At 41.1% G+C, this 144,179-nt stretch overlaps 3 protein-coding genes across 5 annotated transcripts; 2 read left to right on the top strand and 1 right to left on the bottom strand.

Moving 5' to 3' along the window:
• Positions 1 to 62,010: 62,010 nt before the first annotated feature.
• On the top strand, positions 62,011 to 92,795 carry AP1S2 (adaptor related protein complex 1 subunit sigma 2). Of its 3 annotated transcripts, XM_058019166.1 has the most exons (6): positions 62,011 to 62,151; positions 63,137 to 63,315; positions 70,443 to 70,551; positions 71,427 to 71,564; positions 79,323 to 79,416; positions 90,883 to 92,795. In XM_058019166.1, exons 2-5 carry the CDS (start codon positions 63,137 to 63,139, stop codon positions 79,365 to 79,367), a joined length of 471 nt encoding a protein of 156 aa, XP_057875149.1. In that variant the 5' UTR covers positions 62,011 to 62,151; the 3' UTR covers positions 79,368 to 79,416; positions 90,883 to 92,795. The 3 variants fall into 3 exon arrangements, with proteins under 3 accessions (XP_057875149.1, XP_057875148.1, XP_057875151.1); XM_058019165.1 differs by lacking the exon at positions 79,323 to 79,416; XM_058019168.1 differs by lacking the exons at positions 79,323 to 79,416; positions 90,883 to 92,795 and adding an exon at positions 87,162 to 88,598 and having other exon boundaries at positions 62,015 to 62,151.
• Positions 92,796 to 92,857: 62 nt separating this feature from the next.
• On the bottom strand, positions 92,858 to 112,416 carry ZRSR2 (zinc finger CCCH-type, RNA binding motif and serine/arginine rich 2). Its single transcript, XM_058019164.1, has 11 exons — positions 112,349 to 112,416; positions 110,491 to 110,570; positions 110,248 to 110,344; positions 109,837 to 109,945; positions 109,463 to 109,549; positions 107,294 to 107,332; positions 105,032 to 105,147; positions 101,887 to 102,100; positions 98,788 to 98,843; positions 98,498 to 98,607; positions 92,858 to 97,878 (listed from the first exon to the last, which is right to left on the bottom strand). Exons 1-11 carry the CDS (start codon positions 112,393 to 112,395, stop codon positions 97,385 to 97,387), a joined length of 1,449 nt encoding a protein of 482 aa, XP_057875147.1. The 5' UTR covers positions 112,396 to 112,416; the 3' UTR covers positions 92,858 to 97,384.
• A 7,286-nt stretch (positions 112,417 to 119,702) lies between these two features.
• CLTRN (collectrin, amino acid transport regulator) lies at positions 119,703 to 142,439 on the top strand. Its single transcript, XM_058018349.1, has 6 exons — positions 119,703 to 119,779; positions 120,150 to 120,208; positions 125,974 to 126,059; positions 133,062 to 133,178; positions 136,290 to 136,484; positions 140,562 to 142,439. Exons 1-6 carry the CDS (start codon positions 119,713 to 119,715, stop codon positions 140,710 to 140,712), a joined length of 675 nt encoding a protein of 224 aa, XP_057874332.1. The 5' UTR covers positions 119,703 to 119,712; the 3' UTR covers positions 140,713 to 142,439.
• The last annotated feature ends 1,740 nt before the right edge of the window (positions 142,440 to 144,179 follow it).

Here is a 144,179-nt window from a genome sequence, read left to right as displayed (position 1 = left end):
TGCAGGTTTCAATTCAATGAATACAACTGCAAGATCTTACACTTCCTAGGGAATAAATCTAGTAAACAGATATGTAAATACCATGGCCACTCACTACTTATCTAATCACAGGTTTTCTGTACAATTGCAGAGAAATTAAAATGATTTGTTCTGATTTGAACTATACAGATGGATCTTGGCAGTTACCTACCTGAATAGCAGTTATCACTTATCTTTGAATCCTTGAAGAGGAAATTGAGTGACTTTCATGCTTTTTGTTTGCAAACTCTAACCTAGAGGCAGCAACTGCACAAAATGGGTCAGACCCTCCTGGGCAGGCTCCTCACTTCAGGGAGGTGTCCATGAGCAAGCCCTGGAGCATTTGACACTGCTTGGGTAGGGCAGCTCTAGGAGGGAAGGGACTGAGGCTCACACCAGGCTTAGCACATTCTATGGCAGCTCTTTGTCGTGAACATGAGATCCTTACAGGATCCTAGTGCTCCCCAGGGACTGCTGACAAGTACTAGACATTTAAAGTCAGTTGTAGGATCCTGCTGGACTCAAGAATTTAGCTGCTGGGTTCAGAGGTGTACAGAATATGCACATGTCACCTGTGCAGATAAGAAGGAAGTATCACAGGGGAGAGAAAGTAAAAGGCAGAAAAATGGAGACGGGAAAAGCAGAGGTAGAAACCTTTGGTAGATCCAGTGTGAGTAGAATAATGAGTAGTATTGGTTGAAAGAGCAAAATGAAGTGAAAATACAAAGGTAAGAGAAGATGTTTTCTCTAATGATAGTGATAGGGGATTTTGGACCTTGAAGGTAATTTTTTCTGAAGAGGGATGGTCTTCAAATGAAGCTGGCTGAATGAGAGCCAGGCTCTCTCATAAGGGACTGGGTGAATTACAGAGTTATAGGAGAACATGAAAACAAAAAGCTTCTCATATGAAATCTTGTCTAATATAATCAGATCATGGAGAGTGAAAAACATATGCTGTCTGTAGCTGTGCAATCATCTGTTCTATTGTCCAAGGCCAAGAAGTTCTGCTGTCTACAGGCCATTGGCAAGCACCTATGTAATTAACTACAACCATCAGCCCATTGGGAATCCACTCTTTTAATTAACTCAGTGTGGTGTTTCAGCCCCATCTGCTAATGTCCAAGAGATTCTCGTTTGTTGTTACTTGTTACAAAAATATGACTCTGTTGTGGGAAAATTATTGCACTTGAATGATTGTGCTCTGTTCTCTTCTAAGTGAGAAATACAAATTAGAGATAAAAAACCAAGGCATCTGAGGATGCATAACTGTAAACATGATATTTTTCCTGATTAAAACAAACTGAGATTTGCCCCTTACTGTCTGACTCCAAACTCACAGGACCACTCATGCCTTAGAAGTATTCCTGAGAGTAGTAATTTTCACAAGCTCTTGCCAGATTTCTCTCAGTTGACAGCATGTTGAAAAGAGCTTTGTTAAAGAGATCAGTAAGTAAAGCCCAAGGCATTCATAGTGTGATGCATTTAAGCAGGTGTAAAATTCTGGTATCTCCACCTGGGTTTGTTCAGTATGTTGTTGTTTTCAGCTGTACACGTATGGAAATGTGCAGAAGGGACTGGTTCTGTTCTAGCTTGGCCTTTCTGTTATTGCAGAATTAAGCAGCTGGAAAACAAAGCCTGAAGGATGAGGTGTGTGTGGCTCAGGCTGTGGGGGCCAAAGAGGATTGAAAATGCCAGAAATCCTAGAGAGGGCCAGAAGCTGCTGCTGGGGCAGGTAAGCTCTAGCCTCAAGTCTTGCTCCTCCTGGGATCAGCAGACTGGATAGTACCTGGGACCTGTGGTAGGATCACTTCTGGCAAATCTCACTGATGACCTCACAAACACCTCCAGCCCTGGAAAAGCAGGAGTCAGAAAAAGAAGCGATTATTTCATTTCATTACCAAAACTAAATTGTGTTTTCTTCCACCAGAGCTTCAGCCTGCTTTCTTTTCCATCTTGTTTATCTTTAGCACTGTCTGGCAGAGCAGAATGTTTCTGCTGCTTCCAGAAACATCACCTTAGGGACAGTGCCAAGGAACAACCTTTTAAGCCTTATTTTATCTGTATTAAATACTGGTTTGAAAGCATTTCTTAATGTTATTGATTAAAACATTAGGGTATCAATTTATTATTGGCAACAAATCACTCTGTTATGTCAAACAAATCAATATTTATTATCATGTTACCAACACTTGTACACTTACTATTACAACTTAACGTTATATTCTGATTGATCAAAAAGAATTGCAGCAAACAACACAACTTATTTAGATCAACATTTCTTTGTTTTCCTTTCTCATAAAAAAGGAAAAAAAAGGTCATTATTCAACTTTTTGGGTAACAAAACTGCATTTATAGATCCATTACATCTGAAGCCCGTTCTCCTATTTAAAGCAAACTTCTCAGAACTGTACTTCTGCAAGGATTTGTTCAAATTAAACTGCTCCAAATTAATTGTTAAAACAGAATTTCCAAAGTTGGAAAACATCTTTGGGATTATACTGACAAGCACTGTCAATGAAAATTTCTTTTAACGTATGCCAATATCATGTTCTGTTGAAATCTTCTCACTCATCTCATTCCCTTTCCTATGTGTAAAGTCGAATAATAAAGTATATCCCTAAATCTGAATGATGGAGAAGGAGAAGGAGAAGGAGAAGGAGAAGGAGAAGGAGAAGGAGAAGAAGAAGGAGAAGGAGAAGGAGAAGGAGAAGGAGAAGGAGAAGGAGAAGGAGAAGGAGAAGGAGAAGGAGAAGGAGAAGGAGAAGGAGAAGGAGAAAGAAGGAGAAGGAGAAAAAGAGAGAGAAAGAGAGAATGGAGGGAGGACAGGCAAGATTTCTTGTAGTGAGGGGCTCAGAACTGGACACAGGATTTGAGTTGTGGCATCACCAGTGTCCAGTACAGGAGGCAATCCCTGCCCTGGTCCTGCTGCCACACTATTGCTGCCACAGGCCAGGTGCCATTGGCCATCTCCGCCACCTGGGCACAGCTGGCTCATGCTCAGCCACTCTCAGCCAACACCCCCAGGTCCCTTCCCACAGGGCAGCTTTCCAGACACTCTTCCCCAAGCCTGGAGCCTTGCCTGCAGTGCAGGAGCCATTACTTGGCCTTGTTGAATCCCATGCAATTGGCTCCATCTGTCCATCCATCCATCCATCCATCCATCCATCCATCCATCCATCCATCCATCCATCCATCCAGCCAGCCAGCCAGCCAGCCAGCCAGCCTGCCTGCCCAGGCCCCTCTGTGCATCCTTCCTGCTGTCCAGCAGAGCAACTCTTCCTTCTGCCCCCTTGGTCTCAGCTGCAAACTCACTGAGGGCGCACTCAGCCTCTCACCCAGATCTTGATGAAGGATATGAAACAGGAGTGGCCCAGCACAGAGCCCTGGAAACACCCCCTGTGCCCAGCCGGCAGCTGGATGCAGCTCCAGTCCCCACCCCTCCCTGGACCTGGCCATCAGCCAGCCTGTCACCCCACCCTGAGAACTGTGCATCCATCTAAGCCACGAGCAGCCACTTTCTCCAGCAAGCTGGGAACCCCCCCCTAGCATTTAGAAGTTTCCTCTTGTATTGTTGGGCACTTAAGGCTTTTGAAAAGTTGCTTCACAGATCAAATTTGTATTTAATCTGGTGAATATCTGAGACCCAAAGAGTTTCATTACACATTTGCTATCTGCTATAATGGGTTTCAGCTTAGAGTTCCTCGTACTGTGCATGTAGTCTCCTGACTAAATTTCAGTAGAATGATAATCCCAGTATCCTGTGCTGCATAGATAAGAGAGACTATCAAAGGATGGATATAATTAACTTTCAGGAGCACATACTTTCTTTTCTTATTTAATTATTACATAATTACTCTTTATCTTATGTATTTCAAACAGCAAATAATAGCATTGTGCCAGTACCAAGATAACAATGGCTTAGCAACTTATATGTTGCATGTCCAACACTATGTGGCTTACTAGAGTGAAAATATAGGAGTATTTAAATTGTTCCTATGCCTGTGTATAAACATACTAGATGCTGGAGAGCTGTGATATACTCCGAATCACACTCCAGCTGGAATACAAGAACTGATTACCATTCCGTTTACTTGGCATACTGTTAAAAGTTAGGTCTTGTCTCTGCTTCTTCTTCTGCATTTCCTCCTTGTTGCTTCCCAGCTATACATTTTAAAATATATTTCCAAACTTTATTAAAATGCCCTGAAGTGGTTCTTACATAACTTTGTGTCTTAAAAAAAAAAAGGCAAAAAAGACCAAGAGTCATTGTGCCTGTAATTTAAATACATCTTCTGAGTTAGAATGGTATTATTTCATATTGTCATTTTAACAGAAATGGAAACGAGTAAGGTAGTGAAGCATAAAACAACATAGCAGCATATCTAAATAAATTGATTTTTTTTTCCCTCATAACAGAACATCAGTCACAAATAAAATGCATCCATGTGGAGCAGGAACAGAGCATGAGGACAAGCCAGTCATGCAGCATCCATTTGCAGATGGCTGTGAGGGAGGGGAGCTGCCCCACGCTGGCAGCCCCCAAACTGTTGTGCTGCTGCTTTGCTATCCTGATGTCGCCCTGATTTTTTAAGATTTTCTAAGCCTTCTGATGTTTACATTCTTGTGGCAAACCTTTTCACACACTTTCTGAAAATAATTTATTGCTTTGCATTCTTTTATGGAGGAGGAGAAATTTGATGGACTGTTGGTTTGTCCAGTGTCATTGGAGAGGCGGCACTTTCACCCTCCAATCCATTGTCGCTTTTGGAAAACTATAAATGTTAGAGTCAGAAAATAAACTTCCCTTTTCTTCACCTTGAGAGCAGTGGTGTGTGTGCTCAGGTTGTTTTGTGTCCTATGGCAACATCCTGGGATGAGGCTGTGGCTGGGGAGAGGCAGGGCAGCAGCCAGGGCAGGGATGCAGCAGCCAGAGGCCCCACAAACCCAGCAGAGCAAGCTGGTGGCTTGGCAGAGCTTGTGCCCAATGTGATGCACTAGTTTTGCTTATCCAGATTTGGGGTTTGCCTGCATCTGGATCCTGGTGGGTAGGAAGAGCTGTTGGGATCTCTCGCTGGTCAGAGTGACCCTGAGAAAAGTTCTAAAGTTTCTTTCTCCCAGCCCGGCGCTTGAAGAAGGAGTCAGGGCTCTTCATTTCTCAGTCTCAAGATTGTTTATTGTTCTTTATCTATAAAATTCTTTCTCCTGTCCTGCTGAGGTCCATCCAGCAGGACAGTTCCAGGCACTCTGCCTGCCCCCAGGGTGGTGTTATGTCTTTATACTAAAAACTACATATACAGTATTTACAATTACTTTCCAATACCCATCACCTATGTTAGACAGTGAGCTTCTACTCTAAACCAGTATAAAAGTGCCAACATCACAGCAGAAGATGGAGGCCAAGAAGAAGAAGGAGAAGGGCTGGACATGCCCAGTTCCCTCCATCTTGCCCCCTGAACCCCCATACCAAAACCCTAAAATCTACTTTTCCACCCTGTGATGACTTCATTATTATTCTACCTAAACTGTTGTGGCTTGCTGATCTTCATCTAAGGTTGGTAATTTGCTCCATGGGTCATAATCAAAACCACAGGTGTTTTGGGCTCTGTGCCAGGGTCTCTGAGCCCCCTGGCAGGGGTCTTGGCCATCCTGGACAGCCAGAGGGATACTCTGGGTCCTGACAAAGGGCCTTGAGAGGAGCCCTGCATCTGTGAGGCATGACAGGAAACTCTGGCTGAGGCAATCAGGTAGAAGAGAAATCTGTCTTTACAAAGCCTCCATGTGGAAAACAACAAATTACCTTGTGAGCAGGTAGGAGCACAGGCTGTTTTATATCAGTAAGTGAGGTAAGTATTGTCTAAATTCTATCTATTCTCCTAAACACTGTTTTGCTCTAAGGAAGCTCTTCAGTCACCAATTACAACTTTTCTTGTAGCCGGAGAGAACAAAATTACCAAATGGGAACCTAAATCAGATTCACCACGATAACCATGTTTTACCCCAGGGAACAGCACACTCCATCCAGCTCTCAGAGTGGCAGAATCCAGTAATGCTGTTCTCAGAAAAAATGCAGCAGCTGAGGGGCAAACACCAGCGGGAGACACCTGAGAGGAGGCAGCATCGGAAACAATCACCTGGTGATTGTAACAATTGGGTTTGAGGATATGAAGAAAACCTACATTTGGGTTGTTTCCCTTGTAATTACAATTGCATTTTGGTGGCAGAAGATGGGCACACACAGCGTCCAGCTTTGCCCGGCTGCACAGAGCCCCAGGGCCACAGCTGTGACCAACAGTTCACAGAGGAGATGGAAAGGGCTCCTTCCCCAGGGAGAGGAGGCACAGGGAAAGGAGCTTTGCTCCTCCTGGCCAAACAACCACAGCAGCATAAGGCTATTGGCTCAAATGGATGCCAAGGCTAAAATGGAAGCCTGTGTGGGCCCCTCCTTTTTAAGGTATTGCTGGAGCCTCCAAGATTGGCCAGGCAAAGTAATTGGGGAAAACATGCAGCTCCTTTCACACAAGGCAGGAGCGGGGAGGGTGTTGCATTGGGAATCTTTGCAGCATGTTACTCCCTGTCACTTCTTACTGGATCTCCCTATTCCTAGTCTCAGTTTAGGTCTAAACACTGATCCATACATTAAAAATGTCTTTTCCCTTCCCCCCTCCCTCTCAGCCAGACTGTGAAAGAGCTGCAGATGCAATTTAAGTGTCTGTAATGTCATATTGCCAAGCCTCCAAACACTGCCAGACTTCTCAGCAGGAAGCCAGGATGTGACATGGCATTTGGAATGATTAAGTTGCCTTTATTCACCACAAAGGGCACAAATGCCATTAGGAACATGAGTGATGTGATGCATTTGCAAACCATTTTTTAAAGCAATATTCATGGGAAAGAGTGCTAACAGAGCTACTTGAAAATGTGTGAGAATGATCCAAGTTAAAGTGCTGTGGGTGGATACAGTATGTGTTATCACTCAGAAGCTAAGCCCCTCTTAGGCCCATAAACAGCAGACAGGCTTAACCAAAACAGCCATTTATCTTAGTTTTTACAGCCTTGGCACTTCTTAGCTGCTGATGTCCACTGTGTCTGCAGACTATTAATCTGGGAGAGATTAATAGTCCTTGTCAGATGCAAAGCATTAAATTTTTCTTTCAGGACCTAATTATTTTGTTTAATTGTAAGTTATTTATGGAAGTTACTCTTAAAATAATAGATAAATGTCATATAAAGTTCAGAGTCTAAGAATTACAGCTGGGGAAAGGAAAGCACAAAAGTAAGACTTTCATTCTGCAGATATGAAGAGCTTTATCTTGGTGACATTCAACTGCAGGGAATGAATGGTTTGGAAGCTTTAAAGGTGCTGCTAAACATCACTGTAGTCAAAGGACACTGGCTTGCACAGCAGTGCACCAAAGGTGCTCCCCAGCCTGCAGATGTGCTGATCTTGGACATCCCTTTAATAAAGCCCTTCATGAATAAATCACAAAGAAACCTCAAGCTAGAAGCAGAACGAGCAAACTGATCCAGTTCATTCCAAATCCAAATTTATAGAAGACCTAAACAATGCAGTCTTCCTACACACTGATAATCAATTTAAGTTTCCCTTGCAGTTTTCTCTCTGGGATCATGGCATGTCATTTGTATGCAAGAGAAAGGCTCCCCACTGAAATGAATTGGGCTACTTTCAGAGCTTTTCTTTTTAAATGAAAAAACCTGCACTAAACACTAAAGGTTTGTTAAAAATCATCAACCATTAAGAATTTGTTAAAAACCCCACTTGGTAGTAATCTGACCATGTGCAGCAAGAGGTTAATTAAGTAATTTTTGCTCTATGAACCCCACTTGGGGTTCAAGCAATCTAGGGGTTAAAGCAATCTAGGAAGACAATCAATATTTCATTTCTTTGGAGCTAAGTAGCAGCAAAGATAAACACTTCTGATGAAGATGTTTGTTGGACCAGTGCTTTTCAGTTTTACAAGGACATCCTGATGAATCCTGCCAAAATCCTATGGGAATGGTTAAATTTATTCTCATCATTTTATAGGAAACAACATTGAAACACAGGCAGAAAGGCTGATATTTCATATATGCCTGCCTTAAATTAGGATTTAATTCATCTTTTGATATCTAAACAAAGGTCTGGAGAGGCGTTTGCTGAAGCCATTTAAATTTTCAGTGAGTATTTAACTGGGTCAAAAATAATTTCAGATTGGTGATATGGCAAATGGGACATGCAAAATTCATAAACCTTTTATGAAAACAGGCAGAGGCTTTATAGAAATGCTGGTGTCAGAATTCAGATGTTTCTTGTTTATATTTAATATTTTGTATTTCTGGCACAGACAACACAATCAAATAATACTTCTACAAATTCACTTTTATTCTAAATAGCTACAGGAATTTGCAGCAAGCCCCAAACTGGTTTTGGAAGAGGATCAATAATGTCAATTGCAAATTATATTATGTTTGGTTAGAAATATTTATTTCTTCATTTATTTACTATTCAACCAGTTCTAAATGATCCACATTAAGGGAATTTCTGTAGAGAAAACTACCAAATTATTTTTCAAGACACATTTGCAGAAAAGAGTGCTGTGTTAAATCCTTGAATTCTGACTACAGGGTTCTGCTGCCTCATCTGGTAAATCTGATCCCATTTCTACCAAAGAGTGGAATTTAATTACAAAGGATTGTGAGTACATCATACGTAATGATACACTCACAGATGCTGAGTCCATAAACAGCTTTCTCTGAAAATTAACAACACATAGCAATGCACTCAGGGGAAAACTGCAGCCTCACCAGTTTACTGATGTGTATTTGGGTTTTTCTAAGGCAACAAAAGGCTTTTGTTAGATTTTAAACAATAAAAAAAAATATTCAGGTCTGTGTAAATAATAATAGGTTATAATTTCTGATTTTACACATCTGGTTGATCATATTTTTAAAGGGCTGTTGAACACATAGATGTATAAGCTTGTAATTAAAATGCAATGTAAGAATGAATTTTATGCATTTCTATAATATTTAACTGTACATAAACTGATAATTAATCTAGACAATCCTTTCTGAGATAGATAGATAGATAGATAGATAGATAGATAGATAGATAGATAGATAGATAGATAGTTTTGAAGAAACACTGCTCCAGCATAAAGGCAAATAATAAAAAAGTTGAAGTGCTCATTCTTCTGCATTGTCATATGCACATTGGAGTTTCGTGACAGACTCTTGTAATAGTTTAATTCTATTATTACAATAGTTTAATTCTATTATTACTTTAGAATCTTTATTTTGGAATAGGACCATCATCTTAAGGTAAAAATCCTTCCTGATATAAGGACAGGAGGTAGTAAAGCTCTTCAGTCTTAGCATCTCAAGGAAGCCTTTGCAAATAAGCCCCCATAAAGCATGTTGTAAATAAAAGCCCAGAAAAAAGAGAATTCAGCTGTGACATTATGAGCTCCATAAAATCACAATGGCGTACAGGAGGTGAAAAAACAATTACATAATTTAAGAACTAGCAAGAATTCTAGAGCAATCAAACAAACAGAAACACTTATCCCAAATCACAGACCATTAAGCTGGAAAACTTAATGCTAGAGGTAACTTTGCAGGCAAAAAACTTCAGTGAATTAAAAAAAATTATTCAGATGAAGAAAGAAAAAAATCTGTCATCAGTTTCTCAGCATGAAGGTGCAGTTGGAACCTGTGCTTCAGGAGGATCATGAGCTGCTGTGAAGCTGGGAGATTATATCAAGGATATGTTGTTCTACTCTTAAAATGCAACCCTTTTTCTCTTTCTGTTGCAGACCATTACACAAATAAGGCCAGAAGGACCCCTGGTTTAACTCATCAGGGTGGCTCATCATTACTGCTCGGCAAAGGTGCACCACTGTTCAACAGCACAACTCTAGGTCACACACCAGTTATTTTACCAGTTATTTAGAGCAGTTCACTCCTGCTCTGTTTTCTTGCTAGCAGTTTTGGAAGGTCTAACTTCACTGTTATAAATTGCACTTGCAGAGGTTTGGGTTGTTTTTTGGGTTTTTTGGTTTTTTTTTTTTGGTTTTTTTTTTTTGTTTTTTTTTTTACAACAGAGGTAAACAAATGGACAAACAACAAATCATTCCATGAACAAGTCCATCAGGGCAGAAGGTCAAATGATTGTGTTGATCTATCCAGAGTGGCCACAGAAAGGGAATCCCCGGTGCAGCTCTAAGCTCATCAGAAAGATCTCCAGAGCCTTCAGGATGGGCAAAGAGAAGCCTTCACACACGGACTGTAGGGCTCCAAGAACACCCAGGCTGCAGGCTGAGGTGGATGACACCCAGGCTGGCTGCAAACACCCTGTTGTGTTTTCCATCTGAGATCAATGGATCAATGGTTATGCCATCATTCACTCAAGGGAGAAGCTGATAAGTCTGTGGAACCCCCTCTGCTATTCCACATCAAGGGATAGAGTGGGTGGGGCACACTAACAATAACAACAGCAGAGGACTGAAGCCTTGCTTGTGGTTGGGGACAGCTCTCTGTGGTTTGGGACAGCTCCCTGCCTCTCCTCCTGGCTCACACCTCCCACAGGAAAGGGCTGTGCCAAACCAGGAGCAAACAGCTGGAGAGTGGAGCTCAGTTGCTGTCACAGGACAGTGTAAAAGCCTGATTCAAACACTGTAATGCCTAAAGCAATACAGCTGTGGCTCAAACAGCTGAGGTCTTCCTTGATAAGCATCTACTTCTGTGTAATCTCCACAGTGTTGAACCAAAGATACCAGCAGGGCAGGCAAAGGAAAGATTCCAAAGTAACAAAGGGATGTTCCAGGTCATACTTTCTAAAAATGGGCATTGTGCAGAAGGACAGTAAAAAAAAGGGACAGGTGCCTCATTTATGAAATTAACTGAAGTCTGACTGTAAGAGGGACTAACTGCTCCAAAAACTGTCTGGGAAAAAATATTTCAAGCAGATTCACTGCTGACTTATGTCCAGGAAGGACAATGGACAGAAAGAAATTCCTGCTCATCTGTAGAGGGTACCTCAGAGATTGTTTGGTGGATATTTTCTGTTTTTTTCTTGTCCCTGCAAGTGTACCATGGTGCAAGGGGCAATGGGAATGGATGTGGTGACTGACTGAAAACACCTTGTGAAAGTTTCAGGTCCCACATCAGTAATCACCCTTAGAAGTAAGTTCAATTATCTTAACACAGTGAAATGCACAATACAAAGAAGCACTTACAAGGGAAATTACAGTATTTGAAATGTAAATTAGGCACTGTGCCAGCACATGTGTAATAAGCCAGCCAAAAAATAGCACATGGATTTTCATGCTCATTGTTTCTGTCCCCCTGCAGTGGCTTCAACACTCCCTGAATGTCAAAGTATGGAAGGCTGTCACTTATTTATCATTTTCCTTTTCCAAATCTCTATGGGTACCTGTATCTACCAAAAATTTCTCACCTCTAGCAATGGGACCAGTCTTGGACTAGGAGGTCACCTTTTCCTTTTCCTTTTCCTTTTCCTTTTCCTTTTCCTTTTCCTTTTCCCTTTCCCTTTCCCTTGGCTTGCACAGGTGGAGTTTGTGGCCATTCCTAGAGCTGAGGTAAATCTTTCTAAAAGGCTGTGGACCAGGTTCTGAACAGTCAAACAAACCCACCAGCAACTGCACTGTGTTAATTTTGTTTTCTCTGTCAGCCTTTTCTAGACAAAATAATTTGTTTCAAGGGAGAAGATTTGTTTCTAGAGCTCTGAAAGAACCCAAATATCTTACTCAGAAGCTACAAAGAGCAATCACTGCACAAAAAGTAGGCTTGCAAAGCAGGCCAGGTTCTCAAGATACTTGAAAGGTGTACTCTGTTAAGGTTTATATAAGCAATATTTAGTAAATACACTTAAACACAAACCAATATATTTTTTAATGTCATCTCTGTTCTATCTCAGGTGTGAGATTATCCAATAAACAGAATTGTTTAATTGCTTGCACATGTACTTCTTTAAACCTCTCTTGATCTGATTAAAACTGTTAGCTGGAATTTCCTGGGTGCACTAATTCCCAAATAAGAGCAGGTACTAAGTACTTTGGGTCTCTGATCCAGAATGCTTTGTAATTTTTAATTGATTATGGGAAGGAAATATTAGAGGGGTTTTTGGTTTTCTTTAATAGTACATCTTAAATATCATGAACTCATGCTTGTGTCTCTCAGGTTAAAATCCAGAATTTTTGAAACATCATCTCAGTTAGTAGCACTCATTACCAGGCAAATCCCTACACAGTTTGTGATTTTAATATGATATGTGAATTGATAGCACAAGGGTGGCTGAATACAGTGCTCATAAACACCACAATAGAATTCTACTTAAACAGAATGACAGGAAAATTATAATGAAAATTTGAAACAAATAAAGGCCAATATTGGATCATTGTTCTCATCTTGTGAGCTCTAATTACATGTCTGCATGAGAAAATATGGGCAAACAATATTGAAATCCATTAGTGGAGGTGGTAAAAAGTCAACCTTAAGCTGAAGCTCTGTCCTATAAAACACTCTCTGATGCTGCCTAGTCCATGGCTATGAATAAGGAAGAAAGGCTACCTTTGTTATTAAACCCAATGTCTTTTTAACACTACATTTGAAATTATTGACAGCATTGAAATGCTGAGAAATGCATGAAAAACATTACTCTGGAGCCAAATTTGTTGATTGTATATGAAAAAAATCAAGACTTTTTAATAGATCAGTGGGTATTTAAAATCTGATTCAAAGGTATCTTAATGTATTTCTTGTTTTATTCTTGCAAAATTTTAATAAGAAATCTGAGAAATACACAGTTCCCTGAAAGTGCAGAAAACCGAATTCAGACAAAAGAGCCCCAAAGGCAAACTGCTGGTTTCCAAGACTCCATCCAAAGTCAGCCTAAACATTTCACTTAATCTGTTCTCATTATGTTACCTTTCCTGGCAAACACCATAACTTGTTCCCTCCTGGAAGAAGATGTTCCAGGAACAGAGGGAGCAGCTCCTCCAGCAGCAGCTGCTGGCACCTTTCTGATGCTCCTGATTGCACCGTGCTCAGGCAGTGACCATCCACCCACCTGCCTTCACATCAGGTGTGAGGTTGATTGGACCCAACATGTCTGGTTTGCACCCTTCTCCCTCCTTCCTGTCCTTTATGCAATTATCTCCCTATCTGATTCCAAATTATTATTGAATGTAGCAGGCTTGCCATTCCTGCAGAAATGGAGTTGGCAGGGAGCTCTAGGACTTGGCAAACACAGCTAGTAATCTGACTGCTGTCCACAGCAATATGTGGTTGTCAGGCTTGTTTTGATTTATTGTTGACAACATAAAAATGTATTATGACTGTTATGTGTTGCAGAAGAATTTTTGATACAAGTTGTTTTGCAATGAACAGTGAAAATGCATCAATCTTTGCAGACTCAGGGCAAAATCATCATCATTCACTTTCAGTTTTTGAGACAAATTGATAATAGACATAGACCTTGTCCATTAAGCCCTCAACCTGCAAACACTGATGTAAGACACAAATAATTAAGTGGATGATTAGGTGACTACTTCCATGTGCACAAGGACTCTCAGGATGGGCACCCAGAGGTGAAGAAAGGAAACAAATATTCCTTTCAAAAAATAAAACAAGTATTACTTCACCTCTTCTTGCTCAGTGCACCTCTCCAAGGCAGTTATTCTTGCCTAGTTCATGCCAAAAGCTCTTTGTATCTGCAAAACTAACAGGGCTCAGCAAATGCACACACATCCCCTTGCTGTGTGTGTATTCAAATAATTTTAGGTAAGTGCTGCAGTGTGGAGACTGCAGTGGACAGCACAATTTCACTGTCTTAGCTCCTCCTCCCCACTGAATAGCCCCTTTCAAACTCTGCCCTTCACTTAAGACCACGAGCACTTGAAACCCACCTGCGGTGTCTCAGCTAAGCCATACTGTCAAAAACAGTGCCAAGAGTTATTGGTGGTGTTGGTACCTAAGGAGGCATCGGTCCCATCTCCTTCTCACCATAAATACAAACAGCACAGACCCTGCCTGCCCTCAGACAGCCTGCAGTCAATGTGAGGAGCTGTGGGCAAGCCCTGAACACACTGAACTCTGAGTGACCAGCTGGGCACTGCTGGGCCCACCATACAAACATCCTGAGGCAGTGCTGGGCTCTAAGTGCACACACATCTCCTAACAGACACTTGATGAAAAGTTTACACGGTCGTTCTGATGTAACTAAGGTACTCAAGAGGTCCTGGTGCATGCATTTTGTTTTCTAAAAATGTTCTCACAGTCAAATAAAACAATCTGTTTGAAAGAAGCCTTGTCCATTCCTTTATAGTTCTTCCAGCTGGTAATATTTTCCTTGAGTTATACCATGGAAAAGAAAAAACATTTCTGAGTTGTTCTTGCAGCCCCTACCACACTTTGCTTTTCAGTCTCAGTAATTAGTACCTCTGAGAGATTTCATCTTTATTTTTCAAGCTTAGTATTTTAGATACTCACATTTGATTTCCAGAGTTGTAGTGCTTTTGTTCATCAATAATGCATGATACACACAGAAGCACAAGAAAGCATATTTAAAGTGTATGAGCTGGTGGTAAAAAAATTTTGACAATTACTTTTTTGAGATAATTTGAATTTTGTTCTCCAAATGATCATGCTTTCATTGCTCATGAGTGACATACTGTAAAGACAGAAATATTTCTAAAGGCATCAGATGTAAGAGTGAGTCAAAATTCTGTAATGCTAAGGGTCAGTAACTCATTATGGAAACACTGCTCAAACTCAAGAGAAAATATAGTTGATAATGAGTTTTATCATGGGTTTCTAGTCTGTCAAGAAAGAATTGGATATGCTGAGTGGATAAAGACTTAAGAAAAAATTTCTGGTCAATTCTATTTGAAATTGGTGTAAAATTTCCTCTCACTTTAAATAAAGCTGGGTAGAGCACTAGTAATGATGGCAAGGGAAATGGGAAATGCACATTTAGCAATGCCACCACTCTGCTAGTGTGGCATTCACCACATTTCAAATTCCCTAACCAGCAAAAAGGTGATTATAGTTTCAAAGATACACACCAAGGAAGGACTGAGCACAACTTTGGTAAGAACAACACAAAAAATATCAGAGAATTTAAAATAAAATTAAAGGTAAATTTATGCATAAATACACACCACTTTCCTCTGTGGATATATTTACTCCATAGGATCTTCGGTTCTTTATATTATAATTCTGGGATTTTTTTTTCAATTACTCTAAATTAATCTCTGAAACTGTAAAGATATTAAGCTTCAGCTGTGAGGCATTAAAACTTGGTGTGCTGAATACAAATCTTTCTCACTAAAGGAGTGAGGCAAAAATGAGCCCACCTTATTTAATCAGAGATTTAATGTATTAAAGTATCATTAACATTCTGGACTCCACCTCCAGGTAATTAAAATTCATGAAGACTTAGAATGGAGGTCATTTGGAAAAACACCCATACAGGGGCATGGAGAAGGAGGCTGGCTGCAAAAGAGAAGCAAGACATTTTAATGAGGAAGACAAATGCTTGTTGACTCAGAGGCCCAAAAATACCCTCAGAAAGCCTTGACTGAGGAGACATATGATATTTACACATTTTTATAAAGCAAGTTTTATTTGAATTCTTTGTGCATAAGCACTCACACATCACCAGCACTTTGAGGGCAGTTTTCAGTAAAGTGGTTTTTATACAAATGCTTCTGTTGAGCCCTCTTGTGCTTTGTTTAAGCTTTACCTGTGGTTAAGAAAGCTGAGCATCCAGTGCAGTCCACAAGCAGCTTGGTCTCAGGGCCTTCTGGAAGGGAATTTGGGTGGTCAGCCTGGTTGAAAACTGGAACAAGTTTGCTTCTGCAGCAGGTAACACACACACCTTCTCCTTGCTTCCTTCAAATGCTGGCCATTTTTCAAAATATATTTTTTAATACTTGCATCTCAAATTCAGTTTACTAAGGTCTAAAATTTTAATTTTATGTCTCTCTGACTCTCTTGAAACCAATACTTAAATAAACGAGAAATTATTTTCCTGCAGGACTATTTTCCTGAGATTAGAATAATTAAATTTTTTTTTTGCTAAAAAATATTAAGTACCTTATGAGACAGAGGCAGGTTTATCAGGCACATTTGACCCAATGTTGTATGAATAGTGGAGCATCTGAAGGAACAACATGAACCAACATTGTCAGTAAGTGAAAAGGACAGTGATGACATAATCTTCTATAGCTTTTATTCTACACTCAGTTTTTTTTTGTTTTTTTTTTTTTTTTTTTTTCAAAAAAGGATTTAAATTGTTTAAGTTCTCAGTATGAAAAGAAAAGACAGCCTTGTGGTTAAGACATTTGATTTGCATTTCAACTTGAGTCCTGTTTCTGTCTTTTTCTGGCATCCTAGTGTCCTCCTTAATTTGTTTTCTTTCATTTTTCTCTTCCATCAAGTACAAACCTTGGTTTTGCCTATTTACACTGGGTGTCCTTGGGTTTGCTTATTTACACTGGGGGTTTCCAAAGCAGAAAGATGAACTGGAGGCTCTTACAATTTTTTGTTCTGAAAATTGCCACAGAATCTCAGCTGCTGAAAAGTGAAGTTTTCCTGTTCAGCCATCTGAGCCTCCACAGTTTTGGGGCTAATTATTTCTTCTTTTTTTTAACCCTATCAAAAATTTTGTTATTCAAAGGGTTGAAGTAAACTAAATAACAGTGTTTGGTTTAAGTGTTATGGTCTTTATATGTTGCATGAGATCAGGGGAGAAAACACTTGAAATAAACTTTATTGGGTTAATTCAGGTGTAGGAGAAGTTGCAGATTTGGGTAGCAGGATGCAGATTGCCAGGTGAAATAAAGAGCAGTGACAGAAAATGCTTCAAGTTGCTGAAGAAAGTTGTTACTATTAAAACTGGAAAAGGCAGGATGCTATTGACTGAAGGATTACCCAAGCAGAGGAATGATTTATAGCTCTCAGATTAGCCCCAAAGCATTCCTGAGATGCAGAAATTTGCCCATGACGCCATCATGGAGCTGCTAGGGAGAATACTTCCATCCTCCCACAGGAGAGATGGAGTCACAGATTGCCCAGAGAGCCCGTGAGTTGCTGAGCACCAGAACAGCAGATCTAAACTGCGGTGCTGTAAAGGCTTCCTGAGTGCCAAAGAGGAATACCAGTGATGTGTAGCTTATGTTCCTTTCTGTTGCAGGCAGTGGGCACCCAAACCCACATAATGGCAAATTTACAGCACTTGGGAGTGTGTGCGGTGCAAGGGCAGATCTGGGGATGATGATCACTAAACTTAGCCCATCTGGGGATGATGGCTGCTAAGCTGGGGTCCCAGAGGGAGCATGCCTGCATTGGTTAAACCTGCCTTTCAGAGAGCTGGCATCTGTCTGTCCCTGTTCTTCTGGACTTTATTTTATTTATTTTATTTTATTTTATTTTATTTTATTTTATTTTATTTTATTTTATTTTATTTTATTTTATTTTATTTTATTTTATTTTATTTTATTTTATTTTATTTTACCACGGTCAGCATTTCACAGTAAGGTATTCTCTAAGCCTGTATTTCCTGGATAAAATGCCAAAGTGAGATACAAAGGTAAACTGCACCACCATACCTGGTCTGCTTGCTCTCTTGGAACATCAGAGGGACATGCTGGCTTTCTGCTGTTTTTTCACTGTCTGTACCTGAACTGTAAATTGAAATGGTCATAAAACATTGACTCCAGTACTAGACTAAGTGTGCAGTACAGGTTTCATATCAGCACACACAGAAGCAACACACGGCTCTCCCCTTCCCTTCCCTTCCCTTCCCTTCCCTTCCCTTCCCTTCCCTTCCCTTCCCTTCCCTTCCCTTCCCTTCCCTTCCCTTCCCTTCCCTTCCCTTCCCTTCCCTTCCCTTCCCTTCCCTTCCCTTCCCTTCCCTTCCCTTCCCTTCCCTTCCCTTCCCTTCCCTTCCCTTCCCTTCCCTTCCCTTCCCTTCCCTTCCCTTCCCTTCCCTTCCCTTCCCTTCCCTTCCCTTCCCGCTGCCTCTGAAGGGATTGAGCTCACAGAAGAAAATCAGCTGCTCTACACAAATGGGCAAAACTGAGGTGATGTTCTTCACTCTAGGATTGTAGTCATGAGGACATGAAGCTTGTCTAATGCAGTAAACACCAAATAATAACCCATGCAGCACCTAAAGGACAGGTGCCCAAATCCAATGGCTTCATGGCACCACTGGTTTCATGTACCCCAAAACTTCACCATATAACAAGCACTGTGCACCGCCCTCCAGCCTCACCACGTGCAGGCAAGTTCCCCAGGTGTTGCATTGCTCATTTCAGGGTCCCTGCTTGGATACTGAAGCAGCACATCTGGAAATTGCTAGGCAGGTTCCTCTGGCTCAGCCCAGCACAGCTGTATTGCTTCTGGCACCGCTGGCTCCCTGCAGAAGCTGTTCAAGTGCTTCTGCACTGTGTTGCCAGCACTCCACTTCTCAAGTTTACTTCATCTGGAGAAGTATTTGCAGCTACTTTGCTTTCTGTTACTGTGATGTTAAGCATGGTATAAAAAGCATTTAGAATAGAATCCAAAGTCATTGCTTCTTGGACAACAGTAATCTTAAGTATCTAAACCTTGTGAAATGTTTGCAGTGGTTATTTTAGGTTTATGTTCTTTCTTAAAGTCCTTCACAATTCAGTGCAAAAAAAGCCTTTTTGCTAACAACTTCTGTTGCCAATTCTACTGCAAGCAGGAACACGACCTTCACAAAGATAAACAGAAGTGGAGCAAGAGCTGCCAAGCAGTCCAGCAGTGCTAATACCTCTCTGCAAAAAGCAAACTGTAAGGCTAATTTACAGAGCCGAAGAGAAAAAGGAGATGCATCAACACTTAGACTATTCAAGTCTAGCAATTACTTTCAGATCTTAAAATGGAGCTTTCCCTTAAACCAAGCAGCTACCTCTCCTCCCTCATTGTGAGGAAGCTTTGGCTTGTTTTGCAGAAAATGGGTACTTTTAGAAAGTGAAGACTGAGTCTAGATCTCATATCCCTGCATACAGGGACTAATATTTTATTTTAGATGTGGCTTCACAACTGATTGAGGGCACTGGAAGTGTGCCAGCCACTGTTGTTAATAACAGTATTATTGTATTTGATGAGGGAGCAGTTCTGCACACCAGAGTATGCTGTAAAGGTGCACAAGTTAATGGAAGTCATCTTTGTGTCAAACAGTAGGAAACATTACTAGAAGTGTATCAGCTTTGGAATAAATTGTGTGGTTTCCTCTGGGTCCATGGCAGTTAAAAGATCTGCTCTCTAGTGCCAGTGTTAAGAGTCTAATACTTTTCCTTTCTAACATGAAAGTGGACAGTTATTTCAGTGGGGAGCACGGTGTATTTCACCATGTCTCTGGCTAATATAAGTGTCTTACACTTCCAACATCCACACCACAGGACAACCAGAGGATTTAAATTGATTAGTGATTGTTTGTAAAGTTCCTTACAATTTAAAAAGCTAAATGCAAGCTATTAGTGCCTTCTTGTTATAATTTTGCTATCATTAATCATTATGCTTTTTAGGATGAGGACAACCTCTGTAAAATTTTAATTATTTGTATTAATCAGAATTGTTTTCTAAGCATTTTCTGAGTGAATACATTAAATACTACCAAAACCTAATTGTTCCATTATTCATATTACTATTCCTTTTGGTTAGCTAACAGAGGTTTTGGGGTCTTCTAGGCTATTTCTTGTCAGCAAACCATGGATGGTAGAGCCACATGCCCCAGAAGCAGTGTGCACACTGTTCTCCTGCACACAAGGGCAGCCCTTGCCACCCAGAGAAGGAGGCTGTTTATTTGCTCCCAGCTATGAGCTGCTTTCAGCCAAGGCTCAGCACAGACAACTCTTGGTGCACCTTTACTGTACAGGGCCGCCCATGATGTCTCACAGTGGGCCCAGAGTTTTTTGGATCTCTTTCCCCACTTTTGTGGTGTTTCTCGGATCTCTTTCCCCACTTTTCTGGTGTTTCTCTTTTTCTTCTCCTTGTTGAGACCCCAGGCTACAATCAGCCACTTCCCTCCATCACACTCTTTCCTCCTCCACACTGTTCCTGTCTGTGGGTTAGTTCAGGCCCATGCCTGGATTTCACCTGTGGTCCCTACATGGCTTGTACTGACTGCATTAGTGCTAGTTGGACAAGATCTGGAGCTGCTGAGGGGCAGAGAAAGCAGACAGGCAGGTCTCACATGGAGCAGTAAGAAGAGTCTTGCTAAGGACCCAAATGACACTGTCTGACTTTTGTTACTGAAAGATGCTGGACTAAAAACACGAAAATGTGATCAGTCCCCCTTTTCAAGAATGGAGCAGAAAGGCAAAAATTGTTGACAAGTCCTTTTAATTTCTGGTTTTCTAAGTTCTGCATTTTTGTTTGTTTAAGGGTTTTGTTTTCATGATTTTAGCTTTCCCATTTGATTTCCTCCCCTCGCCCCAGAGTTCTTTACTTTAGGAAAAAGATTATTGCAGATACACATCAAAGTTCTGGGTTGTCTCACCACAGGGGAGTGTTTATAGTGTGGTCTGGGGATTAATTTTGCAAGAAATTTGTATTCAGAAAAGTTGATCAGGCATAGCACAAGAGCTGGCCAGGATTTAATAACTTTTCACTGTAATTATCTTAATGTCTATGCTCAATTGCCCTGGATGACTGACTCTGAAAGGACTTCCATGAAAGGGATGAAACCGCCCCTTCTGGCAAAGCAGGCTATAAACAGAAGCTGATGGAAAGGTAGGAGTGAGCTTCTAGTGTGGGAGGAAAATGGATGTTCTTGTCCTTGTTGCAGACTTGCATCCAAAACCTTCCTGTCACCCTGCCAGCTTGTCTGTCATCTGTTACTTTTCCAATTTGCCTGTCAGCAACACAGAAGGAAATTGCTTTAGATGAAAGTTATTGACTGTGTCTTGAGAGATCTGAATTCAATCCACAGCTCTGTCCCAGGATCTCAGGGTGATGCCCTGATAATTTTAAAATATCTCCTGCAAAGGCATCTCAGGCTGCCCTCTGCCAGCCCACTCACTGAAGAGAAAGAAACCATCACTTTTGTTGGTGCTTTTGTCTGCTGTCCCTTCAGAGAACACAGTTCATTTGTGCTTACACCTCCTAACACAGGCAGCAAAATCTAACCTCCATAGGAGAGTTCAGGTGTGTCTATATTGCAAATAATTATGTCACAAAGCTATGGAAAGTAGGTGTTTTCTCTCCATTTTACATGTGGACTGTGGATGGGGAATCTTTACTCTGGCGGCTTTGGCAGCGTGGTCGAAGAGTGTTGAAAATTTTGGATGTGTGCTTCATGCCAACCCACAGCCATGGGGGGCAGCCTGAACCATCTGTGAGAGATGATATCTCTTGTCCTGGGGTGTAGTCAACCCCAGAGGTGTAAACAGGCATTTAAAATTAAAAGAAATCAAAACGTATGAAAGCATTAGGAGTGTCTTTAAAAAAGCTACTGTAGGACTCAGAAAACCCTCACTACATTCATAGTCCTGAGACTAAACTGTCTGCCAAGTGTTCAGGAGCTCTGTGAGCCAGGGCACTTGTCCATGCAGGGATGAGTTAATACAGTGGCAAGCATGAATTGAAATGATCATTTAAATGATCATTTCAGCCTTTGCAGCAGTCAGGATAAAGCCTGACACCAACACATAATTAATTATGACTGGAAAGAGGTAGGTCTCTCTCTCTTCACTTTCTCAAAATGAGAAAAAAGTCCTGTTGTTGAACTAGTAGGGCAGAAGGATGCCAGAATCAGTTTGCCTTGCTCTATATTTAACTTGGTGCTACCAAAGATCATGAAAGAGAGACTCGTGGCAATGCATGTCATTCCTGAACCTCTCGGAGACATGACATCTTTGAGGACTTCAGCTTACCAGGTGTCTGCTGAAAGTGTAACACAACAGAGGCAAAATCCAGGAGGTTCCTGGACTGTGGGATCGATGATCTTCTGACACAGCTGGTGAGGGATCCAGCCAGGGGAGGTGCCTGCAGAGATGATCTTTGTGAACAGACCACTGGCAGCAACCACACAACAGCAGAGCTTTCAGAGAAGGAAGGAGGGGGCTCAGCATATCTGGCACTAATTCCAGAGGACAGACTTTGGCCTGTTTAGGAGGCTGGTTGGCAGAATCCCTTGGGAAGGAGTCCTGAAGGGCAAAGGGGCACAGGAAGGATGGACCTGCTTTAAGAAGGAAATCTTGAAGGTGTAGGAGCAGGCCATGCCCATGTGCTAAATGATGAGCTGGTGAGGAAGAGCACTGACCTGGCTGAACAGACAGTCCTGGCAGGAGAAAAAGAGCGTTTATCACCTCTGGAAAAAGGAGCAGACGACTCATGAGGGCTACAAGGATGTTGTGAGGCTGTGCAGGGAGAAAATTAGAAGGGCTGAAGACCAGTTGCATTTTATCTGGCCACTGCTGTAAAACACAACAGAAAGTGTTTCTACAAATACACATTTCCTACCTCCTCTTCTTCATACACAAAATAATAACCTTCTGACTCACTGTTATTATATTCCAATCTCCAAAATCATATTGGCAGGCTAGATAATCTGTGTATTTTCTTTAGTCTCATAAAACTTGGTTTCTTAACACATAAAAGAAAAAATTGAAGAGCTCTGAAAATACTTTCCATTAGCTTTTTTTTCCTGGTTTAATTTATGACATTCTTATTCCAGTGGCTTTCCTGACTGCAAATAGTGTTTACTGGAAGTACGTAAGTGCATTTATAATTTTAAAGTAAAGTAGCACCTTTAGATTAATAATTTCTATTAATTGAGTCAAAAGATGAAACTCTGAGAGTTCTTAGCTCCTTTCTGGACTATCTGAACAGTATCTGAGTGATGAGATACTGCTACATACAATATGTGCAGATCCCTGGATCCCACATCTGTGAAAGCTGAGGCTATGGATGTGGAGAAGACTGTGCCAGGAGGGGAGGGGAGCATTTTAACATCCTCTTCTTTGTCTTTCATGAACAGCCTGGGTTCTTGTTGGAGACAGCTGATGTAGCCCACCTTTGATACAACCCCTGACCATGGTTCCAGTCTGATTACAGTGTGGTAGGGTGTGTCTGTATGTCTGTACAGCCATTATTGAAATGGCATCAAAGTATTTCATGGGCAAATTAGGTCTATAGTGTTTTCTGGTGGACATCAGGATCTTTTGAAGCTTTTCTGGAGAAGCAGACATTATTTGGCATCAATGTTCTCCCTTTTCCTTTCCACTGTATTAACCTACAGTAACACATATCTCTTAGTAAACAGAATGGTCTTGCAAGGTGCTCTGAAAAGAAGGTTAACCCAGTGCCTTGAACATCCTCTGAAAGTTTAGCAAGAACAGTGCCCATAACTCATATTCTTTGTACTGGGTTGTGGGAACTGCCCTGGTAAAGCCATGAACAACTCATGAATGAAAATGGGACCAGTAATGCAACTGTACCCAGAGAAGTGACCAACAGTCCTGGAAACTGGAACTGGGATTTTGAAATGACTGTGAGCATGGATGAGAAAATTTGTGTCCAAGAACAAGGCAGTAAGAGAAGTCCCAGAATGGCACTGGGAAGGTAAATTGCTGCATTCTCCTTTACAGTGCAATAGTTACCTGTGGTTGAACTTCTTGCCTGTATGTGGAGTATCTGTACCATGGACCATCTTATCTTATTAGAATGAAAGGAATTTTGGCACTTGAAAGGCCTAATTAATGAAAGTCTTGTTGGGGTATGCAGTGGGAAGAGACAGTTATACTTGTGGATAGTGTTTAGGTTTTTTAATTAGGAGATAGAGCAATAACCCTTGTGATGTTAATTTTTTTAGAGTTGGCATGTGTTTTTTTTGGCTAAGCAGAAAGAAAAGTTGCTTAATTCTTAAAATGGGTAAGACGTAAAATGAGAATAATTTAAAAATATTTGGCATATGTGTGTAATATGCTGTCATGAGATAAATGCAAATGAAATTAAACCAAAACATGACAGGACACTAAGTTCGTTGGTGATATATATCATCTTTAGCTAATAAACATGTCAATTAAGCAGGCTGAGGATAAAGAATATATCAAAGAATAATTTTTTGAAAGGTTTCTCAAGATGATGTCATCATGGCAATAATTTATCTTATTTCTACCCCATTGGGTGGAAGTATGGGGAAAATCCTCTGGTTTGATAGCATAATTTTGAATTTTAGCAGTAAATATGGTTATTTCAGACTTCATTGGACTGCTAAAAGAGCAAATCCAACACAAGCTTTAAACATCAGAAGTCAGAAACTTCACTAAACAACAGGATTAGTACATGGGAACCTCGAAGAAGATAAAGCAAATGCAGGGGGAAAAATATTAGCAGGAGTATTGTTTACATCTGAGTCACAAGTTAAATGCAGTGCTCACCATGTTGAGCAAGAAGCAGCAAGTGGAGCTGTCTTTTTGTAGGAGAAGATAGCAGTCCCTCAAAATATTGTTCCCTGCTTCTCAGATTTATCTCTGTGCTTCTTGGACTGAGGGAGGGGTCAATATTTCAGTGGCACTCTCCTCAGAATGCGAATGACTCTGTACAGTAACACAATAAAATGGAAACAAGTTCCAGTGACAGTACTGGCAGCACCTGCTCAAGCTGTTGAGGAGCAGCCTCCTATGGACACTGAGGTGACAGGCTTCAAGGTGCAGAGGGATGGGCAGGCTCTCTGAGTAGTGTTTCTGCACATGAGACCCCAGCTCACCTTGTACAAGCCCACCACGACTGACTGTGCCACAGGCAAGGCTTGGCAGCAGGGATTTTCCACCAGGGACCTCTTCAGGAGGGGCTTGCCCAAGGAGAACCCTGTGTGAGGCACATCTTTATGGACCCCAGGAGCTCAGTTCTGCTCTGCCTCAGCACTGGCCTGCCATGACTGGCGTGGGAGCTGCATGGAAATAGACCAAATATGTTCATTGTTGTGATTGTTGGATAAAAATAACAGCAGCTCCTAATCTCAGTAATATGGGGAGGCACTGAGAGGACATTATGTGTATTTGCATGAAAGCCTGGACACTCCACTTGTTAGAGTGCTACACATGCCCTGCCAACTCCAGCCAGCTCAGAAGGAAACTCTAGATCCATGCTCATCCTTCAGGTGCTTAAAACTAGGTTAGAGGAGCTTGTGCCCATGTGGGCTGCCCACACTCCTTAAGAGGGGCTGCAGCACTGCAGGCTGCCTGTGCTTGTGATGGGACTGGAACTCCACTTTCTACCATGTGTGGAAACACCTGGGCAGCTCTTGTGTGAGGCATGAGCCTCCCCTAAGTGCCCTACACAATCAGCCTTGAAGCAGGTACTGATTTAGCTCCTACTCAGTCCTCTTGAAGGATTTTCTCTCACTTAGGACATGTTCAGCATTTGGGAGAGACTGGAATAGGCAGTTCCTTTGCTAACCTTAGTCCTAATGGAGAAAAACAGGTTAGCAAAAAACAGGTTAGCAAAGGGACTACCTATGGCTGGGCTATCTGCTCCTGGTGGGGCAGGAGGTATGGACTGGTTCCAATTGGTCTGGGGGACATTTGAGTGGGTTAAGATGAGGAGTTGAGATGAAGGAACCTCTGGTTTGTGGGACATTTATCAAAGAGAGGCTGCCAGGATGAAAGGCAAGGATTCCCCACACTTTTTATAGCATTTTCCATGTCCTTTTAGTTTTTTTTTTTTTAACTGTTTCCCAAAATTAACATCTGCAGCAGATGTCAGGGAACGTTTCTCTTCCGTCCCGCTGTTCCATGACAACGGGCAATCGTTTCCCTGCGCTCAGCCGCCTGCAAGCTCCGCTGCCTTCGCAATGAAGCTTTTGCAGAGCTCGTCCGGCAGGAGAGCAGGGCGCGGTGGCACTGCCAGGGCTGGGTGGCCCTCTCCTGGTCACACCTGGCCCGTGCGCTCGTCACACACCCGGCTGCAGCCCCGCGGGGCAGCTGCTCTCACTGCACACACGAACAAAGCGAGAGGGTCAGTCTGTTGGCTTTGGCTTAAACAGGATGGCTTCTTGTTTTATGTAAAAGCTTTTAGTCTAGGGGCATCCTAAATACCACCAAAGCTTGTGGTATTTTCTGGGGTCCCCTGTGGCAGGAAGGAATGAATCTGACTCCATGTTCTTAGAAGGATTATATTATATTATATTATATTATATTATATTATATTATATTATATTATATTATATTAATTATATTATATTATATTATATTAATTATATTATATTATATTATATTATATTATATTATATTATATTATATTATATTATATTATATTATATTATATTATATCATATTATATTAATTATATTATATTATATTATATTATATTATATTATATTATATTATATTATACTATATTATACTATATTACACTATATTACACTATATTACACTATATTACACTATACTATATTATACTATACTATATCACATTATGTTTGTTATATTATATTCTATTGAAAGGATTCTTACAGAAGGCTACAAAGAATGATAATGAAAACGCGTGACTGCTTCCAGTCCCGACACAGCTGATGGTGATTGGTCATTAAGTCAAAACAATTCACATGAAACCAATCAAACAACCACCTGCTGGATAAACAAACTCCAACCACATTCCAAAGCAGCAAAACACAGGAGAAGGAATCAGATAATTTTTATTTTCATTTTTTTTCTGAGGCTTCTCAGCTTCCCAGGAAAGAATCCTGGGCAAAGGGATTTTTCAGAAAATATGGCAGTGACCAAAGTTCCCTTATCAACTGCAAGGTGAGGTGCTGCTTGTCACAAATCAATGTGTATGTTGAACATCACAAGTAGGATTCAATTCATGTAACTTTGGTCCCTCAGGTATTTTGACACCTGTTCCAAGTTAGCATCCTTTATAGTCATTCACATGGCCTCCTTCACATTCAGATGCTTTCTAAGAGTGACTGCGTATCAGCACCAGAATATAGTCAGGTGACTTTCTTCCCTCCTTGTGAAAGCCTGGTTTTCCTCTTATTTTCCACAAAACAGCTATTCCAGAGAAGGTCACACTGCTTTAGCGTGGAAAATGGTGTAGGTCATAGCAAAACTGGGCCCCCAATCTATTTAGATAAAAGAGATTTTTGCCACTATTAGAATTCTTTCCCTTCCTTCCTCTTTCCCCTTTCTCTTCCTCCTGTCCTTCCATTATCTAACTGAGCCAGAGCCATTCAGGTCTTGTAAGCTTTCTCTCTTTTCCTGAAGCATAGAAAATTCTTCCTGCCTTGATTTTAAATATTTTAGATGAACATATTTGAAATACTGTACTCTGTCACCATATCTTTCAGAAAGGCTGATGAGTCACATAGCAGAAAAAAGAAATCCAAAGAATCATCAATGATAAATTGCTGCTGGAGTTTGCAGGTGACAGAAAAGATTGTGCAGCGCTAAATAATGGAAAGTGTAGGTCACTATTGTGGTATAATCAAAATTTGTTGGTGAAGTGATGAAATTCAGCAGTTTCTGTTTTTATAACACTACATGTCATGTGTGTCTAAGAACACAGGAATTGTCACAGCATTGGGCACTGAAAGCTGTGTCTGTTCCCTGTGTACCTTTTCTAACCAGGTGTGCTCATTCAGTGCAACCAGAGTCAAAAGCACCGACATGGCCCACCAGCTATGAGATGAAACCATTTCCTCTTCTCTGGCCTGAGCAGGGGTGTGGGTACAACTCCACACCCAGTCTTGCTGCTCCTGGCTCCACAGGGGGATGGAAAAATAAAGCAGTTATTAAAAAGGCAAAAAAAAAAAAAAAAAAGGAAAATCAGAGAAGAAGAAAATCAGAGAAAAAGAAAATCAGAGAAATGGAAAGTGTGCTTTCCTGATGAAAAAGAGGTGTCAGTTCATATCTCTTCTACAACAGAGGGTTAAGGCTGTGAACAAAATTTCTAAGAACCTGCATGAGAACAAAACTTTTAGAGTTCTCAGACTCTAGGAGGATATAATGAGCTGCAAGGATTGGAAGGGAAAGTTAAAAACATTCATATTGAAATAAAAAGATAAATGACATGCCTGGAAAAAAGAGGAGCTAAAAAGGCATACAGTTACACCCTGCCGTGAGATTGTTAAAGCCTGGTTGATACCTAGGAGCAAGAAGCAGCCTTTCCTGAGCATTTCAGAAGTGTGTGATGCTAAGCTCTCCCTAATTTGTCCCTGACATTTTTACACTTGAAGTTAACTATGAACACACAGCATAAATGGGTAGCTGATGTGAAGCTTTGCTAGCGTTGCAGCTGCTTGGTAAGCCTAGGACAGAAAGAGCTTTGGGAGCACTAATGAGCTGAATGTATCACTCTCATTCCCAGCAAGGTGATTACTTCCCACAGAGGAGGCTCACACTATGAAAAGACTGACAGTATAAACAGACCAGACTTGATCTTGATCAAGAGCCAAGCCCTTAATCCAGGTTTAAAAACACGTGTATGTGCTCGCTGTGAGAGGCAGTGGCAGCCTGCCTTGGCAGCAGGCACCAGTGCTCAGCTGCAGGGCTGCCCCAGGCTGTGCCATCGCATCTCCTTGGCTGCAACGCAGCCACAGCTCCTGGATCTAACAGGGCACCCCTGAGAAGAGCCACATCAACTAACAGCGTGTTAAAATGACTCCACAGCACTCTGCAGCCTTGGAAACACAGCATCAGGCTGACTGATGGTGGCTAGAGCCCGGCTGAGGAACATGCTTACATTTGCACGTTAGAGCAATATTCATTTAAAGCACTAAATTCTAACAGCCACTGCTACAATGAGAAACAAATTATAAAACTTGAATATTTATCACAATGCTTTTCTTGCAAACGTGCTAGTATCTTTTGTGCTAGTGGAATTCTTTTGAGATTATTTGCTATTAGAGGTTCCTTTACACTTCATATTTACCTTCAGGAGAGGGCCATAAAACTCCTGAGATGGGGAGACCTTCCCAACACTGCCTCATGTTCCTTATGAGTTTGCTCCAGACTGAATCAGTCTCACACAGGCAGAGCAATCCTACTGCTGACTTCTCTAGACTCTTGCTGCTGGAGGAAAAGGCAATTCCTACACATCCTGAATTTTGAAAGTCCTCAGTTCTCCACTCTGTGAAAGAACTGTAGTTGGTTCACTTGCTTTTCTGCTTCTCCCAGCCCCTATTCACTAAAACAAAGCTCTGTTTCTCTCTGGGACAAAGAATGAAGAGAGCTGTCAAATGCCAAAACATAAGAAATCTTTGGACTGTGAGGACAAAGAAAGAAGTTGTCAAAATATGCATTACCTACCTATAGGCAAAGAATCTGAGGTTTAAGAATGAAAAAAAATCACTTAACTGCCATGGTAATAATTTTAGTAATTTCAAAATTACATTTAGGTGAAGTCTAAAACAAAACTCCTCTTTAAAAATAAAAATCAGTATTTGTTTAAGGGTTCAAAAATCTTCACTTTTCATTTTTCCAGTACTCTGAATGATTCTGTCAATTTGACTAGAAGTTGAAAATAATTTCAGCCAATTATCAAATGTCCATTTTTGTTTGATTTTGTGTGTGTGTGTGTGTGTGTTTTGGGGGTTTTTTATCTGTTTTTTTATTTGCTTGGGGTTTTTTGGGGGGGGGGGTTTGTTGGTTTTGGCGTTTTGGGTTATTTTTTCTTTTTATCTTTAAAGTAAGAGCTGAAATGGTTCTACTTTGGTGAGACCTCATTCCCTGCAGGTGCATAGGCAGACAGTACTGTGCATGATCCTTTGGAGAGGGAAGGCTAATACTTCCTTCATGTTCAGAAAGAGAGGGATGAATACTAATGAGCTGCTAGGTCAGCTTTCCCTGACTCTCTCACTTTTTGTAACCCATTGAGATGTACACAAACTTGGTTGCTACGGAGAAAATAACTTTCCTACTTCACCCTAAGCAACTGCATTTGTTACAGGTAAATCTATCATACTCTGTATTTTTAGACATAAAGAGAATTAGTTGGCTATTTCTAGCTCCAAAACATTGGATTAGACAGAGTAAGGGTTGAGCTGGATACAACCCCTGTGCTACAGCCCTTAGTAATAACTTTGGCAAAACATGAATCCCACTGCTAGTGCTAACAAAGAGAACTGCAGATTATTTTTCCTATTTTTCCTACCATACATAGACCTTTAATTTCCCAGAGTCTGACTCCCTATGGAATTTCACATCACTACCAAAAGAAGATTCAATAAAGCTGTTCAGACACAGCTGCTGGATCTATTGGTACTGTCAGAATACATGTTTTTGAAAGAAAATGCATTATGAAAACATCAGTTTTACGATGACAATACAGAAAAGATGAGGTGTAACAGGTACAAGTGGTTCCTGGGGAGATTCCCATTGCACACAAGATGAAAATTTTTCACAACACAAACAGTCACTGAAATAATTCTCCCCAGGAAAGTCATGGATTCCCCAACATTGGAAACTTTTAGGATTCACCTGGACAAGGTACTGGGCCATCTGGACTGGTTTTTTCCCAAGAAGTGTTGGACCAGATAATCCTTGAGGTCACTTCCAACCTGGAATTCTATGATTTTCATGAGATGCACTTACAGCAGAATTATTTTGCTATTGCTTCACATCTTTAAATAGCAGTCTAGGGTCTGATTTGCATTATGAAAGTTGGAATTAGCCACAGGGGTTGCATGGACCAGAATGTTTGCAAGTCTTCCTAGATTAATGAATCTGCCTTAAAATATCCTTAAGACAGACAAAATAGAGAATCCCCTTTGATGGTGGATGAAACATTTGGTCTTAACTACCCTTAAATAATTTTAAGTGCTGAAAAGTTTGGTGATGCTGAGTAGGTCCAAGGCACTTAATTATCTAAACAAGATTCCAAGGGACCTCCAATAGTGTTTTCTGCCTCTTTAGGACAGAAATGCAATTTTTCTCCTATTTCAGCAAATGCCTCCTCAACAACCAATAAAATGTGCAAGCTGGAAGTTAAAGACTGGTTAATGGTCCCTTGACACAATCCTACTGAAGTAAAAGAGTAAAACCAGCAGATGCTGTGTACACAAAAGAGACATTTCAGCTTAGAAGTTGTATTTTAAAGAAAACATACTGAAGGCCATGAAGAGCTCTGTATCTCCATGGATGGCAACTACAAAGTTTTTTTCAGCAACCGTTCTGTTTGGGATGTAGTTTCCAGTACTGTATTTCCTATCATTCAAAGGCAAAGGAAATGCTGTAAATCAAATTAATACAAAGCTTTTCTTGAGCTGTAGATGAAGCACTTTACTGCCTATGCACATACCAGCTGTATGAATTTCTTCACTCAAGCATGCCACGGTTCATGGATTTTTTCCACCTATTACTATTTACTATTATTTACTGGTCTTCATTTTGGCTGGTTATGAAAACTTGCCAAGCACTTTTTATAAAAAGACTGTGGAAGAACTAAACAGAGTTTGTAAAGGAAAGTACCTTTTGAATTTTCTTTTTTAATTTATTGAAAGAATGTAAGATTGTTCTCCAGAAACAGTGGATGCCAGGCCTGAGTTCCCAGCCTCCAGACGAGATGGGTACCAGGGACAGTGTCTATGTATTGCCCTCTGCTGGTATCATCCCTAAATTTGATGTTTCAAACCTGCCTTCTCTACCATTTGTCTCATTAATTATTTGCAATTTGCTGTCAGTGCAAATAGTATTCTAGAGGAAAGGCAGATTTGAAGATCATTACTGGTAGGATGTAATGCAATGTGCTTAATTGTACACAAATAAGGATTTTCATGAGTGAAGTCCTGAAAACCTGAATCTCTCAGGCTTTTTCTTTAAAATGATCTTCAAACATGAGAAAGAACATGAAGAGAAGGCAAGGGGGGACCTTATTGTTCTCTACAACTCCCTGAAAGGAGTTTGTAGCAAGGTGGGAGTCAGCCTCTTCTCCCAGATATCAAGTGATGGGACTAGAGGAAATGGCCTCAAGTTGCACCAGAGGAGGTTTAAATTGGCTCTTAGGGTAAATTTTTCACTGAAATCATTGCTAAGCATTGGAAAAGAGTGCCCAGGAGAGTGGTGCAGTCATCATTTCTGAAGGTATTTAAGAAACATGTAGATGTGGCACTTAGGGGCAGGGTTTAGTGGTGGAATGGGCATTTCTGTGTTAATGATAGAACTCAATGGTCTTAACAACACTTTCCAAACAAAACTATTCTGAGTCTATGAAAACATCTTTACAGAAATAGACTCCTGGGAAAGGGAATCATAATTTGAAGAAACTGAAAAAAACTCATGCTGATTTTCTTTTAATAGAAAACTTGAAGCAGTAAAACTGAAGTCAAGGTTTGCTATTTTTAAGTATTCATTGCTTCACTACATCATAAAAAGAATGTTTTAGATAAGAAGAGAGAAAAACATAGTAAATGGACTGAAAATGTAACATGTGATTTATCATTTGTGCAGATAATATTTCTGTTCTTGTTTGCATCACATAACCATTGATTAAGCCATTTTGGAGAGAAACTCTATCCTTAGCTTTTACAATAAATGTACTTAGCCACAGTACTATCTGTAGCCAACAGATGTGGTGTTACTCAATTGCTGGCAATATTAAAAAAAAAAAAAAAAAGTTCATTTCTGGGGTACTTCTGTTTCTAGAACAAGAAGCAACAAGAGATGGCTTAAATATTGATGGTTTTGGGGAAATCTTAGGGCATGCAGTCTGCCTGGGTCCTCTCTATGTTTATGTTTATGATCTAACAATCCAGCTGAACAGCTGAGAGCCAGCTACCTCTATCCTGTATGGTTTCTGTCCTTCATAATTCATCTCCTTCATACATTCTTTTTTCTCCTCATCCTTTCCTCTTTCTCAATTCATGTCTTCATCTGTCCCTACCACTTCTCCACTTGGTACATTCAAAGGCTTCAAGAATAAAAGACATCAGTTCTTACTTAATGTATAAAACTAGTTTCAGACTGTCACCTGCAAAAGTTCAGGAAGCTCAGGATGCTGTAGTGGTCAAAGCATACTCTGAAGACAGCAAGCCTGGATGAGATAACAAAAGCAGTACACTTCTAAGTAAATTTATTGCTTCTTTTAGGAATTTGTTCCAGTGTTTTCACTTCCTTTCCCAACATCTCTGCCTAATCTCTTATTTGAATCCTGTTTTTTCATATGTTGTTATAGTACTGAATCTTTCTCTCAAGTAACAAAGACTGCTTTAGTACCTAGCATTTTCCTTTTGTTAAAATAATCAGAGAAATCACATCACCCACTAACTTGTTTTTAGATAAGATAAATAGGTTGAAAGAGTTAAGCCTCTCATTATACCACATTTTCTCCAGACCCTCTTTTTGTCTTTCTCTTGTGTCCTCCAGCCTCCTTTGCTCCATATTCTTGCTCCTAAACTTCTTTTGCTACTGAGTGCATTGAGGATGACTGCCCCTGTGATACCAGGCCAATTTCAGCTCTAAAAAGCAGGAACACACTTGGGCTGGATAGATTTCAGAGAGTACAGATGAAAGGTCTTCGGCATTTGCAAATTTCTGCCAGTTTACATGTTGCAATTCCACAATTGTGGGTGATTTTTCAATGAAAGAAAAAGGAATGCCTCCACATTTAGGGCGAGTTCTCTGCTCTTGGGAAAGTCCAAGTTCCTGCTCCAAAGCCTGCTGGCAGTGCTGAAAGCAATCACTTGTAAAACCATTTCAACTCAGTAGAACAATCCATTCTGTATTGAAAAGGGCCAGACCACTTTTCTTGATACTCTCTTTGTCCTGGAGTCTCCAGCCTGCCACCTCCCAAAATGCCAAGCCTGAACACCTGAACAGCCAGCAAACATTCAGCATTTACACTGAAGTAACATGTAAAGAGCAGCAGGGTAGCAACATAATATCCATGCCAGTCCTAAAGCTGCATTAGACCCTGATTTTTGCACCATCCATTTCCCTTTTCCTAGAACTACTCTTCGACCAGACCTCTCTATGTCTCCTTTTATTTTAGTACTGAACACCTCAATATTAGTGAGTGGAATTAAGGTGATGTATTTATGCATTAAAAACAAAAACCCAAACAAACAACAACCTATATAGAATTTCTTTACATATAAGCCCCAAGCATGATCTATCTGTGCAGGTCTTCTGCTGTCACTTACAGTTAGGCAGTTCCCTTTGCTCCTTGCTTTTCACAAGTATCAGCATCTCCAAAACTGTACAGAGAAATTAATTTCTGAAATATCATTGCTAGTATTTAGAAGATATTTCTAAAAAATTTCTAAAAAATCTGCCAAAAAGCATTATGTCTATTTACTACAAGCATATATTTTAATGGTTCTTGTAACATCTTTATCCATCAATGAATACTGCACAGCACTGAATGAACAAGAAACTGCTGAGTGCAGTGGAAAATCTGTATGACTTTCTTTGTAGTTCTAAAGTTCCTCTTCTTCTTTGCAATGGAAGCAAGTTATTGAGGTCTGCAAGCAGCTGGGATTGCTGGGACTGCACTTTGTGCCACAGAGGAATACATCAGTCCTGACTGGCAAAGCAGAAGGTGGACTGTGCTGGATAAGGAAGGCTGGAATTGAGCTAAGTCATGTTAAATTAATGGGTAATGCTTTCAGAAATACCATTTTATACATGGAACTCTGCTACTTTCACAAGTTGCCCAAAGCAAAACTCCTTAGTTGAATTATTCACTGAGGGCAGAGTGAACTTTTTTCCCCCCTGAGAATGGATTTCTGACTTCCATCAAGGATGCATAATCTTCAGCTGTGGCACTCCATGGTGTATGAGGTTGCATTGATGCTCTGCAGCCACTGTGTTCCCTGGTAAATTTCCTGTCAGGACAGTTCTGACAGCAATGAGGCCCAACTGTATTTTCCAGCTCCTCAGTTGATCTCCATTTTCTAGGAGACACCAGATTTGCACAACTTGTCATCAGCTTTTTACAGACTGGTGCTAGACACAGCATCATTTCCTGCCCGTTAATCTTTGTGAACCAAACAAATTCAAAGAGGAGGCAATGCCAGCCTCTCCCAGAGCATCAGTTAGCACTGCACACAATTAATATGTGACACAGGTTGAGACAGACTCAAGGCACCCAGCACGTGCTGGATGTAAGCTCTAACCCGAATGAACAAGATCCACAGCCCCACTTATGTTTAGCATAATGACACCTCTAGTATTCAAGCCCCCAGGAACTCTGCTGGTTAGCTTGACTTCTTGGAAGTGCCATGGAGTAAAACTGGTCAAGAAGGCTCTGCTTCTCAGGACAGCAGGATGTCACCAACACAAGAATCCCTGGTGGTGCCACCCCCCTGTTGGGGTTTTGTTCCTCAAGTGCCCTGCACAGAGCTCTGCAAGGTGCAAAACCTCCCCACACAGGGCCACAATTAATGGCAGGGTTTGGCTGGAGAAGGTGCATGCATCTTACCCCCAGAACCAGCAGGATTTGCCACTGCAGGATTTGGCATTCCTGACTCTCTGCTCTTGAGAAGCTCCTGCCTGGGATCACCATACCCCACCCCTTTCTCACAACTCTGCACCTTCAAGAAGTGGCTGCTCAGTTTTGCCAGCAATACCAGAGCTTAAACAGATCTCCAGTGCTCCAAAGACTGAGTCCTGCTCTGTGCAGACTCTGAAGCTGAGCTGGGGCTGTCCAATTATAAAATACAGACAGAACTTTTAAAACCAGCAAAAGGTGAAGGGAGAAAAGAGACATGCTGGAAAAGCTGGATAGTTTCATTTTAGTTCTGAGTCTGTCACCTCAGTCACTAATTTGTCACCTGTACCCTGTGTTAGCACTGAACCAGAGGCTGTGGATAGAATCAGGTATCAGCTGTGAAATAGCACTTTTCTCATAGTACAGGCTTTATAAAGTGCTGCAGCAATCCTCAAAATTATATGAGAAGCAGAGAGGCTCTTTAAACAGGAAAGATCTGCTGGGTAATGGCTGCAGCATCACTGCATGTGCAGAGGAGCTGCCAGGATTGGGACATATCCCATTTAAAGCCTTTGTAGCTTGAATATCCAAACCCAATTCCAGGGAAAGGGAGAGGAGAATGAGTCTCTTGGCTCAGGAGGGAAAATCTATAAATGATCACAGGCAGGTGGGGGTAGAAGAGCTCAGTGATGTTAAAACTGTGCTGAAGGATGGAAGAAAAGGTGGGAGGGGCATCCTGCAGGCTGACAAGTCAGGCAGGGAGAAGTCTGCATGTTGAACAAAGAAACAAAGTCCAGTCACAAAGGACACTCCGCAATGTGGGGGGAGTCGAGTGCCAGGCCCTCAGATTACCTGAGATGTGGGAGCAGCTCAGATTGATAAACATCAGGGAGAACTGCACTTCATAGATTTCTTTTTCATTTTCATGCATTTTAATACCAATTTCTGAAATCAATTGTCATAATAATTTTATAGCATAAATTTCCTTTTTCTTTTGATGTTTATCTCTTATCATGGCTAAATTCCTCTTGACACAAATCAGTTAGTGACCAACCAGTAAGCTATGGCTTCAGGAACCCTTCATGGTATAAAGGATTATAAAACAAACAAACAAACAAACAAAAAAAAAACAACACCAAACCCAAACTTTCATTCTGTTTCTTAGGGGAAGAGGCAGACATTCAACTGCACATGTATCTACAAAGGAGTGGAGCTCTTAGAAGCTTGATGACTCCTAACTATAATTGCTGTCATTTCTAGTAAGACTTCTACACAAATATCACCTCATCAATAGGTCTTTATCTGTACAAAACCTTTCTAGAAAATCCTTTATTTGTGTCATTTTTTGTATCATCCCAATTTTGTTTCCAGCTGTGTTGGCAAGATGCAAGTTCGCCCGATTTTCAGAAAGTTGATGAAGAAATAATTCAATCCTGATTTCCACATCAAACAGATTTAATAATCAAAAAATAATTTAAAAGAAAAGCTTTATTCAACTAGGCAACTTCATCACTGTAACAGCCACCTTTTTTACCTCAGTTCATAATTATAGCATGTGGAATCATCTATTGGGAGATACTATAAATTAACTGGATTTTATGCCTTCAACAGTTTCACTGAGTAACTCAGGAAGATGTCATGCAGAGGGTGTCCTTTGAGAAACAGTAATTATTTCCTGAGGTCTCTCTGTTAACCTTTAAAGCTTCACCCAGGGGTTTAGAAGCATACAGAAAAGCCCCAAGAAAAAATAGTTCAAACTTGGCAAGTTTTCCCCAACAGCAGCTTGTGAAAGAACCTATTACAGAATTCAATGATGATGAACAAGAGTTCATCAACCACAAATTACATCAATCCAAAAGCTGGCAGAGGTTCCACTTAATGTATTAAAATACTTTTGCTCTCATGAATGGATCATGGGGCCAGGTCACAGAAGAATAATGAGGAGTATAATACCTCCTCTTACTGAGCAACCTTTGCACAGCTATTGAGCTTCAAGTGTCAGTTGTCAACGGTGTTTGTATTTTTCCTAAATTGCCTGACTTGACCTCAAAAACTCCTACTAATTGGACTAAATAAGAGAAGGGAGGCTGATGTGAAAATGTGTCTTGGAAGTACATCACAGCTTCTTGTCAGGCTGACAGGAAAAAGCTTTCTGCAAACTCTCAGCAACACTGAGGTGATGATTGACCTTCCCCAGTACTGAGCTGCTCTTTCCCGTGCTCAGGGCACATGCTGCCCTCTCAGTCCTGCCCAACAAGCAGGAGTTCAGCTCAGGGCAGAACACAACCCATGTCCTCAGCCTCGACCCAGGTTCCTTCGTGATCCAGTCACAGCTCAGACCTTGGCTGGCAGAGACAGAAGGGGCTGGGGTGGGCAGGCAAGAGGTGAGGTGGTGGCACTCTTTCATGAGTTTTTTGTATCAGTAAATATTGTGGATGCATAGGAGCAGGTGTCTAGAGTGAAACATTTGTGCTGAGGATCTGGTGCCTATAGCACACCCATCCTGTATGGGCTGTGTTTCCAGCTCTAGCCCGGCTTTGCAAACTGACAGCACATCTACGGCTGTGACACATTGAGTGTACTCCTGAAGCAGCACCAACCCTTCAGTTTTTCCAAGGAAATCCAGACCCTGCAACCCAACAGTGCTTTGTGATCTCTGAAGTGTTGTGCTAGAGGGGTGTCTGGGCTGGGACATTTGCTGTAACATCTCCCCCAAGCTGAACTATTGCAGGTGCACCCTGCAGTGCAGCCACAGCCCGGCCCAGCCTCAGCTGCTGCCAGCAGGGTGAACATCCTCGCTGACTGAGAATCTCTCAGCCCAGCTCCAACACACCTGATCCACACTAGAGGCCTCCTGGGCGTGGGTCCAGGGCCACCCGTGGCCTCTAAGACTCCCTCAGCTGCACCAGCAGCCGAACAAGGTAGACATTGATCAATTTATACTTTTTGCTACTCTTTTCCTCCTCTTGATTTTATCACACACCTTCCAGAGTGCTCCTCACACCTTGCCCATCTTCTTGGTCAAAAGCAGCCAGCTCTCCAAGCAGATCTCCAAGTGAGACAGGGCAAGCCCAGGGCAGCATCTGGCAGCAGTGGTGAGGATGGGCCAGGAAGGCTCCACCAGTGAAGCCATCCAAGGCGCCTTTTTCTCTGGCCCAAACTGCTACAGTGGGAGCTCCACTTCTTCCATCTAGGCATCAGACAGGGTCCATAAAGTGTGGGTGGAAGAAAGGAGGATACATCATTACTCTGTCCTCCACCTTAAGGGCAGAGTGAAAACTCAGCAGGGGGGTAAGTGCACCTTTGTTTGTTATATTACTTTTAGGAAATAACCTATTCACATAATTCTCTTCCAAGACTGGAGAAAGAGAAAGGACACAGAAAAAGAAAGGACATATTCAGGGACTGCATTTCACAGCTGCAGGTTCCATAAAAAGCCTGAAGACAGATGTAAGGCATAGTTAATTAGCCTTTTTTTTTTTTTTAATAGGACACATAAATGACAACCAGATAAACTGAAATGCCTTTTGTTTTTGTGAAAATGCACTGAAGAATAGAGGGATTCTCTTTTCGCTGTCATATTTCGGATGCTGTGCAATTCCTATGTTACAGCTACTTGGGAGCTTCTGCAGCATTACCAAGCAAATTTACTGAGATTATAGTTTTTACAATGGATAACCAAAGAATGCATTTAAATTATGAGCCTGACATGATATAGTATTTAAGTATATTTAAAATTGGAAAAGTAGCCTGAGACTGACTTTACCTCTGTTTTAGTTCATGTCTTATTGCAAGAAATAAATTCTGATGTTTAATTATTTAAAGTCCTAGTGGTGTTACTTGCCATTAATTTCTGAATGCAGATAATATTTATAGATAAAAATATCTTATATTTGTTCATTAGTGGTAGAAAGCAATAATTAAATAAACAAAAAATATTCAAATAAAGTAAAATAAATAAATTAATAACTGAAGTATAAAATTATGTTTATATTAGCAGAAGAATTATCTCCCATTTGTGACTGAATTCTCCCAATAATATATTACTACTGTCTTCATATTTTGCACTGCAAAATCAACTTGCCACTTCTGCAGCAATTCTTTACAAAAAATGTATTAAGGTCACGTCAGAATTTCTAAGTAATCAAAAATATTTCACAATGGCCATGATTAAGCATTAGAAACTTTAAAAAAAACCAGCTGCAGGATGGCTTTACAAGAGACAGTTTTGGTCACTGGATCCAGAGTGTTGGAGCCTGTTAAATATTAATAGACAAGTGCTACAAAAGGATCAGCTTGGGCTGTGAGCAGGTACAGTGAGAGACAAGCCCTTCATGCTGGGTCTGAGTACGACTGACAGTGTTTGTTACACTTCTGAGAGAAAGCAGAGATGTGGAAGCCTATTTGATATTCAAAATGGTCAGAGTTTTTGTCAGAACATAAAATAAGTGGGAATAACAGGAAATTTTCCAGTTTGTAAGCAGTGCCCCACATTTGGCAGTTTGAACACTGTAGATAAACATTATTGAATAATTCCTTTAAAATACACCTTAAAAAAATTATTTAACAAAAAATCTGAATACTAGTTTGTGATGGCTTTGTTACCCAAGAAATCTAACTAGTGGGAACAAGAAATCTGTTCTACCATGTGGGAGGATGGGAGTAGCTTATGAGTTTTCAATTAATTGTTGTCTGTTTGGATCTTTCCAGGAGTTTCGCTTCAGACAGAGTTACTGAGATGGTGTCTTGTTAGTATCATCCATGCTGTTAGAGCAGCAAAAAAATCCTGACCAGCTTCTACAAACTAAACTGTAAGCAGAGAAGCAGGGCTGGGTCTGGTACAAACTCCGACTATACTCACACAGGCTATTTTGCCACGGGAATCTCCCCTGAGAGCTATGATGGGTGTCTGGGTGCAAGAGGCTATGGGTTCTCCAGGCTGCTGTGGCACCCAGGTTAAGCATTTCTCTCCGTTTCTGGACTCTTAAAAGCTCCTTAGGTGACTTAATATGGCTCATGCAAATTTTCATACATCATAGAATCCCAGAAGGGATTGGGCTGGAAAGGATCTTTAGAGGTCATCTAATCCAACCCTCCTGCCCTTGGTAGGGACAACTTCCACTGGATCAGATTGCACCAAGCTCAATCCAGCCTGGCCTTGAACACTTCCAGGGATGGAACATGCACAGCTCTTCTGGGCAGCGTATTCTGGTGCCTTACTGTGGGAGGATGGATTGTAGGAGAACAGAGATAGTGCTGAAGGCAATCTCACCTTGCCTGAGGAGCTGCAGCTGTACTGATTACCAAAGAGCAGGAACAGCCCTGCCCTTCACAGGCCACAGCTATGGCCAATAAGGATGGGTGGTATAAAATAGTGGGTTAGCTGCGTGAGACAAGGGCTGGAGATTGTTGGCTGTGCTGTGAGGAGGAAGGGTCAGGTGGGTGTGCAAGGGACAGGAAGGAGTCAGCTGGCCATGCAGAAGAGAAAAGGAGTCAGTGTTGTGAGGAGCTGCCCATGGGAACTCACAGAGAGAAGGTATGAAAGTTTTACAGTAAGATAATAAACTGGCAATGACAGTCAGTTTCTATCCACTGTTGATTGGTGCCAAGCACTGATGCCAACAACTGGTGGTCCATGCAGGGATGAGTCCTGATGCCTTACCACCCTCACGGTTAAGAATTTCTTCCTAATATCAATGTATAACTGTGAACTCATAATCAGTGACAGGATATAGGGATTCAGAGAGAAGCAGAAATGCAAACTTTAGGGGCTTAACCTGTTAGAGACCACCAGGGAGCCAGGCCTGCACTCACAGCTCTGCATGACTGGCCAAGGAAGGACTGAAGATGTCACAGCATGAGAAGAGCTCCTGGCCTGGGGACAACCCCCTGCTGCAAGGCAGCTCTGTCTTTGGAGAGACTTTGCACCCACCCTGTTGGAGGCATGTCCACGTGCCTGTGTCAGCTGAGGGAACAGACTGCTTCTCACAAAAAGCAGTGAGTTGGGAAAGGGCTTGGTGAGGGCTGTAACACAGAAAAAAACACATAAAAAGAAACTTCAGGCTGGGGCTGCAAGGTTGTATTGGTTCTGTATGTGGCAATTGTAAGGCTGCTACTAGAATAGTGCATTGCCAAGGATGATATTGGAGGGGGGAGATTCCAAGAAAGAGCACAAAAAAGGATCCAGAATGAGGAAGGTATTCTTAGAACTGAGCTATTCAGCTTTTTTGAGAAAGGGTAAGAGATCTTACAATCTTTTTAGATAGATATCTACACGTGAAAAAGTGCTGGTTTGGCGGTCACTTTTACAGGCATGAATTAATGGGTAAAAGGGAGGAGGAAAGCTTTAATAGTGTTGCAATCTGCTGTCAGCACTGTCTGAGGCTGCCCATTTGCTTTTTTAGTGATACAGGAGCTACACACACATTTCCCCTTCCTCCCTGGGAAAGTGGAGCAGCTTCTCCAGCCTGGCTCTTCCATTCTGCAGACAGCAGGTTACCAGGATTCAGTAGCTAGAAGCTGAACTCAGCCAGTTAAACTCCGATTTGAAACAGGACAGAATTTCCCTGAAATAAGGTAATTAATAGCTGGAATGATTTGTCAGGGGAAATGCACAAGCTCCTAAAGTGAAATTGTCTTTCAAAATAGGCTTTAATCCAGTTGGAGAGAGCAGCTTTATGCCCTGTTTATGCAGAAGACCAGAGTGAAAAAATACAGGGTTTCCTTTCACCTCTGCACTCTATGAAAAATGCACCTGATGTTTATAGACACTTCAGTTCCTGATCATGCTGACTTTGCAGTAGTGTGTGCTCCAGAGCTGACTTGAGGCAGGATGTGGTGCTGCTCTATTTGCTGCTTGTCAAATTTGACAGTTATAGGAAGGAAGGCAATGGATCATTTCAAAAACTAAAAATGCATTTTCCTCACTTGTCTTTTCTAAAACCAATCAGTGTAGCAGCTAGTTAAAAAAAAAAAAAAAAAAAAAAAAAAACAGAAAAAAACCAAAATCCAGTACAAAATTTCATGCCTGTTTGGTATAATTTTCAAAATAAATGTGTGGATATTGAGAAATTCTATAGAAGAAAGAAGTTAGTCAGATCTCAATAACCCAGCTCTCAAAGGCAGCTTGCATTTCCTTTGGTTCCATCTCTTTCCATGTGGCATGTCTGAGCAAAGCCCCGAGTGCCAGTGGCTGTGCCTTGGCTGACATGGATGAGGATGCACCCAGGGGAAATGGAACTGCCATCATGTCCTCCACTTTCTTCTCTGATCCTGATGTCTGCTGGCTACAAAATGGTGCTGTAGCACTTCTGCTTTACACATACACTGGCCAAGCCTTAATGTGCATTCAGAGCAAGCTGTTTTCCTTGGTCATGCCAGCTGCAATGCAGAGTAAAAGGAAAGGCAAACAGGCACTTAAATGGGCTTTGAAGCCCTCATTGCAATGCAGTGAGAATAAAAGCCTCTTTGCTGCCAAAAAAAAAATCAATTTGCAGCAGTATAGAGGCTCTTTCTTCACTGTATCCTCAGCTTACACTCACACTTTTACTTATGTTCCATCACAAATTGACACCAGTTAAGATGTAGCAGCATGTGTTGTCTGGCACTATTACATGGCTGGGCCTGGGAGAGCATCCCACTCCTCCACTCTCCAGTCATTGCAGTGCAAGAGTTCCATATTGTCATTACCTTCCATATCCCCAGAGTTTTGTACCTCCTTGATGTTTCTTGTAGGCAGCTCCTCCAGGCCCTGACTCTTCCTTGTCCTCACAGCAGCAACTGACTCCAGCTCCCCTTGGCCAACCAATCCACCCTTTTATAACACTCTTCTGATTAGCTTCAGCTGTGGCCTGTTAACATCAGGCCTGCTGCTAATCCTTAATAATTGGCTCAGCTGCAACTCTTTAGGGGGTAAGATTACCTTCTATATGACCTTTATTTACTTATGTTCTATCCCACTACACTCTCCTAACCTGCCTTGATCACCTGCCTTGCAGGATGGAGGTAGACATGACATGGAAGTGGCAGGACCTTCTTGCATCCCTCTGCTCAGTTGGAGCATGAGGTCAGGGGCACCAGTGGGAGCTGGCTGCAGGTTCCACTTTGCACAGGTGGGTTTTGGTCACAGTACTGCTAAAGGCTGCCTTAGCAGCTTCGGCCAGGCATTTCCATCCCTAAGCCTTTGCCTTTCTCCCCTCATCCTGCAAGCTCCTCAGGTCTGGGGTCTTTTCCTGTGCTATGCACAGAATTACACCAAATAACAAATAAACAGTCTATAACAATCCATGTTGCTCTATTCCTCCCCTGGCTGTGCACACAGCTCCTCTACTACTTGATGTTTGTGCACCTAGTCAACCCAAGCAGGTTGCTGGGCACAGGACCACAGATGTCTACCCTAACCTGCCCTGTGGTGGCTGAGTGCTCCCCAGAGCTGCTTCCAGGCACAGTCTGGCAGTGAAGGCAGCAGGGTGGCCCTGGCTAGCAGGCAGTGTGCCCACAGCCCCCTCCATCTGCCAGCCAGATGGTGAGCTGGCACAAACACGGGCTGTCCCACAGCGGGCACTCCTGGCTCCCAGGGAAGTTTCTGGGCATGCTTCATTTTTGAGTAGAGGCTGTGTCCATGGTCAGCATGCCCCGAGTCCATTTAGCCCCAACACAGGCAGTGTCTGACTGCAGACTGTGCACAGCTGTGCCCTAACAGCAGGTCCAAAAGATGTAAACTGTTTTTTAGACCCAGGCTGGACTCAGCTTGTAGCCCAAAAGGAGTGGGAAGTAAAACAGCATCATATCCATGTTATTGCCTTCATTCCTCAGCTGTTCCAGAGACTGGAGTTGTTTCTGACATAATTAGGGCTCTACAGCTCTGCCTACAGAGCTCGTGGTACAGTCCTTGTGAAAGAACCTTGATAGCAGTTATCCTCTATTGCTAGAAGATTTCTGCAGTCGTACCCTCGGCTTTTCCTTCATTTTCTGAAGAGAATGGAATAAGAAAGGGGATCTTCATATTGCACAAAATATATGAGAGCACTGGGAGTAGCATCTCAAAAGCAATAGATTTTAACTTCGTGGCCAATATTTGAATAACTAACTGGACAAAAATCTGTATTTAAGTAGGTATTCCCAAAGTCTATAAATTTTATACTCCAGGCAGATTTTGCTTTTTGGTATTCTTATTACTCAGCTTTGTACCTGAGGTTGAGAAGCTAGGTGGAAAATATGAGGTAGTCCTAGCTGCTATTTATATAATTCTAAATTATGGAAAACATAAGCTTTTTCTGGAATAATGCTTGCACCACCTTTTTCCAAGCAGCTGCACAAAATCATTACACTTTCCAAAATTAATATGTTTTCTCATCTTTGGAAAATAAGAATTTGCCCATATCAGCAATTTGTTTCAGTAACTTAAAAATTATCATCTCCAAATGTCAGAGTCTACATGATGATTAATAGCAGGCAATTTTACCTCGAAACTATCCAGGTTTTAGTGTAAAAGTCTGTAGGTCTTAGTGGAGGACTCAAGTTCATAATGAATCCAAAAATGCAGGTTTAATTATTTTGCATTCTCAAGCTGTCAGGACAATTGAACTAGTTTCTTGGAAAAGCAAGCTCAGGTTTGGGCGACGAAAATCCAGCCACAAGATGGCATCTCGTTCTCACAGGAACACCCAGCAATGGGGAGGATTATTGCTGAAAGCAAAATGAAGCAGTGATAGGCATTTCAGTAAAACAAAACCATTTTAGACAGGACATTTGGTCATAGTGCTGCCCAGAATAGGGCTGGCATGAGAATGAAGTAAAATATGGAGCAAAGAGCGTATCTTCCTCTCACCCTACCCAACCTGTGGTTGTGATCTAATGTTTTTAATTGCTGCAATTGAAATAGAAAAAAAAGTCCGAATCCACCATGAACATAATGCAGGCACTTTGGGGCTATTAAAGGGAAGATGGATCACTAAAACTGGTTCGAGAACCTTTTGAGTGTAAACTACTCCAAAAGACAGTCTGTGGCTAATGTTCTGAACAGGAAAATACTTTGTCACTCTCAGGGATGAGACAACTCTTTCCTATAATTCCTTTTTTCCAGTACATGCATAATATCTGTGGTATGTTTCCAGTTATCAAAGAGTAATGAGACACAAACTAAAGCTATAGGCTTAGCTGAGAGCTACTTTAGTAATATTACCACAGGGAAAAATGTGACTGGCTCTGGAATTGATATAGTATGAAAGCTAAATTTAAAAATACACACATTTTAGCTGACACTGCAGCTTAAAACAGAAGGCTCTAGAACATAAATGTCTTTTATTTCTTATGTGTTCTATTAGGTCGAATCTTTACAGTCTCAAAGCACTGTATTAATTAATGAGTGTGGGCCCTCTCTGGCCTCAGACGTTTGTTTTTCCCTGAGTAACATCACACACCTCTGCACCAGAAGCAGTACCCCAGGGACCCCAGTGCCTCGGGGAATGTGCCCCCAGGAGCAGAGGGAGAGGAAAGGCAGCAAGGTTCCCTCCAGACTGCCCTCTGCTTTATGGCAGCAGCAGCACATCCACCACCATCTGGTTTCAGCTAGGGTTCAAACAGGAGCCATGGATGAGGGGCACGGCAGGGAAGAAGGAGTTGCGTGCTTAGCCAGAAGCTGCCTGAAATCTCCCTCTTGGCCATGCCTCTGTGTGCTGGTGGTGGATGAGGTTACAGGCAGCCCCAAGAGCAGGGGAGTGGGACCAAGGGGACAGAAAGCAGATGAGCTGAAAGGTGGATAGAGTGGCCTGTGATATCTCCAAAACCAGCAGCCTATTTAGGCAAGAGTGCCCTGTAAATCATGGTCCTTCCAAAGGCTGCTCCTCTAAGGGTGCACATATGTGACACCTTGTTCAGGCATGCTGCCCTACTTGCTGCTGCTGTTCTGCTTGCTCTGAAGTGAAATATCTTGTAAATGCCCTGTAAATCATAATCTAAGACAATACTGCATCTGGCTGAAACTGCAGTGAGCGTTTCAAGAGTCAGGCTGCTGTCATCTGTATTGGATTGACAGCACCTCTGCACCAAATTTTACATGGGCCCTCTAATGACCATGAGAGGTCATGAACCTCCACAATGGCTCATCAGGCAGACAGCACCATGCTCCCCAGGAAAATACTGAGGCTTCAGCTCACCTGCTCAACCATGAATATTGACTGCTGGAGTACCTTTGTCTTACTGAAGGCTCTCACTAATACATTGGACAAGTATCCTCTGCAATTAGCATCTGAAATCCAAGAAAAAAAAAGCACAGCTCTCTTCAGCTGTGGCTTGGAGAAATGCCTTATCAAAGTTCTCCCAAGGTCTGCCCCTCTTGTATCTGTGTAAGAGACAAAACATTAAGTGAATGATTGTGTATTACTCCCATGTTTATTAATGGGAGGAAACACTTTGCAAAGCTTTGCCTGTTATTGAATAGAAAGAGCCATGCAATAAAAAAAATAAAAACAGTTATGACAAGAGTTCAGGAAAATATCAGAGAAAATATAATTGAAATTGTCCTTCTTTTTCCCACATTGAATTCTGTCTCGTTTTTATCCAGCCTGTTTAAAAATGGATCGGTTCTGTTTGCAGTGGAAAAACAATAGCATAGACAATTTACTCAGAACAATCACTTATTTGAGATCTGTTATAGTCAGAGAGCTCCAACAAAACCTGTGTCATTACAGAAGCTCATTAATGCTATTACACATCTGCACACACAAAATGTGACATTCCTGACACTCCACTGCCATCTGAATAGATGAAAAAAATACTTTACGACACACTTCAGAGCTGAGAGCATCTTGCAAGAGCTTCCAAGATTTAAAACATTGACTCAAAGGGATTTTTTAAATTAATTATGAAAATTGTACCCAGAATTATTAATATTTTGTTTCTTGTACTGTGGCTTAATTTCAGCTTTCTCATCAGCATTGCTTTCACCCAGGAGAGCTATGTTCCATCTTGGGCTGCACCAAAGCCCTGGCACTTAGAGAAAAGCCCACACTGAACGCCACTATGCTGGCAGAGCTCCCCAGAACTGAATCTTGCTCAGGTAGACATGACTGCTTTGCCTATGTACCATGAGTCTGAACTTCCCAAGTCAGAGAGGAAGCAAAAAATGAGTCATATTTGAGATTTTTGCACATGGTCTTGCCAGCAGCTCCTCCATTTACTTGACAGCTGGGACTTCACAATAAAACTGTTTAGCCCTGAAGACTAACCCCTGCTTTCACCTGTGTTACCAAACCTGGGAGCACACTGGAGTTCTGGTGCCTGAACCAGAGCAAGCAGCAGTGATGAACTGGTGTCTCTCCTCCACTCTGGCTCCCCTGGACAGAATGTTCTGATGGGAGCTGCAATGTATCTGCAGGTAAATACAGGTGCAACTTCAGCTTAAATAGTTTACATGGAATGTTCTCCCAGGGGTTCAATAATGTGAGTGCATGTTCTAAAAGTCATGTCACATACATAGAATAGAATACATGCAGGCTTTTCAGACTCCAAAATGAGTGGATCTTCACTAAGGTTATCCAAATAATTCAAAGAGATAGATTAAATAACAAATGCAACATGTACTTCCCTGACTTAGTATGTCTTCAAGTTTGAACTGGATCATCTAAGATATTCACACAAGTCTCATAGCTCCCTTTCTCACCATTATGCTTCTTTTGCCATTGAACATCAGCCTTCCTGACATGGTGAGTTCTGAGGTGAACTCATGGTGAGTTCAAGAGGTCTCTTTTGGCAGGAGTTATGATGAAAAGATCTTCCTTTTCATCATAACTCCTGCCAAAAGAGACCTCTCGACTCTCCCTTTATCCCCAAACTCCTCATGTGGCTCCATATGCTGCAATCTTCTGTAGAGTTGTGATGAGCACACAACCAACACCATGTACAATGAGAACTGCCAGGAGCCAATGCTGTCAGAACACCCAGGGTTAGGTCTGATTTGGCAGCTGTCAGGGGTGAGGGAAGGGAAGGGAAGGGAAGGGAAGGGAAGGGAAGGGAAGGGAAGGGAAGGGAAGGGAAGGGAAGGGAAGGGAAGGGAAGGGAAGGGAAGGGAAGGGAAGGGAAGGGAAGGGAAGGGAAGGGAAGGGAAGGGAAGGGAAGGGAAGGGAAGGGAAGGGAAGGGAAGGGAAGGGAAGGGAAGGGAAGGGAAGGGATGCACAGTACAACCTTGGCAATTCTACCTTTGTAACTCCACATTTCATAATGGTATCACATCAGTAGTTACAGATTATAGTGAAAATCTCAGGAGTCACAGACCAGAAGACCACCTTTCTTCACCATGGCAGTAGCCTGTCAACATATTCTTATTTAACAGGGCTTCAGCTTCCCGCCTAAAAAGCCACCTTCTGTATACATTTTCCCTCACAGATGTTTTATCCAGACGCTTCTTCCTAGAGAGAGCTTGTATTTTCCCCTTCTTATGCATCAATTCATTTGTGGTACAAGACTTGCAAAGGTTTTAATATTTGTTCTGTTTTTACATGGTCCATAAGCACATTATTGTGACACAGACTAACTGTTTGAGTTCCAAATGAGTACAGCCTGGGGTAAGATCATGGACACAGATGCATCACAGAAATATAACAGAGACTGGCAACATTTACTGTGGGGTTAGCAAGAAAATTTTCTATTTAAAATAGATCCTTCCTAACTTAGCTGCAAAATTTATGAGAAGAATGGGATTAGGAGATGGTACAAATGCTACTGTTATGATCAGATAATATCTTTAGTCCTTACAGTGCTTGAAGACTGCTCTGATTCCACAATGAGTAGATTTAATCAACTAGTAAAATCAGTAACAATTCTTCAAAAGGATGTAAGGAACACTTACCAAATAACGAATGCAAATTGGTGGCATCAGACTGTACTACAGACCAATTGGCCTATAATCTTCTCTTTTCCCTATGGAACAGGGAAAGGGAGCACCACACTGCCAATAACAGAAATATTAATGCAATGCTGAGGCTGCTTTGCCATGTCCACAACATACAGTTAAGGAGATAAAATGATGTCAGAAGACCACTTTAGAGGAATAGAAGAGAACTTCTCTCTGTTTCACTTCCAGCTGCCACTTCTATGACTTCATTTCAGTGTTCAGAATGCAGTTTTCAATCCAAAGTGCAGGTGTTGCACCAAAGTGGTGGTGAGGATGTCCTGTATGATGCCCAAGGGATGGAAGCATGGACAGCTAACCCTGTGCAGACTTCTGCACTCACAAAACCAGCATGGGTCCACTGAACACCACTGCATACAAAAGGAAGCAGGAGACCATGAAGCCCAGTGCTCTCATATCTGAAAGCAAAGTATGAAAACTTTGCATGGAAACCCTGATTTGGCCTGTAAGCATCCAGACTGTATTTGCCCAGTGCCTAACACACTAGGTTTTGGAAGGTCTAGGGACCAGAAAATAACACTATTTTTTTCTTAAGTAGGATTTAAATAAGCATTATAGAACTACTTTAGCAAATTTATGTATGTATGTATGTATGTATTTATTTATTTATTTACTCAGCATTAATGTGCTGGGTATCTTCCTTGACTAAATTAAAATGACCTAATAAAAACATCCAAATGTTTCAGATGACTCTGTGGGCCTTAAAACAGCATTATCATGTGACCATATTATTTAAACATTTTTCAGGCACAATTAAGAAAACAGTGATTGGAAAAGCATCCCAATTGGGACAGATAACATTTATATGGTGTGTGGGCTGATGGGAGATTTAAAAGTGCTGTTTGTTACGCTACAGACAGTTATGAAACAAATGATCTGGCTCTAACATAAACTGTTAAACTGAAAATATGCCAGAGGGAGACAGCTGCCAGTACATTAAAAAGTCATTTTCTCAGACAACAAAGACTTAAACCAATCATTTTATAAACCGATCATTATATTTCTTTCCCCAACCAGATTTTGGTAATTCTAATGATTTGCCTACTGCACGGAGAAATAAAGTAAGCTTTTGCTCATATTATTTGTCAGGAATTTCTGATTCGGAAGAGCAGATGGTGCTAAAAAAACTGAACAAGGATAACAGAATTATCAGGCTTTCAACTACAAAATCCATTCTTTCCATACACATTTAAAATAGAAGCAATGCATATCACAAGCCTCTGACCACAGACAATCCACAGTTTGCATTTACATGGGAACGGTTTCTAGTGTTGAAGATCAAAGTTTGGAGTAATGTTTTCTGGATTTGTGACAAAGATTTTGAATTGTAAATTAAAGACATGGCCAAACTTGCCATTGGTGCAAATTTGGACATCCCTATTAAATTGCTGAATGTAGGATTTACACAGCATAAGGACTCAATGCCACACTTTCTAAACAATCTATACCATATTTCATGCTGACCCAGGTTACTGCCTGGACAAGTCTTAGGGAAGTTGGGTATTGAGGCAAAGGTCAGAGCACTGTCTTTTCCCCCCAAAAAATTTAGTACTTTCATAGCATCACCCAAACAATTTTACAGCACAGTACTGAGAGTGGCAGGTGGCAGCTATGCACAGACACAATCTGTTAAAGCAATAGTAATGATCACCACTCGGCATCCCTCTCTCTCCAGAAGTGGCAGCACTGATGAAAATGTAATCTGATCTATTTTAAATATCTCATTACCAGGAATTTCTACGACAAGTCTAACAGCACTGTCTGCACCCACCAGCAGCAAGGCCCACAGCTTCTGTTTCCTAAGAGATGGCAAGGCTGGCTCCACTCTGCAGCAAAGGGAGAAGAGGGTGACCACATAAGTCTGCCTGCCTGGTGTCTGGTGAATGTGCCTTTTTCTGGTATGGACCCTGCATGCCTGGCTCTGCCTGGTCCCAGAGGCATCTGCCCTGTGTGCATGGGAGAATGTCTGTGCAATGTCCAGGAATCAAGAGTGTCCCAAACTCCAAAATTCACCCTGAACCTCAAAGCTCACCCTGAGCCCCAGTCAGGCACAGCCTCTCAGCACAGTGGCATCCCTGGCATCCCTCTCCTGGCCAGGTGCTGCTCATCCCAGCTGAGCAGGATGATTCAGCACTCAGTAGAAGGTAAGCAGAGATGCTGCCAAAGTCTCCAAAGTGTTGATGCCTACACTGGAGAGTTATTCAGGGCTCCCAGCCAGTTTCCAGCCTGCACATATCCATCATCCCCTCCTCAGTCTGGCATTTTCACTCTGGAGCTGCTTTAAGACCCAAAACTAACTAACCTAGTGCCTGTCTGTTTCTAGGACTAGATGGATCTGCAGGGAGGGTTCAGGCAAGCCAGTGTCAGCAGTCCTGCATCCCTGAGCCACAGCCCTGTCATTCCCAGGCATGCCAGGGCTCCCATGGGTGGCACAATGGCAGGTCCTGGCACTCAGAGAGCTACTGGCTCAATGCTCCAGTACACACGAATGGGTACAGCAGTAACGAGTCAATGGGAGCATCAGTCACGCTGTGACATGGAAATGTTCCCACACTGGGCTACTGTGTAAGCTCAGACCCCTCAGCTGTGAGGGGGGCAAGCAATGTGTGCAGGGGGCAAGCATCAGATCTAAGCATGCACACCTTGGTCTTAAATGAACCTTCTTGTGGAACATGCCAAGTCACACAGAAAGGATCTTTTAAAGCACATCACTCCTAATTTAGGCAATTTTCTCATAAAAATTGTTTTGAGCACACATACAAATGAAAGATAGAAAAGGAATAAAATACCCTTTTATTCTCAGCATTTAAGTAATTTCAACCTAATCAATTAAATCAGCATAAACTACAGCCATTTCCAGTTCAGACTCCACCCGGTTTGCATGATGTTGTACATTGTCACTGTAGATAGAAGTTTCCCAGGAAGGAACCCATTTCCCAGGAAATGAGTGCAAATGTACATTCAATAACACTTTCTCAGACACTGATGTGAGCACACACTCTGAGCTCTTGCTGAGCATGGGCTTCTGACACCAGGCAGCCCCTGAGGCCAAGTCAGACAGTGAATGATGGTTGTACACTCTGCTCTGAGCCATCTGCAGTGACATTCTCCTTAACCAGAGAATACCCTTTTCCTTCCCATTTTCTAGAAAAGAAACAGGAAAGTCAGCTTCACAATAAATGTTTACAAACAAGCATTCCTGTTTCCATTTTTAAATCACTGTTTACTCATACTGTCCATCCTTTTTATGGTGATAAAAGTGATGCTTTCTTCTAACTACACTGGCATCACAAGTAGTTTCACCCAGCTGCCTATCAAGAGATAATCTTAATTTTCGAATTTGTGAACAAATTAAGTATCTAAGAGCCCAGCTCTCTGTTGTGTTAGGAGGTATATAAACTGTATATTCTATATGACAATTCTAAATGCAGTATTCTTAAGTGTGAGGCCTTCAGGAGAGATTAAACTGACACCCTAATTTCTATCTCTTTTCTTCAGACAGTATTTTTTAACTCATATATAGACACCAATACCCAACCACGGACACCCATTTGAGTCTGAGCCACCTTCACCTGTCAGCCACCACCTCATCCAAGCCACCTTGGCAGTTGAATGGAAATGAGGGTAATGTGGGGAAAGAGCAGACTAGCTCAGTTCATCTGCTAAATGTGCTCTCTTGAAAAGAAAGTGGTGAGGTAAATGACACCTAACTAGCACCTAAGGTAGTGCCTGCATCTGTAGTCTCTACAAGCTGTAATAACCCAGGTACACTGTGTACACAGAAGAGTGAGAAATCTTCTGAAAACTGCTGTGCACAGAAGTATCTCTCAAAGCAGGCAGCTGTGATGGGGAAACCACTGATCTCTAGTTTTGGACAACCATGCTGCTTTCCTGCTTTTGCACTATTTCCTTTTCCAGCTACTTAGCTGTGATGAATTGTAATGGGAGCCATTCTGGGTAACGCAAGTGAGAGTGGGCTGAAGCAGGCGAGCTGCTCCATAAATTGGGCTGTTTGTTACAGCTTTTAAGTTGCTTAAACAGCCACACTGATGAAATGTTGGCAACCATCTGCTACAAACATTTGTAAATAAATACAAACCAACCTAAATATTTCCTGGCTTGTTGCTCTGTTTCAGGCATAGGTCTCTTGTCTGAGGAACTTTTAAAATTTACCCGTAGTTTATGCACAGGCCTAATTTTTTCAGACTGTTTAGCTACTTGGGGGTGATTTCACTACTCTGTTTTTTGGTACCCCTCTATGCAAATTACTCATGACTGAATGGAGAGGAAAGATGCTTAATTCTGAAGACAATGATGATGATTGTTATTATTGATATAATTTATCAGTGTCAAAGCAAACTGTTAAACTTTGAATTCTTCCTGGAAGACTGGTTAGAGAAATTAATTTTAAGCTTTCTTTACATCATTTTTTTTCTGTAAATCTGAGCAAGTGGTATCTCCTTACAAAAGGAAGAAATTTTAAAGCATTTAGGAGCCCCATCCAAAGCTTAGCTGTGTTTGGCTCTATAGAAATAAGGGTCAGAATTTTGAAAGTCTGAATCTTTAGTTTCAGCCTTACATGAGGGTTGACCGTGTTAGACACAACACTCCTCATTTCAATGCATCCTATTCAATACTTCCTCTCTGGCTTCTGATCACATAATATCTCTTGTTTTTCCAGAACAAACGCTTAATGGGAAAAATTTTATTATGAAAACTGTCCTAGAAATCAGCTACTGGATACTTCTTCAAGCAACTACCACAAAAAATGTTACTTGTTGACTGTCACTATGATTTTGCACCAGACTGCCCCAAGGAAACAAATGCTGCTCACTCTCAGATCCACTTTCCTTTCTGACACCTTTGTTTCTGCAAGAAAAACTGCCTCCAAGCTAAGAGTGCTCTAAAGAAAATCCCCAATTTGGGGAGAGTGTTTAAAATATGATGAAGAAATGAAAGGACTTCTTGAAAGCTAGATTTTTCTGCTAGAGTATTGCTTTCTGGCAAGCGGTAGTTAAGGTTTACAACATAATTTTACAACTCCTCCAATACAACAAGGACTGTGCTTGTTTTAGACATCTTTTCTCTTTTATTGATGATCTACATTGAGTTATCTCTTATGTGAACAAAACTTCTACATCGACTGGTCAGATGTAATGTAGTAGAAATATCTTTCAATTTTTTTTTTAAAGTTCAATTATTCCTTTTCCACTAGAGAACTAGATCAAATATGAGCATAGCTGTATTATTTTGCACAAACCAGTGATCTTTTTATTTCTTTTTTGCTTCCACATGATTGCAATGCTTCTGAAAGCTGCCAGGATGCATTAAAATAATTCATGAATTTATAATAAGGGCCTTGGGTTCCACACTGCAAGTATTTTGCAGTAGAAAGGATACACTGCCAAAGGATTCATCCTTGTTAATAGCATGCTCTCTACTTGTGAAACATTGGCCTTTCAGACTTGAGCAAATAATTGAATGTCCTTTTGGCTCTGTTCCACTAATGACCCTCTGGAATTGCACAGAATCCTAAAGCCAGAGAGTAAATGGGGTCCCTTCTTACTGGTCTTCTAAGTGTATTTGATATCCTGCTGTATTAAATAAATCATGGTTTAAAAAAATGTGAGGCTTGCACATGAACAAAATGTTCAGGGGGGTAGGAGGAGATACTTGTTTATTTTACAGAGATTTGAAAAAAAAAATTAAGATTGGCATTAATGGAGTGAGAGTGGAAGTGTCTCTGTGTGTGTGTGTGTGTGTGTGTGTGTGTGTGTGTGTGTGTGTGAAAGTACCAGAAGAAGCAGTTGGATGTGTAAAAAAGTTATGTGGACAGAGAGGAAGAACAAACTGACCCAAAGATAAGGTATCAAACAAGACAAAGAACAAGTCCAGGGCAAAAAAATACACAAAGGCAACACACATTCATGAAATTCACTGATTTGTGAAAAGTGAAACGAAGTAGTGAGGCAAAGTATCCCAAACAGCACTCCCTCCCAAAGATAAAAAGCAAGTTCAAAATCAGGTCACTTGCCAACTAAGAAACTCAGAGGCACAATGAGGAATAACAGACAGCATCCTTATTTTCTGTATGATCCCACACATGATCTTGGCCAGACCAATTAAACACACACATTTTGGTATTTCCCAGTATGTGGGTGTGAAAGCATAAAAAGAAAGAGTCAACAGTTTAAAGAGATTTTGTTTATAAAATCACATTCCCATTCCATGAGACACTATGCTGAGCCACACTCATTCCATATGCACTCTAGTTCTTCAAAATCTGTCAAAAACCTCGAGTTCCCAGGTAAATGATGCACATATCCCCCTGGCAGAGGTCTTTGCTGTCATTGCTGTCCTGCAGCTCTGTGGAAGACTGAGGGTGGCACTGCAAAGATTGGCTTCACAAAGCCATGGCAATAGAGGTGGTCTAGGCAGCTTGAACAAGAACTCACACGGATAAAATTGTCACAAGTGGACACAGCCAGCACAATATCTACACATCATTTAAATTCTTCTCGAGCCTTTGAAACTAGACAGTAAATGGATTACAGGCTTTGACTGTCCCAGTTTCATCATCTTAAAACACTTCAACCAAAGAAGAAAATAGCAGTAAATTAAGACCTTATGGATTGAGTGATCCCTTTATGGAAGTGGCAGAACATGAAGTATATTTTCTATAAAACAATAGAGGAAGTTATACTGAGTCTTCCAGAATGACTTGAAATGAAAGCTTAGAGTAAGACTATAGAATCAGTGTGGAAGTTTGGGAGATTTATGAGTTTGATAATAACATGAAAAATTCTGGTTTCAGGTTGCCACCTCAGAATCAGAGCAGTTTCCAAGTTTTCATGAAAAGTTTCTACATGCTGAAAATTAAGACACTTGCTGTAGAAGTCCGTATCTCATGGCTATGCAAAGCAATGTGCCAGTCTGGGAAAGTCAGAGGTTGGAAACTGGATTATCTCCTTGGTGCAAAAGGCAATGCCTCCCAAGGTATGTTAGATCAGTCTCCATACACAGACCAAGAGGCCTTACAGGATCACCAGCTGGGCCTGTCTCAAAGCAAGGACTGAAGTGGACAGATGCCTAAATGAGGACTTCGGGTGGATTTTGGATGACCAAAATACGTACTAGAAAACCTGTTGCAGTGTCTTCCTTGGAATGTCTGGCTTCCCCAGTGTCCTATCCAAAGTCATGCCCCGGTGTATTAAAAAAAAAATCATCCTGGGAAGCATTGAGTGGTTCTGCAGAAGCCTGTCCAGATACTCCTTCATATAAGGGTTGGATACAGTGAGCACATTAACCTGCAGCATCAGCCACTTGGGAAACTGCAATGGCAGCAGCACCTGCTTTCTCAGGATTGCCAAAGCATGAGCAAGATGTATGTGAGGTGCAGTATTGAACAACTCTTTAAAGTATTGATGCAGTCTCAGAAATCCCAGCCTCCTCTCCTTTCCTCTCTCCATTCCTCCCAGCCACTTTCTTGTGAGGCTAAAAATTCAGGTTTCCTCACACACCTCCTTCAGAAACTGCTCAGTTCTTCGCTGCACTATGGCAGTTTGTAGCAGTGGAGCAGGAGGAAGCATTAGCAGTCATAACAACTTCTTCATAAATGTCTGCAGTGCAGTTATTTTCTTCACTTTTGGGGCCTCTGAGCATTACTCCAATATAAACATGGATAAGCAGAAGATAAGAACATGACCTAAATAAGAGAGAAATCTGCTGCTCACTAACCTAACACAGCCAGTGCTGCCAGCTGGTTCGTGCGTGTCCTATTCAAATGGCTCCCGTGTCTTGCACCAGGCTGAGGCTAAGAAATATGGTAGTTAAGAGGAAGCCCTCACTGACTGACAACTACCATACTCCCTTTCCTCGTTTCTACATATCCAGATACTTTCAAAAGCAAGTTTTTATTTTCCAAAGCAAAGGACACGTGTAAGGCATGGTTTAGACTGTAATTCTCATAACCAGGCTGCACACTCCAGCTTCAAGCTATTCCTTCAGCTCTGAAAAAATTAGCTGCAGGGATAAACCTCCATGATATTATTTTGGAGCTGTGCCTGTCATACATGTGACCTGGCATCTGTGCTCCCGAGAGCCATATGTGTCTGCTGAAAACCAACTGTGTTTAAAAGCATACAGGCAAACTGGTAACCCCTACAAAGAAAAGACAGAGGAGTAAGGACACCAGGCACGATCTGATGATTTAATAGCACCCAGCAATCAGGATACTAGATTGCACTTAATAGTATTTCATCAAGAGGGATTACTCACTGTAAAACAAAAAAAAAAAAAAAAAAAAAAGGAGCAGAGCAATGAGAACTGTCCTTTGTGGTCTCATTTATACTTCCATTGGTTCCAATGGGATTGGTGTTCTGCATGAATCATAATGGGACACTGATAGCTTGGCCAATACTCAGACAGCACATCAGGGAGGGAAGGGAACTGCATAGAGGAACGTGACATCCTGTTTGGAGGCTTGAGAGGCAAAAATCCAGCAGCAATCACTTCCAAGGGTAGTAACTCAGTCCTTATTGCCTTCATAATGACTCCACAGTTATTCAGTCGATGAAAATGTAGCCTAATATTGAGCATCAAGAAGATAAATTAACAGTAAAGTGAGTCTTACTCACACATCCACACCCTACTTCAGCAGAGGACTGCAAAAACACAGCATGTACTCTTAAAGTATGTTACCCTCCTCTGTAAGGTACTGAGATGGCTGAAAAGGAGGCAGGAGCAAACCCTTTCTTTACAAAATACTGGGTGAAGAAAAAAGAAAAGCTGTTACAATTTAGTAAGCAAATTTTCCATTGCAATTATTGAATAGTTCATGTTATAAAGTTCATGTTACCCATCATTTTGGCTGACAGTGAAAACACAACAAAATTATTTTATGAGCTTCAGATTTGGCAATAACAACATGGATGAAGTGCCAAATGCCAGGAGGTTATGGCATTAATTTTTGTATAAGACCCACTATTACAGACAAAACAACTATAGTCTAATTAAATAAAAGCAAACAAACAAACCAACCCACCAAAATTGACATAAACCATAGCAGTCAAACCCAAGCAAATTTAATCTTGTTTGATGTAAGCTTCCTTCCTGCCTCTCTCCCCAGCTCCAGGCAGTTGTCTTCTGTGTCTCAAGTCATGCTGGCAATAACTTACAAAGCAAACTCTTGGCTGAAGACCCCAAATGTCTTATGGTCAATGAACATATCCCCCAAAGACTTGCCTTACATCTAAAATGGAATACAAAGGATTCTCCAACTATACAAAGGATTCTACAACTATAGCAGCTAAAATAAAATCCATCCAAAATAAATCAGGGGATTATTATCAAGCAGGATATAAGACAATGAACAAAAGCTAATGAACAGAAGACTCACTGTGTCATGCTAAAATTAGACTGCATTGACATTTGCACTGCCACGGGTTTGTGGAATACTCAAAGGCATATTATTGTTGTAAGCATCATATATATCTTTATCAATTTGATAATTAGAGCTAATTCAGTACATTTCTAGTTCAATGGGTAAGTGACAGGATAATGTCATAGAGCAAAAAATGATGGAGTTGGTATTAAGAGGCACAATTAGTGCAAATTTTAACACTGAAAAAAAAATGTGAACAGCAAGTCTTCTGAAAGTTCCTGAAAGAACAGCAGGAACAGAAGGGACAGCATTACCCCTGTCACTGTCCCCCAACACAGGTGCTCAGTCCTGAAGCCAACTCCCTCAGTCACCTGTACAGCCAAAACCAGCCTTGTTGGCAATAGGAGATGCACCAAAGTGCCAGAACAGGAAAAGTGATGGGAACACAGAGGTGGGAATGGAAGGAGAGGGTGGGAGAAGCTGGTGTTTAGATGACCTGACATGGAATCACACCTTAAATTGCCTACAATAAGCAGGGTCATTTTGAAAGAAATGAGTTAAGGAATGATCATGTGAGTGGCAATCCCAGCAGGCTTGAGAACATTGCACCCTCTGTCTGAGATAGGGATGAGGAGGCAGGACAGGCTGTGGAAGACAAAGAGCTTCTGCCAAGTTGCACCTGGCTAGAGTTTCCACCAGTGCCCACAGCACAGGTCTCACATGCCTTATCACAGCACCCAAAGCTGTGTATAGCAGAGTGATTCTGGCCAGATGTCATGAAGAAACTCCAGGTTACAATCTGAAGAAATCCAGCCAAGTAAAAGAGAGAAGGGAGAAAAGTAGTGGAACAATTGCCCTTGTATCACTGTATGAAATGTTACGCTGTAAATGAGCAGTAAAATCTGGGGGAAAAAAAAAAAAAAAAAAAAAAAAAAAAGGAAGAAAAAAGAAAAAAACATACAGGACTGAGGAACAAAAAAAAAAAAGAATCTGAAGCTGAAGCTTCAAGACATTATGCCACCAAAATATAAGCATTTCTTGAACTAGCTGGGTAGTTTGATTTTAATCAACTATGTGTTTGTAAAATGCATAGCTTGATCCATGTGCAGAAATATTTCCCTGAGCTGGGAAGTGACAAATCACAACACAGGTCTGGTGTAACTCCTTCAGAAATTCATTTTGGAGCTCACATTACCGTAACAATGCTAATAAACATGAAGTTGCACAGATGAAGAGAAATAAAAGTTGGTTGCCGGCTTAAATTATGATTTAGAAGTCTCAAAGCCCCTGAAGTGTACAGGCACGCAGAGAATCACCAAATACACGATGCTGAACTCAAAGATGAGCGAAGTGCTGATTAGGAAAGAGATTGTTTATGAAAGTTTTCTGAAAAACAGGGTGTTTTAGACCATGGAATAACCTCACAGGAAAGAAGCAGAACCGCAAAGCCTGGCAACTGCTGAGGACAAAGTGCCAGCCTGGTGTAAGGGCAGCCTCTCTGAGGTAACAGATCCACACACAACTGTTCTTGTGCTTGATGAAAGGCAGGTTAACATGAGAACGGGACAGCTGCTCAACGAACATTAAATGTGACAGGAACAAGCCCCTACAACAGCAGCTCTCATTTTCTACACGACCTCTAATACTGCAATTGCCTGATCCATTCAGCTTGGTTTCACATACACCTCCTTGTCCTCATGCCACTTCACTCTTACAATTATAATCTCTTCTATAAAATCAGGAATACATCTGCAGTTTTCCTCAAGTACAATTGACTATAGCATTCCTTGAAACGCCAGAAAATTGGCTTTCCTTTCAGGCCATGCACATTTTTACACAAAAGCATTTCCAGCCCCAGTTTCTGCTGCCATAGCCGTTTCGTAGCCAGAAGAATGGGCGCTTATTTAAAGTGTCAATAATAGAAAGTAATAAAAGCGTGACACATCCTGAGGCGCTGCGAGCTGCTCCTGAGGGAGAGCTGCTTTGGGAGCACGACCCTTTCCCGGGCTCTGTCGGTCACTGTCACACCACTGTCGGATCAGCTCTCAGGGCTCCGCTCTTCATTTACTGCTGGGGGTGAGCAGCGACGATACCGAGAGCTTTAGGTGCTCGAAACATTGACTTTACAATAAGGGGTTCCGACTTCGTCTTGCAGACACCGCTCTGTTTCTTCCAGCTAACTAACGTGTTTTCAGCCCACCTCCATTAGAATCTGAACACCAACCCGCAACGAAACCAAAACTGGCCAACCAACCAAACCCCCAAAGTGAGCTGTTTCAGCACGCAGAGCCTCTGTAGATACACACGAACGATAATTTTAAAACCAAGCATTAATGAAACACAACACCGCTAAATCCCTGTCGGCGGCTGGTCCTGCCAATCTAATTACAGTTCGCAATCAAGGTGACTTTAGGGGAAAAACCTCCCCTTGCAGGGGCAATCCCCTCACAGGGTCGGTCCCCTCAGGAGGACAATCCCCTCACAGGGTCGGTCCCCTCAGGAGGACAAACCCCACACAGGGTCGGTCCCCTCAGAATGACAATCCCCTCACAGAGTCGGTCCCCTCACAGGGTCGGCGCCCTCTGAAGGACAATCCCCCCACAGGGTCGGTCCCCTCAGAAGGACAATCCCCTCACAGGCTCGTCCTTCTCACACGCAGCCCCACCGCTCCCGCCCGGCGCGCGCCCCCTCAGCCTCCGCTCCCCTCCCTCCCCGCCCCCCGGGCGCGCACGTGCTGGAAGCAAACACGGCGCGGCGCATGCGCGGTTCGGCCGCCCCTCCTTTACCCCCCCCGGCTCGGGGCTGGCGGGGCCGGGGGAGGAGCCTCAGTCTCCGGGCGCCTGATTGACTGATGTCATTTCCCCGGCTCCGTGCCGCGCCCGCCCATTGGCTGCTCCCGGACCGCTATCTGCACCGCGCCGCCTGGTTGGCTGTTGCCGCGCCGGCCGTTGCCTTATCGCAATTCGGGCCACGCGGATTAGGGCATCTAAACCCCGCCTCTTGCTCCAGCCCCTCCTGCCGCCAACACCAGCTCCGCCTTCCCCGCCTTCTCCCGCCTCTTATTGGTCTGGAACAGCTTCGCTCCTCCCCCCCGCCCGCGCGCTGAGCTCTCCGATTGGGTGACAGCCGAGCTCTCCCCGCTCCCCCCCTCCCCGGCCGCTGATAAAGTTTTGTCCGGAGGCGCTCAGGCCACGCCCCCTCCATCCCGGCCCCGCCCCCCCGCTGTCCCGGCCCCGCCCCTGACCTGCCCGAGGGGGGGCGGCCGTTGAGGCGCGCGCGCGCTCGCGGCCGCGGCACCTCCCGTCCCCTCCCGACCCCTCCCTCAGTCCCGCTCGGCGGCCGCGGCGGCAACATCGGCGGTACTGCTGTGGGCAGAGGTGCCTGCTTCTTCTCCGCCTCAGCTCCGCTATCCCCTGGCACGGTGAGCACAGCCGCGCGCAGCCGGGCTCTCCTCCCGAGCCGCCCGCTCCGCGCCGGGGGAGCCGGGGCGGTGCTGGGGCCGGCGGGGAGGCGAGGCGGGATGTGGGGAGGCTGCGGGGGCTGCGGGGCTCTGCCCCCGCCCTGGCACCGCGGAGCCGCTGCGGGCGCGGCCGCCGCTCGTCGCGGCTGGCGCTGGTCACGCTTGTCACCCGGGACCAGGCTGGGCTTTAGCATCGTATTTCATGTCTGTCATATTGCCTGGGAAACTTCTCCAGCCTGATACAACTTCGAGCAAAAAGGCAAAAGAAAAAAGCCTGAGCCTTTTCATTTAATGCTACCGCTGCTGGAAAACACAGCCCGGCAAGTTCCTCTTAAAATATAATTGCAACATCACTCCTTTAGAGGAAGCGAGAGCTGGAACATAGGACCGCAGGGAAAGCACTTAATCTCTCCTTTTGTGTAACGTGGGAAAAGACTGGGCTTTTCTGTGCCGTAGGACTCTCCGCTGGGAGGTTTGATGTCTTTTAAAGTATTCCGAGGCTTTTCAGAAAGATTTTAAGTGCAAATTGCTCCTCTAAGGCTCTAATCGGCTGAATTGGAAATGAGGTTGGGTATTGGAGGAGTCGGCTGTGTTGTTTTTCTGTCATTTTGGGTGGAAAACGCAAATGAAACCATATGAGTGCTGGACGTGGCTGGTTTGAAATTGGGGTGTATTCACTCCCCAGCCCACGGTTCTGACACCCCTTGTGAAACTTGTGTGCGCTTTCTTCTGCCTTGGGCTTGACTGACCTTGCTCTGCAGAATCCTTTGTATCATTGCTACTTCCAAGTCTTGTGTAACATCTGCCAGTGCTATAGAAATACATAAAATAGTTATAGAGTTTTGGATGTCCGACTTTCTTCCTGCTTGGTTTTTCTCAGATCTTTTCGAAACTCGGAGACTGAGATTAATGCTTTTCTTTTTTTCCCCTCCTTCCAATTCAACAGATGCAGTTTATGTTGCTTTTTAGTCGCCAGGGGAAACTGAGACTCCAGAAGTGGTATGTCCCATTATCTGACAAAGAAAAGAAGAAAATCACAAGGGAACTTGTTCAAACAGTATTAGCCCGCAAACCGAAAATGTGCAGCTTCCTGGAATGGAGAGACCTGAAGATTGTCTACAAAAGGTGGTTCTGTCTCACTAACCTCGTAATTGCCATACATTACAAACCGTGTGTTAAGTAGCAAGAAAATAATGAAGGTTGTTCTTGTTTTGTTGGTTTTTTTTTGTTTTTGTTTTTTTTTTTTTTTTACTTCCCTCTGCTGGTTACAGAGAAGACTGACTTTTCTCTTGCATCTAATTTGATAACCAAGCAGGAGTCATTCATGTGTGGAAAATCACTCATGCATTGAGAAATGTACTGAAGAAATGAGCTTTCCTCCTATTTTTATAAGGAGTGGCAGTTCTTCTTGGTAGTCTGTTTAGATTCACGCAGTACGTACATGCTTCATATTTGTACACATTTCAGATTTAATAAGTGATAAAAATTTTATAAATATTTACCTCAAGAAGTGGCTTCATAAATCACCTGAAAATGTAACTTGCTTTTAAAGGCTTCTAGAAATAAGGAGATAGTTTTTCATAGTGCTTGGTTTGGGTGTTGCTTTTTTGGGTTTTTTTTTTCCCCCCCTGTATGTTAAAAAAGCGATTTTTTTCATTATTGAAAAAATCATGGCTAGCTTTCTTTTGATGGAAGTACTGTATAATTTTCTTCATGATAATTTCATTTTTCAGGTGTTCCCTAACCTTTGTAGGAGTATTTGGCAGGCATTTTTTAGCTTTGTGCTGATCTTTAGAATGTATCAGAGTGTAGTGGTGTGAGCATAATTCTTCTCCAGAAATAACAGTAATCCTCCTCCTGATGTGGTATGCTGCATCTCTTCCAGCTAAAGGTGGTGCTACAAAGGCTTGAGTTATCTCTCTTCCCTAGTTAGTTGTAAACCTGAGAGTGTTTATGCATTCCTGTTTTCTCATGGAGATGGTAGATAGTTTGTGCCCCACAGTAAATATTGTTGTATTCCCTGTAGATAGGACAGAAAGGACTGGAGCAGAAGTGAGCAGTTTGTAGCTCTTCTCAGCAATGGGTAGTATCAAATATGTTTAGATGTTTTCAGTGCTGCTCTCATATATACAGTGGTTTGTGTGAAGATACATGTGTGAGTATTGCTGGTCTGCCTAATGTATGCAGTTCTTCAACACAGGAGAAAAGAGGAGAAACAATGCATGAAGCTGTGCTAATAGCAGACACATTTTCTCCTGCCTCTTGATTGCCTCACAAAACTCCTTGAACATGTATTAGACAAGCTTGCTCAAACACTTGTGTGCTTCCTTCCATGTTAATGCCTGCAAGTGCCTTTTCAGCTGGGCATTCATGTGACTAAATGAGAAAAATGAGACATGAGTAGGCCAGCCTGTTTCCTTCCTTACCCAGTCTTGAACAGCAGTAGTTGTGGGGATGCTTCCACACAGCTGCTTTCCCTCCCTGTTTGTTGCTGTTAACAACTCCTTGCCACGTCCTTTTGTGTCCAGGAGCTGGTGGAAATTGGGGTAGGACTGTTTGAGTTGCTGATTGTTGTGGAGTTCTTGCATCTCAGTGGTGTGTTGTGGCTCCTGTGGTCAAGGAGAATGAAGAAATTTGCTGGGAGACATCTATGTCTGGCTAAAAATGGTCTAAGTACTGCAGTCTGTCTGCTGGACTGCTGGTGTGCACAGCTGACTGCAGTAGCTTATTTCACTCTCTGCAGACCAGTCTGGCACAGAGAGCCTGTGGAACTGCTGAAGATGAGCTTGTACCAAGCTAATGAACATCTCAACTTTTGTTTTGACTGAAACATCACCAGAAGGACTAGGTGTAAGAGGTGATAGTTTAAATGTCTGTATCTGGTAACACTAATAACTCTTAGGTTTGTGGGACTTGTTCCCATCATTGCATCATAGTTAAAGATGATGAGCACCAGCTAGTATGATTTCTTTGTAAAGGGTGACTTTTTGTAGCTGAGAAGGTGATGGGCTAAAAGCAAAACACACCAGAAGGAACTCTGTGGCTTGTGAAATTGCAAAAGGTGCTCACAGTTCCTCTTGAGCATCTCCAGAGGATTTCTGCTAAGATTTGCTCTTGTCTGATCTATTGCTGGGAATGATCTGAACCTGCTGGTACAAATGTTTTACAATAGAAGTTCTGAAAGGATGTACCTATTGCTATTTTGCATCTTAAATTCTTGGAATTTAAGTGCTGTTTCTCTTTTTAGAGTGTGTTTGTTGTTCACATGTAGGAGAATTGAACCTAGATATTGCAGCTTAGAGAATGATTGGCAGTATCAGAACTGTATTCAGGATCTCATCATACCTTTTTGAAGGAATAAAATGAAGTTAAATGCAGCAGTTGGCAAGACAGGAGCTTTAACTTCATTATGATACTTAACATTTATTAAGACTGCTGGGCTATTTTGATTAGCCTCCTTAGCTCTGTAGCATTTTCTCTTTATGGGATGTTTTCTAAATTTTCAAGGAAATAGATCTTAAAATTCATCTAAATGTAGGTGATGTAGCTTTTATTTCCCTCTGGTTTCATACATGTACCATTTATAATGGCTGCAACACAGGCTCAGTCATTGCCTTATGAAGTTTTTTCCTTCAGCACTACAGAACACAGACAGAAAGGTGCCTAGCTTTTGTCATGGTGTGTGAATTGGCTTCTATGTATTCTGTAGCTGCTTTGGAAGATAGTTTTTTCAGGCTGATAGACACCAGAAGATTAAAAAGAAAATGTGGGCTTCTAACTTCAAGAAGCATAGAGATTTGAAGTGACTTGCTGGGAAAATAAAAAATTAAATATGGGAAGCCAACCACAATGATGGTTTATGGAAAATAGAGGGGGAGTCATCTGCAGACAGCTGATTAGAAACTTAACAAGCACAGTTGATGTGTGTGCTCTTCACAGTTTGTCATTTAAAAAGTAACATAGTGGTTTTGGAGCATATAGGGTAGAAGTTCATGCAGCTTTCCCCCTGTGGCAGAAAAAATGTGTTAAATGTTAAAATTTCTAATTTTTTCTTGGAAGACTTCTGTTCACAATTGTAACTTCTGGCAATATGAGTTATTTTCATTGTGTAGCATATTGCAGTCAAAGTCAGAACTTGGAGAAAAACCTCTTCTATATAAATTTTACTTGGTTAACATTTGTTTAGCTGCATTCACGGGACATAGTTTAATTATTTGATTAAGGATTGTGGCTTTGCTTTTATGTGTCAGTTTGGAACTGTATTTGGAATATGATATTATGAAACTACAATAGCTTTTGCTGCTCTTGATGTGGCAGTTGTCTTTTACTTTTGCACGACATAACCATAATCAGAGATGATGTTAAAGATTCAAAACAGAATAAGTTTTAAATTTTCTTTCTACTCTCCCTCCACTGAAAGAATCAATGAAAGAGTCCATTGTGCAGGTACTGTGTCTCTTCAAGTGTTGAGAGCTGAAGGTACAGCCATGTGGCCAGTGGGATGTGCCCAGCTTGGCATGATCCTTCTTTTTCCTTATGTATAACTTAGCAGCCAGTTGTACCTCTTCAAAGTATTACTGTGATGTTAGTCAGGGAGCTTTGTAAAACTGGCTGAATGCAATGATTTTAGTGAATTAGATACTTGGACTGGATAAATTTAATTAGATCAAGTCTTCTTTGTACAGAGTTTTAGTTTGTGTGGCACTAGGAGGACCTTTGTATCAAGAAGCAACAGCTTTGTCTTAGAGAATTAGCAGAATAAAATTTTTGTTCATTTTGAAGCTGCTGGGGGCTACAGCCTTGCTGAAATAAGAAACTGGAAAAATGCTTCACTTTGATAGACTAAATCCTGGAGCCTCAAAGTTCATGGTTTTTTAAAGAAATGTGTAAAGTTGTGAGACAAGAAGAAAAACCTTACGTCAAGCACAGCATATTAGTTGTCCCAGTTTTCATTGGGTTAGCTATCAGCCAACCACAGATTCTTGGGCTCATTAAACACGTCTGCCTCCTCCTTGTCATTTAGAGTTCATTTCTGTTCTTGCCAAACTTTGTAAGCTTTAAACTTCCACAATTAGGATCTACATGCCAAGTGACTTAGGTGCTGACAGACTTATGGCTTGTTTGCAGGCTTAGCTGGTGCTGAACTTGCAGGGATGACTTGAAGCAGGTGTTCTCTCATGAGGGAGAGCAGCTCTGAGCTGGTAGGATTTGTAAGTTGTGCTCTGCCCACAGTGACCGGATCTCTCAGCAGAGTTACTGAGCCTGGCTGTGAGAGCAGAAGAGGAGAACTCTGCTGAAGTATTGCCTGCCTGTTTTGAGGCTTCCCACTGCTGAATTATTGCAGCTCTTGAGGGAAAGATGCATGGATTTGTTTCCTGTCAGAAAAGAAAAATCTCGAGGCCATCTGTCTGAAGGCAGGAATTTGCATAAGTATTTATACCTGCTGTCTTACCTTTTGGTTCTTTAATCCTGTATTACATTTTCAGGTGATTTGATCCAAACATTGTTTGGTCTCTCTGGTTTTGGTCTCCTTTCTGGTAGGTGGAGGATATTTATCATAAAATATTGCCCTCATTTCCTAAATGAGGGCAAGCAGCTGAATTGAATCTGATGTTTATTTTAATAATGTTTAGTGAGATTAAAAAAAGACCAGAACTACAATAGGAAGAAAAAGGCAGAATGTTTCTTACAGACTACACTTTATTTACTTCTGGGAATGTACTTTTCTATCAGGGTTTGCCTTTTCATCCGGTGCATGTGAAGGTTTCTGTCAGGCCCATTAAGAAGAAGCTGTTTCTGCAGAGCAGAAATCTTTTTGAGCCCAAGTAATCTACTTGTCTTTGTGTAGATACTGTCCATGTAAACTTCTGCACTTGGCAAAATTTCCAGTGCCTTTCCTGCAGGGGAAAAAAATTAAAATAATGCCTCTGAGAATTTGGATCTGAAGCATTCCTTTGTAGTATGCTCATGCCCTTTGGTATGACTTGTTTTTACTCTTCTGCCTTTTGCCATTCAGGCTCATTAAATCTGCATTTTTTTGCTTTTGTTGAGTAGTGATCCATTAGTCATGGTTACTACTTAAAAAATAAATACCAAAATATTCTCTGCATATAATAGTAGATACCCATGCCTCCATTTTGTGCTGATACCCACTGAGTAGTTTTTGTTTCTTGGTCTTATTTCTCCAGAACTGCAGTTGGCAGGGCTTGAATGTGCAGTCTACTTGCTAGCTGCCAAATACAGTCTTTTGAAAGTATGTTTTGTGCTCTCTTAAATGAGGACACTGAGAGCAGACCATGTTCTGTGAAAGTATTTAGTGTTGGACTCCCTCTCTCCCCTCCTCCCTTCTTTTTCCATAAAATAGTTCTGTGTGTCAAGAGACACTCCTAAGTACCAGAGGAGCAGAGATGGAGTTTCCCATGTGGATAAACTTAAAATATTTGAGTCAAATTTGGTTTGTAAGGTCTGCTGGTACGTGGTTCAACTTGTGTTTAAGCACTGTAAGGAAACAGTTGAACTGCACTTCATCATAATCAGTGCTGCTCTTGTGCAGGTGATGAAAGGCTTTGTTTAGATGGATTTGGCCTGAGTGCTGGTGATTAGTGCAAATATCAAATAATGTGTTAATGCTCCTTTTTGCTACAATGAAATATGATAACATGGAGCTTGACTTACAGATTCCTCAGTAAGTTTGAAAGCACGTTTTTTCTTTATAATATTTCTTTCCAATACTTTTAAAAATAGTTTAGGTTCCTTATACAGATTGAATGTTGCAAGCTACTACAATGATTGTAAATGTCCTTGAAAAATTAGTGAGGCATAAACAGAACAATGCAGAATCAAAAGAACTGTGCTCAGATAGGACTTGTGATGAGCTGATGAATCCCTGTGGTGAAGAGATGAAAGAGAGAGGGAATGAAGGTGTCCTTCACTGGAGGTGTCTTCCTCTCTTCCCCCATCATGTTTTGTGGTAGGACAGGCAATAATATTTTATAGTAGTTTAAAGATTTTGTATAAGAGCTATTCTGATTAATCTTTCATGTTGAAGCTGTTGCAATTTGATTTGGAGCAGAGTGGGAGAAGGGGGGACATTTTCAGATCATAAATGGCACTGGATAGGTGTCTTGGAGATGAATTTCAACATAACTGAAAACACAGCAGGGTTTTCTCAGAATTTCTGACTTCTAAAAAGTCTGACAAGTCCCAGCTGATAAAATATGTTGAATGTTTAAAAGATGGATGGATTTCTCTGTATGGGAAAAACTATGCACCTTAAACTAGGTGTTCATATCTGGATGACTTTTTTTCAATAGGGTTGGCTGCACAGGAGTGCTTAATGGGGCCAGTTGTCCCCTCTAGAGGCAAACAAAAGCTGTTTCTGGTTTATGTAAATTAGCAGTTACAACAGGTGGCACTTGAAATCTGGTTTGTGCCACGTATGACTGGAAGGCATATGGTTTTGGCATGTTAGAAAAGACTAAATGGGGTTTTCAGCTTTCATTCCTGCTTTGTTTGTTTTTTTATTTTATTAGGTTTCTTTAAACATGGCTCAAACAAATATATAATAGAGCACAGTAGAATTGGGTGGTCTTTTTGTTAAAGTGGAACTGGATCATATCAGAAGTTATGACTCCCTGTCTTCCAAGATGGAAGTGGATTTCTAGAAACTATTTGATGGCCTCTCATCAGTCTGATGCTAGGACAGTTAGTAGGAATTGCATTGCTGACTTAGTAGTAGTTGGGGTGGATGACATTGGTGTTGGTTTTGGAGATTTTGAGTTTTTAAAATTCTCTATAAAGACCAAACCCTAATTGCTAATTCAATCTATCTTTCTTGAAGCATTATGGTTTTTATTATCTGTGTATAGCTTACATGATGAAAGTTTAACATGGGATCAGTTGGTTAATATACTGGTGTGTGGATGTTACAGAGAGAAGAGAAGGTATGTAATCTCAGAACTCTGTCATGATACTACAAATCAAATATATTTAGTTTTCCAATTACCTCTTTGGCTATTTTAGTTCTGTCAGCTAAAGGATGGCAGAGAGTGAAGTCATGCTTGACTCAGAGACATAACACCCATGTACATGTGTGGGTCTTGTGGTCTGTCAGCCATTCTTTGGCAGGACTCGCTTGGTTATGATTGGGATACCAATATGCTGAACTTGAGTATGAAGGACTGCTGAGAATGTGATACTCCTCACTTTGCTTATGTGTGTATGCTAACATCAGGATTATTTTGTTATTACAGATATGCAAGCCTCTATTTCTGCTGTGCTATTGAAGATCAGGACAATGAACTAATAACTCTGGAAATAATTCATCGCTATGTAGAACTTCTTGACAAGTATTTTGGCAGTGTGAGTTAAGTTTCTTTATGTTTTGGCATTTCTTTTTATGTCCACAACATTTTTACAGGAACATAACCAACTAGTAATTGAAAAGGTGTGTTTAATACTTCTGTGTGGCTTGCTTGGGCAAACTAAGCTGATGGTTGCCTCTATTAAAATACAAAATTAAATTATTGATTTATAGGACTTCCATTAATCTGGTGCTAATTGCCTGTATTTGTTTCATTTTATAGTAGTCTCACTTGGGTCAGATAAAATCTTACTCTTAACAGGAAGCTTTTCTTCCCCTGGCACTGCTTTAGTGTGAGCACCTCTTACATGTGCTTCCAGAGGAGGCAGTTGGTTGTGAAGTGGCAGGAATGGTAAGCAAAGGTGTGAGGGACATCTGCTTACCCAGAGAGCAAACACAAACTGCTACAGCAATGTACATGAACACTCCTAGAAAAACTGCTGATCATTCTGCCTTCCTTCATAGTCCTTCTGACTATGAAATGCAGACTGAACAAGAAATATGAGGTTATTTATTTTCATATCTCTCTGTAAGCCTGTGTGAGTTGCCTCTGCATACTTCTATAGGGAATGTTCTCTTGTGTCTTGAGGAGCTGTGTCTTACAGACTGCTGTGCATTGAAGCCTTTTTAACAGTGAAAGCTTTTTTCAGAGGTTGCTGTAGCTGTTTTTAACTGAGGAAAAAATCTGATGTTTTTTTTTTTTCCCTTCAAGATGTGGTTTTTATTATTGCCCCAGTCCTTACAAGGTTACAGCCTTAGGCTAACATATTGATTTGGTAAAGTTTGGTGAAGCTGTGAAACAAGTTTTGTGAGAGGATGTACCTCAAGTGAGAGTGTCCTTCCACTTTGCAATAATGCCTGATGTTCTTTTTAGGTCTGTGAACTTGATATCATCTTCAATTTTGAAAAAGCCTATTTCATTTTGGATGAGTTCCTTTTAGGAGGGGAAGTTCAGGAGACATCCAAGAAAAATGTTCTTAAAGCCATCGAACAAGCAGATCTCTTACAGGAGGTAAGCACATCCAGCTTCTCTGGCCAAAGTGTCAGCATGGTAGGCTGGGACTCAGAAACCTCCTGTTCCTCTAAGCTTCTAGAAGGTATTTTGTAGCATGCAGTTTCAGCTGGTTGTCCTAAGTGTGCAATAGGATGATGTTAGCTGCTCTTTTCGTTTGGTTTGGCATGTTGACTTTGTAACCTACTGTGACTTCATGTTCTGCTAGTAAATGCAAGTGGCTGTTCTGTGTTTGTACCTAGATAATTGTAGATCATGTTCATTTAACTTAGTGTTGTTCATGTGTCTTTCATTCCTTCTTTTTATTTATTAACCATTAATTTTTTTCTCGTACCTGATGCATGTTCACTTCTTTACTTTTTCATTGCTGAAATCCAGAAGCTAGACTCTCTTCTTTGAGACTTGTTCAGGTATAGTTTTGATTAGTTCTTAGACCTGCTTTTCTGCTGTAGGCTGCTTACTGTGGAACATTTCCAAGCTGACAAAGCAGTAATAGTAGTGCCATAGAAACATACAAAATAAAGTATAAGAACATTGTTTTTTTCACTTTGAATGCTTTTGTTGTTTGTTATTATCACTGAAGAATGATGGATTGCATGTCTACTATTTTGAAAAAAAAAACCATTTGATGTGAAGGGGTTCAATGGTATAGAAAAACTTAATATAATTTCTCCATATTTCTCCATCCTGTGCTGGTTATTTTGGGTTTATCTGATTTTGTTTGTTTTTTATTTTTTTCCTTACTGAAATGTACATTGTTAAGGTCCTTGAATATCTGTCTGAATGTGAATCAAAAATTCTGGTGTGCTGGGGAATCATCAAGTCTTGTGTGCAAATCAGTGAACATATGTTTTAAACAGTGATGGTTCACCTTTATTTTTTAAAGTCTACTGAGGTTTACAGTTTAGATGCTGTATAGATCCAAGTTACCCCTGCATGAACCTTCAGTTTGTTATTTTGTCCTATGAATTAGTTGCTTAATTCTTTTACAAGCCTTCTGTGTTCCACTTGGTAGTCTTTTGTTGGACATAGTATTAGTAGGATGGGGAAGCACAAGGTGTTCTTTACCATGGTAGCTGTTGTTTTTTTAATCCCTTCAGAATACATGCAGATCCACTACACATTAAAGTTCTTGTCATGAGCAAGGTTAGCCATTACACACAGATTTGCTACCCTATTTTTCTAGAAAGGAAATACATGCACTTATTTACTTCTTGTGTTCTGATTCAATTTAAGTCCTCTTTACTCTTTGTAGGAATTATCTTAACCAGAAGTCCTGTTGCAGTTTACAAAGAGGGGACAAAAATGATGTGTTCATTCTTTAAAATCTTTTGCTCTTTATATGAAAACATATGTAGCAGATTAGTTATATATTCCAGTTTTTTTCCTGCAAATACAGTTAATTGTACATAAAGTAGAATAACTATATTCTTTCTCATTGTTACTGTTTTTGAACTTTATTTTCATTACTTTTGAGTGTGGGCTGGTCTAAAGAAAAATACATTTCTAGGAATTCATTAGTATTTTTCTTTCCAAGCAATAAACATTCTCTTTACAGAGAATATAATTTCATATTAATATAACTTCAAGTTAAAAATCTTAAGCCAAGGGAAATACCACTTTTTCAATGTGAGACTTTTCCTTAGCCCTGGTAGCTTTATTCTGACTACCCTTCCTTTCCCCATCTTTAGGAGATTTTGAGTTGCCAATGTTTATTAAATAATTCTGATTAACTTGAAATGTAGCAGTTTATCACAGCACTGCTGGAGTCCTATGTTGGGCTTCTGTGTTTTTCATTCTTAGTTGTATTGACTGTTGATCAAGTATAACACTACTCCCTATCCCTGTATTTTAGTTTATAAACCCTGTAAAAGTCAGGGTTCAAATTAAATTGAGCTTCCAATAAATTTGGACTATTTTCTATGGAAATTTGGTTTTGTATCAACTGCTGCTATGTAAATGCTGGGTTTGATGAAGAGAGTTGTTAAAATAAGTTTCTCACATGTGGAGAATTTTTAGTATTTTGAGTTAATACCTGCTTCCCAGAAGACTTCAGAACTACCAGACTGAAACATGGTGTGATCCAAATGCAAAGCATATTTCTAGCACGTTTGTCATATATTTGTTTTTGACCATTCAGATTTTAATTATGTGCAACAAAGTAATTATTTGGCCCTGAATACTCATATTGCCAAATATATATATGTGTACACACATACACATATATAGATAAATACACAATATTATTAATGGAGCACACAACATTTTTAATTACTAATGCTGCAGGCATTGGTGTCTGAAGTACCTTAAAGATGAGGAGCTGTAAAGAATACTTACCCAAAAGAAAATCATTACAGATTCATTAAGTGACTGTTGGTGTAATGCTAAGAGGAAATACACTGAGGCACAAATTGCTGAGTAGTGAATTAGTTCTTAAGTAGCCTTGCCTACTTCTACTTTCTGTTGAAGTTTTCCAGGATGTACTTCTATGTCTGAGCACCTACTTCAGTTTGTCATAAAGTTCTTGGTGCTGTGAGCTCCCTTCACTAACTGCTGCAGTTTGTGTGATGGAAACACACCAGCTTGTTAAATCCCTCTCACCTTCACATTCTTGTTAGTTCTTCAGGAATGTACATAGTTCAAGCATTCATTCCCTAACCCCTCCCCCATATTTATTACCACCTGATAACTTATCAGCAGTCAGTCATCAATATTGGCAGTGGTACCCAGATGAAGGGTAGTAAAAGGTAATTAACTCCAGTGCTTCCATTCTTCCTTGTCTCCCTATTGTAGAAATGTTTCTCTTCAAAAGAATGCTGATGATTTTGTATCTTGTTTGCTAGAGAGATTCTAATACTTAACTACTGATTACAAAGGCATGCACTGCTGAAAAGGTGGTTTTTGCTTGTGTGAACAACTCAATTATACTGAAGAAATTGGTAGAGGCAGTGTGGTGTTGCATGAATTAAATATATACATGTGATGTGTGAAACAGCTAAAAGATGAGCCTGTGCATCATTTTGTGACACTTGAGATTTTTAAGGCGTGAAACTACCAATGATAGATGTTCTATACAAAAGAGAGATTTTGATTTATTTCTCTCAAAAGTCTAGTTGCTCTGTGCTATTTTGGATGGCTTCAGTAGTTCAGTATGGTGCTTGGAGGTTTGTGGTCGTTTCCTGTGCTAAAATGTTGAAATTAAGGAGTCAGTAATTATAATATTTAAACAGAGCAGTCATGTATATATTTTAAAGCAAATCTGTACAGACTTGCTCCTCTTAATTTGAAGTAGGAAAAATTTCCTAAACATTGGCTATGAATGAAAATGGTTTTTGTTGATTATCCTAGGTAAATTTTAGAAAAGTATTTTGGAAATCATCCCCATTTTGTTCACCACTGTTCTTTTGTAGGATTTTTTTGTGTAATTTTTAATACTTGGTTGCAGAACATCTAAATACTTAAAAATACATATTTTTTAAGAGGTTTCTAAATAAAAAGGCCAACGAGTCTCCACAAATCAGACTTGCTTGTTTGTGTCATTACTTCAGTAATGATCAAAAACTTAAAAGCTATGTGAATGTTTTTTTTCTTAGGCTCTTGCAGTTTGGCCTCAGGCAGTATTTACTAGTCCTTCCACATGAAGAATAAGAGATAAGCTATCAATTAACCTTATTTTCTTTGCTTTCAAACCCTTGCCTCATCCTATATCCAGAAGGGTGCTGACAGTGTTCATGTTGGCTGACTTGCCTCAGATGCTTGGGGTTGCTGCATAGATTTAAGCTTTTGGGTTTAGAATGAGCATCTTTGGAAATGAAACTCTGGTGAATTTCCTGCATATGCTATGAGAATTTTCTTATTAGAGATGAAATGTGCTTATTGGAAACCATAGGTTTGAAAGTATGCATAATAGTAAGTATTAGGTTGTTCTTGAGATGTGCCAAAACTCCTTCATTTTGTCATTGGCACTGTTAAAATTCTTATATTTATGCCTCCAGTGGGTGGGAGTGAGTATAAGGGATTTTGTCTGATTTAGGAAACAGCCTGTGTAAGCATCTTTTTATTACCATTTGCCTGAGAAACTGACCACAATGAATGCAATTAATTCAGTCTTCACTTAATGTTTTTTCTTAAATATGAGCTGTTGAAATGGACTGCCTTCCTCAGTTGGCAGTGGCATTATTTGCCTTGGCTGTACCTGTGTTCCCCTGAATGTGAAACAAGAATGAATAATGAAGTCTTGATTATCATGGAGATCCAACTGCCTTGACTTCTCTTCACATATAACTTCAGTCTCACTTTCAGGTGGTCAGCTTTGTTGATCAGTTGGTCACTGCAATTTTAAGACATGCATCTGCTTGATTTTAGGCACAGAAAATGATCTACATTTACATTTTAGAAGATACATATATATATATCGACCTCTGAGAGTTACTGTGAATGAGAAATGATAGATTTTTAGTTCATTATTTAGGGATTAGGAAATAGCTATGATTTTTATGGATTTGGAATCCCTCCCAACTCACAGAAGAACAAGTTGTAGTGTTTTGGTAGCTGATGCTTTTGTAAGATGCATTTCAGAACTGAGTCTCTGGAGATGTATTTATAGACGAAAGAGGTTACAGTGCTGTTAGAGTGTTTGGCACTCTCCATGACACTCAAAAAAGTCATGGCAATCAGAGGCAGTCCCTGGTGACTGGGAAGAGGGAAGCTTTGTACCCATTTCAAAAAGGGTAGAAAGGAGGACTGGAAACTACCAAGCTGTCATCCTGACTTCTGTCCATACCTGGAAGGATCATGGACCAGATCCTCTTAGGAGCTGTGCTAGGGCACGTGGAAGCCAGCATGGCTCCACCAAGGGCAAGTCCTGCCAACCCTTCTCTGGGTTGGCCTTTTATAATGGAGCAACTCTGTCAGTGGGCCAGGGGAGGGCTACAGATGTCATTTATCTGGGCACAGTTCCCCATAGCATTGCTCTCTCTAAATTCAAGAGGGATGGATTTGATGGGACAGTTACATCCAAAGGATAGGAGTCAATAGCTCGGGGTCCTGATGCATTTCAGTGGTGTTCCTCAGGGGTCAGCAATGGGACCAGTGCTGTTTGATATCTTGGTTAGTGACATAGAGGGATTGAGTGCACCCTCAATAAATTGGCAGGTGACACCAAGCCAAGTGGTGCAGTTGACACTCGTGAAGGATGGGACGCCATCCAGAGGGACCTGGATGGCAAAGCTGGAGAAGTGGGCCCCTAGGAATCTCAGCAAGTTCTACAAGATCGAGTACAAGATGCTGCACCTGGCTCAAGGCAATCCCTGGTATCTCTACAGGCTGGAGGGTGAACAGGTCAAGAGGAGCTGAGAGGGAATTGGGGGTGTTGATGGATGAGAGGCTGGACATGACCTGGCAATGTGTGTGTGCAGCCCAGAAAGCCAGTTCTGCCCAGGGCTGCATCAGTGGCAGGTCAGGGGAGAGCATTCTGCCCTTCTGCCCTGCCCTGGTGAGACCCCACCTGGAGAGTTGCATGCAGCTCTTAGGAACAAACCTCTAAAGGTTTCTGAATTTAATTGTAGCAGACAGGTCTGTAAACCTTGATATTTCTGTATTTTTAATAGATAATTTTAAACTGTCCTCCTTGCATTGCAGAGTAGGCTTTCCTGTAAATACTGACCAAATTACACTTTCATGTTTAAAGCAATAGAAAGTATTCTAGAAAATTAACAGTAGAACCTGCATCTCTTTTTCCCAAATAGTAATGGGGGAAGAGGAGGTTAACATTTTAAGATTTAAATATCTTCTTGAAAAAGTAGCAGAGTATCCAGGAAGTTAACATTACTATGCTTTGACCTTTTCCCTTGCTCAGTCTGATTTTTTCTTTGTTGTTTCTTCAAGTGTGTATGTATGTAAGATGTGACTAATTCTATTACATCAAAGAAATCAGAATTAGAAGATGTTAAGACTCAACAAGTTGAAGAAGTCTTTCATAAGTGTTAAATATGCATTCATTAAGCTTTGCAAATTGAAACATCAGAAAGTTTCAACTAAAAAAAAGACAAATTAGCATAGGCAGTCCTTGCTGTCTCCTAACTATCCAGTACCCTCTCTGATGTGAATGCCATTACTGATCAGTTTGCAAACTGTGAACTTGATCATTTATTGATATAAGCAATTCTTGTAGCACTGTGAGGGTATATTAACAATACACTGAACTCTTTGTAGATTATAATTCTAATAAGGATGTATTTATTCTGTACATTCAACTGATAGATTCTTTTCCAGAGACATTGTCCTGTCCTCAGCAATAGAAGCACTGTATCAGGCTGATGCAATGAGAATTTTAGCACTGCTGCATGTGCCATAGCTGTTTTCAGGAGTTTAGTCATGTGCTGCTCATCAATTAGCATAGTAAATCCAGTGAACAATTGCAGAAGGCTGCTCAGGAGTAAGGAGTATCTTATCTTCAAAATCAGGTGCTCTTTCTGAATGCTCACATTAATCTGCATTTTAATAGAACAAGTTCATTGGATGTGGCAGGATGTTGAAAAGATCAATGTTGGTGTTTGGATCTTGAGATTGTGAGGAGAAAATTCCATTTTTACTTTGTTGTCTGAGATGATGTATCATGTTGCAGTGCTACTACCCTTTCCTAGAATTCTCACTACCTGTGAGATGGTCTTAGAGTGCCAGAGAATATTAGGTGAAAAGAGTACAAATGTCCCCAGGAGGCATCCTGTTGTGTTTGGTTTTAGATTCTCATTTCTTTGTGATCTTCTCTGTGTGTTGTACAGATGTTGGGGCACGTTGCTGGTATGTTTTAGGGCTTTTATTTATTTTTAAGGGAGAAGCTATATTTTTTTGTTGCCAAGCTGTCTAGCAACAGTAGTAGTTCTGGTGATGGATATCAAGATGGATATACAATAATAAAAGTGTGTATATGAAGTTTTATAAAGGCTGAAAATTTGATATTAAAAGGCAAAAAATAATCTGAGAAGACCTATTGTTCACAACTCTTTGAGAATTCTAAGTATGTTTGATTAACAGATGGATTGATTCAAGTGAAAGTGTTGAACTTTTTGCACTAAGCAATACAACATGAAAGTGACTACTCAGCAACTAACAATGGTGACTTAATAAATATGAATTTTGAATTAAATTGTTACATTACTTCAAGGATGATAGGTTGAATGAAACTTCTTCATGAAACAAGTCTTATTATTTATGTTAATAATAATACTGTGTGACAGTTAATCACCGAGTGAAATATATGTAAATTTTGTATTCTATTATGCTTTTAATCTGTTCCAGTAATGAACAACTGCTCTTTAAAAAAGTAAAATCTTTGAATTAAAATTCCTTCATGCACAACTGAAGCTTTCTAAAGAACTCTTTACAACATACTCTTTTAAGGTACCAATATCCTGTACCCGGTTGAGAAATGAAAAGTAAACTTTAGAGTTTTTCTGATGCATCTCCTTGAAGTCTTTGAATTGATGTTTTCTTCTGGTGCACTTGTATTTGCTTTCTTAACAGTGGACTTTTAGGAAAACCTATTGAAATTGTATTAATCTAAAGAATAACAGCTGAAACAGATTTAAGTGAAATAACTGAATTTACTTTTGTATATTGTTTAGAATATTTTAAGTCTTATTTTAAATGTAAATAAGCTGTACATGATTGGGTGGATGTTGGGTTTTTATTTGCCTTTTTTTTTTTTCATTTAGTAGTTGATACTACATTTTCACTGCTGCTTGATTTTGTTTGTAGAGCCAGAATGAAGACTGGGGAGGTTTGTCTGAGGATATCTTATGATTAAGAGCAATCTAAGGCATTAGCCCTTTTGACCCCATCTAAATGATTGGTAACTACCAAGTTTACCATTTTGGTGGCATGGATTAAATGGGTGCTATGCAAAGAGTGCTGCACGTGTAATTAAGTCCTTGCAAGGGTAAACAGAAAATGGGTGATGGGCTTAACTTTCTGCAACACTTGCATGATGGTCTTTGAAGAGTGCTTTGAGTGTTTCCTTTTATTTTTCTTTTACGTACTAACCGCATCAACTTGAAATCTCTGACTTCTACTGGCTTTCTTTGGTGTTGGTAATTAAGTGGGATAATGCAAGTTAGAGAAATGGATACCAAAGCTAATAACTAAACAGATGTTTGGCTTTGTTTACTTACAATCAGCCCATATGAACATGTATTTATTGGAAAATGAGCTGTTTACATCTGCTATGCAAAGAAAATGGGCCCTAAAAAGATTGGGTGCTGCTGCAATTGACTGTGTATCAAAATGCCGGATGCTGCATGACAGAACAAAGCTTATTTGCATATATAGTGCATTGCAACATATTTTTGTCCAAAGCATAAGTGGAATACGTTGTGGCAGTCCTACTAATAAAGGTAAGATTTTAATTTGCATAAAGCAAGTTTAAAACGTACACGAAAATGATTTGCTAGGAAAAACTTAATTAGTCTGCTACTTATTTGATATAATGATAAACAAGTAGTTCAGTAAACAGATTGGCTTTTGTACTGTGGAACTGTGGTAATAGATCTAATTTCATATGCAGCTTTATAAATACCAGGATTTAGTTTCCAGATAAAAGAAAACAAATGTAGTAGGCAAAAATATTTGTATTATGTTGAAAACCAAATTCAGAGCTGGTGTATGGGTATTTTTACCGTTTAAGAGTTTCCTAGTATATGATAGAGCCATAGAAAACTGAAGTGCTCAAGCTTGATACTTTCTACATTTTCCCCCCAATTTTATTGCTTTTTCTGTACTCTTCATGATAACAAGTTCATGTACAAAGAGTGTGATTCTTATGGTGAGGTTAGAATTGAAACTGTGTTTGTAAAACTTTCCTTGTGATTAGAACTTTAAAAAGCTACCTACATTGTTCAGCACCTGTGCTGTGAACAGAGCTTAGGAATCCTAATCTTTTTTTTTTTGTGTCTCAGATGGCTACAAAGACCAATTCTGACAAATACAAATCAGGCCTGGATAACTGTGTGACTCCAGTTTACTTGCCTACAGTATTTCCCTGGGAGATCTCTGTGTGTGGGCATAGTTTTGCTTGAAGAAATGTGCTTTGTCCCCATTAAATTAAACACAGTTGTATTATCTGACGCCCATGGAATGCTACTTCTTGGCCTGTACTGTTCCTTGGAAGGAGTGAAGGAATAGTTGCTGTGTTCAGATCCTAATTTACAAGGTTGTCGAGGTTCCTCAGAATATGGAGAAATAGAAATGGCATCTGCTGGGCTGAGTGGAGAGGGACAGATAGATGGTTGCACATAATCAGAGATGGGCAATAGTTAGCCTGCAGTAAGGTGCTGCAGTTTGTGTGTAGGAATGAAGATCATCTGGGTTAGAGAAAGATCTCCTGAGGTAAAGGAGGTTGCCTAGGGCAAGGGGAGGAGTTTGGCTCAGAGTTTGGGTGTTTGGATTAGCCTGATGTTTAACTAATTGGTTATGCAACTTTAAATTACTTTAATCCTTGTTACTCTGAGGCATAACCAAGCCTAGAATGAGTAGAACTTGTTTTTTTTGTTTTCTCTTTTAGAGAGATTTTCTGTAATCTAGGGTGTTGAGTACATGTTCCATGTGGCAGTTGTAATAAGCCACATATTCAGAAGCAGTTGGTTTCATAGAGAATGTGGTGAAATTTATGGTAAGCCTTGCATAATACTGAAAAACCACATGAAATCTTGATATACATTCAAATTGTTCCATGTAGAAATTCTGCTTCCTACGGAGAGCATTTTATAGTGGTAAAGTCATGGTGTTGAGTCGGGATGCAGGATGCTCATCACCCAAACTCATGCTGACAGTGACTGTTGTTGAGAAAGCTGGGTCTATTCTCACTCCCACCTTTGTGTTGATCTGCTTGCCCTGTGGTTCTGGGGCTCCTAGCTTGTTAGCCATAACTTGAGCTCATGTAGAGGGAGCATGAAGGAAGTGCCAGGAGGAGAAAACCGGTGGCATTGAAAAGGGAAGTAAAAAGCAGCTGCTTTTGGCAAACCAGGACTTTGCTAAAGTTGACAGTACAGCTTAAATTATGTCCTATTTTTTAAAGAATCACAATATGTAAGTGCTTTAAAAAGCAAGTGTTCCACACATCTTGTCCTGACTCACTGACTGCTGTGAACCCCCAAGTCAGCCTGCAGAGGTAGGGTCTAATTTACTTGTCATGTGCTGCGCCCCTGCTGTTGGCCTGAGTCATAGGAGTGTAGTGAGGAGCTTCAGCAGCAGTATTGACTTTGGGAGTTTTCAGCTGTCCTTTCTCTCCCTCTTTCCTTCTGCCAGAAAAGCTATTTATACAACAATTCTAGAACTGGATTTCAGATCCATTTAAACTGATCCAATTCAAATTGTTTATTTTAAAAAACATATAGTCAGCAGCTTTTCTTTTCTGTGTTTACAACTTGTGCCTGCAAACATTTGTCCAAACAATTGTAAGAATGCAGAGTGCTGCAGTGCCAGGAAGGAAGGGAGATGCTTAAATGCCATTGCCATGGAAGCTGAATAGTATTGGATGTGACATGGCTTGTTGCAGCAGTATATTCTGGTCAGCTTTTCAAAGATAGCAGTCCTGCAGTTTAAGAAATGCTTCCTTGAGCAAAGGAGAATAAGTGATGCAAACCTGTATCTGCAGTGCTGAAAGAAAGCATTAATGAATCCTTATGTGCCTAGTTTGACAGTTTGCCAAACATCCAGACACTGTCAGATTATCTGATGGGGAGCTCAGTGATTTTTTTTTTTTTTAATAATTTTGGCTCTAACTTCAGAATACGAAGTGTTCAGCCGTAATATGTGCTCAAAGCATTTGTGTTTTTGTGGTGGCAAGGTGGAGCCTCTGACGGATTCTCAGAACCATCCTTCCTGCTGAAGGCTGACTCTCGATTGTTCCTGGCTCGCTGCATAGCAACTGATTGGCACATGTGGAGGAGAGCCCCAGAGCGATTATCACCTCTGAGCTGGCAGATCAGAGCAGCAGCTCAGAGGCAGGAAGCACCTGCTATTACCGGGTTACAGTGCCCAGAGCTTCAGCTGATCTTTGCTGTGCTTCTGGGAGAGAGGCAGGCACTGCTCTCATACCCTTCTGCTCTGCTCTGTTGAGGTGATGTTTTAGAGCTGAACTCTGTGCCTATGCTTGGGTGTTTTGCTGAATAACATTTGCAGGACAACTTGCTGTTTCATATTCTAGTTGAGAATTCTGTTGACTAGTTTGAAAAAATCTTGAAGATTTTTTGTTTTCTCTGTATAGAAAGCTGCAGACAAGATCTTGACTAGGAGTTGGTATTGATGAAGCATTCTTTTTATTTGTTTGCGTATAGGTTTTTTTGTTTTTTGTTCTTCTTTTGTAAGAGCATTATAGTTAATACTTGTCTTTGAAGATGTTTGTAAGTGTTTCTAGGTTCTCTGAGATAACACTTGGGTCTTCTTTGAAAATAAAACTAGAATTTTGTAATAAAAATGCCCTAGTGGGAAATACTAAGGCCAGACTAGATGTGCCCTGAGCAACCTGGCCTATTGGAATGTGTCTGCCTATGGCACAAGAGTTGGAACTAAATGATCTAAAATATCCCTTCCAACCCAAGCCCATTTTTCTAACAGAAGTCTCTGAACAGTTAGCTAACCAAAGATTGGGAAACCGGTACTCTCCTGTTTTGAAATCCTTGAAAAGGCAAGTGAACAGCAGCAATTTCCTAAAGCAGCCGTTCATTAGAAATATTGCCTAATAATGATTCAGAAGTAGAGTGAAAATTAATTGCTTATGAAACATTGCTAAGGAAGTGCTTGTTAAACGTGAATTTCTTCCTACTGTAAAAACTTCACGTTTCTAAACATAAGCCCTCAGCCTCTGCCCTTGATTTCCCCATAGCCTGCTTCTTCTATAGAATTTTTCCCAAACTTTCATGCACTCCATGGACCCCCATCTTGTATGTTGTTTGAGCTAGGGTTTTGTTAGGTGCTAAATGAGGAAGAAAGCCAAGTCTTTATCAGATGGTGGCAATTGTAATTTTTGTGTGCAGTTGAACATGGCTTGCCTTCACAGACTTTGTGCTGGGTTTGATGGGAAAGAAGTTAAAATAATAACCTAAGCAAACTTTCCTTGGAAAAGAAGTTGAGCAAAATGTTGATGAAATCTGTGTTGCTGCTATGAGATGTCATCAGTAAAATGGCAGCCCTGCAACACGCTGAACTTGAGACAGTTTGGTATAGACATAAAGAATTTCTTTTCTCTCTCTTGCCTGAGGAAATAGCACAGTTTTTTTGTCCACTACAGACTTAAAATACCTTAAATTGCAGCAAGTAAATAATTCAAGGTAGATGTTAGGCAAATTTTCCAGTGGAGATGATAATGTAGCATTTAAGTAGATTGCCTGAGGCACAATAAAATGGCATCACTGGATGCCTTTAATAGATGAAATATCTCTCGGGAAAGTTATAGGTATACTCTTAGGGGGACTGGATCAAATTAAGTCCCTTCTAATTTTATTTTAGCTATGATTTTTAATTAGTTTGGGTCATGACAGAGTTGGCTGAGAAAATGTCAGTTGGGTTGGACTGGCTAAATAGTTCTGTTTGCTCAGATCAACTCTGCCATTTTTCTAATTTAAAAAATTTCCAATGACTCAGGCTGACAATTTCAGAGAGTATTATTAGCTTTTTAAAATGAGTTGTCAACACAGATGTCGTTTTGAAGAAGATTAATTCTAGTAACTTTTAAAATACTGCAATTCCACAATGTGCAGATTGTGTTGTAGAGTTATTACTTTTCTGGCAGTACTAGGATCTAAGACCTTTGTGTTAAAGTCGGATAAATGGTTTACAGCCAGTTTTATGTGATGATTTTTCAGAGGTGCATTTCATGTTAGTTTGCCCTTACATTGTACTGTAAGGATACTATTGTCTCTTCCCTAGCTTCTAGATCAACTAAGTTATAAACTTAGAACAATAAGTTTATATTAGATTTAAATTGTTATCTTAAACAACATCTGAGCCTGTGAAGCATGTCCTTGAGGTCTGTACATTCCCACCAAAGGAAAGCAAGGTAGTGTAGATATTGGTTGTGGAATTTGACAGCTGTCCCTTCCCCATGTTGTCTTTTCTGGTGTTCAGACCAGGCTAGCTGCTCTGGAGACAGTGTAGTGGGGAGGCACAAAAAAAGGTCAGTCAGAGTTGAAACTTGTGAGGTGCTGTAGTTCTGTGATGGCAAACAATTTGTCAAAACTTCATTTTCCTTTTGGTTGCTTGTCAGGCAGCCCACAGTGCCAGGCCCCTGTGTGGGATGGTTCTGGGTGTCCGTGGTGGGTACAGAGGCCTCACTGGAACACCAGTTGTCCTTCTCAATATTGCTGTGTTATCACTTTGTATCTCCATTACTGTTGTCTTCCATTGAATCCTTCAGGTTCACTTCTACAGGGTCAGTTTATTGCTAGTCTAGTTGCAGGTGATGTTTACACATTCTGTAAACCAAGACTGAGTGAAATAAGCACATTGTTCCTATTGTTGTCTGACCATCTGTCTTGTTTATCAGTAAACCATAAGTTTCTGTGAAGATGAGGCACTGATCTCACAATAGTAATGTGAGTCAATCATCTAATTTTGTGTACCATGATTTTAACATCAAAGGCAGCAAATTCCTCGAGGTATAAACCATTGAAAATACAATCAGGGTGGGGAGTAACCCAGACTATGGGTCTGTGCAAATTGGGAAAGGACTTGCTCACATGAAGTGAGCCCTTCCATGGCCTTATTTGTTGATGTTTACAGATATGTAAAATGGGACATGGTCAGTGTTTCCAGGCCAAAGAGGATGCCTAAGAATGTGTACACACAAAATCCTTTAATACAACAGTGGGTTGCAGTCAGCTTCATAAAAAAGAATGAGCTGCTATTGTTGTTCTTTCTGTCCTGAGAGCTAATGTAAGGTTAAGGAGAAATCTATTAGGAGATTTGAAAGACATTTCAGTGAAGACTCCAACTTTGATGGCTCCACATTTCCAATGGTAAACACTGGAACACATGAGTTTTTTTCAAGGAAGAGGGGAATCGTGTACTCATATATAACCCAGATTGAAGTTGGGCATTTTAGATTATTACAGTATGCCTGTTCTTCAGTTGTCTTCTCATGAACAGTCACCAGTGTAAGTAAAGCAGAAGTTTTCCCTAGGAATCTTTCTGGGACTATTTGTCTGTGGGAATTCTAAGTTTAGTACTTTATTCTTTTTAGTCAAAACTCCCTAATAACATACACTATTACCATGCAATGCCTTTTCCAGTTAGGAAAATGCCTCAGCATTTTGTTTTTAATGTAGACTGATGATTTCTACTTAGTCCAAGTGAGAGGTGTTAAGCGTTGAAATTTGCATTTGTAATTTTTTATTATATACCAAATTCTTTTCAATCTAAAAATTATAGCATGCATCATATAACCTATTTATAACTGTCACAGAGTTATATAGGTGCTATTATTTTGTGAACTTCTGGATTTGTAGTTAGCTTGGTCAAAGTAATTTAAACTACTGTGACATCATCTTCATATTACTGATACTGAAAAACAGTATAAAAAACTGTGCAGCTTCTGGAATATTTTTGTTGTGCTTTTTTGTGATTTGAGAATAGAATTTAAAACATGCAAGCTTGGACATGCAAATAAAGTGAGATGGCACAGAGGAGACAGTTTTAGAAGTCCATGGGAACTCTTCTCAGTTCTGTTTTAAAACTTTTGTCATTCTGGGAAGTGGGATACAAAAATAGATTGAAGATTGTAATTGTTACAGGATCAAAGATGAAAACTGACATGCAGGGAGTTGAGTTTTGTGTGTTTTCATCCCAGAAAAAGTTAATTCTGCATATATGGGACTGATGCTCCTCAATTACTGTGACTGCATTATTGAGTGTTGCTTTCTTTCTAGCTCATCTTTCAGCAAATTGAATACTAATGTTCATGCCATTCATACAAGAGTGTGTTGAGTTCAGCAGCATAATCCAAAAGCAAAGAAAACTTTGCTTGCTTTGAGAGGTGTATCAGAGGCCTCCATTTTTCTAAACAGACTCTCTGAATTTCAAAAAAGGAATTTTTGTCACCAGTAATGCCACCACTGCACGACCCTGGCATGGTGTGTTCAGAGCCATGTTCTGGAGGCCTGGTACCTCTAAATGTGTGTTTTATTAGAGCAGATGTGGTGGGTGATGTCAGATGCCACTTAGCTCAGTGCCTGTCCCTGACAGAAGCCAACAGTCAATGCCTGATGCAGAGACAAGTAATAGATGGGGTGGCCCATCTCTGGAGCTTCAAACTTCTTTTGACTAAGAAGAAACTCTGAGCTTATGTAATAAAAGTATTTATGATACAAAGTTTTCCTGTCTGTTGTTGGACACAGTATGCAAGTATGGGGGGGGGGGTAAAGAGTGATTCTGCCCACTACCCTCACCCCCTGGACATCTAGAGTAGTCAAAAATACAATATTGTATTTCTGTATCAAATGTCCTTTTAATGTCAGAGACACAATAGCAAGGTAATATTTTTGTTTTCTTGCATATCTGTCCACCTTTCTATTATGTATAAGAATATGTACATTTCTTTTGTAGCCACGTCATGAATACTTTAATGTACCAGTGTACTAAATGGCTTCATTCATCATGCATGCAGAATTTCAGAGGAGATAGACCTGTGACTTACTCATGACAGAACATTATCATCAGCTTGCTGAATCCAGTCATCCTGAATCTAATAGAATGCCACAACCATTCTCTGCTGTTGTACTTTCCTCTTCCCCCTCTGTTTTACAGTGTTGTCTCTTCACATGTCTCATTTCAACAAAACTTGTGCTTGTTGCCATATGGTTTAACTTTTTTATTGTGTGTAAGCTTGAAGTCTTACGCTTAAGAGTTCTGTAGCATTTTCTGAGCTAAACATCTATATACTGCAATACCTATATTGTAACTTTGCTCAACCCACATTTATCTTTTAAATAGGTTGTGGTGGTATTTAAACATACTCTTAAATTAAGACTTACAGAGAAAGTAGTGAAGGAGAAGTATCATGTGACATGTGTATACACACAAGTATTAAATGATGCTGAATTAAATTCTGTGTAGACCATGCATCTTAAAGGTGCAAATAACACTATCCCTTTCTGAAGACTGGTACAAAAAGTGTGACTGACCTTACAAAAAGGAGAGGGGCAGAATTGATTAGGTCAAAGAGAATGATGGGTAAATCTGAAATTAAAACATTAGTATTTAAGTGTGCAGAATGCTCTTGTGAGTAATTTAAGTTACTGCCACTGAAAGAGAGTACAATACCATTGCTTGACAAATGAATAATGCAATCATAGAAACATTAAGGTTGGAAAAGACCTCTTAGCCTATTGAGTCCAGCCATTAATGATTAGGGTTGGAAAGATCCAAGTCCATTAACAGTATTCTTGCAATATGCCTTCTTAAATTGACATTTCCAGTTTTAAATGCAGGCTGCCTTGTGTATGGGAGAACTGCCACGAAGGGGAATATAAATGCATTCAGTTGAAAAGTGGGCAGTGAGAGGGCATGTAATGCATCCTGTTTGTAACCTAAAACCAGGGCTGATTCTGAAAATTGTTTCCATGAATTATCAAGGAGGCATTTACTAAAATAAACCACAAACAAGCCAGTTCCCTGTACTATATGTGGTAATGCACTACCTTCCAAATGTTAAACTGACAAAAAAAAAAAGGGAGATTTAGGGGATTAGACAAAAGATTTGGATTGGATTTGCAGCATTCTGAAATCTTAGAAAACAAGATCATAGGAGTGGTTTTCCATTTCCAAGTTTGCCTTTTTTCTGTAAGCCATTAACAATGTGTTTGGATGTCTGGTTAATGCTGCTTTAGCCTGCATTATTTCATGCCTGTTGGCTTAAAATGCTGTGCATTGAGCTGTAATGAGATGCTGTTTTTCTTGTTATCTGTATACAGCTGCTTGCTTCTAAATGACTAGGTAATGAATTAGCTTTTCTGGCATGTTTGAAATAAAGTATTGCATGCACTTTTGTCTCATGTGAATGACTTTTTTCCTCATCTGTGTTCTGATATTTCAAATTTGTTGTTTGCCTTGGGTGATTCTGAGCTGCAGGGAGTATATAACACTGCAGAATGTTTTACCTAAGAATTGGATAACATGTATTACACTTAGAATGAATTATGTTTTGTTCACATTATTTGTTTTACTATTTGTTTCTTAAAGGTAATAATTAATGAATTTATTCTTCTAGCAAAAGACATTAGCCTTTAGGTGTTCCTTGAGATTATACTGTTGATGAGGAAGGCACATCTGTTTCAAGATTACTGCTTTAGTAATAAAAAACATTAAAATAAGTCTGAGTTCTATGGGTGATGTATCTGTGGACCAGTAGCTAATGTCCTTGAAATAGGTTGCTTTTAATGGTTAGCTAGTGACCTTGATTTACTTGAAGAAATGCAGAGTGTTTATGCCTGCTGAAAATCATCCCAGACTTTGAAATGGCAGTGAAAACAACAACACTAAACTGCTCTAAAAACAGTGGCAGCACTGCTCTGCATTTCTTCACAGCTATAAAGAACTTGTTTTCAGGTGACTTTGTAAATATCCTGTTGCACTCCTGTGTAACTCGTAAGTGCCCACTACTGTCCAATCAATTTAAAATTAAAAAGTGAATTTATTTCAAATATTTTAAGACCCTGAAATGCTTGAGAAGTTGTATTTTTGTAGAAAGCTCTTCAGTTCTGGTGTCATAGTTAACAGTATAGGATTTCTTGAGTAAAATGCTTTACCTTGGTGGATAAGGGTAGGTGTGTGTCTTCCAGAGCGAATGCAACAAAGTAATCTGGGAATATAATACAAAAAGTTATGTTAGAAATGCTACACAGCCATTTCTTCAGTCAGTGCCTCCTTTTGGGGTTTTGTTAAAATACACATGTAAATCTTTAATCCTGACATCCTGTCTGGCTTTGTCTAGGTCACTGCAGTTTTAAGAATATTTAAATATTGCATCTGTGAGGGGAAAAAAAACCAAGCCAGCACTACATCTTTAATACACCAAGCATCTTGTTTTCAGATTTAACTTGCCTTTTTATTGCAATTTTTTTTTTTTCCTTCTGGATTTTAGAAGCCATCTCAATATGCCTGTTCCAAGCTCTGATTTCTAATGAAGTTGACTTAAAGTATCATAGCTTGTTCCTTCACTGCTGAATCACCTTATACATGAGCTGAATGATCATAGTAAACTTGATCATTTTGTGCCACATAGTCAAGGCTGATAGAGACAATATTCTGATGTTATTTGCAAGGTTTGAAGTGTTTAATTTTATGTTTTACCAACACTATTTTTCTAATAAATATTTGCTAAGCAGTTGAAAAATAATTTGTTGGCTGCCTTAACTGTTATCTGCTTTTTTTTCTGCTGCATGACATGTCTTGTTTTAGGATGCTAAAGTAAGTTTATTCATGCTCTTGATGTTAAAGCTTTTGTTTTGATACGGACACAGTATCCCCCTTTATTTATCATGGCATTGTTAATAGTTATTTTAAAAAAGGCTCAGCCTAACATTTCTAGTTCAAACAATTTCTTTTCAGATGCTATGGAAGTAATGAATACCAAACTGATGATAATTTTTTGGAATTTGGTATTAAACAACTTTCTCTGAATCTAAGGAAAGCTTCCTAAGATGAGAATTAACTTAAAACTTTATGCCTGGTGTGGAATAATAAAATTCCTGTCATAAAAACTCCTCCCTCTTTGAAAGGGATCAATTTGACACCAGGCGTACCAAGGTACTGTGACCTGCTTTTGTTAATTAAAAACATGTTATCACTGTATAAAAAACCAAACCAAAACTCTTTTATGAAGATCTTAAGGGATACTGTATCTTATTGCATCTGTAGATTCATTCATCCACTTATTTGTTATTCCTGAACAGATTTTTTGAGACCCTCGAAACAATTTACCACAAAATTCACTGGCTCCATTGCAAGCTCCTTCCCCATCCTTCCCTAGTTCCTATCTCTGTTATTCACTTGTGATTTGTTCCCTGCTGGTAGATCTAAATTGTTTTATTTTTATTATGCTTAAGGGCAATACAATCCACCAGCTATTCTTGTGAGCCATGGCAATCTAATTAACAGCTCTGTGAAAAGTGCAGCTAATACCATGTTTGCAAACTGCAGTGCTTCCATGTTTTCATGTCTTTTCAGCTTTCTTTTTCAATTCAGCATCTTCCATACTAACTCATGTACAGCTCTGCTCAGTAGAAACAGTGTTCATTTACTACTGTCTCACATTTTCCCTCCGTAGGAAGCAGAGACCCCACGTAGTGTACTTGAAGAAATTGGATTGACATAAATCTTCTCTTCAGCTGATGCCATCTCAGTGTTTCATACTGTAAATGTTCACTGCCTTCATTGTAATGTTTAGCTAATGGTGTAAGATGCTGTTTGTCAGTATTACTGTTTTGCTAAGCTGCTTCATTCAGGCCTACAAGAAAAATACAAAATTCTTTTTTTTGAAAAGGGAACAAGAAACCTAAGTTCAAAATTTATAAATGAAAGGGAATTAGATTTAAATTGACTCAGTGTTTCCCTTCACTGCATTTATAGGACAATTGCATTTGGCTTCGATAAGCCTACTGTTTTTTATAAGTGAACTTGACTTCAGGAAATAAATGTATTACTATGACATAAGCATAGCCTACCTAAATGAAAAGAATCTACATGGACAACTCCAAATCTGAAATGTTCCGGTGTAGAAATTGTGTTTATTGCAACCAAAGAATTTGTTCATCTACATTTTAGTCACCACTTGTGATTATTCTGCTTTCAGTTGTTGCTTAATGATTGGAAATATCTGTTTACTACTGAATTTGTCATTATACCAAAGAATCCTGCCAGGATCTGCATATCAAACTGGTACAAAACTGTTATGGTGATAAACTGCTTTTTTAAGAAAACTGATCAACTCACTAGACATGAAGGTGCATTTTAGTGTAACTACCTTGAGCAAAACTGTGCAAGTTACTATACTTCAAAGGGAATGCATGTAGGGGAGAAGGAAAACCAACCCAGACTGAATAAGGAAACTGTTTTTAGGTCTGAAATGAGCTTGCTTTGACCATGAACACAAGGAATCAGCTTTCTAACTGAATAGAGAGATGCATAATGAAAACTGAATACTTTCAAAGATGGGAAAGAAGAAGCTTTACAGAAGGGACCTTTTATTATTTTCTCTTAAAGTCTACCAACTAATTAGTATTTTTTGGTGTTTTGTAGTTATGCTTCATTGGGTGTATAGGTACCTTTAGGACCCACTAAGTGTCAAAGTCATTTAACTGCTTTTCTTGATCAACACATTAAATATGAGGTACATCCCTTACAATACTCCTGCGTGATGTAGTTGAACCAATTAATTGGCAGTGAGAGCTCTTAACCATTAGATTTGTATAGTATATTCACTACAAATCATGTGAACTGATATCCAGGAATATTTTGACACTTTGAACAAACTCTCAGTAATTAGGGACTGAGCCTGTTTCACTAGCAGAAATGTGATCCATGTGTGATTATGAGGGAGACAGTGGGAGTCTACACCTGGGAGTAGCCAAGTTCTGTTTCCTGTCCCCTCCCTCTCCACCCAGACACCTTCCCCTGGGAGTTTGGACTTGTTCACCCGAGTGGTGCCATGTTTTCACAAAGCTCAGCTCTGGCAGTGCTGCTGCAGGGTGGGTTCAGTAGTACCAGCCAAAGGAAAGGTGCAGTGGTGCCACTTCTAAGGCCCTGATCCAGACCCCAGCACCAATCCTTGGGCCAGCAGAGTGGCCAGCCAGGCCCAGGCTGTGTGTGCCACTCCTGTGGCAGTGCCAGCGTGGTGCCTGTGAACTCAAGCCATTAGAACTTGTCTATGGGTGCCCATTCCAGGATTTATACACAGATTCCAGAGACTGTTTTTTGTCCCAGGGCATTTTCCTAGTGCACAGTGGGCAAGGGTAGATGAGGGTAGAGGGGTAGTGAAAGGACCCTGTGTGTGAGATTGTAGTGGTAAAATGGATTTAAGTCAAACCAGAAGCAATTTTATATGTATTAAACATGTTTTTAAAGTTCACACTGTCACTTGTATGTGCTTGGCTGGATTAAGCTTTGTTGTGATTGTGACAAACTGTTTGACCTCTGTCTGTCACATTGATTTAGTTATAATAAATGTCCATTTTTACACCATTACTGTGTTTATATGTAATTAGTGCCTGTATTCACAGAGGAAAGAAGAGGCCACTCAGTGCTGGCTTAAAAAAAAGGGAAATTTTATTACAGTGCTTAACCTGTTCTTGAGCACTTCATTAAAAAATGTTGAGGATACTGTGTCCAAGTTTAGTTATTTACATCCATTTATATTGTAGAGAAAGCAATAAATTAGCAAGTTTTTGGAAAGCTTGCCACATTAAACATAAAATTTATTTAAGTGGATATTAAATTGATGGGGTAGTACCACTTCATTTGAAAATTAAACCACATGTTGAGAGAGATTTCTGGATAATAGAGACTGAATATTCAGTTCTTTTCATAGAATTCTGAACAAGTCAATGCAATGTTTACAATCCTGGTCTTGACCAAAAATACGTCACATGAATCTGTTCTCCACCTTTCTAAAAGAACTGAACTGCTTGATGTTATCAGCAAAAGCATGAGGAAAAATTAACATCTTCGGGCATTTCTGAAATTAATCTGAAATGAAATTCCAGGTTTTGAATTTCCTGTCTTGTGCAGAAGGGCTGGGAAGAGCTAAAGAAGAAGTAGGAATTTCTGGATTGTTCAGGCAAGTTGATTGTTGTCTTAAATGTCTTCAACTTCACTGACTTAAGTCTTTTACTTGATGAGGCCTTCCTGAACATGTGCTGTTCCTTTTGGGGTAATGAGGCCACAGTGATGCTCACCCTGTGGCTGCCTCTGTTGAGTTCCCGTGTACTGGGTTACAGTTGTCCAGCTTGCTTTGCAGTCTGTCCCACAGCTCAACAAAGCATTACCTGTCCATGCCACATCAGTTTTGGTTTTCAGCCATAGATACCAATTCACCTGATACGTCAGTGCTGAGCAGGAGTGTATGTGGAATAAATGAAGTTCATTTTAATTACAAGCTTACAGTGAAAGCAAAATGAGCTGCACTCTTTGGATGATGTAAAAAGTAAATTAGGCTTTTAGGTTATTAACTATCATAAACTTCCGTCTTTCATGTTTTGTAAGAAGTGCTGATCCAGGACAGGAAGCAATAGCATCTTTTAGCAGGCTCTTGCATGTCTTTAGAAAAAAACCAAGTTATTTAGCACACAGGAATGTCACTGGTAAACCAGAGGGCATTTTCAGTACACTGAACGTGCTAATGCAAAACTGGATGCAGAACAGCCATGCTGCCATCACAGGGCATAAAAGTGGGAGAGGAGTCACTTGGGATGCATTTTGGACAATGTGCCCTATACACAAGGGCTGGGGCCAGAGAGGGAAGGCCTTGCTGGGTGTCCACAAGAAATGCCTTGCATTCAACACACAGACACATGCCACCCTCCTCAACCCCTGATGGTGGTTTGCTGCTCTGGACAGGCAGACAGGGAATGAAATCCCACAGAAGTGGCCCCCAGCTACAGTTGGAGGGAAGGCTCTCTGTCTGAGGGGGCAAGCCCAGCTCCCTGATGCCTTAATTCTGCTGGACAGCAACAGTGCCCAGGCCTACAGGGGCTCCCCTGTGCTGCTGCCTGCCTGGGCTGTTCCTCCTCCACTGAAGGGCAGGGCAGCACCTGCTCCCCATCCTGACTGAAGCAGGGCAGCTGGCAGGCCCTGGCACCGTCACCCTGAACCTCTGTGTAAATGCCAGAATTACTCCAAAGCACCTCCATGATCCCTGCAGAATTCACAACTGAAAAATAAGTATTTTGAAATACTGCTACTTTTAAATAGCAGTTGAAGACAAAACAAAACTTGGCCCGTATTAATTCACTTTATAAGGTCCTTTTCTGTGGAATATGCGCAATAACACGCAATGGGAATTTACAAATTTAAATCCTTTCCATGTTCTTCTGGGCTTTTTCCCTTGGGGAAAGAAAAAAATTAAGCTTAACATTAAAAAACTTCTAGTCTGTCTCTCCAGAATAAAGCAGCTCACTCAAATAATAAGGAAAACACAAAACCATGCATATAACACTACTTAAGATTATGAAGCAGAGAAACAATACTGAAAAATACAAACTCCAAAGTTAGAAAACTGGTGGAATCCCAGGTTTCATGCTAACAAATGCAAGCTAAATGTCAGATCTACAGCACTCAAATTCTGTGTAATAGACAGACGGTGTGTGAAAGTGCAGGGCAATCACAGCTACCAGTCCTACACTGTACAGGTACAGCCAGCATGTTTGGGTCCAGACCTCAAGAAAAACAAGCTGAAGCTTCAGCCATTGTAGTAGCAGAAATAAAGTATATTTAAATTTTTACATGCATTTCTGAGCAAGTTTGGTTTTTTTGTGTATTTTTTTTTTTTTTAATACAGCCACTTAGCTTCTCAAATCCTGTTGCAAAACTGTGGGGACAAGGAGCCTAATCACCCGTGGAATTCTCACATGGTTATTACTGGGCACTTAATTTCTAATCCCATGGAGACTTGGTTTGCTTATTTCACCTGACTGGTCACAGGTTCCCACCACATTTCCTTGAGCTGCACAGCTGATTTTGCTGGGCTGATGCTCTGTGACATCTGTCCGTGTGACACGGGGGACACAGCGGGGGCACAAGCCAGCTCTCCCACCTGAGAGCTCTGGGAAGCAGGGCAGCCCAGGGAATGGAGGGTGGAACAGCCTGTGGTGGCCAGCTGAACCAGAGTTTGCACATGCAGTGCAAGTGACCCAGTGAGACAACTGAGCAGCTATAAAAAAGTAGAAACCTCAGGGAAAATTTGTCTCTAAGGAGTGATGAGAAAAAGGTACGTTACAAGAAACTGGCAGTAACAAATTTCTCAAATGGAATTAAAAACTCTGTGCTGTCTATCCTTTGAAATATGCCTTTTAAAAAAGTTATTATTTCAAAAGTTATGCTAATTACAATTCCTACATCTGTTAATAACTAAAACATTTAATCAAATTAACTAAGCTACAGCTCTGCCTACAGTTATGACAATATATCATGGAAGGTGGGTTTGAACTGAACATCACTTTTGTTGTATTACTCCATACTGGACAAGTTACACATGAAGAAAGAAGGAAAAATATATAATCAGCATGCTAGGTGCACTATGCATTTAGAAAAGCAAAAATATATATATCACATCCAGAAGCAATGTTCACTTGATCGTAACTATCCTGGGGAAAAACATTCTTGATGAGAGGAATGCTGTTGGTAAAGTTCAGATACCTAGATTTTCTAGGGGAGTTTATGTTACACTGCTGGGAATTCTAATGAATTCCTATTTGGGAGCACTTCATGCCTGCTTTAGGCTTCTAACCCTTGGGGTGTGATTGGCTCTCTGAAGGCAGGAGCCCAGTTCTTTGGGGAGGCTAAAGACAGGGAGGTGTCTCTACAGACCATTACAGCACCTGCACCTTTGGTGCTACAAGCTCTCTCTAAGCGTCTGAGGACACTGAGGTGCCCAAGTTAAAACCTGAAGGTAAACCATGTGAAATACAGTACATCTAACAGTACAAATCTTTTAAATAAAAGTGAAAAAAATATTGGTAAGGATTTCTCTAACTGCAGGTACTTTGCTAATATAGCTATCATTTCAAGGAGGTTTTGTCCCAATAATTTCATTTTTATGTACCCTACTCTTCACCTTGGCTGTGGGAAAGCAAGGCAGTAGGGTGCCTTAAACTATTGGTAAAATAAACCTCAAAAGGCTCTAAGTCAAGTCCTCCTCTCCCAAAACCATGAAATAGTCTTTCATGTATAAACCCTTCAGTTTCTTCAGCCACTCTGCAGCCATCTTGACTGAGCCTTCACAGTCACATCTTTGGTTCCCTGATGGACACTTTGCACCCCTCCAGCACAAGTTAGGCAGGTCCTTTTCACCTACAAATGGTGAGCAACCAAGAGGTATGCAAAGCAGTTCTAACCTCACTCAAGGATTACAGCTGCATGGTCTCCAGTCTTACTTGGGGATTAAGGTACTGAATAAACTGATTGTTTCTCTGTGTACTTTCTGCTTGGTTTTAGTCTACTGCAATCCCTACAAGCCATCAGCTCAGCAGCTCAGTCAGGGCTGAGAAAAATCCAACACTCGTGACCAAAAAGCTCCTACTGGACCAGTACTGTACAATCAAACACGGATGTCTTTGAGATCCCTTTTCTCCAACTCATAAAACAATTATATTTTCTTTGTCTGGAAAGCAATTTCCAATAAACAGATGAAAAATACAAATGGCAATCATCTACACAGACCTGGATCTGCAGTGTGCTGGGGTGTGAATTTACTGCACACTGGCTGTTCTGTACTAACTCCTTACAGGAACAGTAAACACTTAACATACACATAACAGAAATAAGCACATACCAAAGAGGCTTCACTTCTCTATTTGCACTCAGTGTGCATCCAGGTGTTGCAGCTGTTCAGAGGGACAGAGTAGCTAGAGTACTTGACATTCACACCTTCTACAGGACTGAAAACTTTAAATTTTCTCAAGCTTCGCACACAGTAAACTACGTTCCTTTATTAGGAAGAAACATTTTAATGTGCAAGAACACTTTATTTGAAATTCATATATATCTGGTACCCTATTGGAAAGATTTCTTTTTCAGCTCTATTTTTGTCAATTAGTGATTTCTGAAAGTAATTCTCACTTTGTTTTGGGAGTTTCACTATTTTTTCCTCTGCTGCTTGATCTCTTTTTACCCCTGCTCCTGGATCGCGAGGAGCTCCTGCTCCTGCTCCTGCTGCGTGTCCGACTGTGACTCCTGCTGCGACTCCTGCTGCGACTCCTGCCTCTCCGCTTCCTGCCCCTGCTGTGGGACCGCCTCCTCTCCCGGCTCCTGGACCGCCCCGAGCGGTGCCGCCTCTTGTTCTTGCGGCGACTCTTTTTCCTCTCGGATTCCCCGTTCCTGCGGTGGGAATGGTCGGGGCTGGGGCTGCCCCTCCTCCTGGAGCGGCTGTAATACTCGTCACGGTGGCTCGAGCGGTTTCTCCTCTCAGAGTTTTTAGACAACTGATGAGTCCGTTCAGGAGAAATACGTATGTCTCTGTTGGCCTCCCAAAACTCGTTGTTTGGATTTTTGAATACGTGAAGAAAGTTGCAGTGTTTCCCTCTTGGACACTTCTGCCTTTCAAATAAACCTGCAACAGATTAGGGTTTGCTTTTTTTTAACCAGACCTATTAAATCTCTTTCTTCATTACGTACCAACTGGAAGAAATTAAATAAACTGAATTTTGCTTCTCCAAACAGAAGAACATGCATCTGACCACCTATCAATTTAACTCACAAAAGATTAATTTTCGTTGTGTACTTTTCTTTGAATTAGCTTTTTAACAGCTATGAAGATTTGGATTTAGCTTAGAACAAACTTAACTTTTTATTTCACTAAGTTTTATTTACCTTAATGTAAGAAGGTAAATAAAGAACATGTTATATTTACTGCTTATAACTGTTGATAGTCCAGAAACTGCCATTGCTTCTCAAGAGATTCCTGGAGTTTCACTTTAAGATTATTATTTCAAAAGCAAGAATCCAAAACTTTTTTCCTAGACCATGGTAAATCCACTAGAATAATTCAGACACTTATGTGACATGGTGTTACACTCCCTTTCTTTCCTGGATCTGCACAAGACATTTGTCTTCCAAACAGAAATGAATACAACATTAGGCAAATCTGAAAGCTACAGCCTAATCCCTCTTTTTCACTTCCATGAGTGAGTATTCTTTCAGTTACACATATTCTCTTTTCCAAGACTCACCACATATGGCAGTTTTCCACCTCGTCACAGGACAGAATTCACAATGAAGCTGTCTGCCTGCATACCATCGTCCACTGAACAGAGCCAGAGCTGCCTGACAGTCCTTCTCCCTTTAAAAAGGAAAAACAACAGATGGCATGACCATCACACAATCATTTCAGACACCCCTTAGCAATTCTGGGTTCCCACTACAGTGTGAGAATGCACTGCATGCATGATACAAACACCTATTACTCATCACTCAGCTCTGGAGTTTAGCTGTAACCCTTGGTAAGACTGTGAGTACTTACGACTGGTACTGGACGTACACATTTCCTCGCAGGTGGGGCTCATAGTTGCAACTGACCTGAGGGGATGGAAACATGAAATTAGGCCAGTGGAAGGTTTATGCTGTACAACAGCTCACACATTCTGAGATGGGCAATTCTCATTTAAGACAGTTCACCCATATCAACTTAGAGATGATGTTTTTCAAAACACTAAGTGTTAATTTAAAAAAAAAAAAAAACCAAAACAAACAAAAAAAGCCTTTCTGGCTTATGCTTAAATTATGCTTGGATTAACTCTGAGACCTTGGCTTCACTTAGTCCACAGGAAAGCTTGTACTCCATTGTCTTGCACTAGTCTGGGCCAACCCTACTGTGCAACAGCCAAATCCTGCTCTGACAACAATTATTAGTATCCTCACATGGAAATGAGGGATTCATTACAGTAAGAGACTCTAGAGCAATGTATCTTCACAGCATCCCTTTAAAATGGTTTCAAAAAGCTGGTGACACCATTTTTCACTGTACAGTTCTGAAAAACCTTTTTTGTAATAATTTAGCATTCAAAGGACATATGGACAGAATCAAACAGGATGAGCTTCAATAAGTCCAAGTGCCGAGTATTGCACTTTGGCCATAACAACCCCCTATACCGATACAAGCTGGGGACGGAATGGCTGGATAGTGCCCAGGTGGAAAGGGACCTGGGGGTGCTGGTTGACAGTCGATTGAATATGAGCCAGCAGTGTGCCCAGGTAGCCAAGAGGGCCAATGCCATCCTGGCCAGTATCAGAAATGGAGTGACCAGCAGGAACAGGGAGGTCATTCTTCCCCTGTACTCGGCACTGGTGAGGCCTCACTTGGAGTATTGCATCCAGTCCTGGGCCCCTCACTTTAGGAGGGACATCGAGTTACTTGAGCGTGTCCAGAGGAGAGCAACGAAACTAATAAAGGGCTTGGAACACAAGCCATACGAAGAGCGACTGAGGGAGCTGGGGTTGTTCAGCCTGGAGAAAAGGAGACTAAGGGGTGACCTCATCACTCTCTACAACTTCCTGAAGGGTGGCTGTAGTGAGTTGGGGGTCGGCCTCTTTCTCCGGGCGACAACGGATAGAACAAGAGGACACAGTCTCAAGTTGCGTCAAGGTAGATGTAAGTTAGAAGTAAGAAGGAAATACTTCACAGAAAGAGTGGTCAGAAACTGGAATCATTTACCCAGTGAGGTGGTGGAGGCATCATCCCTTGAAGAATTCAAAAAAAGACTGGATGTGGCACTTGCTGCCATGATCTAGTTGAACAGTTAGAACATCGGCTGGACTAGATGATCTTATAGGTCTCTTCCAGTCTTGAAAATTCTGTGATTCTGTGATTCTGTAAAGCTCTCAAAAATTAACTTTGAGAAAGTTTGCTGCTAGTTACAAAAGATTCCAACAGGCAGGTCCAGGCAGGTGGAACCCAGTTCTTCAGGACAAACTGTGATTCCAGCCTCTGTTGCCTGCAGGCCTCTTCCAATATTTGCAGCAAACAAAGTTAGCGGCTCCTTTCATCCCTGAACCCTGACTGACCCTCAGGGAATACCTCTGTGTGTGCTGGATCAGCAAAGGGCTTCAGCCACAACAACAAGCACTTGTATAATTAAGTATTACAGGATAAGGAGTCAAAGTGTTTGAGATACACAGTGTCAATACAAAAACAAGTGAGAATGATTTTGCCATAGACATTTTTGGGTAGGAAAAGAACCCTAGAGTTCTAAGGTACTGTTTTATCAGGACCTTCCAGATTCTGGAGCAGCTTCCTAGAAAAAACAGCCATAATAAAAGCCTTGGCAAAGTAAGTAAGCTGACAGAGGGGTGTGTCTAATCTGATTCTAAATGGTCACAGAGGCTCAGCTCACTCACAGTTAAGATCCCTGCAGCCAACATGTTTTTCTGAAGCATCTCTAATGTAGCGAAAATGTGCATGAGAATCATCTTGCTGTTGTACAATTGCCTTAGAAGCCAAGGAATGGCACACTAATAGTGACAGGAACCCAAGCAGGTGCAGCTTAGCACACCTGCACAGAACCATGGTACAAAGCCAAGGACCTGATTTTGCTGATAAGGCTTTTCAAGCCATGCTCCATAATGAATCTGCATCCTGTGTGCTAGTGGAGGATAACTGGCTATTATTCCATGACTCAAAATAGGGAGGGGATGCTCCACTCCTCCAAACAAGTGAAGGTTTCTTGCCTATAAAGCTCATTATACAACTACTGAAAACTCACTCCTTCTACTTTGCTCTTGCTTGAAATGCTAACGCCATCTCAGTCCTGAGGCAGCTGTCAGTAGATGAACACAAAAGAAGAAAGGGCACTATATGCCTCCTGGTGACTGCAGGAAAACACTCAGGAATGGCAAGCAGAAAGGGATGCTGCAGTAGATTCAGATACAAGGAGATTGCACCATCCAAGCTGCATATTTCTGGGGCGGCATGGGATTGTTAGCACACATCATTCATCTCTGAGGTCTCCATTCAGAGATCCCTCTTTGTCCCCATAAGAAACAAATTATAAATGGGAAAAAATCAGTACAAAAGACTGAGCAAACCAAATGCACAAACTAAGGATGGATGACAAATCTCAAAACCATTTATGTAACTTACCTTTCTATAATTCTTCCTACTGAAATATCTGCTATCTTTTCAGTTCATTGTAATCTGGTTTTATTTTATTCAGCCAGTCCTAAAATGACATTGTTTTGGTGTACACTCCAAATGCATTTCATACCCCCACTATTTCATTCCTTAGACCCAAATACAGTAGCTCAGATATATTTATATTGTCTAACAGTCTTAATGGACCCGCTGGGACTTTGCACAGGATAAGAAAAGAAAGGAGTATGGGATAAGTGGACTGTTGAGTAACGTGAGTAATGTGCAACATAGAAGTCCAGGCTTTTGTAACACTTGAGATGAATGGGAGAGAAGATTCACCCAGAGTAAGATGGTGCTCTGTAAGAGCAGTGACAAGTTTACAGGTGCCATGAGAGATGCACAGTTTGTTGTAAGGACACAGCATAGTGCCCACAGGATTTAGCTGGGGCATGCTGGACAGAATTCCTCGCAAGGCTCGTAAACCACACATACCTTGAACTGAACCACCTTCCCCACATTCTGAAATTCGGGGAGCACATCCTCATAGAACTCCAGGAACTGCTGGTAAGTCTCCTCATCACTGTACTCCAGACTGGCATCTGTGTCATAGTCGTCCCTGCGGCACTGCTCCATGCCAAAGGTGATGAACATCCCTCGCACCAGCAGCGTCTTGCTCGACGTGGGGTAGTTGTGCTTGCGAGAACACCTGCACAGGTGCAGTGAAAAAGGAAAGTGGAAAGATTGGCACCTCCAGCAGAAAATACACTTCTTGAAGCTTCAAACATTTGTCATTTTCATTTACAGTTATTATAACCGAAAATCGATTATTGGAAGATCAAGATATTTCAATTACTCAACCAAATATTTTGGAGTGAGTTTGTACATAACTTTAGGGGTTCCTTAATGCCATTAACAAACACATTCTTGCTTAGGAAGGCAGAACTACAAAAGTTATAGATACCAGTGTCAAAATGAGAGCTGGGAAGTAATTTCTTTTAGGCTACAAGGGTTAATGTGTTCCCATTTTCTGAAGGGCTTAAAAGATTGTCAGGAGTCTCTCTCTCTAGAAAGAGATTTTAAAGCAAGTCCCTGCTCTTCTTTTTGCAAACTGAAAAACTTGTACTGTAGTTGTTTTCATCATATGGGAATGGAAGGTGGGAATGTGGGAAGAACAGCACATTTAGACCTGCCCTTGAATAAGACTGGTATTTTTCCACTTCCAACAGAAAAAAAACCAAACCAAAACACACAAAGGTAAAAACAACAACAAAAACCCGCAGAACCATAAATCCACAAACAAAAAAACCTACAAAAATCAAAACCCAAACAAAAAAAAAAAAAGATTCTTCTAAATCAGTCATACTTTAATCTGCAGCTTCTTGGCAGCCATAAAAGTATTAGATCTCCCTCATCATCCATCATATTCAGGCTACCTTGCTAACATGCTGAAATACAGTTCTCCCCTAGACATCTTTAGATTCAGTAAGAACACAGATGTTCTCCATGCTTATTTCACTGTGCTTTATGAATCCCATTCAATATATCCCCAAGCAACTGGGTCATGCACTCTCCAACAATTTTCTCCTTTTCACGACCAGAAAAACATCCAGACTAGTCTAGTCTCTTTATGTCACTGGGCAGCACAAAAGAACTGCAGGGAGGTCAGGTCTCAAAATGGACAATTACAACCCAGACTTCAGCTAGGAAGTTTTTCTGTACCCAGTCAAATCAGAAATGGACTCTCACCTTCTGGTTGGCCCCTTAGACTTCAAAAAGCAAACAACAACAAAAAAATCCAATCTCCAAACCCAAAACTAAACCAGGAAACAATTAATTTCATGATTATTGTTCTTTTACATTTTAGAAGCTGCCTTCTTTTGCTGTTCAATTTCAATAATAGAACAGAAAATATGAAACCCTCCTAATATTGTCTGCACACAAAATTATATATTCACATGACAGAAAAAAAGGAACCCCAAGGAAAATGAATGACCCAAGAATCCAATATTACTGCAAAATATTAGGTTTGAATTACTGGGGAAATTGGTAGTAGCAAACTCAGCCAGTTTCAGCTTAGTCAGGACATAGTGAGCTTTGACAAGATTCAGTAGTTATTTGTTGATAACACTGGCTCTTAGTTTTTCACAACTCCTTTCAACCCATCCTTCCAGTCCTATCCTAGCTGTACCAGTCCTTCAACTTAGAGACAGCACCAGATGTTAAAATGACCAGATTATGAAGGAAGCAGGTATGTGAAGAAAAAGAAGGAAGATTAAAGGGAGGTAGCTGAGATCAATAGGGGTGAAAGAGGAAGGGCAGAATATGATGTTTCTCAGTATTTATTTTCCAAGGGTTATTCATAGTTCAAATGCAAACTTCAAAGCAAAACTGAGTTTTATGGAATCCCTAAATAATCCATGGAAGTTATCTCCATTAAAGATCACTACAAAAAAATACTGCAAAGACTACAAAGACCAAGACATTTGAAAAAAATGCTGTCTGCAGTGATATAGCTGGTGAAATTTTTATTATGGAATTCAACACATATTTCAGGATAGAAAAAAAAGATGTGAACTTGAAGCTTCCATATAGTTGAATTATCTTATAATTATCCACAATATACATCACACTGGAATAAATTACTCCCAGGATAAAGAAAACTACAATAGCTAGACTGCACATGTCTCAGTGATACAAGTTAGTAAAATAACCTTGTAAGTTTTTGCTGAGGATTCATGTAATAAATATCAGAGTCCTTCCCTGCTAAGCTGTTGTTTCTGCTTATCAGGGACTAAAAATCAGGGATTCTCAAACCAGAAGCTGCATTTGGGTCATCATTGTTCCTGGTCACCAATGAACATGGACTCCATAAACTCATTTATACTTCTGTTTCCCTCTACATCCTCTGGGAACAAGTTTGCCATTTGTTTCACAAGAGAAAGTCTTTCCTGTGTCAAAGCTGGTAAACATTCTGAGACACCTGACTAAGTTGCAAATAATCATTCCCATCCTACTCCTGAGTTTGCTGTTCGTTTACCACAGTCCTCTTCCACCTCCCTCTTTGAAAGCAGAGTCTGGACTAGTCAGCCACTTCCACAGAGGTGCTCCTCATCTCTCATCATCCTGATGAGCTTCTCTGTTCTTCCCTTTTACTACATGTCCCTCCTGAGACAGGGGCACCCTGTCAGTGTACCACAATCACAACTGAATGCATCACACATTCAAATAGTGAGAACTCTGGAAGCTACCTGACAACTTTCCAAGTGTGCAGATTTACCTTAACTTAATTTCTTTAGTCCATTTGGGATCTGAACATATGCAAATTAGAAAATATAAAAAATTAGCATCTGACATATCAGACCTGTACTAATAACAGACCATATACATTCTGTCAGAATACACCTGTGCAGGAGTCTAGGCTAAGAAAAACCAATGTAACCAGAATGCACCATCAGTGATATGCCATAACAATAACCAGCTCAATTCCAGCCAGACAATGCTCTGCTCTCAGTCCACATCCAAATACACAGAAGTATTTTATGCAACAATTTTTCCTCAGTTTTCTTATGACCTAATTAAGTTGCCTCTGTTTATCTCCCCAACACACTTCTATCCTGGTAAATATTCAATGGATTACCTGTCTCCAAATCGGCAGGAACCTGTTTTAATATAAAATGGGCAATTTGCTCTGTCCTTCTCTGTTCCCAGATTCTCTGGGGGCTCTGGGTTATGCCAACTCACACCATTCTCCAGCTGTGGAAGAAACATTAAAATAGACAAAAGTTAGAAAACAGTAAAGAAATGGAGTGTCAAAAATAAAACTTAACAACTGAATTCACATGCAGTTATGAGCACTATGTTTCTACAAGGCAAGCTGAACCTATTTAAAGCGTTGTTTTTCAAAGCTGCCCTGTGCTTTGGGTCTCACTTTATACATCTGTGTCATGGTTTAACCCCAGCCAGCAGCCAAGCCCCAGAGAGCCACTTGCTCACAGCCCCACCAAGTGAGATCAGGGAAAAAATGGAAAGGTAACAGATATAAAACTCATGCATTGAAATAAAGACAGTTTAAGAGGGAAAGCAAAAGCCAGGCAAAAAAGCAAAGCAAACTCAGGAATTAATTCAGTGCTTCCCAGGGGCAGAAGGGTGTTCAGCCATCTCCAGGAAAGCAAGGCCCCACCACATGTAACAGTGATGTGGGAGGACAAACATCATCATGCCAAATGTCTCCCCCTTCTTTCTTCTTCCCCCACTTTATACACTGAGCATGATGTCAAATGGTCTGGAACATCCCTTTGGTCAGCTGGGGTCATCTGTCTGGCTGCCTCCTCCCAACCAACCATTCAGCCTCTGCCTCTTCACCAGTGTGGCAGTATGAGAAGCAGAAAAGACCTTGGAAGAAAAGGTCTGTGTAGGCCCTGCTCAGCAATAACAAAAACATCTCCACATTTTCAACCCTATTTTAAGTGTAAATCCAAAACAAAGCCCCATACTAGCCACCACCAAAACAAAGCCCCATACTAGCCACCATGAAAAAAATTAACTCTACCCCAGCCAAAACCACCACAACTTGGCAGAGAGAAAGCCAAGACTATTTACTTATTTTTCTCTGCAACAGCCCAAAGCTCAGCAAGCTCATCATTATCACTGTTATGTGCATCTAGAAAAGGCTAAAATAAAAGTAACTTGTCAAAGGACAGAATTTTAAAAAATGAAATTCATAGTTAGCACTGGAAGTAGAAGTGTCCACACTGATCATCTTGGGTCATTAAAAGTTCTCTAATTCAAAATGGCCTCACCAAGTTGCAAGCCTTGCATGACTACAACCAAGACACATATTTTAAAAGGAATTTTCATTCTAACCAAACAATCTATAAAGCTGACTGGCCTAAGTTCTCATTTTAAATCAACTGAAAATTCTTTTTACTCACAAGCAGCATTTGACCCAGCTACCAATTCTGCTCATGACTTGCAGCCATAATTTTCTATCACCAGAACAGCCCTGTTATGTCAGCAGTAAATGAACCCTGAACCGCTACTCTAATGCAGTCTCCAACATACCACATTTCTGACTATTCCTTTGCAGACATGACTGCTAATGCATCTTGAGCTCTGGGCAGGCAGCAGTTCAGAGCAGTTTCCTACCCATCTTAGGAAACAGATTCCCTGCCTAAAGAGCTGTTTAAACATGATTTGGAACCAAACCTAACTCCATTGTAGCTATGGCAGTCAATAAACAATGGATAACTAGGTTAAAACTTATTTTTCAGATTCATGAAGTGGTTTAAACAGAGCAGGAATCTTCACAAGTTGAACCATATGACAGGGATAAAAATCCAAATTATTCTTTAAGGCAATCTCTAAGAGCCTCATGAAAACTGCAGTTTTCTTTTCTACACACTGCCAGCTTGAGATCCATGCTCTTCCAGGTATCCAAGCAGTCAAGCTTCTCTCTCCCCCACCTTTTTTTCTTTTCATTAAGGATCTGTGCCCTTCTCTACCACTCAATCCTCTTATTTAGAGCCTGACATCTGCTTAGAAAGACAAGTTTATCTTGCCACCCAGGACTGACAGATTTATTTAGAATTACAATTCACAAATAAACCATCATGCACAGTGGTTTTTAACAGCACACAGCAGTATTTCCAGGTTCATTTTGACTCAGACCTCCTGAACAGTCATCAGCATGCACAACTGCACTGCCACCAACCAGCCAGAAATATGCTTAATTATGTTCCACCCAGTAAATAATTGTTTACAGCTCATGCAAGCCACTATATATTAAATTTATTCAGGCCATTAGGTTCTGGAGAGCAGATGGACAGCATGCTAGAAGGCAAACACTGGATGGAAATTAAATTACTTTTCAGTTCTTTTTTCAGAAAGTCTCAGAGCATACCTGGCTTTCAGCTTGATCCAGCATCCTCTGCACAGCTGCCTATAAATGGTGCAAACACAGGACTAGTGAAAACCCTGAGGATACACAAAACATCTGGTTTCTTTAGTTAAGAACCTAATTTACAATGCTCAGTGATTATGCATAATGAAAGTGTGATGGGGTTTGCTTTAAAAACAGGAGATTTACTTTGGCTCTGTAGCAATTCAGGTACTACAAAGCTGTTAAAGGATACATCAGACAAGACCCTCATGTAGATGATCTTCTAAACTAAATGACAGACAACAGAGAAGTTTAATTTTCTTTTTTAAAACTATCATTGAACTGTTGATGCTTAAATCTCCTGCTCTAGCACACAGCCTGGTTACAGGTAAGTCCATAATTGTTTAGTTGCACAAAATGTTTTAACTTACACATTTTATGGAATACACAGAAAAATGCAATGCTTACTGAGCCTCTGTTAAAGCAAGAGATGTAACTGGTAAGAAACTTAAACACTGTAAATTAACCATATCTAGCCTTCCAAATACAGGAAAGCAATGAGGATATTCTTTCCCTTCATTTTTCTAAGTGAGCTGAGCATAACAATACAACTCTCCAAAACTGGCTGGACACTGCTTCTAATAAATTGCTCTATGAAGTTCCTAGAAAAAAGATATTTTAATATAATCAGGACAAGAAAATATGCTAGGACTGGAAGAGAATTAATTAAATTTAAAAAGAGCAAATAAAAATTAAAAAATGCAATTAAAGATGAGGACCTGGTACTGATCACCAAGGATATTAGATAATACCCACCCTAATAAAGAAAAATTAAACAGAAGAAACAAAACTCCCTGAACCACACAAACAAAAAAAAACTAAACCCAAAACTAATCCTTCACCCTCTCCAAAAAAAGCCTCTAATCACCATCACCCATCAAACCAGAAAATCTATTTCTTAATTTTAGGGAGGGGAATTAGTTTTTTCATTGTATCACTTGTTAGAACTTGAATAAACTGCTGTTTCAAGACACAAGCAAAACCAATTAAACAACTTTCTGCTGCTAAAATGGGTGGCTCTGCTTTTAGCTGGGTAATCAGTTTCCCTCTGGGTGCCTGTCATTGCCCTCTATGAGCCAATTTAACTCACTACCCCTGGAAATAATAACCCAGAAAAACAGAAAGCAAAGAATCCAACTACCAAATAAAAGAGAAAGCTGCTTCCATCTAGTTCAGGGACACCAGTTATCCCACTGAGGGCTTGGGCACACCCAGACACAAGGATAGAGGGGAGGATTGGAAACCTGCTGTTATCATGGTTCAACTCTCTCCAAACTGCATCTCAACCCTAAATAAAGGACATGAGCATAATTTTCTCTCCCCTACTCTGCAAAGACAGAAATGGACACCTGAACACCAGAGGAAGCAAGACAGGAAATACAATAACTACTGTTCTTTGGCATCCCTCATTCAAGTGTTACATCATCAGTAGCACAACCAACTATTAACTGCACACAGCCAGAGCTGTCTGCTCATGGCTGCTCTCCTGCTGTGGCTATCAGACTCAGCTCCCAGTGAAATGTCCTCACACTGAATTACTGTGCAGGAAACCTTACATCCAGGTCACTGAACTTGTAAAACTGAAGATGAATGTATCATTAACAGAAATGTTATCAATGATTTGTATCTTCAGTATCATTTTTATTCCACCCAAGGAGCTCTGAAAAAAGATACGTCCTGTTGGAAGAGTCAGGTAAAGAAGAGCTGTAACACATCTTTTGATTAAGAACTGTGTTAAGGAACAGCAGCAATGAACTTCCATGTTCCATGTCCTCTTTGGGCATTTTCTTCAGCACTGACTGTGTTTAACTGGGACATTAAGGAAGGATTATGTTTAATGCATGATGCAAAAAGTGCACTTATCAGAACCTGCACTGGCAAAGTACCTTTGTATTTACCTGACGTAAACAATTCATACTGTGAACAACCAGATGGGTTAACAGGAGTTATACTTCAGTATATGGAGCCCCTGGATGCTCTTTAACACTGAACAATGGTTTAGGAACTTAGAATGGGTTAACTAATGCATTTGCTGTTTATAAAAAAATCCCTTTTCAACATGCATAACTGTTGCATCTGATCATGTCACAGGACATATAATATACATATCCTCCCACCACCAGCAATCACCTCTCTCTCTCTCTTCTCCTGTTGCTTCTGCTGTGCCACTTCTCTCTCTTTTCTTTGCTGCTCTTCCCATTCTTCTTTGATCTTCCTCTTTATGACAGAAAAAAAATAAATTAAGGAACAATGCTTTACAATCAAAGTCAAAAGCATCATGTTGCATTACAACTTCTTGACAATTAAGTTTTCATCTAGTCAGACGCAACTAAATCTGACAAAAGCCCTTTTAAGAGCTGTTGTTTTTTTCTCTTTTCAATTCTGCTTTTCTGTACAAAAGAGTGGAGACTCTATGCTTTCAAACCAGCATCAAGAATAATGAAAGTTACTACACTCAGCTGCCTTGTTGCCTAGCACAACTCTAAGGTTTTACATCTTTATACCTCTTCTTCCTCTTGACGCTTTCTTGCGGCCTCTTCTTTTTCTTTCTTTAGCTTGAACTCTTCTTGGGCCTTCTCTTCTCTCAGCAACCACTGCTCATGTAGTTTTTGTCTACCAAAGAAACCAGATACCACTCAGACCACCAACTTAAGGAGTACCCATGATTGATGCAACTGTCATAAAAACAATTCAATATTGTATTTATTACTACAGTAATAACTGCAACTTACCTAATCTTATTTAAAAGAGAAATTTCCATAGGAATCATTCAGGCTTTAAAGGAAAGGACTGTGTAGCCTGACATATTCAATAAAGACTGTGTTTCACAGAATATATTTGAACTTTTCAAAGTACTAAAATGGAATTGATTAAAAACTGTTTATTGCATATATGCCATTTTCTAGATTTCTCACCTTTCTGCCTCAAGTTTTTTTTCTTCCTCTTCTTCCTCCTCTTCTTCCACTTCCTCTTCTTCCTCCTCAGACACAGATTCATCTTTTTCTGCAGCTTCTGATAAAAAAGCACAATTCAACACATCTACATAACTGCATGCTGTGGCCAACACAGATACACAAAATATCTTAAAAAAAAAAAACAAAAAAACAAAAATTCCCAATCATTTCTAGTCCCACTGACAGTACCAAACACTTCAGTACCTGAGTCCCTTAGTTTGGCAAGCGCCTGTCGCTTTTTTTTCCTCTTCTCCTTCTTCAGAATAGCTCTGTACTTTTGATGGCTGAGGATGAGAGAATATTCCTTATGTTAAAACAGCCAAACAAATAATTTTTACTGTATACATGCACTTAATTTCCATCAGCAATACAAAATCCCACAAACTGCAAAATTAACAGGCATTTATATGAAACAGTAACTGCACAGCAGCATGTGATGTGACATCTGATGAAATCTGTAAATCTGTGGCTGTGCTGTTCAGACTTGCACATGGGCAGCAGCAGAAAGACCTGAGATGGGGTCTCATCTTCTTTGAGCTCTGCAGTACTCAACATCATCACCAACTCCATGAAATCTCCTTCAGCTCCTGAAACTTGGTCACTAGATAAAGGAGAAAAACTTGGGGATCTCCTACCCTACAATTTTGGTACAACTTTCTGCACATTCTAGTCCTTCTTTTACAGGACATGAAATTTCAAGTTCTTTCTTTTCTCCTTTGTTATTTTCCACAGACAGTAGTCTCAAAGGACAGCTAACAAAACACACTCCACAGCCCCCACAGACAATGCTCAGCACTGCTCTTCTGCTACAGAAGCTTGGCCAGACTCCTCCTTGCTTGTCTGACAGCTTTGAACAGCTGCCTACAAGCAGCACCACGTTTTCACTATGGTTAAAATGCCTCTAATGTCTAAAAGCCTTTTCACATCAAGCTCTTTTCTATCTTTCCTCTTCCTAGCCAGGTGATAATGGAGAAATAGACAGGAGGGATCATCTTCTGCTCTGGTCATTGTGCCACACCAAATGCTGATGGGAGATTAATACCTTCCCCTTTTGGAGTGTGTAATTTTAAAAGATTCCACACGTGTAACTCAGCGAGCCAGAACTTCACCCACACCTCCAGTCCTGTCCAGGATTGCTCACATCCTCACCACCTGCACACCTGTGCGTGCCAAGGGGACACCGCGGTGCTTGTCCTGACAGCAACGCCTGCCCGCACAACAATGTCACCACCTGGGCCCTCTGCCTCTGCCGCGGTCAGCCTGGCCGCTTCTCACCTCGTGTCCCTGCCTGAAATGGATCGCATCCCTCAGCAGGTGCCTGGGGCTGACAAGCGAGAAGCTCCTCCCCAGTTCCTGGGAACTTCTTTTTCTTGAAGCCCAAGGAAGGAAGGGACGGAGGGACTCCCCTTACTCCCGGACCAGCACAGGAGAGGGGGGCACACGGCTGACGAACAAGGAGCGGCGGTGCCCAAGCCGCTCCAGGGCTGGGCTTCGCCTCTGCCTCCAGCCGCAGGACACCGGAGCGAGGCCTGGGCAAACGCCTGCAGACCCCGGCCGGGCAATCCCCCGGCGAGCCCGGCTGCCCTGCCCACGGCCTCGGCGGCGGGGCTGGCCGGGGCTCAGCCCGGGCACGCACATGCCGCTGCCTCCCCGCGCCGCGGCCTCCGCTGTCCCGCACACCTCTCAGAGCCGCCGCTCTCCCGGGCGCGGGTCGCTGTCCCGCCGCAGCTGGGGCGGGCCGGCACGGAGCCCCGCTCGCCCCGGATCCGGCCGGGAACGGGACCGGCAGCGCCCCCCGCCCGCGGCTCCGCCGCTCTGGGCCCGCTCGCCGCCCGCAGAACCACCCGTCCCGAGAATCACCGAGCCCAGTTTCCCCCGTCCCGCCGGGCCACGGCCGCGCGGAGCTGCGCCACTGCCGGGCCCGGCCACGGGGCGGCCTCAGCCGCGGCCGTCGGGCGCTCGGGCGGTCTCGGCCAGGACAGGGCCGTGACTCTCCGCAGGGACCCGCGGGCCCTCCCCCTTGCCTCGAGGGGTCCCAGCCCCGGCCCGGCCGCGGCCTCACCTCGGCTTCCCCAGGGGGGGCTCGGGCACCAACATGGGCGCCGCCATCTTGCGGGACCGACGGGACGTCACGTGACCTCTCGGCGGAAGGGCGCGCAATCGGTTCCGGCGGCCGCGCGCGCGCCGAGATCCCGGGGCTGAGGGCGGCGGGGCCGGTGCGGGCTGGGGGCAGGGACAGGCGGCACCGGGGGACAGGGACAGGCGGCACTGGGGGCAGGGACAGGCGGCACTGAGGGCAGGGACAGGCGGCACCGAGGGGACAGGGACAGGCAGCACGGGGGGCAGGGACAGGCGGCACTGAGGGCAGGGAAAGGCAGCACGGGGGGCAGGGACAGGCGGCACCGGGGACAGGGACAGGCGGCACTGGGGGCAGGGACAGGCGGCACTGAGGGCAGGGACAGGCGGCACCGGGGGACAGGGACAGGCGGCACTGGGGGCAGGGACAGGCGGCACTGAGGGCAGGGACAGGCGGCACCGGGGACAGGGACAGGCGGCACTGAGGGCAGGGACAGGCGGCATTAAGGGCAGGGACAGGCGGCACCGGGGGCAGGGGGCACTGAGGGCAGGGAAAGGCGGCACCGAGGGGACAGGGACAGGCGGCACTGAGGGCAGGGACAGGCGGCACTGAGGGCAGGGACGGGCGGCACTGAGGGCAGGGAAAGGCGGCACTGAGGGCACGGAAAGACGGCACCGAGGGCATGGACAGCCGGCACTGAGGGCAGGGACGGGCGGCACCGAGGGCAGGGAAAGGCGGCACTGAGGGCAGGGAAAGGCGGCACCGGGGGGCACGGACAGGCAGCACGGGGGGCAGGGAAAGGCGGCACTGAGGGCAGGGAAAGGCAGCACTGGGGAGCCCGATTTACCGAACTGTCCCAAGGACCGCAAGCGAGGGAGTGCAGAGAACGTTCCGTTGTCACGGGATCCCTGACCCACTCAGGTTGGAAGGGACCACAGTGGATCATGTGCTTCAAGCTCCCTGCTCAGACAGGGCCATCGCGGGGCACAGGGCTGTGTCCGGACAGTTCCTGAATATCCCCAGTGAGGGACACTCTGCACCTTCTCTGGGCAATCTGTTCCAGTGCTTGGTCACACGCAGTAAAGAACTTCTTGCTCATGTTCAGGTGGAATTTGCTGTGCCCAGTTTCTGCCCGTTGTCTCTTGTCCTATTGCTCGGCACCCCGGGAATAAGGTCCCTCGCTGGACCCATCCTCTGACACTTCCTTTTTAATGTTACTATGTGATGATGAGGTCTCCTCTGGGTTGTCTCCTCAAGGCTGAACAGGCCCAATTCTCTGAGCCTTTCCTGACTCTGTGCCATGTCCTTAGCCCTGTTGGGTACCTGTGTGCCCGTGCAGTGGTGCCTGAGCTTGCCTGGGGTGCTGCTGCACATGGCAGTCACTGAGTGACACTGGGCAGTGCCTGCCTGTCCACAGCCTGTGCTCTGTGTGGGAGCTGCCTTGGCTGTGTTGGGAATTGTGTGTGGGAGCGGGGTGTTCAGTGCCTGCCATGAGGGAAGCTTTCAGGGTGTCCCTTGGCTGCTGTGAGCATGGCTGCCCTGCCCCACAGCCTCTCAGAGCTGGGGGAAGCCACAGTTCCAGTGCATTGATCAATTTAGCTCACACTGCTGATGTACTCCCATCATCATCTCTGAGGCATTGTACCTGACCTGATTATAAACGCATTTCATGGCAGGAAACTATTCCACACAGACCCTCCTGGGTGTGATGGGTGGAAATATGGAAGGTGTCAGTAATCAATTCCTCTGTGACAAGAGTGATAGATTACACCCTTCAGAGGCAGTGTGCTTGTAGCTTTCATTTGGGCATGTTTTGCATAGCATTAATAAAGTACATTGTTGATTAAGGTCTAAATTATTCTTCTAAACCACAACGTAGGAGCTTATTTCCTACATCCTGGGGGTAGTGCACTGCAGAAAGAGCCAGAGCTGCTGATGGTGAAGCACACCACAGCAGGCTCTGTCAAAACCTGACTAATTGACTGTGCTGTTCATTAACAGCATAATGAGTATCCTCTTTCTTACTCTGAAGCTCAGTGAAGTTATTCAAAGCAAGCATGTGACTGCTGCAGTCAGCAGTTACATTTGCCACTTGACCAATGAATATTCAGACCGTGACCTCTCTGCTGTTACTGAACCATGTGCCAGAACCTAGACTCTCTTAAAATTAAGGAGTTGTCACCAGTAGTACTTCCCCTGCTCCTAGTGCAGAACATACATGTAAAGTAACACATAATTTGCTGTTTCTTGGATACAGAAGATGGCAGTATTGGGCATTTAACAACTGATGAACCATTGGCACCCATGAAAGTATTGAAAAAAACCAACCAAATGTGTTTCATAATCTTATTTCATTAAGAAATTATAACTATAGCTTTCATCCTCTCATCAACAGGAAATGCCATAATATTAACCTTCCTTTGAGCTATTTATGAGTCAAAATTGAGAAATTCTATAATTTTTTTGGTATGCTCCATTTCATCATGGCATTTTCCCAACCTTCTTGGGGAAGGCACCATCTTAAGCTTTTACATTTCAGCAATTAAAAGTAGATCTCATTTTAAGAAAACACAAAACATAACAGCTATTACCAACATCCAGAATGATTCTGGAAAAAGCTGTCATTCTTTTCAAAACAAGGATACACAGTTGCATTATTCACTGTTTTGTTTATTTTGATTAGTTTATACACATATAGCACCTTGGTTTTCAAGTCCAGGTGTAGACTTCCACACAATTTAATTGATAGAGTGTCAGAAAGAAAAAGATATGGCAATTCCAGGCAAGAGTCATTCACATATCCAAAGTGATACTGCATTCCAGCCAGCAGTTGTTATTCCTTACACTGGAATTATAGACCCCAGGCCTTCACAAGCATAGTTTATTTTTGTGGCAACCTTCAGGTTTTGAAACTCACTCTTCCATATTTTCTAAAGAGAAATACTCCTTCTTCATGGTCCAGTACCACATGAACCCTCTCATGAGAAGGTCAATACTGGATGCACAGATTGTACTGTGTGGAACACCCAGAACAGAGAAACTTTTATCTTACGACTTGTAGTTATGTACTATGCATGTGGTAACTACCATGCATGTCCCACCTTGCACTGTAAATGTCTGTGTGTCTTTCCAGCTGTATGCACAGGGCTGTGCATGCACAGCAGAGCAGCCCTCTGTTGAAGTGCAGTGACTCTCTTTGGCACACATTTGAACTTCCTTTCCCCGTGGCTCTTCTGGTTTCCATTTCTTGTCTTTTCTGCCATTGTAGAGTAACATAAGCAGATAAGAAGGGTTCAGTCTCTTTGTTGTATGCCCCAGCCCTCTGTGGAAAAAAGAAAGATACATTTGATAAGCATACAAATTATGTAAAATTGTCCTCACTGAAATATTTGCCATAAGCTCCAGGAGAAGAGTGGCACCTTTCCTCATGGAATTGTACATCTGTTTTTTTGGGGGGTTTTTTTTTGGTTATTTTTTTTTTCACTGGGTGATGCAAATGGAAATAAGAGAATACAAGGGGCAGTCAAATGTCAGTCAAATCACTAGCTTGGATTTGTCTGACCCAGAGGATATGTGCTGTGTGGGAGACATCCAGGAAGTGTGGGTTTGGGGTGGGTGGGTGGGTCAGTTTTCATTGACACTTCTTGGTGTGTTTGTGTAATAAATGTGAAGATGAAGTGGTGGCAGCAGCACCATCCTCCCACCCCTTCCATGCTGGAAGTCTCAATGCCAGCCCCACTGTGGGCTGTCCTTGGTGCTTTCCACTGCAAAGTGCCCTTTCCAAGGTGATAGATGGGAATGCTGGCAAGTGCATCCTTCCCCCACCTGCACTACTGTTGGGAGAGCTAAATGTTCCTCACCCACTGTCTGCTTCTGTGAGCGCTGATAAAAACTCAGTGACAGCCAGGTCACTTCTGCCCTGTTACACTGATGGCTGTGGTGGCAGTCCTCATTCAACACCCTGTTCCCCCATGACTTCTGGAGGTGACAATGCAGTGTTTGTCATTTCCACTGCACCCAGGGAACTGCACAGCACTGTGCACCACTGCAGTTCGGGTCTGCAGTTCTCCAGGTACATTTCCATGAGTGACTAAAGCTGACAGTCACACATGGGCTCTTTCCTCCTAAGAATTGGACACAACTCTTTGAGACTAAAGATTAACTTCCTCAGAGTTTAAAACTGTTAATTTGTCAAATTTGAAAACTGAGGTTAAGTTTAGCCATAGTTGTTAATTAACTTACACAATAGCTATCAATATTTTACTTCCCTGGGATTTTCCATTTCAAAGACATTGAAAGGAGCAGAAAAAGTACATTGCTAATCACGTGGAGAAGATTGAGGGGATTTGTTTATTTGTTTTACCAAGTCATATGATTTCTTGACTTTTCAACAAATTTCTCCTGATTTGTTCAGTAGTCCAAATTTTGATATATTTTTAAATTAATTCATACAGATTATACATGAACTTCTGTAGATCAAAAGCACTGAAAAAAAAATTACAGAGATACTCTTATTTTCAACCAGGCAGACAAATTAATTTGGTATAATAAGAGAAATAATTCTTTGCACTAGTACAGTGATATTTCTGGAATGCAGAAATGTGCACGAAATTCTTCATGGCTATGACCTGTAGCTCCACAATAGTTAGGAAAAGAAAAGATAATATAAAAGAGGAACTGCTTAGAAATCTAACACCTCACAAAGTAGTCAGTTAAAAACATGCCTTGCATTTGTGCCTGAAGATTGTAATTTATTCAAGCAAACTGATGCCTGACTGATTAATCAGTGGCAAACAAATGCAGACATGCTTAAACAGTGCTGTGTATCTGGCCAAAATGGAAGCAGAATCTGGGCAGAAAGTTATCCATGCATGTAGATTTATTACAAAGATACAAAGTGGCATAATGTCTGTCTGTCCTTTTAGATTATACAGATATACTCCATTTATAAACTGAAAAGTTGCAGTGCTTTTTTAAGACACTATTTAAAAATACCATTAATTTGAAGCAAAGTTATCTTCCTGCTAACACCTGGTGTATTCTTGCACGTCCACCTGGCTTATTTACAAACTGTGCTGGCTTTGGGAAAAGATTTATAGATGTGTAGCAATTGGTAGATTATGTGCAGCACTCTCTGCATCTACAATTGGATATGCACGTGGGCCTTCAGCTGGATGCATTTGGCACACATCCACGTTGCTGTGCACGTATATATCAACTGCATGATGCTCTCCCTGTGAGCTCTGAGCTGGGGTGTTTATCACACTGCTTCTTCTCCTGGCCTCCTCCCCTCTCTGCTGGAAAAAATAATTTTTCTTGCTTCTTGCCAGCAAGACAAATTGGGGAAAATCAGCCATCCTGGCTGGAATTCAGCAGCTCTGATCAGGGAATCCAGTCATGTTCTCTGAGTTTGTTCCTGCTGGGTGTCATGTCCCTTTGCTGTACTTTGACACTGGCCCCATGCCATTCTGAGGGGAAGAACTGATTTATGATGTTTTACAGCAGGGGGAAGTGGTGATGCTGTGTATCACACTCAGTTCCATTGGACTTCTGGCAGCAGGGAAAGAGTGCTCGACTTTTTTTTGCTCTTCCCGAGTTCTTCAGTGTTTCCTCTAAAGATAGAAAAAAGTTCATGTGTTTGCTATTGAAGCAATGCACATGAATTCACCATGAAACTGACTGCATTCACATTCTTTAAAGATTTTTCTAAGTTACAAATGCTACAGGAACCTGGAAGTCCTTCATATATCTGTACATTTTTCAGTGTGCTCCTTTTGATGTGCATTTACACAGCATGTTAATTTAAGCTGTCATTAGAAATAAATGCATCACTTTTTTGTTTTCATAGGCATAGATTGAACATCTGAGCAGATAATGTATCCAATACTTTTGTATCCAGACTGGGTTGCCTAGTGAGAGCAAAGAGGTGCCTGGGAATCAGCTTGGTGAATGACTTTTAAAGATGGGCTATCATGTCCTTTAACAGTGGCCTCTAAAACCAGTTTAAATTAGTGAAGCAGTAAGTCCTCTGCTACCCAAAAGTCTGAGTATCTAATGCAGTAAATACTGGTTATTGTTTTTCATAAATTCAGCCCACAGTTCAGTCAGATTTTTGTACTGTGTGTCATTCATGTGAAGCTCTTTGGGTTTGCAGTCTCAAGACACTTCTTGGTGCTAAAGGATCAACCGAAAGTAATTCTGAAATGATCTTCGAGGTAGGACCAAACCATTAATCAGAGTGGCTACAGGGGGAATAGAGCAACATAATGAAATAAAGAAATCCTGTCTTACTGCCTAGATTGCAGACACTGTACAAATACCTGCAAATACATTTCAGTTTCTGAATTCTTTTTCCTCCACATTTATTTATTTGTCTTGGTAAACATTTGATTAATAGTGCAGAATGCATTAAAATATTTCCACATGTGTGTGTACACATATATACAGTGGGTCATGCCTATAAAACAAAAATACATTCCTTTTCAACATGCTTCCTATTAAGTCCTTTATTGCACCTCTGCTTATTCTAGTTGCTACCATAATAAGCCTCTGACAGGAAAAAACTATTTCTCCCTGCATATAACAGTTCTTTTCATGCAAAGCAATGCCTCAGATGTAAGGTGTTTTTGTGTAGAACAAGGCATTAACTCTGCTGGGCTTGGGCAAGGACACAGGAGTGGGGCTGGGGTGGGGATAGGGGGACACGGCACTGTGCCCATCAGGCTGGCTCTTCCCAAGGGCTGTGAGTTCCAGGGCAAGTGAGGGGCAATGCCTGAGCCCTGTTTTTTGGGTCCAGGTATTCTGTATTCATCACACATTTCTTTTGGTGAGGTGAAAAGGGTGCCCAGTCTTCCTTTATCCTCAAGAACCCTCAGTGGGGCCAGACAGTTTCCCTGGAAGACAGGTGGCAGCTTCCTTTGGGATCTAGTGGCAGCCAAGCTTCAGATTCGCCTGCCGTGGGTAGCAGTTGCCAGATGCTTGGGTGTGATGTGCCACAGACACTTTGTGTGTCTGACACTATGCCTGTGAGAAAAAAAGATTGGCCTGGAACACTCTGTAAAATGTTATATTTTTCTAAAAAGGAATAAGGAAAATTAAATACTTGTTGCAGTTTTTTGGTTTTGTTGTTTTTGATCTTTTTTACTACAGAGAAAGGTAGTAAATAACTAACAGACGTCAGTTGTTTCTAGTGCCTGTTTTTAGCTAAAATAACGGGGGTTAATTATTAAACCTTTTACTTGGTTGATCACTTGGGCTCCTGATGCTTTAATCCTGGGTCACACAAAGTTTAAGAGTGCTTTACAGGGGAGACTCACTTCTTTTTGCCTCAACCTTTCCATGCTGACGGGATGTTACGGGCTTTGCTGCTTATACTTTCTGTAGTTGCCATTGCTCATGCTGAGCTCTGCAAACCAGGTAAGATTTGGAGCTGATTCCCATCTTTCTTTAGGTAAAGTAGCTGTCAGTTTAGACTACAAAGCTGCAAGCTTCTAAGATTTTTATTTTAACTGGTTGTCTTCAGTTTGAAAATTGAAATGCTGAGTATTCACATCTTTTTTTATGAGTTTGCAAATTAAGTATGGAAGTTGGTTGCACTTCAAGAGGTCATTGTAAACTTCATTAAGAGTCTCTTGGACTTTTTTCACGCAAGTAATTTCTCCTAAACCTGTGATTTCTTAAGATGCATTTAGAAACTAACATTTGTGAAATAATCGGGGAAGTAAATGATTTAAAATCCTATTTTGAGTGACTACCAATATATGTTTGCTTTTTTCTCTTTTGTCAGATGCACAGAATGCTTTCAAAGTACGGATTAGTATCAAAACAGCTTTGGGAGATAATGCAGTAAGTAAAATATTTTCACATACTCTTCCTAACTCAATATCTGCCAAAACAGAAGTACTGTATACTATAAAATTTGTGAATGCAATGCAAGCAATTTATTCTGCAATGTTAATTGTAATAGTTTGTTCAAGTCATGATCCAGGCCTCCATTTCTTGACATTTGACTAGCCCACTCCTTAAAATGTCATCCTTTAGGAGAAATATAAAGCTTGTTTGTTCATAAAGATAATTTTCTGGTCAAAGATTTTTTTGTCCTGTGGAAAAGCAGTAGGGATGTTACACTTTATACATGAGTAGTGCTGCATAAATATAAGTCTGTATTTTTGGAAAAGCACTTCTGCTCGGGAGTGCTAATTGTAAAGTCAAGCATGTCTCTGAAGAGAAGCCGGAAAAGATTTTTAGGTCTTTATGAAATGGGACTTTATATCAGGCTCTCAGACAAGCATTAACTGTAGAGATCATTCAAGCATGTCTCATCAATTCCCTGCTAATGGAGGGCTTCAGATAGTGGCCTTTCTTCTCTGCCTGTGGTGCACAGGCTTGTCTCATGAAATGCTGTGGCTTAATTCAGATCTTTGGGCTTAATGTAGAAATACTGGTGTGAGCAATGAGAGCTGTGTAAGAGATTGGGACATTAGATGACTGAGTGGTCCTTCCTGATCTAAAGCACTATTTAATATGTCAGAGCCCAGTATTTTGTTAGTAGTTTTGAATACTTAGAGCAAATCTGCAGCATGTTAACAGGGCTCAGCAGGAAATTAGGTATGAAACATCCTGGACAGTCATGTCCTCTGTAAGTCTGGTGCCTGATCATGTTATGAGCCATAGGAAACAGAAAGCAGTAGGTTACATGTTTTAAAAGACTGGTGATATGAGAAACTCCCTGTGACTGGAAAAGCTGTTCTAAAATTACCCTGAAAGATCAGGTAATTTAAACTAACATTAGCAGGGACCAAAATTTCACTGGTAATTTTATAACACAGACAAAGTACAAACAAATATTCAAGATACCTGCTAAAGTAAATGTCTTGAAATTCATAGTGAGGTCAATTCTCTTGAGTGGGAGACTTTAATTAAACAGTAGTGTGAGCCTAGGTTTTTTTTTTTTTTAATTATTAAAAATAGAGTAATACTATGGCTGAAAATATGTCAAAATAATTAATAAAGCTCCTCTTGATGATAAGTGCTAATATTTTGATTTAATCTTGGTTCAACATAGTAACAAAGAACAAAAATTGCTGTTCCTGGTAATATCCTTTTTTAGTGCCTTTTTCTTTTCCAGTTGTAGTAAAATAAGGGGAGGTTCTTTGATAATTTATAATTTTTTTTTTGTTTTCACTGAAAAAGGGTATGAGACAAATCATTAGCCTTGAAGGCAGTTTGTATTGCTGGGAAAAAAAAAGCCATAACTGAGGAGTCTATTGTTTTTTTGTAGTTGTTTATGTCATAGAACAAAGTGTGTGAAAGCTCAAAGAATGGGACAGTCAAGAACAGCATTTTAGAACAACAGCTTGCTGAAAGTGGTATAATGCTATAGAAAATCATCCACAAACAATAAACAATTTATTAAGTACACAGGAGGTAGTAGTTCCTTTTCATAGCCATTGAAGTCTTCTCTGTGAATGACTGAAATTGAAAAATGAAACTACTATGAAACTGAAATTCATTTCATTAAAGAATTTGGGGCACTTTACTTCTTTGTGTTATTTTAGCAAAGAGAAGTGTAATACTGTCATTGTGTCACAGCAGGACATGGTCAGCTTGGTTCATTTCTAGGTCACTTCAAGCTCCATGATGGAGCTTGGAAAGCCAAGATGCTGTGGGAATTTTTCTCTAGAAGTGTCAGGATAACTCCAGTGTACATTCAGGGGCATAAGAAATAGGTTGGTGCAGCTTTTCTCATGGTGTAGTGCATGCCATCCCCTGTGTGTGAGACTGATGAAAACAGGACACCATTTTTTGATTTGTTCACCAGGTAAGCTGTACCCTGAGGCAGGGAGTTCCATTTGGTGTATTTATTTAGTTCTTATCACAATGGAGCTGGAAAGACCAGCTCTGATGCAGTAGGTATTCACCTGTTATCATTTTATTTGCCAATAATGGGTGTACTTGACAGAGGTGTTGTTTGCTGATCTGTGGGAGGAAACACAGGGCCTGTAAGCCTAATCATGGAAGGTGATTTATGAGTCTCTCTGAGGATGGTTTTGACTTTATGAGTGGCTTCTGGAATAGCTACTATTCAGTAGTTGCTTTCTGTTCATGGAGCCAGCAGAGGGGTAGAGAGTTAATTCAAAAGGGACAGAGGCAACTAGAGAGTGAGAGGAAGTGACGGGCACTGACAAGTCTGTGTAACTTGGTGTCATCACTCATTTTCACCATAAGAGTCAAAGAGTTTGCACTTCAGGGGCTGCATCCAGCTGAACTAGACTGTGCACTTCCCTTCAGGCTCATGTGTTCAGGTTGCTTCCAGGGTAGTGGATGAAAAAGAGGAAGGCTGGCATACACCTTGTGTTTGCCACCAGATGGGATCCAGAAGTGTGTGTCTGTAGCCACTCTGCAGTTTGAATGGCTGTAAAGTTAAGCACTGAACCATTCAGGAGGGAAGAGGTCTTGGATGGTCCCTAGTCCTCACCTTCTCAAAGCTGGGTCAACACTGAAATCAGTCCAGGTTGCTCAGTGCAATCTTGTAATATTATATTTTCATATCTTAAATTTGGTCTTTTACAGCACTATTACAGCATTTCACCCCATCAGCAACCTACACTCATCATCTTTCATGCATTATCTCATCATCTTCTTCATTCAGTAAGAGGCATTTAAGACGCCTTTCACAGTTAGCTGTGTCCAATTCTGCTCCTCCTTAACTTATAAAGGATGGCAAGTGCAACTGAGCCAACGTCTTTGTGTTGGTTCCTTTGCAGCACAACAAAGATGGTAAATTTAACAGTTCTGATACCATCATATATTGTTTCATTGATAACAGTTATGTTTACAGCATGTGGTTCCAAATTATATTTAAATATGGTTGCAAATGATATTTAATGTTTCCTCTAGAGCAGCAGAAAGTGTGCATCAATATCTGCAGTGCACAGGGACATCCTCAGTCATCAGCTGTGCTCCAGGCCTTTGCATTTGGAGGACAAAGATGAAGCTGAGAAAGCCCCATAGTAGAATGAATCAGTTCTGGTGGAGGGTGTTCCTGCCCATGGCAGGGGGGGTGGAACTAGATGATCTTCAGAGTCCCTTCCAATCCAAATCATTCAAGGTTTCTTTGCACCTCTGATTAGAGAAAGCTGCCGTTTAGAAACAGTTTTCTGGAAATTCATGCCCACCTGTCCTGAGTTCATACAGTTTGTTAGCTTTAAGTTGTTCTTGCCTTACTTTTCCTCCTCATTATGTTGCCTCTCCTTTGTATATTCCTGTATGCAGTCATGTACAGGGGGTCTTGTTCACTTGGAGCCCACAGCCATGTCCATCTCCCCTACTTCCTGTTTAGTCTCCATTTTCTTAGGCCTTCTTGCCCTTCTGCCCAAGAGGCTGTCTGCAATATCTTCTCCTGGCTCAGGCAGACCCTTGATTTCTGCTGATCTTTCTCTGCCAGTCTCCTCCCCCTCTTTCTCACAGTTTTCTGTTTATTCTGTCTCTTTTCCTACTCTAAGAGTGCCTACTCTTTCAACTGGGCCTGGAATTCCTCACTAGAAATTATCTTCCCTGATTTGAGATACCCTTTTTGTTACTCTGACTTAAAGAAGTGCTAGGCTGCTGCATTATTTATGAGAGCTGTGACAAATTGTGCATGTATATATGCATTGCAGTAAACATAAACATACTGAGTCCCTGCACTTGGTAGTGCTGCATTGTATTTGTGTTCACATGAGCATGAAATGGAGTGTGCTTCATCATTATCTATTTTCAAGACAACTGATTAAATTATCTCTACAGCTGGTTTAATTCACTGGCTAACAAATGACGTCTTTTCTGTCCTTTTGGACCTGTTCTCAAAGACTGCAGATGGCATGTGGGGATTCAGTCAATAATGCCACACAGAGAGAAACCAGATCTTCCCTTTTAGTAATGCAAATTGTGCTTCATGGTTTAAATACAGATATCTTTAAAATGATGATAAATAGTTCTATAGCTCCAATCGGTATTAATTCCTTTACTACACAATCTCTTTCAGTACTAGTTGCTCTCATTACTGTCACATTTTCATCAGTGCAGTGGGATCAAAACACATACTTTTATAACTTTTTTCCAAGGAGTTTCTCTCTGGTTTTTTTTTTTTTTTCAATTTTAGTTCCCAGGTTGGCGAGCATTGTCACAGTGTGCTCACAACCCTCTTCATTCACAAGGCAGGAGTGGTGAGTCAGAGCCCAGGTTCTCAGCAGTGCAGCTTCACTTTGGTGCTGCTCAAGCTGTCTGCTGCCTCAGCTTTGGTGTCCCTGTCCTATCTCACCTCAGAGAGCCCATTTCACTCAACATTCATCTAGGGATGAGAAACAAGATCACTTTCTGCCATTTAAATTACTCCCTCCATCCCTGTTCAATTTCCCAGCATGCCAGTACAAGATGAGGGCTGCAGGTACCTGAAAGTTGGATTCTCTTTTTTTTTTTTTTTTTATGGAGAGGTTGCATCTCCACGCACCTAAAATCAGAATTTAAAAACCAGAATTAAGATTTGGAATTTTCAATGCTATCTACTGCTTTTTGGTGTACATTGCTGTTTTTTGAATGTGTTATAAAGGACCATAAAAAGTAGGTCCAAGTTGAGAACAGAGCTAAGTGTCCACACCACTGGGTTTCTGGTTTGGGTGATTACAGAGCAGATTTTTTTAATGCTGAAAGTTAAAGATTAGATTTGTGTTCTGACTGACTGAAGAAAGCTGTTTCTAACCTTCCTTAATATAATTCCAAGAAACTAATAATCTTTGTAATCTGCTGAAAGGGGAAGAAATTTAATCAGTATGCCTCAGTCATGGCTCCTGTTATAAGAATGTAATAGATGCAGTTCTTACAGGTCATTAGAATTGCATATGTGAGTGAAAGCCCAGGGGAACCCAGTGAAGCTGTCCCAGAAAACTTAAATTATGAAAGCATGATTTTTCATCAAGACAACAGAGAACAGTTTTTGGAGCCTATATTCTTCTTCTTATTGAGGTAGTAAGGATGCTATTTTCTCTCTTTTATCTCACATGCAGTATAATAATCTTTAATATATTTGAATCTTCTTATAATCAGGACAGTGTGCAGCAATAAGGCTGCAATCTCAGCTTATTTCCTGGTGTCCTAATGTCCAACTCCCAGAGACCACCTTAAACAATGGTTTTTTATTATTATTTTCAGCCAGAGCCAAATAGTCTTAGAGGGTGGATTTAAACCTTTTACTTTAACTCAGTTTCTCCAGCAAAAGAGGCAAGGCTACGAGTGCAGTTGTGTGGGGAGAATTCTAATAATATGTCTAGTCTTTGGTAGAATAAACTTTACATCTCCAGTTTGGTCAGCTTTCAGAAATATTCAGTTAATTCAATTTTTGGAAACATTCTTTTCAATTTATATTATTTATATTACAGGCTCTATTACACTTTTTTTTCCATTAGAAAAAGTCCTTTGTCCTCACTTAATAATGGGCATTCATTTTCTTAGCACAGCCAGAGAATTTATTCATTTTCTTGATCAATACAGCATTTAAAGTTCAGCGACTCTTTTCCCTCTGTGTACTGCCAGCACTGGTGCTGAAACTAATTATTTTTCATCTCCCTTTACAGTATGCCTGGGATGCTAATGAAGAGTACCTCTTCAAAGCAATGGTGGCTTTTGCAATGAGAAGATATTCCAGCAAGAGCACAACTCAGTAAGCATCTGCTTGGATTTGCCTTATACATATTAACAATGCTGCATGTAGTGACCTGTCCTCTGCTGTACTGAGCTGTAGAAATCATTATATAGAGATTCTAAAAGCAGGCTGTTCCACTGTGCTTCTGACACCCAGTTACATATTCAACATCACACTGCCTCCATTTCAACAATGTTCAGTCTTTGAACCAGTGTCCCTGTGGATCTCAGTGGGATGGTGCCAGTTCACTTTCAGCAGAATGCAGCAGGAAGATTTGGCACCTTCTGGAGACCATGCTGGGAGGAGGTGAAGGGACGCCCTGGGAGGTCAGGAAAGGCAGCACAGATCTCTGGGGGAGCAGCTCTGGTGCATCCTTCCTTAGAGCTCAGCTTCTGCAGTGTGCTGGAGATGAGCTGACTCAGAGCCCTGGGAGGTGGATAGCCGTGCCAGTGCTGTGCTCTGCATTCCTAGCCCTGGTATCACAGCAGCGGAGTTTCCTACCATCACCAAGTCTCAGATGTTGTAGTGCAGATAGAAATCAGCCTTTAATTGGTTTTGGGATTAAATCTACCCTGAGGTATTGAGTGTTCTTTGCTGGTTTCTGATCCTTGCTACTCTATGAAATTAGATACCAGATTAGACAGAGCACTTAGCAAGCTGTATTTTCAGGATGTTCTTATCTTTCTTAAAAGAAAAACCTTGTAAGTGCATTTCCGTAGGCCTATTATTTTTTTACTGTTTTTCAATCTGAAATGAAAGATTGACAGTTCTGGTAGGCTAACAAGGATACGGTTTTCAATTTACTTAAAAATAAAACTGCTTCAGGCTGTCATTGCATCAGGTGAAGCATATTCCACATTTGAAAAGAGATTAGTTAACTTTAGTTGCATGATGATTATTGGGGCTGCTGCCTTTCTCTTAAATAAAAGGGGATTTCCCCCTCCATGTGACAGGAGTGTTTGATTCCTGCTGTTTCATTTTTATTCCTCAGAGGTGGTCTCCTTTGAGCAAAAGAGCGGTTACATCAAGCTTAACAAAAACAGCCAAGTGTGCTACTCAACCTAATTAAAATGGCACTTAAAAAAATTAGTTCAAGATACAAGCTAATTGCAGATGATTATGTAGGACTTTTCTCAGGTTTTCAAGGCAGCAGAGTTTTCATTCGGCATCTGCTCCATAAAGATTCTCTTTTGTATACTTATTTTAGTCCTGGGTCCTTTTTTAAAATTATTGTCTTCCTTCAAAGTCATGCTTCTTTCACACAGCAGAAACCTGTGTCAGAAGCAAGTGATCTTTTTTCTCTTCAAGCACTGGTTTTCTGCAGATTAAAGTAAGGTTGCTGCAGGAATGGGAAAAAATCACGCCAGTATGGAAGGAGTAGAAGTTTTAATGGCAGTTATCTGTACCCACTCTGGGCAATCATAGAATTTATACTCATTAATTCAGTTCCTATCTAGAGAGTTTTTCCTAGGGACAAGTATGATGATGCCAGTGTTATTCCAGTTTGGAGGTGGTGTTGCATACGTCAATAATTCCCTGCTACTCATTTGGTCAGAGAAGTCAGTATAGTATTTGGAATCAGCCAGCTGTGGGGATCTTTACCTCTTTTTAGGATGGTATCTGACTTTCTCATGGGATATAAACTTGGGTGCACCCCTCCTGGGGTGTATATTGGAGTTATAACTGAAAACTCATGTAGGACTTAGAGACACCTTTGGGGTCATTATAGACAGCATGTCACCTGCAGGAGAGCTCTGAGATCTCACAACTTCCTAGGCAACAGGCTGAAGAGTCTCCTATGCACAGATCTCTCTCAAATCCCAAGGGACCTCAGAGTCCCTGTTTAGTGATGGAGAGGCTGGATGAACCTCCCAGTACACCTCAAATAATCTGCCTGTTACATGGGAGCAGGAAGGCTGTGAAAGCTTCCATCCTTTCCCCACCCTTGGGGCTGGCAGCTGGAAGGAGGGAGTGCAGTCCTGCTCCATCCCCTCTGCAGTGGGCATGAAGGTATGGGAGCAGCCAGAGAGAACAGCAGATGCTGTGCACAGGAACAGCACCCTGGCAGAGCTGGTGAGGACACTTCACTGTGGTGAAGAGGGAGGCCACAAGCAGGAGCTTGTAGCAAATAAATTACATTGCACTGCTGGCAAATAAATTGCATTTCACTACAGGAGCTTTTGCAGGAAAATGTCAACAGATTTTCTTCAGGAGATGTAAAAGACCAATGACCAATTATTCTGTCATATAAGGACAAACAAATTGCCTGTGATTGCATTCTGGTACCATCTAAACTTAAGGAAATTTTGCATCTGGTTAATTGAAGTTTTTTTCAAAATAAAACCTATGAAAAAGATCACTATTATTTTATGTAACTAAATACTGGTTCTGCCAGGGTGTAAATTATGCATGTGGCCATAGCCAGGATGTGACAGACCTCTGCTTTAAAATCCCATTAATTTCTAACACACCCACAGCCTTGAAGTAACTCACAGCCACAACTAACTTCCACATGTGACACAAATGCCATTAATTTCAGCAAACTGTATCAAGCCCCAGAATAATTTGTCTGGTGGATCAGGATAACCATTGTTGTAGTCTGCCCCATAATTTCTGATATTTGAAGTCACCTCTTGTTTGGTTTCTGAAGGTGGATAAAAGCCAGGCTGTGGTGACAAGCATTTCAATGTGAGGCTGCAAACAGCAGCTGATGCTGTTGCTGCCCTTGTGTAACCACTGAATGACCCAGCACAGAATGGGGAGGACTGCATGTTACATCTCAAGCTCTCGAAAGTTAATTTCCAAACTGAAATTTAATAAAGCATGGAGCAGTGTTTTATGTTTGAAAGGCCTGTCAAATTTTCAAGTTTGCACAAAACAGAAGAAAGGTACAATCAATTACATTACTCAATAACTATTAATAGAGTTACAAATAAATACTTCTTTTTCAGTGGAGAATTAATACCCCATTATTTCCTGCTTTATAGATGGCCTTTCAATTGATTCTCAATTCATATGGTCATGAACTACATAAGGCAACCTTTGATCTCTCAGTGTTAAAAAATTATTGTTGTAGCCTGTGTTAGCAACCCTGGTTTCTCTAATCTGTGACTCATTTGAAATAATATGCATTTCTTTTGGGCCTGAGACTAGTTAATCTTTAGAGCAGAAAGAATGTCAACACATTTGTTTTCATTCAAATAACAGAATCTACTTTTGGTACATCATTCTCCCATTTATAGATAAAAAACCCTGCAATTTTCCTTATGAAGTGATCAGGAAAAAAATTCATCTACATTATCCATCTTCCTAAGACAGGCTATTTTTTGATACTAAAACTATTGTGACCATTTAGAACAACAAAATAAAGCGTCTGGAGTAAAGCTGTTAAATCAAAGTAATCCCATGGCTGCTGAGAGGAAAATAATGTTCCTTTGCAGAAGCAGCTGCAGAGGCCTGTGTTGGAAGAGGTGTGATGCTTTTGGGAGAGCTGGAGATAGGCACTTGGGACTTGGGGACTGTGGTTCTTCCATGAGCTAACAGCCATTCTGGGCACTCAGCTCCTTTGGCTCTCTGACAGCTCTTTCTTACCCCTAAGCAATCATTTAAATCTCCACAAGGAACAATGATGGTGTTTCAGGTCAAGGAATTGCCAGGGTTTCCTGCATTCTACTCACTGTGTATCAAAGGAAATGCAATTTTGGATTTTTGCCATGGTGCCATAAGGCCAAACCAGGATTTTGTCATTTTGATGATAACAGTCTACTATAATCCCATGTCAAAAGTCTATCAACTGCTAAGGAAAGGAAAAATGTCCACATATATATTTACAAATACATCTGATTAGTGCCTGGAGAAGTCAGGTTTCTCAGATCTACGCAGTGTGATGGCATAGTTGCAATGGTTCTCTGTTTTTTCTAGGTTCTCTGGTTTTCCTCCTATGGGAGGAAAAAGAGTGCACCACTGCACAGAAATTGCCACATTGGTGCTTGTTGAACCAGTCTGTTTAGGTGTTTACTCATTCCCTTTGAACTTCTCATGAGTGGGATTATTCTCTTTGGGGTCTGGAAGGGTTTATGGCATTTGATTTCCGCTGATGAAAAAGAGGTGGTGGTGAAACCAGAGTTTGGATGCTTGTAATTGAGAAGGATTTTAGAAAGAACAGGGAAAAGAAAAGAAGCCAAATTTACATATCCTAGTGCAATCCTTGCTGCCCCTTGTTTCAGTGCTGATTGTTCTACAGAGGGATGCTATCCCTGTGGTGATGAATGCCTTGTCTCATGCTAAAAACTGTGGCACTTTAGGGGAGACCCTGGCTTGAAGAGTCTGGGTGTTCTGCCAGTCCTTGTCTGCCTTTATCTGTCTCTTTGGGGATCAATCTTTCTTACCCCATTTCAAGAACATCTGTAGGGCAACACCAGCTCAGATTTTCTACCTGGCCTGTTTTTTGATTGCACCACAGAAGCTGCAGCTTTAGGAACTTTGGCAACATGAAGTTTTGGGTCCTACTGTTGTAAACACCGAGATAGAAAACTTTCTCTGCAGTTACAATTTTAAATATTCTGTGAAGTCAGCAAGAGTTTGTCAGCCACCAGCCAAAAGTAGGCATTTTTCCCCTCTCCTGTAAATTTTGTGCTTTCTTTTCTTTTGCAAAGAATAAATCTGCTTTCATCTTCTGACCGTTGCCAGCAACTGATGTGAATGTCTTTTCAAATTCCAGAGGATGACTTTCCTCTTTTATCCATGAAAATTCTCTGTAAAATTGATACTGTTCTAGAGAGGTAAAAGTGGTCATTTTGGCTCTGCAAAATCACTGCTTTCCATTTTATTGCATATCTCTCTGGAATGGGTGCTTATAGACCAGAAAGCCAACTGCATCCTGGGCTGCAGCCAAAGCAGTGTGGCCAGCAGGGCAAGAGAGGGGATTCTGCCCCTCTGCTCTGCTCTGCTCTGCTCTGGTGAGACTCCACATGGAATGCTGCATCCAGCTCTGGGGTCCCCAGCACAGGAAGGATATGGAACTGTTGGAGCAAGCTCCAAAGAGCCAGAATGAAATCAGCTCAGTTGGCTGGAGCATGGTGCTAATAATGCCAAGGTTGTGACTTTGACTCCTGTGTGGATCACTCCCATAAGAGTTGAACTTCATGATCCTAGTGGGTCCCTTTCAGCTCAGAATATTCTGTGATTCTCACATTAGAGGACTGGAGCACCTTTCCTTCCAGGAAAAATGAGACAATTTAGTTTCATTAGCCTGGAAAAGAGAGACTTCTGGCATGACTTTATAGCACCTTCCAGTACCTGAAGGGAGCCTATGAGAAGGGTGGAAAAAGACTTTTGATAAGGGCCTATAAGAAGGATGGAAAGAGACTTTTGACAAGGGCATGACAGGACAAATGGGAATGTCTTCAAAATGATAGAGTAGGTTTAGATTAGATATTAGTGAGAAATTCTTTACTGGTGGTGACTCACAGACACAGGCTGCCCAGAGAAGCTGTGGATGGCATCCATGGCATTATGCAAAGCTGGACTAGATGGGGCTCTGAGCAGCTTGGTCTAGTGGAAGGCTCACTGCCCATGGCATGAGAGTTGGAATAAATCTCTAAGGTCCTTTTCAGCCAAAGCTCTTCTATGATTCATTGAGATAGATAGATTAGATAGATAGATAGATAGATAGATAGATAGATAGATAGATAGATGAAAGATAGATAGATAGATAGACAGATAGATAGATAGATTAGATAGATAGATAGATGATAGATAGATAGATAGACAGATAGATGATTGATAGATAGATAGATAGATAGATAGATAGATAGATAGATAGATAGACCTCTGTAAAATGATCTATTGCACTACCTGGGGCACTCAAAAAAAGTTTTCATCAGGAAATAAAACATTTCTACAAAATATTAATAGTGAGGCACTGCGATCTGCTTTGCAAGCAGGTCCCTGGCTGAATGGGGAATGCCCAGGCATGGAGATCCTCTCTCCCTCCTGTCCCTCTCACCCCCAGTCCCCCCAGTCCCCCCAATCCCCCCAGTCCTCCCAGTCCCCCGCCAGTGCCCCCAGTGCCCCCAGTCTCCCCAATTCCCCCCAGTCCCAGTCCCGGTTCCCGCGGGGCCGGGGCCGTGCTGCCCGTGGCCGGCAGGCGGCGCTGCCGAGCAGAGCGCGGGGCCCTGTCACGGCCTGGAACGGGTCGGTTTTCACTTCCTCTGCTTAAATATTCGCGATTCTGTCATTTCAGAAGGGTTTTCTGATGTTTCCAACATTTACCAGTAGAAATCTAAAAAGAAAATCGCGTATAAAAGGCATTTCGCGGACTATTTTCTTACTATGCCATGAGTAGCTGCCTGCCTGTGCCCCTCCACATTTAACTTCACATAAAACTGAACAATCTTCCTTTAAAATAGATAATATAAATATTTGATATAGCATAGGCTAAAAGGAAGAGGCCAGTGCCACTAGAATGACTAAATTTAGCTTGTTCCATGCACTCTGTGCCTGGCTCTGTGAACAAAGATGTCAAAAGCTATAACATCAATTCCACTGATCCCTCCAACAAATGTATCTTGTAGAAGAACTGCACTTACTTAACAACCACGTGGGCAATTCTCAATGACTGGTTCCTGTGGTATTTGCTGTCAAAACCAGAATTCTTAGTTCACCAATGCACTTCCTCCATTATATGGCCTTTGTCATAGCCAATGATGATTGTTATTCAAATATGTATTTTTCCATTTGATTAGACTAAATGTATGTCCAAGACCATGAAAGTCTGTAATAGATTTAGAAATTTATTTGAAAACTCATTTGGTCTTCATAAGCTTGATTTCTTTAAAATCATATGGGAAATGGGAAATGGGTAAGTGGTGTTTCTTTCTTGAGTATTAACTGTTAGCTTTTTTAAAAATAAGAAATTTTTCCCCCTTAGTTGAGAGCAATATTTTAGGAAAATCTAAAATATTTCAATAATTCCTTCCATGCTTCTTTAGTGATGATTTTTGTTTTAACTGTCTGCAGAATTTCCAATGTGCTGCTCTGCAATGTGACAGACCGGGTGTCCTTTTGGTTTGTGGTCACAGACTCTTCCAAAAATGTGACAACTGTTCCTGGAAGTGAGGTAGAGGCAGCCATCAGGTACAGTCACTGCTCTTGCAATGTTTTCTTCCCTGTCTACTGAGGATGTTTTGTCTCTCTGAGCCTTTTATGAATGAGCACTCTGCCTCTTTAGGGTTGAACTAATCCAAGTTGCTAAAACACTGAGGGCACAGTACTCTTTAATGAATGTGAGATTAGAGGATGTTTAACAGTCCCACAGAATGCAAAGAACTTGAGCCTGGGGATTATAACTTTGGAAAGAGTCTCTGTTGATGCTGGATACTCTGAAGAAATCTAATCCCTTTCCAGAGCCCCACCTGTGATGTGCTGTCCAGTGTGTGGCACACTGCTCTCATCCAGCTCTCATCACATTTCCCAGTGAGACAGGGGATGGAAGGGAACACTTTCTGGGTGGGATTAATACAATTTAGCTTTTACTGCATGGTACGTGCACATCTACACCTGGGCCAATGACTGTAGGTTCCCCTTCAGTGCTTCTCACTAACAATTCATCTGAATTAATTTGGAAGTCAGCTTTCACATGAGAAGAGCTTGTGTGAACTCCTCATGAGCAGAGCTGGCTGTGTCCCAGCTTGGCTTAAGCAATCTTGTGCTCACATTCTTTTCATACCAGCTCCTTCTAGAATGCCAGTCAATATCCCAGTTGAGCATTGCCTGTACAAAGTACAGTGCACTACAAATCACTTTGCCTTCTACTGTCACATTCTGGAGCAAGTAAAAGGAAGAATTTGAAACTGACAAGGGAAAAAGAAAAAATGGGATAATCTGACTTCAATGGTCCAAAAAAACCTGCACCAGGGGTTTACAGGGATGAGTCCCTCAAGCAGCATAACACAAATATATTTCTCAAGCATGGAGTGGAAAATGGATCTCTTTGTTTTCAGGCATTCTAGTCTGTCTTGAAAATTCGTGTTATCGCAACGGAGGTGTAATGCCTAATTCCTGATGAATGAGTATGCGTTCTTTTGGAAAGATTAATTTAAGCTTATGAGCAGATTAAACTATTTCCTACAGAGACACCAAACAATAGCTTCATAGCATTAGTGGAGGAAGCAGATTATTTATTCACTGAAGCTCTCTGTAAGAGTGCTGGAATGCGGGGGTTTTGCATTTCTGTTATTCTTTGATACATTCAGTAGCATAAGCTGATTTATTTAAGTCTTTTACGTGCCCTGTTTGGCACAGAAATTGGATGGTGTTATTGTTTGGTTTTTAACTGTTGTCTGTCACCTGATAAAGAATATGCTATTTATGAAAAGTTTTAATTCGTACCTAATTTAAAAACAAGAAATAAAATGGTCTATAAAACTAATTTTTTTTTGTTCAATTGCTTCTGGTTGCAGGCTTCCATACAAAACCTTCATTATAATTCTTCATGCTAGGGTAGCACATAGCACTAGTCATGGACTACAATATTGTTGTATGAGATTCCTACAAAGTAAGAATAAAGAGGAAGGTAAACCATGTCAGAGCTCTGTATGATATTTGAGATTTTGCATAAATAAACACAAGATATAGTTATGCATATACAATCACGAAATGCACTTGTAGTTGCCTGCATGTGTTTCAGCACATAATTCTGAAACTCAAGCCACTAGATGAGGGTAAACAATGCTTATTTCAGCTGTTCACAATGATCCTTTCATATCAGTAAGGAAATCTTTTCCAAATGGCAGACAGCTTACAGAATTATGAGTCTTAAAACATGCCATGGCTTTCAGTCCTGTCCAGGAATGCTGACTTTCCATTGAGGCTAAGAACTTCCTGTTTAAGGGACAGCCAAACATTATCATTTCCAAGAAGAGAAATTTGTTAAATCTTACCCATATTTCCCATACATCTTTTCTTAGGAAATAATTGCTTTGTGGTAAAGGAATTTAATTATATACAAGAAAGAGCTGCATTAATTCAGACAACTGCTATCAAAAAGAATCTCTCAAGATCTATATGTGTAATCCATTTGCTTAAAAATTTTTAACATTTTGAAAAAGCTAATGAAAGATACTTCTAAAGATTCATAAATCTGCATAGATTTAGATCCAGGAGTATCTTACAGGCAGTGAAAATGGGTTAAGATATCCACTAATGGATAGCGGTTGTACTACTTCTGTGAAAAAGCAAATTTCTCAGACTTACAGGTTCTCATATGCAAATGTCAAGACATGTAGAAAGTACAAACCCCTTTAGCTGAATCCTGCAGGGAAGAAGGACATGTTGGCAATAGGTGTGGATTCTTCCAGACCAGATTGTGTCCTGTGCCTCATGGATCTAAGAAAATCTGCAGCAGCAGGGGCAGATGTACCAGCCCATAACATGGAGGATGGTTCAGTTTGAGGAACTAGGGGGCAGCTGTGAGTAAATCCTCGAGCATTCAAGGGTCGATCTGCCACTCCTGTGCTAAACTTGAATGCTGCATGAGCAAGGCAACAGAGCCAGCCTTACAGCTTACAACCTGCTATGTCTTCAGGACATGGTTCAAACCAGAAATAAATAATAATATTGTACTTCAGGTCTCATCTGTGTTTCCCAGTTTTTCAGATAAATGCATACAAAAGTCTGGTGTTCAAAATGTTGTAAGTGTGTGGGTGTCTGTGGATTACTGAGGTCTCTGTTATAGTCTCTGTTATAGTCAAGATCTGTGTAACCTTGCCAACATCATAGAATCACAGAATCATAGACTCACAGAATCGTTTAGCTTGGAAAAGACTTTCAAGGTCATCAAGTTCAACCTTTGACCAAACCACCACTGTGTCAAGCAGACCATGGCACTAAGTGCCATGAGCAGTTGTGTCTTGAACACCTCCAGGGATGATGACTCCACAACTCCCTGGGCAGCCTTTTCCAATGCTTAACCACCCTTGCAGTGAAGAAAATTCTTCTGTTGTCCAACCTGATCCTCTCCTGGTGCAGTTTGAGACTATATCCTCTTGTCCTGTTGCTGAGAGAAGAGGCTGATTGCCTAAAGGTGGAAAACTTCCTTTTATTCATCATGCTGGATGACATTCAGCCCTGCCTAACTTACAGCACATTCATGAAAAATCCTTTTATTTTCTACTATCTTTTTAACTTGTAAAATACCTTTATAAAGAGTTGTGATTTTTTTTTTTGTTTTTTCTTTTTTCCCTGAAGGATGAACCGGAACAGAATCAACAATGCCTTCCTACTGAGTGACAAAACGCTGCAGTTCCTGAAGATAACCTCAACCTTATCACCTCCTGTGGAACCCTCTACACCTGTCTGGCTTATTGTCTTTGGTGTTGTTCTTTGTCTCATTGTGGCTGGGATTGTTTTCCTCATTGTTTCAGGGATTCAGAAACACAAGAAGTAAGCAGCCTAGCCTTTCTTCTGTTTTAATGGAATACTGATTAGTTAGGTCAGCTGAGCTGGTTTTGTGTTTCAGAGCAGCCTCAGACAGATTAATGCTGTGCATCATTCCCTAGCTAGGCAAAGGTAACCCATCTCTCCTTTTCTGAGGAAAAGACTTAAAATTTTTAACTGTAAGGTATAGATACCTTAGTAATTTTATGATGTAACAAGGAAATGGGAGAGTGTAAGAATATGATCCTGGAGGCCACCTAACTAGAGATGAGCTTTGAAAAGACAATTGATGTCATTCTTGGGAAGGTTTATTGTGCCAGGGATGAGTCTCCTTTCACAGACCACTCACATAGGAGGGGGAAGGCTGGCATTGACTGTGTGCCTTACAGGGCAGTTGTGTCAAAATCTGGTAGGGCTAAAGAAACTGTGCTGCTGCAGCTTGAGAAGACTCAGGAGAGCACACAGTAATGATTAATGTATGGCTGAAGGGGGCCTGCTCACTGGAACAGAGCAGGGTTTCACTTAACATCCATGATTTGATGAGCTTAAAATACGCAGCCCTTCACAGGTTCCTGGGCAGATCTACCCATGATCTTAGGAATTTTTCTGGTGATAGGGTAGGAGAGAGAGATACTGTCTTTTCCTCTCTATTTCTGCCCTGGTGGCACTGGTGAAAAAGAGAAGGGTATTCATGCTTCCCTAGTGTGAGCATGTGGGAGCAACACAGAGAGCAGGTGGAGTTTTGATCCTGACACCTCTGCTGGCTCTGAGTTGAGCATAAGGAATAGAAATTTCTCAGCTGAGTTGAGATTCTGCCATAGAAGTTCAGCCTCTACCATGATTTTGGCTGTCACAGAGTTTGGATTTACACAAAATTATGACTTCAGCAATAGATTCATAGAGGAACAGCAGAAGAACTGAAAAAGGGTACATTCCTGCTGACAACCAGATAATATCAAAATTATTGACTGTATAATGGATTGTATCCCCAAATATATCAGAAAAAGGAATTAACACATAAAAAGTGGTATGTTGCAGAGACTTCTCCTTCCTGCCTTTTATTACCTTGAAGAATGTTAAAAGACCTCAGAAGAACAAGACCTGGGAAGGTTAAGTGCTTCTCATAGAGAACCTTTAGTAGTGCAGTCAGAATCCCTTCAGTTACATTTTTCAATCAGAGGAGTTACATGAATTTCCAAAACCCCTTTCTGTTTTCTAAAAAAATCCCACAAAACTCAGCAAACAATAGATCAAAGATACTGTTGGGGAAAGAGTCTGGGAAGGTATTTGGAATTTGTGGATTGTTATAAGCCCTATCACAGCCATGTTGTATGGACTGAATTATTTCATGCCCTAAACATAGGCAACCTGTAAAACTGAGTGATGTTGCTTCCTGAAGCCCATATCTGCTCTCTGTGATAAGAGCATGCAGTTTGGCTCTGTGTTTCTTAATAGTGGCTAAATTTAAGGGAGTCTTTGAACATTTCATGTAAGTGTAATAAAATAAACTAGGATAAATAGCTGGGATTTTTCTAGCTAAAATAATCAATTGTGCTTCATATCATGCTGAAAGATAGGATTTCCCCCTGTATTTTCAAAATAATTCAGCTGAGCTTGAGCAGTTCCCCTCAATATGGTGCAAGCTGCATGTTCTCATCATCACACTGCCATTAGTATGGCTTGTTGCTGCCTGCCTGTGCACCCTCTCTGTCTCATGCTCTTGTCCTTTTAGTTGCTATGCTTTTTCCACTTCTCCCTCTGTTTCCCTACTCTACCATTACATAAAATCTTTCCTCAGAGCAGGCTCATCTGTGGCTGAACTGTAACCCTCCTTTCACATCAATAATACCTGCAGGCAGGGGTGGGGAAGTAAAAGAGAGGGTAAACCAAGCATATATTTTTTCTATCTATGGTTGCAAGGACTGGAAAGGTAAAAGGGATGGTCTGGCTTATTTGGCTTCTTGGAAAAAAAAATCAGAGAAAAGGATTTCAAAAGCACTGATCTCTTTGTCATACAGTGGAGTAAGTGACCAGGTTTTCAAAGGCTTTAGCATGTTCAATAATTTGTTTTCTTAGAAGTCTGCCCAGAGCTTACATAATGGGAACCCTGTTGCCTAGTAAGCTATGTTGGAAATCTGACCCCTAGGATGGTGTCATCTTCTCATAAATCTGGCATTTTGTCTTTAAAGGCCTTTAAAATGCCATGTAAATACCTCAGTTCAGATAAAACCAAAAGCACGTGCTCCAGGCTGTCCATGCTCAGGGTGTCAGGGAAGGGGAGTTGGCTTACAGAGGAGATTGAGTACTGAGTTAGACTCATGCATCATTTATTGAAGTGAGAGATGTGCTGAATTCAGTGCCTGCAGTGAGCTGGCTCAGACACACTGTCTCCCAGCCTTGTGTTTGCTCTTCTGCCCTTGCAGGAATAGGACATCTCCCCCTACAGCAATAAATTTGCCACCTGCCCAGGGCACAATCATCCTCTTCAGTCTACCCTGAACTCACCCAAAGTCTCCCCTTATCCCCCTGCAGCAGGGGCCATAAAAATTGCCTTGGGAAGAGTGAAAACAGAGCCAGCACAAGGTCTTTTCCTTTATTAGTTCCCTCAGGAATTAATTTGCAGCTGTGGGCCTTCCTGACCTGGATTTGGTCTTCTTGTATGTTTTCTTTCCCCTTAACTGTCTCTTCCCTTAACTTCCTTTAACTTAAGGTGTTGAGTCACCCCTTGGATTCATGGAAATTTTTAGCTTCTCTGAATTCCTCTGATAATGAGTTTCACATATCTTCTACTCCTCTCATTTCTTTTGAACCTCCTTAGTAACTTTCATGTTCTGCCCCCACAGTTTTATGTTAAAGAACGTTCCTTTTTATCAGTGTGAGAGTAGCCAGAGGTCAGAGGTTTCCGCTACTACACCCCAAGTTTATTTTAACAAGTCTGTAATGTGAAGAATCTCCCAAAGGCCTATAAAATTTTATTATTGTTAATATCTCTGTCGTTAGCAGTTACTCTGAATCAGACTTTTACTGTTGTCCTGAGTCAGATTGTTACAGTGCACGTTGTGAGATAGGAAGAAGCAGTGCACCTGACCTTTGAGTTGCTTGTCCTCTGAAACCGCTGATGCTGCAGGCCATAAAGTACAGCAGGTTTTTCAACTATGAACTAATTGTTCCCAAGGTCAGAATAAATCTGGAATTAAAGGAACATCGTGACCTCATATTTGTTTATTACATCTTTTAATGATTGTATTTTAGATAATATTTTTAGGGTTTTTTTCAATGTAAAGAATTTTATTCAACCACTGTTATGTTTTTGGGAGAGCTGGAGTCTGGAAAAGTGGAAGCCATGCAATTGTTTGATCTAGAAAACAAAAGTATAAAATACTGGGTAGGAAGGTGGCTGCTAATGAAGTTTGAAGGAAAAAAAATGCAGATTTGCAGCACTGAGATTACCTAAGGAAGTAATCATGAATATTCTGAGGAAAGTAATAATGGATGTCATTAATGTCTCCACATTTGGAGGCTATAGTTAATCTAAGACTGATCTGTTTCTAAAAAATATGTCTTATTTTGTACAGATCATGGGGTGTGATCTATAACATACATTGCAGGGTCAGATTAGTGTAGACCTTTCTGATGTAAAACAGACAATGCAAAACAAAAAAACCAGACAATGTAAAACAAAAAAAGACATGCTTAGTGTAGACCTTTCTGATGTAAAAAAACCCAAACAGATTTAGAGATTTTTTCAAATTTTGTTTTGCTCCAGCTTTTGTTTTGTACCTTCTAGTCATGTTACAGAATAAGAAGGTGAAATAGTATTTAAAACATACTTAGAACATGCCTACTTAAGGTTTTCTGGTCTCCAATTCTGAGCTCAAACTGCTAAACTAGGGCTTCCAATCTGTGGGTTCCCCAGCTATTTAGATACACTCATCTGGTGTATTTACTACAGCAAGGAAATACACCAGACTGTGCCTTTAGGAGCACAAACTTCTAACTAAATATGCAGCTTTCTTTCTATGGAATCATTGTGAAATGCTGCTGGTCAACAGAATAAGATGATCTTTTCTTTCTTGTTTTTAGAAAGAATAAAGAGTCAACAGAGAGAGAAAATTTAGAAGAGAAAGTTGAAGTGACACTAGAAAATGGGATTCCTTGTGAAGCACTGGATTTAAAAGCAGGCCACATTAATGGAGTCTTTGCAGCAGATGATGACCGGTTCACATCCCTATGAAATGCTGCCACTGCTCTCTGGTGGTTTTCTGAAAGACTCCTGTGCCTGCCTTTTCTCATCACTACTCCTGAATGTCAAACATGAAGACAAGAAAAATGTCCTTTCACATGATTTTCCTTGAGAGAACCTTTTGCTTGGGTCGTCCTCCATTACAGTTCTTTTTCGTGAGCAACGCAAATAAGAAGGCCTCAGATAATATCCAGAAAAGATTTCCAGGAGATGTGTGGCAGAACAGGGTTGGAACCTGCCTTGTGCCAGGCATCTCATTTATAATGATTATTTAAATATGTCCATTGTTTGTTTTTCCTGACATAAATGTGGAACTGCTTTATTCCTGAATGTCACTGGGAGATCATCTGTCATTGTCAATTCTTGATGGGTTTTTTCTCAAGCCATATGGGAAAAGTTTCTCTGTAAAATTACTTCTGTTTGCTGCTATGTAGTATGCCTTTAGATGGAACAGCCATCAGTGCATGAAAGTTTCCAGTTACTGAGACACATAAAAGCTTTCACAGCCTCTGTAAGATCAGGTCAAAATACCTGGATCTTGTATAGCTCTGGGGCTAGCAAAAATCTGCTACTAGGTGTTTTTCACTTAACTGTCAAGGTTACAGATTATGTGAGCTGGAAATTTGCAAAAATCTGAAATTGGTTGAAATTAAAAGTTGCAACAAAGGGCAGATTTTCCACAGGTGCAGTCAGTATTTTGTGGCCCAGCTCTCATTAAACCATAGAATCACAGGCCAGCCTGGGTTGGAATGGATTTGAAGACCATCTTGTTCCAATTCCCCTGTCATGGGCAGGGACATCTTCCACTAGACCAGGTTACTCAGAGCCCCATCCAGTCCAGCCTTGAGCACTTTCAGGGGTAGGGTATCCACAGCTTCTCTGGGCAACCTGTTCCAATGCCTCAATAACCTCACAGTAAAGGATTTTTTCCAAATATCTAATCTAAACGTGCCCTCTTTCAGTTTGAAGCCATTCCCCCTTGTCATGTCACTACATGCCCTTGTAAATAGTCTTTCACAGCTCTCTGGAAATGCCTTGCTTACAGTTTTTAATAATAAAACTAGAGTAGATTTCCAGCATAGCCAGCCTGGGGTCAGATGAACCTTCATGATCATGTGATAGGTAGACAACTTTTGAAAGGATTCAAAAGATTTTGAAACACCAGTTGCTGATGTTTGGTGCACCTGATCTGGATAAGTGATAAAATTCTGGCTGTCTTCAGAAGCATTGGTCAACAGAAAAGGGGAGTTTTGTGTGTGGGTAACTGTAAAAAGATAAAGGAAATGTGTTGAAGCAAAATATGATATCTGCAGTCACTAAGTATCTGCCCACATCATTGGAGGCAGGATTTGCCCATTAACCATCCTGTTTCCAGTGTCATGTCTAGAAGCATATTAGAAAATATCTTTGCTTATTAGGATTGTTTCATCAGACTCCTCACCAACAGGAACAGGCTTAAACAAAGTAAAAGGTGCTTATAAAGGACCATCTGGTGTTCTGAAGGGTACAAAGGTTTCTTGTTTCCCAGAGTGGAAATCCTTCAACCTTTTGTCTGTATTGAGCACCTTTGACTTGTCTCAGTACTGGCTCTTAGGACCAGTGTCAGCAGAAAGGAGGGAATGGGAAGGAGAAGGGGAAGCAGCAGGGTGAAAGGGGAAAGCTGAGCAAGGGAAGCCCAAAGCTAGGGGAGGCAGGAGAGAGGAAGGCAAAATACAAAATAAAACCATGGAACCCACTAATCACTTGCATAATGTGGTCTCATTTGTCACAGTTGTCTTTGATGTCCTGCTGGTGGGTCCCTCTGGACAAGGACTGCATCATCTCTGTGTCCCAGTGTGGGCTGCTCCATTCTGGAAAGGATTAATAAAGTTGGTTATTAGTGATAATATCTCAGTGCTTCAAAATTACCATCCACAACATGTGGATGTGTTTCTCACAGGAATGTTGAAGATGAAGTTTGCCAGGGTTGGAGGGGAAATATAGAGTACAGTGTTATTACTGCCTCAGTTGTTGCTCCAAGGTCTCTCATGCAAAGTTTTATTGAAGTAATTCAGATCCCATCATTTCTAAACATTCACACTTTTCCATATTTTGCATGACAGATATCTACACCTCAGTGTGACCACAAAGGTTTGCTGTGTCTGCAGCACTTCTGCAAGGACCTGTGAAAGATTTTGGTGAGAACAGCTTAGAAGTGAAAGAGCAACCTCAAGTTACAGATTAAGAATTGTTGTTTTCCTGCATTGTACTATATGATACTGAAATAAAATTCTCTTGAGATGAAAAAGGGCCAAGCTTATCTGAGCATACTTCTCAAGGCCTGAGTGAAGGTTCAGTTTAGCCTATGGCACTGGCCACCAATTTGAAAACAGATTGAAATCCTCTAGACAAGAAATTATGCAATGTGTGCTGACTGTGGTGGTAAGTATTTAATCAGTGTCTTCCTGACAGCTCACCTTTTACAGCAGTTTGGCTTAATTTTGTGCTAATGATGGTATGGGATTCACCCAGAGCATACACCTAGCTTGCCTCTCTGCTGACAGAAAATGGCTTGAGAGAAGCAAATGATACATGAGCAGCCATATACTACATTTAGCAACATTTTGAAGTCAGTGTAGGTATTAGCTCTTTCACTTAAATAGACACTACAAATGAAGTTAATCAAGGTCACAGTGCTACAGAAGAAATAAATCTTTTTTCTAGTCTGTGCAGTAGGATCTTATTAGAAAACAAAGGACACTTTGATTTGGAACAGCCTGTCCTCCAGAGCCTGTAAATGGTACAACAGTTTATATCCCTTGAGGATCTGGCCCACATGTTTTATGTAACTTCCACTTTTTTTTTCTCTAAACCACCTGCATCCTATCCATGATAATAAACAGCAAAGTGAGTAACAAGTAATATAGACTGCATAGTGAACTGCTTCCCAAAACAATGAGTTGGTTCTGATTTCAGTTACATTTGCACTGTGCCAATGAACCTTGGAAAGAGGTACATGGTGTGCCCAAGACTGAATTTTTTTCATTTTCAAGAGCTATATTTAGGAAAAGAGAAGAAAAAGGAAAATTCAATTCAATAAAGCAATAAACCCAGAGTAGTTCTGTTTGAAGAAAATCTGCAGTGTTTATCACTGGCTCCATATCCCTGGCAAGTTGACATTTCAGAAAGGACTTTCACAGTTCTGTTCAGCTTACTTGAGAGAGAGCATTGATGCCTACACCAGAATGAGCACAAATCATGCACGAGTAAGTTGTTTACACTGGCAGTCATTAGCCAGACATTTGGAGTGCTGAAGAACGTTGGTGTAAAGAGTCTGTCTGTGGTACTCAGCCCTGAACATCTCTATCAGCTCACCTTGCAGCCTGATGGTCCCAACTAGACCTGGTATTCCCCTGGGGCTCAGCCAGTGCTGAGGAGCCTGCAGGGATGAGCTCAGGGGCCCCGTGCACACTGTCTGC

Source organism: Melospiza georgiana, chromosome 2 (assembly GCF_028018845.1).
Source record: "Melospiza georgiana isolate bMelGeo1 chromosome 2, bMelGeo1.pri, whole genome shotgun sequence".
NCBI lineage: Eukaryota > Metazoa > Chordata > Aves > Passeriformes > Passerellidae > Melospiza > Melospiza georgiana.
Note: the sequence above shows the minus strand (reverse complement) of the source record. Positions and strands in the feature narration are given on the sequence as shown.

Coding starts and splice junctions, on each gene's coding strand:
- AP1S2 (XM_058019165.1), top strand. CDS start 63,137: ATGCAGTTTATGTTGCTTTTTAGTCGCCAGGGGAAACTGAGACTCCAG. Junction 63,316..70,442: donor CTGAAGATTGTCTACAAAAG/GTGGTTCTGTCT, acceptor TTGTTATTACAG/ATATGCAAGCCTCTATTTCT. Junction 71,565..90,882: donor AAGCAGATCTCTTACAGGAG/GTAAGCACATCC, acceptor TTCCCTCCGTAG/GAAGCAGAGACCCCACGTAG.
- ZRSR2 (XM_058019164.1), bottom strand. CDS start 112,395: ATGGCGGCGCCCATGTTGGTGCCCGAGCCCCCCCTGGGGAAGCCGAG. Junction 98,844..101,886: donor GGAAGGTGGTTCAGTTCAAG/GTATGTGTGGTT, acceptor CCATCCCCTCAG/GTCAGTTGCAACTATGAGCC. Junction 97,879..98,497: donor GTGGAAAACTGCCATATGTG/GTGAGTCTTGGA, acceptor AATCTGTTGCAG/GTTTATTTGAAAGGCAGAAG.
- CLTRN (XM_058018349.1), top strand. CDS start 119,713: ATGTTACGGGCTTTGCTGCTTATACTTTCTGTAGTTGCCATTGCTCAT. Junction 126,060..133,061: donor TCCAGCAAGAGCACAACTCA/GTAAGCATCTGC, acceptor AACTGTCTGCAG/AATTTCCAATGTGCTGCTCT. Junction 136,485..140,561: donor GGGATTCAGAAACACAAGAA/GTAAGCAGCCTA, acceptor TCTTGTTTTTAG/AAAGAATAAAGAGTCAACAG.